This window comes from Myripristis murdjan, chromosome 24 (genome assembly GCF_902150065.1).
Source record: "Myripristis murdjan chromosome 24, fMyrMur1.1, whole genome shotgun sequence".
NCBI classification, from domain to species: domain Eukaryota; kingdom Metazoa; phylum Chordata; class Actinopteri; order Holocentriformes; family Holocentridae; genus Myripristis; species Myripristis murdjan.
Window position 1 is genome coordinate 6487914 of NC_044003.1, and position 144179 is coordinate 6632092.

General features: G+C 42.0%; 3 protein-coding genes across 3 annotated transcripts in view; 1 reads left to right on the forward strand and 2 right to left on the reverse strand.

The window, feature by feature from the left end:
• The window catches only part of vta1 (vesicle (multivesicular body) trafficking 1), a 96637-nt gene extending 96113 nt beyond the window's left edge, over positions 1 to 524 (reverse strand). Inside the window, exon 1 of the mRNA XM_030046695.1 lies at positions 324 to 524. Within this exon, the coding sequence (XP_029902555.1) occupies positions 324 to 414 (91 nt within the window). The 5' untranslated portion in view covers positions 415 to 524. The remainder of the gene's footprint in view (positions 1 to 323) is intronic.
• Positions 525 to 10420: 9896 nt separating this feature from the next.
• gje1a (gap junction protein epsilon 1a) lies at positions 10421 to 14879 on the reverse strand. Its single transcript, XM_030046696.1, has 4 exons — positions 14841 to 14879; positions 13740 to 13922; positions 12145 to 12342; positions 10421 to 10618 (listed from the first exon to the last, which is right to left on the reverse strand). Exons 1-4 carry the CDS (start codon positions 14877 to 14879, stop codon positions 10421 to 10423), a joined length of 618 nt encoding a protein of 205 aa, XP_029902556.1.
• A 7619-nt stretch (positions 14880 to 22498) lies between these two features.
• On the forward strand, positions 22499 to 102235 carry nmbr (neuromedin B receptor). The gene is made up of 5 exons (XM_030046694.1): positions 22499 to 22926; positions 51049 to 51190; positions 55195 to 55410; positions 97536 to 97774; positions 102073 to 102235. Exons 1-5 carry the CDS (start codon positions 22499 to 22501, stop codon positions 102233 to 102235), a joined length of 1188 nt encoding a protein of 395 aa, XP_029902554.1.
• The last annotated feature ends 41944 nt before the right edge of the window (positions 102236 to 144179 follow it).

The following is a 144179-nucleotide window of genomic DNA, read 5'->3' on the forward strand; positions in this document are numbered from 1 at the left end:
CTCCCTTTTAAAATAGCGATACTTCTCAAAAAAAAAACAAGGCAGGATTCCCCCTCCTCCACCTGCCGTGATGGAAACACCCTCCCCCGGTTTAACACGGCGGCTCGGCGGCTCGGCTTCACCTGAGAAACAGCCGTTACATCAACCAAATAAACACTTTATCATCATCATTTTTGATATAAAATTAAAAAGTAAACGATAACTGCTGGTTTGTCAGGTAGCTGGTCCAACGGCTAGGCTAAAAAAATAAGAGCTGTCAGTTGGGAGCAGGTCAACAAAGTGGGATGCTAACGTTAGCCTAGCCGAGTTAGCCCCAAACTTACAGTAGTACGCCACGGCCGGGTCCCGCTTGTCGTGCTCCTGCGCGGTGCGGAGGTGGTGCTGGATGGCTTTGAGCTGAGGCGGCAGAGCCATGCTGGTTAAAAGACCTCCGGAAGACCAGCAAACATCAACGAAAGCGAGAATGGAGTCGTTGTTGTTAGCAAAAGTGCTTTCCCCCCTGTCGCTCCTCGCTTCCGCGTATCTGTCCAATCGCAGCGCCGCCTACCCAGGACGGGAGTGGTCTGGATAGCGTCATTTTTTTCCCCCAGCATGGCGACGGATTGTTTTATTTATTTTTATTCTGGGTTTTTTTGTGAGTTATTATTTTGGCTGAGTGGTGGCAGCTAAGGGTAGGGTTAAGGTTAAGATTAAGATTAGGCATAACTTTGCGATGGCTACCGGTAGGAAAAAGCTTTTCTGTTTGCCGCTGCCTTCCATTAAACCACATTAAGGTTTAATATTTTACACTGCACTGTAACTTTTAACTTCCTTTAACTTTAGCTTCTTTTTATTAATTGTTTTTATGCATATTTTCTTGTGTTGCTTTTATATTGTTTTAATGCCTTTCTCCTTTTAGCTTCTATTTATTAATTGTTTTTATGTATGTTTTCTTGTGTTCTTTTATATTGTTTTAATGCCTTTATGCTCTATGTAAAGCACTTTGAATTGCCTTGTCGCTGAAATGTGCTATACAAATAAACTTGCCTTGCCTTGCCTATAGAATCAATGTAAGTCAATTAAATCGTCCGTCGCCATGCTAGGGGAAAAAAAAATATCACACCCTGTATGCCAATGTGTCATCAGCTCCACCTTAAAGCCACTTGTGTTTGGACAGTAAAGATTTTATTGACATTCAGATTTAGTTAGTTAATTACTGTTTGCTTCTCAGCTGGCCATTATTTCATATTTAATTGTAAAGATGCAATATAAGATATTAGGAGATATTAGGAGACTATTTTGTAATCTACAGGCATGTTAGGCTGCTTGAACACATTGCCAGTCTCATTATTGTGTCAATTATTCATACATACAGACATACAGTTTTAAAGCATTTGTTTAGCCTAACTCAATGACGCTTCAAAATGAAAAAAAAAAAAATTCTTTCAATATTATATGTAACAAAAAAAACTTACAAAAATAGCCTAGGCTTATGTAATCTGCCTTTTTTTTTTTTTTTTTTTTTTTTTTTTTTTGCATGAATTCATGTCTTGCATGGCCATTGCCTACATATATAAGTTTTTCTTAAATGTTCTTACATTTCTGCACTATAATAAAAACATGTATATATAATTATAATAAATAAAAGCAAATGTTTCATCACTACTTCTTCTATAGCTATCTATAGTTTATTTTTGTTGCTGTTGTTACTATTAAATGTACTATCACTCTTACTCAGAAAGATTATTTTCAAAAACAAAGCTTCTCTAGAGGAAAAAATGGCCTCTAAAAATACAACTAAATAAAAGGCAATCAAAACACATTTGAAATTTTCTGTTTTTATGTTGCACTAGGTTTGATTGTACCCTTGTGAATTACCAAATAAATATCTATCCTAAATATCCAAGCCTTTTTTCCCACTAATGATGAAATACATTGATTTAAAACAAAAAAACAAACAAACAAACAAACAATACAAACACAGAGGTGGAACCTGTTGGCATGTGTAATCCATATTCAGTCCAGAATGAACACAAATACGTTTTCCCCTTTTTTATAGAAACTGGGTACCAAAGCAAAAACTGCTTTTTCGCTCAAAAAGTAACAAAATACAAATGAGAAAAACAATCTGCGGACATCAAAGGCAAAATAACGGAAAAAATGCCTTGGATATTAGATGATGAAACTCATTGATTGCAAAGATACATCAAAGAAACACTCGTGGATCAAAGGATCAGCTTCACTCCGTCAAACAGCCTCAGCAAAGCAGAGCTGGAAAACAAAAGTCACACGGACTCACAAGGTCGTGTTTCTACAGCACGGTGACCTTGTCTGCCCTCTTTGCTGTCATTTCCCTTCTGCTGGTGTCCATACACATGAAGAAATGTTTGAATATGAACATTTGTTTTGTGTATTTGGTGCGGCCAGGTTTCAAGGCCATGTTCTCACTTGGTTAAATGAAATAGTAAATGATAAAAGGACCGCATTTCTATAAGGCTTTTTTCAACCGGGGGTGCCGTCAAAATAATATTCTGACATTACTGGCATCATAAAATGTATATAAAATTCAAAAAAGCAAATTATCAGGTAAATGTGGATCACTGGCCGCCTCGTGTCATGTCAGCAGCACATCCTACAGTGTTGTTGTTTTTTTTTATCACGCGATGCATTTCGAGAGTGTAGCAGGAAACTAACATGGAATGGCTTTTGAAAAGAAATGCTCCACAATTAGACAACTCTGAATTTCAGCCGTCAGCTTCATCGTCCAGTGGCACTAGAGGCCAGCAGCCAGACAAAGAAAAGACGGACAGTCATACGGTTTCATCTTTTCATCTCTTGCAGGGATTAGCAGGGACTTCAAATTATTAACAGTGATAAAAAAAAAAAAAAAAAAAAACTTTCTCCTCTGCAGCGCCGCTGTGTCCGACGTAATCGCTGTCCCAAAGCTCCTGGCCAGAGGGAGGATACTCACCCACTCCTCCTTCACACTCTGCACGGCTCAGTGACATCATGTTCCTCCTCCAGGTGGAGAAAATCAAGTTCACCCTCAAAGGCTCGACAGGCTCATTGTACAAGAGGTGGCAACCATTTCTGACATATTTTCAGAATTTGTTTTTTACCCCACCAGATGAAGACTTACATCGCCTAATATCTTCTTATGACCACATATCTGCACTTTTGGTATTTAACAAGGATGCACACAAATGTTGGCGACAGTTTTACAGTGTCTTTATGGTCAGTTGGGGATTTTAATATCATTTTTTATTTATTATTTTTTTTAATCTAGACAGATGGGGGACATTCGGTTACTGGTATTGTGTTATTGCCATACTTAAAATCCTTTGTTGTTGTGTTGTGCGCCTTTAAATCACCGATTGTGGTTCCCTCTTTGCATTGCACATGTACTAATAAAACCATTTAAAAAAAGTTAAAAACTATAAAAACTACAACAACAAGGGCTATGTTTGCCAGGCCCTGTTCCTAGTAATGTTTACTTGTTGCCACTAGGAGGCTTTGCTGTCTTTTTTTTTTTTTTTTTTTTTTCTGAACTCAGTAAGTCAGTAAGTAACTGAGTGACGTGCCAGTTTCTAGGCCTTTGTATCACCTCTCACCTCTAGTGGGCACTGGAGTGGCATCCCTTTCCCACTGTGGGCCAGATTAGGGTGGAAAAAACCTACATGTGCCAAAAACCTCAGAAAAATGAGTGCTGGAGTCTTCTAAAATGATGCTCAGGAGTCAGGCAGAGGTCAGTGTAGGCCATGCTTTATTTCTGCAAAAGATCTTCAACAGATGTCAACACACATGCCATCCCAGGGAAGACTGACTTCAACTAGCTTGTATTCCCATTATTATACTGTTTGGAGGGTCGTCCCAGCTTTCACAACTGGCTGGAGGACTGGCCTCTTTATTTTCTTGGTTGGATTCTTTTTGGACCCTGAAATAACCGTGTCAACAAGGATTTAGTTTTTTTTAGAAACCATCGTGTCTACTCAAGCAAACTCAAGGCAATCTCATACAGGTCCTGACACCATTATAGTTTACCCTGGTTCACACTTTATTATTATTATTATTATTTTTTTTTTTTTTACTTTTTACCAACACAAATTAAATTTTTGGCTAACTCATTTAACAACTTTTGAGTATTTGGCTTAAACATTGATGCTATTTTATTGCTTTTTATCCTAAAACAACTTCCACACATCCAGCAATAAATGAACGGTAGCTAGCTGCAGAAACCTTCGCTGTAGCTGCCACATCCCCAGTATCCACCAACAATATCCACCTCAGAAACCCTAATTTATCGACTGGGCAGCTGTGTCAGTGGTTTTATTCCATGCTAACAAAGCCCTAATAGAAATCCAAGCAACTGTGTTGACATCTGTTGTTGGACACATTTGTGGCGTCCACGAATTTAATGAGATCCGGCATTCATGGGGAAAAGGTGTCGTACATCTTAATGTATTTGTGAACCTCCTCGGTTCCTCTCTCTTCAGGCAGGTTCATGTTGTCTCCATTAAGAGTGGAAATCAAATCAAGAAATGCAAAGAGACCAAGCAGAGAAATCACTCCTACCGAGTTCCTGCCCTCAGGTAACAGTTTCCTTCTCACATTTCGCCTTGAGCCCCTGACACAGTATTCAGATCTGGACTCAGCATCCAATCAGTATGCTCACCTACTACCTTCATCCTCTTCATCCTGCTGTCCTGGCTGGTGATGCCCGCATACACACACACATACACACAACCACAGATCCTCTCTTTGCCTTGTATCAAGCTTTTTTCATAAAAAGCACTACATAAATTAAACTGATTTGATTTATGTGCTTGTCAGTTCAAATGGGGCTGGGCTTTGCGTGGCAGCGGCAGCAGCATTAGACCAGCAGAATAAACTCAGTGACTTTTACCGTCTCCTTCATACTTTTTCTTAGAGCCCACTCTTTCATAAGATCAAATTATCTACACTAAATGGACAAAAGTATTGGACCACCTACACATCACACCTACACGAGCCTTTCTGACATCCCATCCTAAATCCATAGGCATTAATATGGAGTTGGTCCCCCTCTGCAGCAGAACAGCTTCCACTCTTCTGTGAAGGCTTTCTACCAGATGTTGGAGTGCGTCTGTGGGAGTTTCTGCCCGTTCATCCAGAAGAGCATTAGTGAGGTCAGACTCTGATGTTGGACCAGAGGGCCCGGCTCACAGTCTCCGTTCTAGTTGATCCCAAAGGTGTTGGATGGGGTTGAGGTCGGGGCTCTGTGCGGGCCGCTCAAGTTCTTCCACCCCAAACTCAGCCGGCCACGCCTTTATGGAGCTGCTCTGTGCACTGGGGCTCAGTCATGCTGGGACAGGAAAGGGCCTTCCTTCCCCAAACTGGTCCCACAAAGCTGGAAGCAGAGAATTGTCCAAAATGTGTCGGTGAGCTGAAGCGTTCAGATTTCCCTTCACTGGAACTGAGGGGCCGAGGCCGAGCCCAGAAAAACAAAAACGTCGTGCTCGGTGATGTGAGGCCTGACGCTCGGCCATGAAGCTCCCGGCGCTCAGTTTCTGTGCTGATGTTGATGCCAGAGGAGGTTTGGAGCTCTGCAGGTACTGAGTCAGCAGAGCGTCGGACACTGTTACGCACTATGCGCCGCAGCGCTCGGCGACCCCGCTCTTTAACTGTACGTGGTGCTGCCCCCTGGTGGCCGAGTTGCTGTGGTTCCTAAACGCTTCCACTTTGCAATAATCCCACTTCCAGCTGATGGTGGAATATCTAGGAGGGAAGAAACTTCAGCAGCTGACTTGTTGCAGCAGTGGCTTCCTGTTCCATCACTATTCCAGCAGCACGCTGGAACTCAGTGAGCTCTTTAGAACCAGACGTTCTGTCACTGATGTTTGTAAAGGCAGACTGCATGGCTAGCTGCTGGACCTATACACCTGTGGCAATGGGACTAAATGAAACACCTGAATTCATTGATTAAGAGCTGTGGCCCAAAACTTTTGTCCATGTAGTGTATCTATCTGTCTATCTATCCGGCTATCTGTCATTTTAATCAATGGATCAACTAATCAAGTCATTAAATGAATCAAAAATGAAACAAAGGCAATTGTAAACATTTTTTTAATCAATCATCTCAAGACAAAACAGGTAGGAAAATCACTGGTTACCTAAACAGCAGCACCCAGACAAACAGAGAGACAGAGTTTTGTTTAAATATATGTGTCGGTCATAAAATGTGCCTCTTTCTCTTTGACGAAGCTGAGAAGCTGTAGACTGTATTTGTGAAGGACACAATGGGTGGATACATAGACAGACCACGGCTGGTGGAAAATGAAATGTGTCTCATTTCCCTTTTCAAAACTGAGGGAACTACATGTAACAATATGGGTAAAAATCCAATATATAAAAATGAAAGAAAATGTTGTGTGTTTGTGTGTGTGGTAAGAATGGTGCAGAAAAGTTGATGAATCCTTGGGAACTACTCTTTCCAGATATTACCTTGATTTTTCAGGTCAAACAAAGCATCAACACATTCTCCTGCTGATGGTACAATAAATAAATAAAAATCTCAATGCTCTACAGTTCATAACCGGAATACTCTATCTTATCAATGACCCCAACTTCCCAAAATACACCATCTGTTTTCTAAATAACTAAATATAAGCTATCCTATGACAGGTAAGCTCAGCTTTCTCTATAAACTGGAACAAGCTCTTTACCAAGACCAGCCTATGGACCGAAAAAGCCTTTATCCTGTAGAATGACTTGAAATATAAGCCAGAAAATAAATACAATTTTTGATTGTGCTTTTAAGTTTTGAGCAACCTGAGCAAAATATCGACTAAATGTATTTAACTACTAATTTGCCCTGATGAGCTTCTGGCTCATTTTGTAAAGACTACAGATGCTATAAAGACTAATATTAGACTTGGAGGTAAACAGTGATGTGGCGCCACAGAAGTGAGAATAAGGCAGGTGGCATTTGACCAGATGAGAAAATAGGCCTTTTTTTTTAATCCCAAAAAGAAGATGACCTTCTCCAAACGTTAAGCTGCATGTCACAATAATTCATTTTTAAGTAACTATTCAATAAAACATAATTTTTTTGTCCACAAGGTCTTCAGTATCTCAAGGTTAAAATCACAATGATATGAAAAATGATTTTCACATTCGCTAATTTTCCATGCCATGATATACACCAGTTTAACAGTATCAATATATATACTAGTATTAATGTTTTGTTGTATTTTTATGTCCAGTTATTTTTACTTCCTGGGAATATTTCTAGTGGTCACACAGAAATTCCAACAATATTTAGCATATCATATGTTATTCCTGACCAACACCCATTTGTTTTCACCATCGGCCACTTCTTAAGTCACGCCCCAATATCCTGTTAAATATAACAAATTACAGACAGTAGATGCTTTCAAAAAGAAGTTTCATTGTGAGTTAAAAGGTTGCATTGTCCACAGTTGTGACGCCATAACACAGTTAACCTTGATGAAAAAGGCCCTTTTTAGGTTCAGTGAAAAAATGTGGCATTTCATATCTGGATTGGAGAAGAGCTCGGCCTGCGAGGAAAGTTCGGCCGCACGATGGATGTTACATGACAAAACGCCATTTGGTGGACGCTTCGGTCCACAGCACCTTACAGTACCATGAGTGCGTACATTTTCAGTGCTCACACAGTATGGCCCCAGTGGGAATCGAACCCCCCTAAACACGCCGTGCTCTACCCATTGAGCTGTACAGTACCACAGATGTGAAACACCACATTTTTATTTCAGGAGGCCTACGTCTGGGTTACAGAACTTAAAGAGGCAAAATTTAAAACCATTTTTCAGTCACAGACACCAGAACGCAAATTACCACAAACCACAGGAGTAACATACCTGTTTCAAATCCTCTCAAAACACGGTCAGACTAACAAGGTGTTGGGTAGTTTGGGATCAGTTGCAGTGGTCCCATCATGCCGGAGAGAAATATTATTTAAGAGTTTGAAAGGATTTGAAATAAGGTTTTGAACCACGTTTTGTCTGGTAATGAAATATTGTACCTGAGATGATAAACACATAGCTGAACACTTCATAACAAAAGTTGGATGGATGTCTGATAAAAACAACATTGCAAAACAAGAGAGGTAATCATTTTAAAATACATCTACAGTGACACCAAGGGTAAAATCAAAGAAAGCATTATGTGTAATAATACAAGCTAGGAAAAGGCCATATAAAGAAAGTGGGGGGTAGAGAACAGCCTTGACCAAGATTTCCAAAGTGGAAGTGGCTGCAGCCAGACATGGACAAAAGCAAAGCCACCAGAATGTACATTATGGCGATTTATGTGAAATTAAATGATGTAATGACTGATGTGTTTTTTTTTTTTTTTTTTTTAGCTTGTCTTGGTATTTGAAACATATTACTGTTCTCAGGGAAGCTCACCCGACATAACTGCATTTCGTTTAATTTGTTTTTGAAAAATAATATGGTCATTTATTAATGTGTTTTATAAGCTATGAGGCACTGAGCCCTGTCAAACATTCACTGTGTAATTCTAAAAATACAAGGTCGTCCTTGACAAAACAACCTTTTTGCCATTTTTGAAAAACCTGTTGCAGATATTACACAGTTATCTGGCAAAAGCAATATTCTGCTGAGATTTTGTCCATGTCTGTTGGGAACCACACATTTTCTGAGATCTGGTAAGACCAAAATCCAGAATGCCAGATGTTTGGGCACGTTCACGGTGGTCATTCAATACCTGCTCTATTAAACAAGCACATACCGCCCAGCACTTCTCTTCACAATTTGTCATTATATTTGTCAAACTATATGTCATTTGTACAATTGCATTATAAATGAGTATTTTTCTTGTCCATCGAGCAATTGATCAAAATATTTTCAGGACATGAATAAAACATTAATAGGGAGATGCTAATCATTTTTTAAATATGTAAAATACTTCAATTCCAACACATGTATACCCCAAATTAAAATAACACTTTTGTAAATTCCAATTGCTCATTTTCAGCGCATGAATTCTTTTAAAATTTGAAAATCTAAATCAGGGAATTTTTTGAAGCCTGTTTTTTCCTATAGGTATTAAACAATTTTTAACTCATGGGGTATTCTTCTTTACCCAAAACCACTGCATTTCAACTATTTTCACATGGACTGTGCAGCGGTGGCACCACCATTGTGGTATAGCCTAAAGACCTCGGTTCATCAAATTGAAGTAGACAGAGTCTTTTGTTTTTGAGAAGGAGGTCAACTCCATCAAAAGACAACAACAAAGCTGTAAAGGTCAGAACACACTGGAAGCGACCACTGACATGCACTGGAAGCGCTAACATGGAAGTGTCAGCAGCATTGACACCTGCATTCCACCACCTCATGGGTAAAGTTGCTGGATCACATTTTCTTTGGAGTGACAGTAATGATAATCCACAGCCAGCTCTACACTCTGCAACTCATATTTGGTCACCATCTATTGTTTATATACATGCATTTACTGCATTTACACAGTTGTATGCTACAAGCTAAATTATTTGCATTGTTTGCAGTTGTATTCTATTACATTGAGACCTCTTGACTTTTGGTCAGAGTTTACTGTGGTTTCAGAAACTTCATGAAATAAAGCTGTTTGAGTCTGCAGCTGGCACTAGAAAAATGAACCAGGTTCAAAGCAGATGCATCACGGTGGTTTCATATACCACTCGATGTTTTCAGTGCTCATTGGGCCTTTGACGCCAATAGGTGCATTTGAAAATGTGTGCCTTCAAATGCTTCCAGTGTGTTTCTTCCTTAGGAGTTTCAGATCTGAGGTACAACTTCAGGGACCCTCAAGCTGCAAGGGGACAAAACATTTCTGACTAATTTGGTTGTCTAATGGTATAATACAACCAAAGTTGCATTTTCTAGTAGTACCATGTCTTGGGGTTTCAGAACAAGGTTATTCCAACTGGTACATATCTGTCCCATGTGGAAAAGTGATAAGTAATAAATCAATATTCTGCTGTTAACAGACACTAGTAAAAATCTTTCACAGTCATTTTGTGGCAAAAAAGAAAACCAAAAATCATTGTGCCCCATCCCCCCAACAGTTCAGAGGCAGAGGTACATAGTTTCTGGCCATTGTGTCCATACCAGACCCTTGGACTCAGCCAATACAGACACACAAATATCTGAAATAGGACCAAGGAAGATCACTCTATAGCTAAGGGCAAAAACCACCTAGACTTGCCAGCTCTGACATCGTGGCACTCTCTCAAATTTCCTGGTGCCAACCACTCTCTATGGACCGTAGGTGATGTTTTGCCATCACATTAGCTTCCTGGTTTGTAAAAGTCCAGCAGTGGCTAACCAGAAGCTCTTTAAAAATCTGGCAGAAATGGTGTCTTATATTTTTCACCCTTAGTGGTTCGTGTGTGTGTTTGTGTTTGTGAGTGTAGAGGGTGTCATTGGTTGGTGAGATAACCGAGCCTTCGGCAGAGTATCTCAAATATCTCGGCAATGCAGAGGAGTATAGTGATGACAGTGAAGGTGTACATGGCACTGAGGAAGATGGTTTTTTCAAAGTGTTCGGGCACCATGCACTTAGTCACATTAAAGGTCTTTTCCAAAGCACTGGCGTCACACATGTACAGCGGGTGGACCTGGTAGACAGAAAGAGAGAGGTAAGGAGGTAATGCTTTGTCTGTACTAACTGATAATATAAACCTATGGCGCAAATTTCCCTGCAATTGATTCACAGAACGTACTTTGTAAATCTGCTGACAAATGTGCCAAGCAACTATAGATTTTACTTTTATTTTTCATTCTTCTTCTCCTTATTGAATTATACACATTATTAGGTACACCTAGAAAGTACTGGGAAGGACGCCCTTTTGCCTCCAGAGAATGCCAAATACTTTTAGGAATGAAAAGACGCTCCGCAAGGATCCCAGTCCATGCTGATCCAATAGCTTTCCACAGTTCCGGAAGATTTTTCAGGCACATTCATACCGCAAACATCCCATTGCACTTCATCCCAAAGGACTCTACTGGGTTGGGATCTAAGGACTGTGAAGGTTATTGTAAGTCACTGCTGATATGTTCTTTTGTGGTCATGGTGTATTATCCTGATGGCCTGTGGACATTCGCACCACCAGTCGCCTGTACAACTGACGCCAGGCATGATGGATCCAAGGATTCCACGTTGGAGGAGGTTGGACCGTACCACCAGTAATGATGGACGTTGAGGTCAGAACGAACTATCAACAATAACCAATGAGTACTGGAAGTGATAGCTGTCACATGCAGAAGTTTCAGCAGTATTGGCAACTGTATTCCACCATCCCATTAGTAACATTCTTGGATGACATTTTCTTTAGAGTGACAATGCATTGTAAGTTCTACAGTCCTCTTCTTATATTTGGTCAACACCTAGTGATTTTGGGCTCTAAATAAATCAAAACTTGAACTGAGCACACATCAACACAGTTTTATGCTACTAGCAATATGATTTGTCTTGTTTGCAGTTAATGTTATGTTTGAGTCCACTGTTGGTATGAAGATAGAATTAATATGCATAAGGGTGCACTGTGCCCATCTCCCACCATCACAGGAAGTCATCACCGACAAACCAGGCAACACAACTGCCACAGTTGAGTCATCCACTTTTGGCGGATGACTCAACCGTGACGACCGGACTGTCACAACTGAGACGACTTGAAACCGCCTGGTCTGTCAGTGCTGTAGGCCACAAACTTCAAGGTTCCACAAATGTCACATCATAAGATGACCTTTATCACACCACTGTTCTCCTCAGGTGTTGTTTGAATACTTGATGCCTTCCTGTTGAGTACAGTGTGTCTTGTCTTACTCCTCTGACCTCATCATCAAGGCCTTTTTGCCCACAGGACTGCAGCTGACGGGATGTCTTATTTCTTGCACTGTTCTTGATAAACTCCAGGCATTGCAGTGTGCAAAAATCCTGCGAGGTTTGTTATTTGTGAGATACCAGAACTGACACTTCTGACATCGATAACAACACCATATTCAAGGCTGCTTCAAGTATCTGAATCACTCGACCCAGTTTTCATGCTTTATGCACCGAGTTACAGCCACATTACTCTCAGTCTGGAGGAAACAGGGAGGTGTACCTAATAAAGTTTCTGTAAATTATCATGAACTGACAGACCTGGAAGCCGAATAGGTGGCTTTGTAGCCAGAAAGCGATGACTTCCAGGATGATGCGTAGCAGAACAGAGATGATGTAGAAGACGGTGTAGATGGGTCGCTGGAGGATTTCCTCCTGGTCAATGTTCTTACAGGCAGCATAGAGGTGAAACACCGCCCCAGGAACCAGCACTGTTACCAGCTGTAATGCCCAGAAGACCTGGAGGAGGTAAGGTCAGAGGGAAGAAGTGGGGAAGGGAGAAAGGAAAGGAAGAAGGATGCATAAATGATGGGGTTAAGAGGGCAAGAGAGGAGCAAGAAGCAGGGCAGGAAAGGGAAAGAGGAAAGAAGGGATGAGAGATGGATAAGAGAATTTAAGGGTAAAAGGAAAGGAAAGGAAAGGAAAGGAAAGGAAAGGCAGAAACTAAAAGGATGCAAAGAAAGAAAGAAAGGAATAAAGAATTGCACTATTGCACACTCATTTTACATGACTTGAGAACATTTCTTCTAAACTGGGCACTCAGATGGAGCAGCTGAATGAAGTGTGGCTGCTGTTGTCTGTGGTAACTGAGGCTGGCGGGAACCCAGTCGATTCTCACGATTCCTGCAATGCTTCATCTCTCCTGAATCACATTTGCTATCAATATGGCAAGCCATCAAGCTGCTCATTGTCTGCTGACTGCTGTGACTGAAAATACCTTTTTTGCTTGCTTAGAGACACCAGCTGTTTGTTTTCCAAGATGGCCATGTGGCATATAGCTGGTTTCTTGCACAAAGCCACAATACAAAGGTACAATGGATGTAAAAAGTCTTGTACATTTACTGTACTTGATGATGAACGCGATTGATTTCTGTAGGCTGCCTCCATCTATTAAGCTGTCAGCAGAACATTTAGTTTAGTTTACTTCACTTTTGTTTAGTTCAGTTGTATAATGTTGTGTATTTAGTGAGTAATGAGGCGAGAGTCAATTTGAGCTCCATGGTAATTTAACTTCACTAATCACTGAGGCCATGTCGACCAGAGCGAGCAGCACGCTGCCTCTACTTTATGTGGCTGGTCTACTTTTTTCTGCCATGCATATCAATATAAGACCATTTAAATCTAAAGTGATAATCCTACCACTGCTAGTGAATATAGTGAAGCATACTCAATCCCATCATTATTCCAGTGAAACGATTTCAGTTGTTATCCTACACCGTTTCTAATTCCAAACCCTGCATAACTAACTGGATTGTCAAGCCAAAATTGCTTGATCTGAAAATATTATCTTTGTAAACATGGCCCGCAGGCCAGCACGCAATATAAATGTTGTTGGTGCAGCAGGTAAAAAAAAACCTCTGCCCTGTTTCCATGTCATGACCAGTGGAAATCAAGAGGAAATCAAGAGGTTGTGTCACACCTGTGTTGGCATTTGGCCATACCCTAGGTCACTTAAGTTTACTTGTGCCTTACTTGGGTTATGTGTCTGAATTGGAGCGGTATACAACCTGTGTGGTTTGGCTTAGTGACCTTAGTTCATCTTGGCTTCACTTAGGCTTATTTGTATCTGTAATGTTGTGGGCCACACACTGGTGGCAGCAGTAAAACACAGGCAGCTCAGTTTAGTTTACTTATACCTGTGGTGTTATGGGTCTGAACTGGTTGTAGCAGTACAGGTTGAGCTCTCGGCGATCGGGGTCGCAGCTGAAGTGGAGCGCTTCATTCCCGTAGACGGCGAAGCCAAGAACGCCCAAGAAGAACATCCGCACCGAGCCGAAGAACAAGGTGTGGAACTGGCCTATCACCGTAGGAGGCCTGAGCTGGAAGACACACACGCACACACACATACACACACATACACAAGCAAGCACAGCACAAAACACATGCAGGTGAGCATGCACAACACAGAGACACACATTGATGGCACACACACATGCAGAAAAGTATGGATAACACACACACAGGTTCATGTGCACGGACAAGAACAAACACACGCATGCACTCATTTGTGTGCACGCACAAACACACACAGACCCTCATTTGGGCGCAGACAGACACACAGATATGGGTGCATGCACAAAGGTTCATGTGAACACGTACATACAAACACACACACACACAAACACACATGTGACGTGTACAAACAAGCATTCACATATTCATGGCACAGAGACACCGAATGCAAGGGACGCACAAATGTGCATGGGCACGCGCGCGCACACACAAACACACACACACACACACACACACACACAAACAAAGAGAAAATACCTTTTGTCAGCCAGATAAATGCACCTGTGACAATGGCTCACTGAGGCCCTGAGCTCTGGAAGCTAAAACAAAACCCATTCAGAGGAAACATTTCCAATCTACTCTCTTTATCTGCTCTCTGACACTAACCCTGAACGATGTTGAGCCGAAACAGGCCCAACTGACACGCTCAGCACGCAAAGAGCCATCTGTCCCGCAGATGTGCCGCTAACTACACCTGAGAAACAAGGCAAGAAAGCGATGGATCAAAGATTTAAAAGCAGATCAGTGTCTTTTTTTTTTTTTTTTTTTTTTTTTTTTTTTTTTTGCTTCGAGCCTCAAGAGGGATGAGTGTTCAAAGCCCTCCCGCGTGTAGCCATCAAATCCTGAGCGGCAAAAAAAAAAAAAAAAAAAAAAAAGCATCAGCCAGTGAGGGTGACATTAAAGGCTAAACGCCCCTCATCAACCGGCCTTTGTGATCTACTTACACATCCTTCATAGAAGTTTTTGATGTAGTTTAAAGACATGGTTTGCTTGTCGCTCTCCCCCGTTCAGTTGCAGGGCTGCTCCGGGCCCTCATGGCCGGTTTGCTGGCACCAGTCAAAGGCCACCGACAGCAGGGCTAAAACCTGAGCTATCTCCAACTGTCCCCTCTCTCTCTCCCTCTCTCTCTCCCTGTGTCTCTCACCCTCACTCTCCAACCCTCTATCCCCCTCTCTCTCTCTCTCTCTCTGCCCTGAAAGCCCATGTCAATGCATATTTTTTTGCCCTTTTATCCCTCCATCAATTGACTCACTCAGTAGAAAAAAAGACAACAGAGTCAGAGAGGCCAACAATGGCCTGCGAGGGCATGTGGTCTCTGCATTATAATCCCTATAGAACTATGTCAGCGAAAAAAACAACCTCCTGTCGCACACAATGCAGCGGGAGAGATGGCAAACATGCAACAAAAATACAATGCAATAGCTGCACCTAGTTAGGTAAAGGACAAGGGGAGCTCAGCTGGACCACTGCTTACTTTTTCTTCCATTTTGCATTTCAAACTGAACAATTTCAAAGACATATTTCAGGGCTCTTAACAGTTTTTTTTTTATTATTATTATTACACTTTAAATGTGATAACACTGATAGAGTAACAGTAACATTTTCATACCTAAGCAATTTTATTTATTATTGTTATTATTATTTGGTTTGGGTTGTGTTTTTTTTCCCCTTTGCATGGGCACAAGACTACACCATCATCATCATCATCATTATTATTATTATTGTTATTAATTATCATAAAAATAAAAAGTCAAAAACAAGAGTGATGACAACACACCCTGCACTGCAAATACTTCTGGAAGAGCATTCACGGAGCTGCTGTTGTCCCAAATACAGTCCCTTGGCGAGCTACGACCGACCAGCCACCAACACAGACAGGAAACCCGATCAAAATCAAATTCAAAAAGGCAAAAGTGGATAAGTGAAATAAAATGGAAGTCCACACACCAACCGTAATCCTGGCGGCGTGTTGTTCATTCCCCCCTCTTTTTCCACTCAGGGCTCCTAAACTCATGCCAGTTGCGGGACCTGCGGGACACAGACCAGAGTCAAGCTCAACACAATTTACTGGCAGTACTTCCGGTCGCAACTTTCAAAATAAAACCTGCAGCTACTGGAGCTCAGATGAAACGAAAATAAGAAATTATGATTGTATAGAAAATAATTGCAACAATCAAAGACGCTGATATTAGCTATAAAAACGATGGAATGTAAATTATTCACATCAAGAAGTTTTGCTGTGTAGCAGCAAGATAGCTGTCTGGTCATTATAGCAAAGAAAAAAATACTGCAAATAGGAACACATCAAGTTCAGTATCTTGAAATATGTTAAAAGATCATTAAAATGGTTAACATGGAAATATAAGATGTAAAAGTAATATATATAACAAATTATTCCATTTGTACATGGTGTGCAAAATAACAGTGGTAGAAATACTGAGACAAAAAAAAAGTCAATAAATCAAAATTGAATATTTTTAGTAGTAAAATCAAAACAAATTTGAAGATTGTATAATTTAAAAAAATAAATAAAAATAGGAAAGGCGTATTTATTGTATGCATATAGGGTGTTACAAGTATGTGTCATGTTTTTTAATACATCAAACAAATAAATAGATGACATTTGTCATCATTGGCAGATTATTGATGGACACTGATGATTATTAATCCTTAAATTTGACACAATCTTATCAGCATTTAACCAAGTCTTTGGCTGCATTGTCAGTCCATACTTAAAATAATGACACCAAATTGGATTTTGATTTTTAAAAATTACCTGCTGTCCACAGTACAGTATATAATATTTTCATTTTTTCCCAAGGGTGGTCTGCATCTCTTCTGCTGAAGTGTCCTTGAGCAAAACACTGAGTCTGGACCAGGTCACAGGCTGCTGTTCCCTGCCTAACCGCTGACCTCTGACCTCCCTGGCTGCATTGCTCAATAATGCATTCCAGTATCATTATGACTATTAATTTGCTAAACGTGAGCTATTCTGTGCTTTTATTTGGAAGGCTGAACGGCTTCACTTCCTGTGTAATCCGAGCTCACCGTGTGCGGCTTGACGCACAGGGGAGCGGGGGACACCATGCCGGACGCGTACCTGAGCAGGAGGACCGACGCCGTGCGTAAAAGACGCTTGGCACAACTTGCGGGTGCCAGAAATCAAACAGAGACCGAGTCAGTGAACGCAACATGACCGAGGGAGGGAGCTAGACTGCAGTCAGCTTAATTCCGAGCACTTTAGGGACACACAGAGACACTGAATTACATGATAAAACCCCCAGCGGTCCACTCTGGGTCACTCCGGGTGTGATGAGCCACCAAAACTACCGAACCTGTTAATTAAAGGAGAAATTTCTGGGTAGGAGCCAGGTTGGAAAATGACAGCTGGCTGGATATTTTAAGCCTGGTTGCTTAGTAATGTGATAAATTATTAGTTGAGAGCAACCAAACTGAGGGCTTAGAGGAAACGTTAACCTTGAAAGCTCCCTGGCGTAATCTAACTGATTAAATGAAGCTTAGAAACTGATTTATACACATTTTCACTCAACGTCTGATCTTTATTTTAATGATGAAATCTGAACGTTGCAATTCTGACTAGGAAAAAAGTAAAAAAGTAAAAATACAGACCAGGTTCACACCATACCATGAGTCAACTGACACTTGTGACTTTGAACATCACAAATAGACATGACCACCCTGTAAAACTGAACTTTAAATGTAAAAAAAAAAAAAAAAAAAAAAAATATATATATATATATATATATATATATATATATATATATATATATATATATGTATCTTATTTTAGAGATTAAAGTGTTGAGTCGAGTCCTCTCAGACAAAAATAAATTTTACTGTATTTTGCCAACCTTTAAGCAGAATATCATATATACACCGATTAATTTTCAGATCCAACTCCCAGTTTCTCTGGACTCACTTCAGGCCTCGGTGACCGGTGCACCTCTGAATATTGTTCTTACCCCCCTGTTAAAAAAGCTGTTTTTGTACGGCTTTATCCTTGAACCTGCCACTGTTCTTCCCATCACTGCCTTTGAAAAGTTTCATTTTGGAAACTCCTCAAAGACGGAGGAACAAATGAAAATCCACCATTTGAAAGAACTGACGCGGGGCCAAAAACGCTGCTGACGTCAGAGTAAAGGACATGTTGGGTTTTCTAATTAAAGGCATGAGTCACGTCAAGAGCCTTGATTATGAAATAGTTTCTCTTTGTATTGGAGACATCTTTTTTTCTTGAATAACAAATGATGACATTTGTGTTATAAACATGCAAAGAAATCTTAGAATCATTCTTTTGCAGCCTCTTGTTGTTTCACGCTGCATGTGGGTTTTTCTTTAACCCTGAACTTCACGCAACTGAAGACAACTACAAAATTAGGGGAATCTCAATCTTTGCTTTGGGCAATCCAGTATTTCAAGCTGTCATATACATTTCAGGGCTGATAAAAAATGGTTTATTAGTCTTTTAAAGTCCAGTAAGGATGATTTTAAAGTACTGAAATTAAAAGGATTCTGTTTCAAAGTATATCCACCTGTTTTGTAATGTAAAAAAAAAAAAACAAACAAACAAAAAAAAAAAACTTTACCCACATTTTATGGCCGATGTCAGGCTTTATCATATAAATTCATAGCATACATCGTTGTTAAAGTAGCATCAAACTGATAGGAGAGGGTTTCAATGGAGAAAACATGAATTAGTGCATTTCCGAGGTTATTTCCATTTGTATCGGTGTCTGTTTGCCTTTTCATGACTGGAGACCCGCCCTATAATTTACCACTCCATTAATGATAATTGTAGAAAAACAGTTTGTCATGATACAGCAAATTAGGACACCAACAGGATGAAAGTGTCACTGAGGTCTTTTTTTTTTTGACAAGCATCCAGATGTTTGTAGAAGATAAGCCCGGTATTTATTTTATCCTGCTCTGCTGTGGATATTCTCGCTCCTCTGGGAGTCACGGCCACGAGCGCAGAGTCTCATTCGTCTCCATCCTGCAGCGTTTTAACCTCAATCCCCATCAGGGTTTCGTACAAAACCTCGGAAAGGCATCCTGTCCCTTATGAAATCAGTTCAGAAGCCGTATCTAACATTTCTGAAAAACAATCCCATCAGCATGTTCCCTGTGGGAAAACGAAGCACACACTTGTACCTTTTGACAGGGGGGGCTCTTTTTTTTTTTTTTTTTTTTTTTAATTTAAATTGGATTGGAAGTTTTGGTGGTAAATGATATGAGATGCGGGGACTCTGCCTAGATAAAACTTCAGTGAAGCGATCCCTCTGTTTAGAGATGCCAAATGCATTTTGTACTTCAGCATACATTATTCATTACCATGCAAAGTTTTGAGACAGTATAATTACTGTAAACAAGCTAATAGCTGAGAGGACTGACAGGCTCTGCTTTGCATTCTCCACAGTTTGTCAGAAGGTGGCAAATGTCAGGAAATCTGCTGTATTGCACAAAACTGGAGGAGGGCGCTGTTCTTCCAGAGCAAACGAAGCTAAAGCTTTCAGAGTTTCTGGACGCTTCATGGTGGAGGGGGGTGGAAGGCCAATGAAATGAAAAATCACTCCCCTCCAAAATATTCATTCTCTTCAGTGAAAAAAGAAAAAAACTTTTGACTGAAACAGAAACTCTTTTGTGACAAGAAGAAAAAAAGTTATGTGAAATGTGGTCTTCGCATTTCAGCGATGCGGGAGGGTGAAAAAATTTTGAAATCAAACAGCAAGATTTCTCATAAACAAGTTTTCAGAAATGTAATAATGTTGGCGTACACCATAAACACAACACAGCATCACATTTACAATACTTTCCATCCCAAATTCTCAGCATTGCATTGAATCTCTCAAAACTCTTGTGGTAAATGGTTAATGGTTAAAACCAATAAATCTGAAAAGTTGATAAAGGTCTATGCTATGCAACTAGCTAGTTAATGTGGCCCAAATTCACAACATAGCATCAGTTATTGTATAGGAAACAGAATTTTGCAGTGGGAAAAGAAATCATCGATGGTTGGACTGATGAACCACTGCAGCAGGTACTAACTGACAGCAATATACAAACTAGGCATTTGCCATGTCCAGGTTTCAGTGGGACACAGCATCAATGTATGTTTTAGACCATCAATGCATATTCTGCGTAACTGCTAACCATTTTTCAAAAGCATATTGTTTAAAATATCTGAATGTGCTTTTGCCCCACTGGCAGGCAGGACCTGAGAGCGCCTGACATCTTGACTCCAAATCTTGATATCTATTGGGCAGATTTCCGTGGCGTTTGGTGAGCTCATCCATTCTCCCCAGAGGCTGAACCCTCCCAATTTTGGTGCCTTCATGGCCTTTCCTGTGGCGCCATCATCAGGCCAAACATTTGACATATCCCCAAATGTGATGAACAATTTGCCATTTAAATTTTCTGTGCAAACTCATGCTTCCCAGAGATTGAACCCTATCAGCTTCAATGTCACCATAACCTTTCCTCTGGAGCCACTCAAATGTCAAATTTCATATCTTCCAATTTACTGGACGGATTACCATGGGACTACCATGGACCATGGATGAAACCTCTTTATTTTGCTGGTCTCACCTCTCAAACGTTCCTCTAGCACCATCTTCAGGCTAAAACATCAACTGTGCATGTGAGATAGCAGAAAATGTAGTGAGTGGAATGCCCCGATATTTGTTGAGTGCATTCATGCTCCCAAAAGAAAGGTTCCTCTTGATTTTAAGACTTCATAACCCTTCTTCTAGTGCCACTCTTAGGTTGAAATCTCAAATTTGCGATCTCAAAAATCACTGAGTGGATTGCCATGAAATTTGGAAAGCATACCCATGATCCCCAGAGGATGAACCCTGTCAGATTTGGTAACCTCATGATTTTTTTCTTCCAGGGCCACCCTCAAAACCCTGTTCTCCCAATACTTGCATTCTCACACGCCAAGCAAACATTAGCAACGTTTAAACCCAGGCATCAATGTCAGCAGGAGTCAAAGAGAGTTTTAAAGTAGGTTTATCACCTGAGTTTTTGATTTTTTATTTTAAATTGTTAAATATTCAAACATCTAAAAAAATATGGGTATTCTTTTAAAATTCGTTGGTAATTATGTGCAAAAATCTATTAAAGCTTGCTATAAAACCAGAAGGATTCCTTAAGAAAAACAAGCACTGACAACAACACTGATGTGAGACAGAGGCCACCAATTTGTCGCCACCATGATTTTGTTTGTTTAAGGCAATTATATGGAATAACAATCAATTTGACAATGATGTATTGGTGTTTATGAATGTGATGAGTATGCACTTTTCAGGGCAGTTGAGTTTGGGGAAACATCCCCAACAAATCAGGGGAGAAACCTGTAAAACTTTTGTTTAAAAAAAAAAAAAAAGTTGCCTTATCACACTGTCTCTTTACACACACACACACACACACACACACACACACACACACACACAGGATGTCTCAACTTTGTTCTACCTCCTCCTAGTTAGTATTCTAGATATACTGGAAGTGCTAATAAGATGTGCTGTCCCGCAGCAAACTCCTTCCGCACAGGCACACACACACACACACACACACACACACACACACACACACACACACACACACACACACAGATAACTGGAAAAGAGAAAAATGCATCTGTACCGTAGATATACTGATGACAGGTCAATCCATATGGTCGCCTATCAGATCTTTATCATAAATCTGAGAATATAGAAGATTCTTTTTTGGTAATTTATTCCCAAATAATCCTGAAGAAGCCTGAGGAACTTTCAGTCTCTCCTTCTCTCCCTCTTTTGCTCTCTCTCTTTCTTTCTTATCAGCTTATTATGCTTACAGTGCCTCCTCCTCACTCCTCTTTCTTTCTTTCTTTCTTTCTTTCTTTCTTTCTTTCTTTCTTTCTCTCTCTGTTCTTGTCCCATAGTTGTCCTCTTTGGTTTATTCTTCTCTCTCCTCCATTCTCTCCTTCTTTCTCTCACCCTCACTATTTTTCTATCTCTCCCATTATCTGTCTCCTCCATCCCTTCTTTTCTCTCTGTGATTAAATTATGTTTACGTCACCTCACCCATATCTATCTATCTATCTATCTATCTATCTATCTATCTATCTATCTATCAAATTTGTCTCTAACCTCACCCACGCCTCAACACACACACACACACACACACACACACACACACACACACACACACACACACAGCGACAGAGAGAGAGAGTTAGAGAGAGAGAGAGAGAGAGAGAGAGAGAGAGAGAGAGAGAGAGAGAGAGAGAGAGAGAGAACACGCTCTGTGTTGCCAGTGTCAAACAAGTGCCTCCCTCCTTTTACGCACGCCAGTCGCCTCTCTCTCTCCAGTCCGTCAGTCAGGCTGTCAGTCACTTCTCTCCTCTCGGGGTTTTCATTTCATTTCTCAGTAGTTTGTCTTGGAGTGCGCTTCCCCCTCCGCTCCGCCGCTGCGCCCTCGCGCCGTTGCGCACGGAGCCCCCGGTGCGCATCCCGGCGGCGCAAAACCCCAGCAGCCCGTTCACTCTCATTCATTACTGGAGCAGTTCGCGGCGGAGGCGCAGAGTTCAGCCCTGCAAATGGACGACGAGGTCCTTTCCAACTTGTCTCCGGCTCTGGCTGGAGACTCCGGGGCTTTCTACCCCAACGCCACGGACGACCCCGGCGGGTGGGTGTCGTCGGACAGCGGGGATTCGGTGCACTTCGCCGTGCGCTGCGTCATGACCTCGGTGTACATCCTGATCATCACCGTGGGTCTGCTGGGCAACATCACGCTGGTGAAGATCTTCATCACCAACAGCGCCATGCGGAGCGTTCCCAACATCTTCATCTCCAGCCTGGCGGCCGGAGACCTGCTGCTGCTGGTCACCTGCGTGCCCGTGGACGCCTTCCGCTACTTCTCGGAGGAGTGGGTGTTCGGCGAGGCGGCGTGCAAGCTCATCCCCGTCATCCAGCTCACCTCGGTCGGAGTGTCTGTGTTTACGCTCACGGCGCTCAGCGCAGACAGGTAGGCTGCACCGAGCTGGAGTCAGATCCCTCAGAGCATCCTCAGAGCAAATCACACATCAACTCCCATCAGTTTCTTTTCAGGAATATTCCTATGACATTTCTCTAGTATTTCTATCCATTCCGCGTGGAGACTGCATGATGAGTCTATGGCCAAAGGAATATTCCTATGATGAAAAATCACTATAATATTCCAAAAGAGACTAAGTGCGCCTCTGTTGCTCAACAGTGAGTTTCATTGTACTTTATGGCAATTTTTCCCTGCTATAAAAGATTGCTATATTCCTTGCTGCTGTATAATACTTCTATGGGATATGGTGGTGAAATCTATGTTCTTGTTTCTTCACCTGTTAGCTCTCTCTTACATATTCTATGCTCCAAGAAATATGCACTGATGAAAATTCCCCATGACGCTCCTCTAATATTCCCACAGGGACATTTAGTGTGTGCGCGGTGCTCGATAATGAGCTTAAAGTGAGCTCGTCATACTTTAAATGATTTTCTAATCTCCTATAGTGTTACCCTTATATTCCTGTGATATCCTATTGCTCGGGGCTTATGCTGTGTTTGTCATCTCACTTTATGGTATTTTAATCTCCTGCCCGGAGGGGCTTCCAGTGAGTTTGCAGTAGCTAATTGATAGTGAGTTTACAGTAACCGCATCACACCTCATAGTGTTTTTTATTTAATTTCTCTTAATTGGCTATACGGTGTGGAAAGGCAGCGCGCATGTTTCTCTGAAAGAGCTGAATGGAAATGTAATCTTGAATCATCTGCTCCTCCTCTCAGCCACGTCCTCTCACTGGGTTTTTTTCTCTGTGATATTCCTGCAGGGAGTTGTAGAGTGTCTGTGCAAATTAATTGGGCGTATAGAGACTTCACTGCTGTTTTCCACCTTTTTTTTTTTCCATTAGTTTATTTTTCCTCTGCAATATTCCTGTGATAACTGACAGTTTTGCTTCATGGTTTCCTTATAAAATGGTCATTGCATGGTCAGGAATGCGGCCAGGGCTCTGTGGCTGTGACTCCTGCTTGTAATGATGGTGATGGATTGAGCTGGAGCTTATTATGCCGCTGTAACTCACTGTAATTCACTTCGGATGAGAGGATCAGCTAAATGCCTGGGTTGGAAGATGTAAGGTAGCCTACAGCCTTTAAGAAATTTATGGAGCAGCATCTAAATAAGGGGGAGATGTTCATTCCCAGCAGCAAAAGGCTGGTTGTGTAATACTTGCACCGGTAACTGGTCACCATTCAACATTGCAAGTGAATCTGTGAGTTACTGTGCCAGCAAGTGGAGCCTCTACACAAAGAGTCATCTCCCTGCCATGCATGTAATAGCTTATCCAGCAGGCCATAATCAGCTCTGATCTTAAGCACTTAACATGACAGTAATTTGTGGCAAGGCATTGATTTTTATTGGATATTTCTGCTTGAATGGAGAAGAAAAAGAAAAAAAATTAATAGAACAAAATAGACCAGGAGAAATACTGTAAAGCATTTGAGAACTGAATAAAATCACACCGTGCAGCTTAACATCAGAGCACACTGTATACGTATATTTAGTCCTGTAAGTATCTCATATGGCTGGTGTAGCATAACATGACTGAAGTGGCACTTTAATATTTTCATCCCCTCTATACTTTCGCACCGTTGCTGATAGGCAGAGAAAAAAAGACGAGCTGGGACTGCGTGCATTGCTGTGCATATGCGTGTGTGTGTGTGTGAGGTGAGAGAGAGGGAATATACATTTATAGTATGCATGAGAAAGAGGCGGGGAAGAGAGAAGCAGAGATGACAGAGAGAGAGAGAGAGAGAGTATTTTAGTATCACTGATGTATTTATACATATACGTTCGTTTCCATGGCTTTGGAAATAATGTGAACTCAACATTCACATCTATAAAGCTTTGGATTTGAGAGCAAGAGGGAGGGAGAGAGAGAGAGAGAGAGAGAGAGAAGGAGGGAGGGAGGAGGCATTTGTCAGGAGACTGAAATTATGAGGCAAATCAAAAGACAAAGACAGAGAGAGTTGATTCTCTCCATTTCCCCTCCATTATGCCCCTTTGCTTCCAGCCTGGTTTGGATTAAGATTAATGTACGAGAAAACTCTACATCATTCTATATTACATAAATGACATCTATATGCGTCTTGTACAAAAAGTAATAACATCCTGAGGCTGATCAGTCAATATCTACATGTATAAAATGCAGGGAGTCTGGCCTGTTAAAGTGCTCTCATTTATTCACACAGGGATCAGCATCACCCACTGTCCTTCATAAAGCACCACAATGTGTTTCAAACCGGTTTACTATCACTCATTTTGTATGGATGCAGCAGGTGTCGCATTTGTCAAACTCTTCTCCTGCTGCAGAGTCAACAGACTAAACCTAGAAGTTTAAAAGCTTCAGGTAGCTCAGAATAAAGCGGCAAGGCTTGCACTGAACTGTCCACTGGGCGTGAGGCAGAGTCCTGAGCGATTGCATGCGAGTCTCTCATGGCTCAGAGTAGAGGAGAGGTTGGCATGCAGTTTGATATGTTTCTTTAGGAGCATCTGCTATAGCAAACAACCGGTTTGTCTGTACTCGCAAATACATTTTGTGAGAGATTATCATAAGTATTCTACCAGGCGAGCTACTCAGGGTCACATGGTTAAACAAAAACCCAGAACAAATGAAATATGCACATCTGTAATCTATAGGGCCATTACAATATGGCATACGTTACCAACTATGATCACTGAAGCACCCAGAAAGGCAAGTTTTAAGAGGCTGCTAAAAAAAAACACATGATGAATAACCCTAATGTGAATGGATTGAACTGAACAACCACGACTGATACGTTGAGGTGTTGTGATGCTTGTTTTTATTGGACTTTTATTTGTCTTGGAAAGGTTTTTATTGGGATTGTTACCTGTTTTTATGGAGATTTGCAATATGTGATAATTATCGTTGTTTGTTGTGGACCCCAGGAAGAGTAGCTGCTACTTCGGTGGCAGCTAATGGGGATCCAAATAAAGAAATAAGAAATAAGAAGTAGCAGCAACAGTAGTTTGAGTACTAACAGCAGTGGATGAAGCAGTAGTGGTGGTAAAAATTGTAGTAATAGTGGTATTAGCAGCAGTAATACTAGTTGTAATGGTGGTAAAGTCCAAGTAGTGGTAGAAGTAGCAGTGATGGCAATAAAATAGTAGTGGTAGTATTACCAGTGGTACTCTCAGCAGTAGTTTTCGCTGTAGCAGTAGAAGTACATCAAGAAGCAGTAGCAGTAGTATTTGTAGTATTCAGCAGGTGTGATAACTTTATTAGCCAGACTTTCTGCAGAAACAAACATTTCAGAGGGTTAGGGTTGATCCTGAAAATTTCCTTCTTGTGAGTATTTGTATTTTACCTGCTCTACATTTCAGAGGGAAATCTTGTACTTTTCCCTGCACTACATTCACCTGATGGCTGGAGTTAGTAGTTAATTTGCAGAAGAAGCTTTTCCATGCAAAAAATCATCAAATATGCTGCACTGTTAGAGCGTAAACCAGCCAACAGGATGTGAAGCAGATAGAGCTACAACATTAAAATACTTCTTAAAGGTTAATGCATTCATAATTTAACTCTCAGAGAGCATCCATTCTTCACAATTACTACTTTCACTTTTCACACTGAGCTACATTTTATTGATAATACTGCTATTCAGTCCATGTATCATTTATTCTTTTCATATGCAACTGAGAATCCAAAATCGACGAATGAAAATAAAAAAAATGATGTTTCAATATTCATTTATGATTCTGATACCAAAAAACAAACACCAGTTTGTTTTTCCGTAGGCCTACATTTGTTTTTATGCTCCAACACTCCAATACCTGGAAAGTCCTGCTGATTTTTTCAGTTGATGATTGATCGTTAAGGTTTACTAGATCAAGCTAACAAGACAGAAACACAAATCAGAAAAATTAAATATCAGAATCAAGTCCCGTTTCTTCACTCTCGATTTTTGACTTGAACATAAAAATGAAAGCGCGAACAACAAGTATCAGATCCATAAACGAGTAATGAAATAACAAACTGTCTCTGATTTCAGTTTCTCAGCTGAAAATGAAAAGGGGTGAATGATTCAGTCCTTTCACTTCAGTATCATTTTGAATAAAAAACTCTTATTGGAGCATTTCTTTTCCATCATGGCATTGCCACTTCCTCTAATGCCCAGTCTCACCGCTGATGCTCCTGATGAGCCGGTCCAGTCGGATCGAGCCTCGAGTCTCCCGGCGTTTTGCAGCAGTACCTTGTGATTTATGGCCACAGCGATCTGGGGTGCGGTTTTCAGAGGCTGACTCAGGTTTTGCAGACGGCAACAACTCACTGGGTGACATTTGACAAGTACTTAAGATGCACAGGGGTCTCAATTTTTTTGCCTTAAAGCAGAAAAGCCAGCTCATGGGTGATTTCTTACCATTTCCTTGATTTTTTTCTGAATAAAAACAGCTCAGGGGGAAGATATTTGCCTCCACTGCTGGTCAAATCAAAGAGGTATTTCACCGCCGTCTGTCCCTCGCCTCATTATTCTGGACAAACGGTTGTGATCGCCCGTGTCGGACTCATGGAAATAAATTGGCTGAGAGAAAGAGACAAACTGACTTAATCCTCTCCACCCAATGAAAAAACTCTGAGCTAATTTAATTAGAAATTAGCAGCCTATTTCCCGGTGAACAATGCATCCCAGTCCAAGAAGCCCCTCTGTCTCTCTTTAGCAAAACCTCTTGAAATGCCGTGGGTTGTCTTGCTCGGCGATGGCGCGGCTATGACCGGTTCGTGCCGTGTCGTCTCTGCAAACCTGCAGCACAAAAAACAACAACAGGAGAAGAGAATGAGCGAAAACGCCGGGACCTTCTTGTGTTTGGGGATTGAAAATGGAAGTGACAGATCGACCTCGGGGCCGCCGGGGCCCACTCGCTTCAGCCCAGGCAGAAAAACAAACGCTGTTTCTGAAAGTCAACCGAGTGGCCGCCCGTGACTCTGCAAGGTCTCGGTGGAACATGTCGTGATGAGAGATGTGTCTTTGGGGACAGAAATGATGCGCTTTGATGGACGGAAAATGCCCTCTTAAAGCCGTGCTGGGATGTTCTGCATTTTCTTGGCAACGCCGTCTGAGAACAGCGGTGCTGAAGAGATAATTGGATTTGGTTTGGATTCGCTTGATTGCGATTGCCTGACGACATCGCCTCGGAAAAGTGTCCTCACTGGAACCGACAGCAACACGGTCACAAAACAGGAACCGGTCATCTTGCAGAGTGGGACCTCACTTATTTTGTGCACTTTTCCTATCTTTTTTTCCCTCTCTGACAAAAATGAGCGAGCACTTATATCTGTGACGGGGAACGGTAATTGCTTGAATTTAAAATCTTTGCATCTCTGGCCACGCTTCTCTTAACCTGCGCTGGAAACATCACAGAGGCGGACGCTTCTCTACTTTCACGATCAGCGTCTCTTCGTCCACCTTTGCTCTCTCCAGTGAACAATACAGATGTTCACTGCAGTTTCCAGCAGCTGTTTTCATGTCGCTGAAACAGAAGCAAAGCGACCGATTTCTTGACCCAAAGTGGCGTCACTTCTGCTACCTGCTGCCACCTGCTGCTGCAAATTTGGACATCACTGATTCTTTCGCTTGCACGCGTTTCATTCTGTTAGGAAAAGGCTTTAGTTGCTTTAGTAAGTCAGCTATCGATTTGTTGAGCCGACTCTCGTCAAGCTACAGTTTGTTCGTGTTTTGGAGGTGAAACGAAGTGTAAAGACGAAGTTTACTGTGTCACCGTAAGCCACATTTGGAAATAAGTCCGCCCTGTTGGCCAAACCGCTGTAACTAGAGCACGACTGAATGGATCCACACCTAAAGGCTCATTTATGCTCGACATTAAATGCGGATACGGAGCCGTCTGTCCATGCTCTGCGCTCATGTCGTCTGTATTTGTGCAGGTTTTCAGGTTTTCAGGACGAAATGGAGCAGCACCGCCAAAAATCGTGGGGGAAGCGCAGCTGATAGTTCAAGTGAGACCGGCTGATGAGCGAGACACGAAGTTTAAAAAACTGATAATATTGGAGAAAAGAATTCTCCGTCCTCCTGCGGCGATGTGTTCAATGACCTCGCGCGCCGCCGGCCTCCCGCGGCGATGTGTTCAATGACCTCGCGCGCCGCCGGCCTCCCGCGGCGATGTGTTCAATGACCTCGCGCGCCGCCGTCCTCCCGCGGCGATGTGTTCAATGACCTCGCGCGCCGCCGTCCTCCCGCGGCGATGTGTTCAATGACCTCGCGCGCCGCCGTCCTCCCGCGGCGATGTGTTCAATGACCTCGCGCGCCGCCGGCCTCCCGCGGCGATGTGTTCAATGACCTCGCGCGCCGCCGTCCTCCTGCGGCGATGTGTTCAATGACCTCGCGTGCCGCTGTCCTCCTGCGGCGATGTGTTCAATGACCTCACGCATCGCCGTCCTCCTGTGGTGTGGTGATGTGTTTAATGACCTCACAGACCATCGCCGTCCTCCTGCGGTGATGTGTTTAATGACCTCGTGCGCTGCCATCCTCCTGCGGCGATGCGTTCAATGACCTCACGCATCACCGTCCTCCTGCGGCGATGTGTTCAATGACCTCGCACGCCGCCGTCCTCCTGTGGCGATGTGTTTAATGACCTCACCCGCCACTGTCCTCCTGTGGCGATGTGTTTAATGACCTCACAGACCACCACCGTCCTCCTGTGGTGATGTGTTCAATGACCTCACGCATCGCCGTCCTCCTGCGGCAATGTGTTCCATGTTGCCGGTCCATCATTACGATATTTGTTGTTGTCAGAGATTTTTGACTCCGCGCTGCCCTCTAGTGGATCCATGCCGACATAAAGGACACATGGAAGCACGTGGGCAGCGACGGCTACATCGTTTGAAACAGACGTATTTATTTTTGTACGTAAAGGGAGCCTGAATGAGCCTTTCATCCCTTTTATCTCTTTTCCTAGCCCATATACAGTGGTGGAAAAAAGTTTTCGGACACCCTTAAAATTTTACACAATCTCAAATATTATCATGAAATATTTGTGGAAAAATCTTTTTTGTGTTTCAAAAGGTGTGGCTGCATTAGACAGATACAAACTGTCTAATGCAGCCAAAAAAATTATATTATATATTTTTTTGTCGCCTGGCCTTCTGCGTGCCCTCACATTAGTAGGAGGAAGATAAAGCTGGAAACTGGACTCATCTGACCACAGAATCTTCTTCCAGTTCCTGGCTGTCCAGTTCTTGTGTGCCTGGGCCCGACGACACCGGGCTAACCTCTGTCTCTCATTGATCAGGGGCTTCTTGATAGCCTTGTAGGACCTTAAGCCATGATCTAAAAGTCGGCCATGTACAGTGCGGGTGGAACACTGGACACCAGTTTGGTTTGACCACTGCTGCTGAAGCTCCTGTGATGTCATTGGGCGGTTTTGCTGCACATGCGGATCAGGATGTGGTCATTTCTTGCTGAAGAAACCCTTGGACGCCCAGATCTTGGTTTGTCTTCCAAGCTGTTGGTTCGTCTGTATTTCTGCAGAGTGGATCCAACTGCTGAAGGACTGCATCTGCACTTCCTGGCTGAGAATCTTTATCTTCAGGCGTGTTTCCTGCGTTAGGTTCCTTGTTTTAGCCATTTTAGTGTCTGAAGAACTTTCAGATGTGCTGGATTTATATAGACACCAAGCTTGGCAACAAAAATTGTGTCTTTTAATAAAAAGAACCACCTTCATCACTGGTACCAAAATGACCCAATACTCAAAATTTCTTATGTATTTTTATGGAACCAATCAATTTTAAGTTTTTAATGGCTTTTTTAGGGTTTGTTTAGTATTTTGGCTGTGACTGTACTAAAAGAAATTGCACTTGAAGACCTAAGAGTGATTCTTAATGCAATATTTCACAAATGCATGGGGTGTCTGAAAACTTTTTTCCACCACTGTGCTTTATCGTTTTAGCCATTGTTTATCCCCAGGCATGGATTGCTAATATTGTGACAGAACTGCAAAATCTTTATTAAATTTACATTTTGCAAAACAGAAACAAATTCCATCTCTCTTCCTTTGCAAACCCATCGCTGTGTGTCAAAAGGTCACACTCCATGCCACACACTACATGGACGTGCCATGACTCTGCACGAAGACTTCGCCAAGTCCTTACTTTTGTTTGTTATACATCCTAATAATATTGAATAACCTGCATAATGGCAACGTGCTTTAGTCCCAGTTACAGCTGATTAGTTTTTAAATCAACACTTTATCCACCCTGCACATGTTTTTACTGACTTCATGATTACAGTTTTTTTCAATCGCTTTACCTCCTCTGTCAACTCAGAAACGCTGGTATCAAAACAGTTAATCCATAGGCCTAATGAGAGGTGCACTTCCCAAAATAACACATTTTGTTTGCAAAAGGCTCTTACCATGACAAAACATTTCAAACATGCAGCAAAAGCACATTTTGTCACCGCCCAACACAACTTGCAGTCAAGCAACATAATCCAGCCACTCACTCACTTCATACTCAACACCAAAATGCAACATACCCTTTTCAGTCTGAGCAGGTTCAACCTTACTTTTTTCCTGTGTGTATTGCAGTCATATTTTTGACAATTTACATAGTTACATTTTGTAAAGCAAGTAGCAAAATCCGATATTTCCCTCAAACAGCTCAACTTCTGCCCAAATGTGTAGATTCCTTCAGTCAGCTCTACTGTACTGTAACACAGCTGACAGCAGAATACAAAATACAGCTGTCAGTTTGAACAAGGTTCTCCTGTGAGCTGCACATTCAAATGCAAACTTACAGTAAAGAATTGCATCCAAAGTCAGAAAGACTTTGAAGTGAAATTTTGCTCTATTGATGGCAAAAACTGAAATACTGTAATTCACATACAGTATTACACAGAAAAACTCTGCAGCAGAGTTGAGAAAAAAAAATACAGAATACAATTTATAGGCCCCTTTTTTGTAGGTGCATCCTGATTGATTGGTGATTGGTGATTTGTGGAAAGGGCAGTGATGCAGGTGCACTAGTGATTTCACAGAGATGCAGGTCATTTCTATCAGCTGTGAGCAGATGTTTTGCTTTTGACTACCACAGAGAAGTCAATGGAGTCAGGGCCATGTAAATGACACATGTGAGAAGTGTTGTGCAAAAGAGCCTGAAAAATGTGTGAATCCAATGAAAAGGTATGAACACATTTGCAAAAGAAAACTTCTGCTGTGGTTTGGAAGTGAAGATGACGACAAAGTGGATCCCAGTTTCATTATACTGGAAAAAGCGAATGAAAAAAACTGTAAGTTTATGATGGGGGAATTCAAAGGGAAATGAACCTTCTGCTCACCTTTACAAATTAAATCAGGATTTCATGGTTAAGTCCGTTAAATACCAGTGTGTGTGTGTGTGTGTGTGTGTGTGTGTGTGTGCATTACTGTGTGATATACTGACATGATGAATAGCGCGCAGCCTTCAGAAACACAGTGTCAAAACCTTGGGCAGTTACGCAGACGCTCGGTGAAATAAAGGACACAGTGAGCGCATTACACTCGCTCTATCTGTGTCGATTCTGTTTCAGGGGGACAAAAAAAAAAAAAAATTCCATTCATCAAACCCGCCGGTCTCATCTTCACCGTCTCCACCCTCACCTGCAGCCCCACTGTATGTCAAGTTAACCTGAAGGTTTTGTAATTTTTTTTTCTGTGTTTCAGCATTTATACTGCCTCATAAATTCACACCTGGGAGCCGCGCAGTGTAACTTTGACTGAGCAGCTCCACCGGTTTACTCAACACACGCCAATCTGTATTTCCTTTCCGAGGATAGTCTATAATCTCAAAGTATTTTTTTTTTTCTCAGCATAAAAATAATACCATCCAGAGCTCTGGTGTGTTTCCAAAATGCATAATCTGACGGTGCATACTGTAAGGAAATATCTAAATAAGTCATTTAGAGTCAGTTAGTTTTGTTTTTATTCAAACTGAGTGAAAGGGATGAGATAATCCCACTTGTTTTCACTGTTGATCAAGTTGTTTCTGTAATTTTCTTCAAGTGACATTTTCTGCCTTGTCATCTGCCTTGTTCTGCCTTGTTTCAACGTATTTACCTTCACCAAGGAGGAGAAACCTCCAGCAGGGAGATGTCTCACCACCCACGTCCATCTGTCTGTCCTTCAGCAGGACAAATCAAAAATTACTGGACTGATTTGCATGAAACTTGGTGGGAAGGTTGGACATGGGCCAGCGAGGAAGTGAGCATGGCTTGGCGGTGTGGGCGGGGCTTAGCACATGGGCCGTAGTATCAACCACATCCACGTCACATCATGAAAGCCTGTGGAGAGATTGGTCATCGGTCATGTCGGCTTCCAGCAGGGTCTCAGCTGCACTGTACGACAGAGATGCACCCATCGATTGGCTTGTGCTCAGAACTGGCCAGTGTTTTTACCCGATCGGCTCTGACTGGTGACCGGCCGGTCAGCCTCGGTTTAGCCGACTGTGTGGCAGCAGGACGGCAAAACAAAATATGTATGTAAATATTTTGCTATGGTGATGTCGCTTTGCTTACGAAGATCATTACCTTTGCCTTAAGTCTCTGCAGGCCTCCACAAATTTTACCGTCCTGGGGCCGGATTCTCTAAAGGATCTTACGATTAAATTTCCTCTTAAGTTCCACTTTTTTCTTATATTTGGGTTTAAGAAGTATCTTAAGATATTTTTGAATTCAAAAACAAAATATCTCAAGAACCCAAACAAAAGATCTTAAGAATGCTCGCAACTTTATTCTTATGCTTTTTCTTAAGAATAAATGGGATTCTTGAAATAAATTATCTTACTATTTTTCTTGAATAGTATCGTAACTTTAAGACAGGTAAAGGTCGTCTTAATTAACCACATGCTGTGTGAAGGTAAGCTATTTTTCAAACATCTTTGATTAATTTAGAGCTTAAATTTGATTATATAACATAGATTAATAATGCCTTAATAATTTTACATTGTATATGTTAACATAGTGATAATCATTATCTAAACTGTAATTCAGCCTAATATCTAAGCCAGTATTTAGACACATACAGGCTATTGTTTCTGAGTCTAGATGAGGTCATCTTGTTTAGCCACCAATCACCACTCAAGTTAGCTAGCACTAATGCAACTAATGTAGCACTAATGCAACTAGCTAGCTAAAGTAACGTTAGTTAGCTAACGGTTAGCTAATGTTAACTTTTCGAACTGGTAATTTAATTGCCAGTCGTTCGCGCTTGTGCACGCGAGGCTGTTTGTTTACATAAAGGTAGATAGATGCAAAGTTCGTAAATGGAAAAAATCAAGAAGTTCGCAAGATAATGTGCAGATCTTAAGAAAATAATGGGGAATAGCACTTGAGAACATTCTTATGAACTTCTGATTTTTTCCTCTTACGAAACGTCTTAAGATTATTAGTAAGAACGTTTTAGAGAATCCGGCTCCAGCTCTCGTCCACTTGCATGACATCCGGGTTAAAAAACAAAAAAACATTTGTATGCTCTGAATTTTAGTTCTTAAAAAGAAAACCAGAATCGTCAAGTCAGACTTGGAAAAAATCGGATATCGGCCAAAAAAATGAAAATCAATGCATCTCTACGATACGTTTGTGCTAAGCCACGCCTCCTTTCAAAGCTGCTGTCATAGGACACGCCCCTTTCATGAGGCCCAAACTACCCAGGTGCAGCAGCTCCAGGGACCTAAACGTTTCCTTGAGCCCGTTGCTGTCGACACCGTCGTCTACAGACACAAGCATCAGGCTGTGTGACTCTTTTTAACCGCCTTGTTGACAGATCAGACACTTTTACAGTGTTTTTTTTCTGTTGTTGAGCCTATGGTAGAAAAGCTGAGTCCTCTGATGTGTGTGTGTGTGTGTGTGTGTGTGTGTGTGTGTGTGTGTGTGTGTGTGTGTGCCTGAGAGAAATGTAGAAGAACAAACTAAGAGCATCTGTCTTTGCTCTTTGCTCTAAATCATCTGTTGAGTGTTTGATGTTTATTTATTTGTGCTTTAGAACATAACTGCTGTGAACCAGTCAGAAAATAATGTTTTATTTCTCTAACTCACCGGCTTTCTCATGCACAACATCACCACGCTCTCTCTCTCTCTCTCTCTCTCCTCCCTTCGTCCTACAGTTTAGGACGAGGGGAATACTTTCTTGTTTTACCGGTGAAGTGATACGCAAGTCGTAGTCGACCACTAAGAAATGTTGCGCTGAAAGCCCCGCCCCCCTCAAAGTTCAAATGTCCCGACTCCAAGTAGCAATTTTTCTCGATTAAAAAAAAAAAAAAAAAAAAAAGTTCCTCGTGCCTGGTAAAAGCTCCTGCAGTTGAAAGCCGGCTACAGAAATTTAATCCTGCTGGAAAATTGTCTGCTGTTACATTAAAGCTGTGTAGAGCTGGTGGTTTTTAGTGGCCTATGAGAAATACTGTTGTTTTATGCTGTGGCTTTGATAATCCTCTAAGATCAACAAAGTGTGTGAGTGAGAGTAGTTGTCTATAAACATAATTTTACTCAGATTATTTACTGAACACGTAATATCAGATGCATTCTTGTTTTTTGTAATATAAAAAAGGAACGGGCATCATTCTTTTTCACTATTGAGGAAACGTGAAACATGAAATTTAGGGAACATGGAGCGGTAATTTGTTTGAAAAATAATTCCACCGAGGTCTGGGATCACGGGGTGGATCTCCCTCAACAGAGGCTGGGTGTGTGTGTGTGTTTTTCCAGCAGGGAGTCGGAGCTGTAATCAGCAGCGTGCGACCCTCCGGCCCGCCGACAGGACAAAGAAAACCCGCCGCGTGCTTCCACGTCAAAACAAACTGCTGCAAAGAGAGCAATCTGTATGCTAATTACAGCAAAGCAGCTCCTGTCCGCTGTGCACGCTGATCAAAGCAGCTCTGATCAAAACGGCCGTGAACAGCAGCCGGAGGGAGGCCGGCGGGCCCCGGGGGTCCGAGCCCCGCCCCTCACCTGCCTGCGGCCCCGGACACACCTGAGGGACGCACACAGCAAAACAGAGGCACAGCAACACCTCGCCGTTCTGTGCAAACGCCTCAACGGTCAAAAAAGAAAAAAACAGACAAGACGTAAATTAAATATTTTCACAAAGAGAAATGCACCTGCTGTTCATTTGTTGGAGTTTAAGTCACTTTGAAATCTTTGCCAGAGTTCCTGAAATGACTCCCTCAGCTGAGTGAGTCTGAAGTGGATCCTCGGGGTTCCCACAGGTCACAAAAAACCCGGAAAGTCATGGAGTATCATGGGATTCTATCAGCCCCAGCTGTGTGGTGTTCGTGCCGTCAAACAGAATCACACATTTTAATAGGACTGGCGAATCAGAGGTGTGTTTAAAATTGTAGTCAAGGAAAGAAACCTCATGTTGCATTGATGTAGGACGTGGATATTCCACATGTCGGTCACGGAAACTCATGGGAAAGTCGGGGAATCTGACATGTGACCCTCGATTCTGTCTGGGAACCTGCTGCCAAGTGATTGACCTCGAGGTTTCTCATGCTGGGAGGAAGGCGGATTTTTCTCCGTCTTCCTCCAGCAGCACGCCGAGCCGAGCCGAGCCGCGGCCTCGCTGTGCCGACCTGCCTGACCCGCGTCCCGCCGCCTCACCTTCAGGAGCCTCCGACATAATTAGCATTCCACCTAACGCGGTGTTTACATCGGCATTGATCTCCTGCCGTTCAGCATGATAATGCAGCGTGTGGCAAAGGACAGAGTCAGAGTCGATATCCGCTGCTGAATGACTCCTGTTGCTGCCTGCAGGGACACAAACTCTTCAGCACAACTTTGATGTGTTTCCGGTTGACTTCTCTCGATCATTTGTGGAGATCTCAGGTCAAAAAACTAATTTTACACTTAAGGACTGTGGTTATCAATACTAAACTTTGTTAAAACCCACTCCTACTATGGTTTCCTCACATTGTAATACCTATGTAATGTAATAATTTCTACAGAATGTATAAAAGCGGTGGTAATTTAGAACTAGATATCATTTCTCCTTCTTTTCTCCAGCCATTTATTCCACTACCCAGACTTTCTTCACACCAGTATTGCATCACCAGAATAAAGTCCTCCACATTAGTTTTCCTAAAAGCAGCAGCACTGTTGTGTTTTTGATTTGAAATTGGGGCGAAGCAAAACGTCCCCTCCGCCAGGGAAAGCAAACACACACAGCAAAACACTGCAAACTGCAAGCTGGACGAAAGGCTGCAGGCCCGGGATCAGAGCAGGAGAGTAAAACAGGTACTTGAACGCTTCGTGTGCACAGCTTCATGAACAACACACCTCACAGCAGCAGCAGCAGCAGCAGCAGCAGGAGGGGGAAAACAAAAACAGGTTAAACAGCCTGAGGTATCAAAACTATTTTTATTTGATTGACTTTGCTTTTAAGTTAGCCTTTAGAGAATTCAACACGGTGGAATAAAAGTGTGTTTGAAAGCTTCACTGTCTTTGGGAGCTGGACATCCCAGAAAATCTTGTTTCCTTAAGGTAAAAAAAAAAAAAAAAAAAAAAAAAAATCTAGCAATGGGATGACCTCACTTGTTTCCAATTCACTTTCACTAGTTTCATGACTTAATTCTGGGAACAAGTATAAACATGTTGAAACGAGGCAGAATAAGGCAGTTAGGTCCATTTGGATCAAGAAGATGACATTTGATTTTAAATAAAAACCTCTGGAAACAAGTGGGTTTATCTCATTCAAACAGAATTTTAAGAATCTCCGTGTCTATATGAGTTGGTAAGATGGTTGCACCGTATAAAGATCCATCTGGAGGTCATAGTGATCAACATCTTCTGTTCCTGCTTGAAGGAACACTCCAACATTTCGGGCAAAACAGCCTTTTTCCATCTTCCCCAGACTGAGACCAGATGTTTAACACCATTTTCTCCTCTGTACGTCCACTGGTTCAGTTCCTATGGGTAGCATTCCATGTTAGCTTAGCATAAAGACTTAAAGTCTATAGGAGTCATTAGCCTAGCTCCGCCAAAGTGGAGAAAGAGATAGATAGATAGATAGATAGATACTTTAGATAGATAGACAGATACAGATACTTTATTCATCCCGCAGGAAATTCGCAGTTTTTCAGCAGTATCCACAGATTACAGATTAATTAAATAAAAAAATAAAAAATAAAGAATAAGATCTAAGTATAACAGAATAAGATCTGAGTACAACAGAATAAGATCTAAGTACAACCCAGTGTGCAAAAAACAATATGCAAAAAAGAAAAACAAAAAAAACGTGTGCATGGGTGTATAAAATGTGCATAGAGGTAGGTCAATGTGCAAATTTAGAAGAAATATACAGTATACACAGATTCATTCATTCATTCAAACTTTATTTATTCTCGAATGGACATTGAGGTTACCCTCATTTTCGATGCCGTCGAGTTTACAAGCGCATTAAAAACAAAATAACACATACATATAATAAGAAAATCATTTAAAACAAATACAATCAGAAACACAGTGTTCTGAGATTAAAGTCTTAAACTGTGCAAGAGAGGGGAGTGCTTGCATCTTCAGAGTGTGCTGGAGGGTGTTCCACGAGTTTGGGGCATTATGAGAGAATGCAGTTTTACCAAGTTCGGTACAAGCTCGGGGAACTTTTAGGAGTAATAAGTCAGCTGAACGGGTCATGTAAGTGCCAGAATTCCATGCTAAAAGGTTTGTGATGTATGATGGTAGTCTACCAAGAAGGGCTTTAAAGATGAATAAAAGCCAATGTCCTTTGCGCCTCTCTTCAAGGGAGGGCCAACCAACTTTCTTGTAGAGCAAGCAATGATGAGTGTCATATCTATCGCCAGTTATAAATCTAAGGGCAGAGTGATATATGATAAATAGCAGTAAGCAATATAAGCACTATAAACAAGGATTATAAAAAAAAAAAAAAAAATAGAAATATGAACAATTTAAACAGCAGTGGAAAATAACCTAACCTGAGGAACACACGCTCCGACCGAGGTTCAGAGTTAGTGTGAAACCATGAGACCAAGACTGTCGACAGAACCTGACGCCCGGTACTGGGAATTCAGCTGTCAGACTTGATCCAGCCTCATGGAATCACCCCTTCCCCTCCAGTCTTTACGTGTTATCTACCAGTAGTGCAGTATGTGTATAATGACAGCAACTCTGAAGCTGTCTAATTTGCACAGTGTGCCATGTGATATGATTGGAAATCCTTGTCTTGTAATTAAACAACAATCAAGATGAGTTGTTTTAGGAGAAAGAAATTTGTGTTGGATCTTCCTCTACCTTCAGCGATGCACAGATTGAAGGATAAATGTGTTCAGCGGTTACAGCTCCACCATCTGTATTGACTCTCATTTTAAAAAACAGACATGTTCATTGTGTAATGATACACTCTGAGTAAATTAAACAACTTCAGAGCTGTTGTAAGGTTGATTTTTTCACTTTGACTGAGCCCGGCTAACGACTCCCACAGACTTCAGGTCTTTATGCTAAGCTAACACGAAATGCTACCCTCAGGGCAGAGCTGAAAATGGTAGCAAACATCATGTCTCAGTCCGGGTAAGTCTGAAAAAGCGTATTTTGCACAAAACATTGAAGTAATCCTTTAAAGCTTACAGAAATAAACCTCACAGCAACTCTGAAGCTGTCTAATTTGCAGAGTGGTCAAACTTTGCTTTTAAGTTAGGCTTTAGAGGATTCAACAGGAGTGGGACTCCGGTGTTAGAAACAGTGATCTACAATAAAACAACAACAACAACAACAACAAAAACATTATAGATTAGTGGTTAGGAATAAAAGTGTGTTTAAAAGCGTCACTGCCTTCAGGAGCTGGACATCCCACTCAGAGACAAGCAGCGGGGCTAAAAATGGAGGCTGGAGCTCCTGGTGGCCGTCACGCCTGGTTCTCCCTGCAGCGGAGACGGAGGCGAAAGCTTGAACTCCACCGGCTCCAGCAGGTCCCAGGTTGAGGAAAGTTCCAGATTCCCCCTGATAGACCAAAAAAAAAAAAAAAAAAAAAAAAAAAGGCCATTAGACTGCGAAACCAGGGCACCTGAGCCACCTCCACATTAGCGACGGTTGCCATGGCTACTGACGTGGCGCCGACCTCAGAGGTGCTTCTCTCAAAGAAAACCTTTGTCCTTAAAGCATAATTGTGGCTCAGAATACCGCTAACGCTCTCAGTGTGCGGAGAATGCAATTTCCCCGAGTCTAAAGGGCCCCGCTGCTGTAACCCCAGGGACCGTGAGTCATGAATCAACCTGTGCGTCACGACCGCGGGAGTCGGCGGCGGAACTCGTGTCCAAACGAATGGATTTGTTTTGCCCCCGCTTTAGTTGGGCTTAGTTAACGCAGGTTTTGTCGGGCGGCGCGAGCGAGGAAAAGGGGGGAGACGGAGGAACCCCAGGAGGCTTTTTCGAGGAACGTTTTCACCCGGAAAAGAAAGCGGGAAAGAGGAAACAAAGGCAGGAATGTGGAAAAAAGCAAATGACTTCAAGAACAAGCGATGAAATTATGATGCAATGAAATTAAACTGATGATGTAATGAAGTCGAGTGTGTGGCCGTGATTCAGAATTGACGTTGGAAGTCGGAGGCCGGACTGACAGGATCAACTTCAGATTCAGATTTAGTCGACTTTGCTCTCATTTGACCTCACTTCTCCTCTTCCAGCTCCTTGTCTCTCCCCTCGGCTCGTTTCATCTCCTCCCCCTCTCTTCTCTCTCTCTTTGCACTCCTCCACTTTCCCTTCTTCTACTTTCTCGCATTTTATTTCACTCTTCATTTCTCTTCTCTTTGCATCTCCTCTCATTTCCTCTCCTCTCTTTTCCCAGGGCTTCTCTCCTCTCCTCTCCTCTCCTTGTTTCCTCCTCGACCTTTCTCGGCGACCGCTCTTCACCTTTCTGAATAAGCTGTCCTCCCTCGTTAAAAGCCCTCATTCCCCCCGGAAAAGTTCACTCATGTCAGGAGATTTCCAGGTATTACGGCAGCAGTACAACTGAAAGCTAATTTTATAATGCCGTTTTTTTTTTATGCTGTCGGTGATGCAGAACCAGAAAGCTGAGAGACACTGATGTGTGTTATGAACAAAGGTTGTTCTTATTTATTCCCCTGGCACTTTTCCCGATCACACAAAATCAGAATATTTTGCTCCATCTTCTGTCAGGATGATGTGATCTCTGACCCTCCTTGGTTGTCCCGACAAGCTGAACTTCAGTTTTCATGTTATTTGATCATAAAATCAGACCCCGCAGGCTGATGTCAGACCTAAACGTTAGTGGAGGCTGCAGTTTAGGAGGTTGGAGAGGGTTTGTGTTACAGAGTGCCTTCTGGTGCCTTCTGGTGTTCGCTGCTGGTTTCACTTTAACTTTAAGGTAGCCCTCTAAAATGTAAATGTCAAAACAGGTCAACAGGAGAAGTGTGAAACCTGCTGCAGTCACAAGCACACTGCAAAAATCTTAAAATCTTGTTTTCGTTGAAGTGAAAAAAAAAATCTAGCAGTAGGATGACCTCACTTGTTTCCAATTCACTTTCACTTTTGTTCAGGGAAAAAGTATAAATATGCTGAAACAAGGCAGAAGCAGCTTTAAAGGAGCAAAATCCCCTTTTTCTGACGTACCCAGACTCAGTCGAGATGTTAGACACCATTTTTTTTTCTCTGTACATCCACTGGTTCAGTTCCTATGGGTAGCATTCCATGTTAGCTTAGCATAAAGACTTGAAGTCTATGGGAGTCGTTAGCCTAGCTCCGCCAAAGTGAAGAAATAAACCTTACAGCAACTCTGAAGCTGTTTTATTTGCACAGTGGATCATAGGATATGATTGGAAATCCATGTCTTGTAATTAAACAGCAATTAAGATGAGTTGTTTTAGGAGAAAGAAATTTGTGTTGGATTTTCCTCTACCTTCAGCGATGCACAGATGGAAGGATAAATGTGTTCAGCGGTTACAGCTCCACCATCTGGAATGACTCTCATTTTTAAAAACAGCCATGTTCATTGTGTAATGATACACTCTGAGTAAATTAAACAACTTCGGAGCTGTTGTAAGGTTGATTTTTTCACTCTGACTGAGCCCGGCTAACGACTCCCATAGACTTCAAGTCTTTATGCTAAGCTAACACGAAATGCTACCCATAGGAACTGAACCAGTGGATGTACAGAGAAAAAAATGGTGTCTAACATCTCGACTGAGTCTGGGTACGTCAGAAAAAGGGGATTTTGCTCCTTTATTCCTTTAAAGCTGCTTCTGCCTTGTTTCAACATATTTATAATTTTTCCCTGAACAAAAGTGAAAGTGAATTGGAAACAAGTGAGGTCATCCTACTGCTAACACAAAACATTGAAGTAATCCTTTAAAGGTGTGTGTGTTTGTGAATGGGGAGTAGGTAAGGTGACTATTGTAAAAGACTTTGTTAAAAGACTTAAACTTGATTTTAAATTATTCATCAAGGCTCCTGATGAGTGTGTATGTGCTTTTGCATTTCCCTAAAGAGTTTCCTTTCCCCAGCCAGTGAACTGGGATGTGAACTGGCGACCTCCCAGTCTCAGGCTGGGTGTCTTCACAGGGAATGCACCGACAACTAGGTCAGCACACAGCAGAGTTCGCTTTAGGTCAGAGGCTTCGAATCATTTTCTACCGCATTTCTCACACCTACGGCGAATTCAACAAACTTCCAGTGTTGACAAATGTAATCGCTTCACAGCAGTCGGCTCGGTTAGTGTTTTTGTTTGCATATTTAGCGTAGCGGGGTGTTTGTGTGCATCATCATGATAGGAAGTGATAAGGGCTGCAGGAGCCGCTCCAATCGTTACGCTGATTATCCATTAGGCTCGTTAATCTCGTTAAGGGCCTTAAGGCAAGTTGGGGGCCGTTACGGGCTCGTTAGTGGCCTTTAGTCTCGTTAGGGGCTCATTAGCAGCCATCAGGGTCAGACACACCGCCAGATCGCTGCCCCGCAGCTGCGTGATGAGGAAATGAGTTTCCTGTTAACCAGCTGATATCACGGCGCTTTAGCGGGACGACGCTGCCTGTTGGTAAACAAACGGCCTCACAGAGCGGGAATATGAGACCCACTGGCGCGTCGATGACTTCCAGACACATCAACCAATCAATGCACAGCAAGTCTGGGAAGTGGAAACCGATCCTTCATTAGCCCTTCCCGCTTTAGAGATGGAGGTTTGTCCCAGTTTGCTCCCATCATCAGAAACTTGTCGCATTCTCCATGTTTTATTGTGTTTATAATGTCAGTTTGTGTTCTGTTTTGTTGTTTTACGGTCGTAAACTGCACCGAGACACTTTGTTGTGATGCTGCACTTTAAAGAAACTTTGACTTGACTTGTGAAATACAGCAGTAATACTCAAGAGGAGCTTTGTTCTCTGTGAAAACGAGCACAGCGGCGATGCAGCCGGGTAAGAAACACAGTCTGCTGATATTGTTTGACATCGGTGTATGTTACAGGCGCAAAAGTCTCTGTCAAAAAAAAGTTAAAAATCAGGAAAGAAGTGGTTCTCAATATGATAAAAAAAATGACTCAAACCTGCTGCTGAGACTGGCTGGCGAGTACATTTTAAATACACATGTACGTATATAAAAAATGGTTGTGGTTTTCCTGCAGCTACTTGAGTTTACATGCAAAGGTCAGGCCTGGGATTTGAGGTGGAATCCATTTGTATTAACTTCCTGAGGATTTCAGCCGCTTCCATGCATGAAACATCATGTAGTGACCTTTACATTCACTTCAGAACACAAACACCGCACTGTCAGTCAGACTGTGACTGCGAGCTAGGAAAGTGTGTGTGTGTTTGTGTGTGTGTGTGTGTGTGTGTGTCTTTCCCTCCCTCTCTCTGTGTGTCCAGCTCGAGGTTCTGACCTTGAATCAGAGCAGAGGTGTGTGAAGTACCAACACCTGATGTGATGTGTGTGTCTTACAGATGGCTGAACGGGGTGATTACAGTGAATGAATGGTAAACACGACCACCACTGTTATTATTGCAGCCTAAATGTTTGATTTCACAGCAACTGTTCCCATCCATTACAATGTGGCACGCATTGCTTTAAGTGTTTTTTTTATTGCAATGCAGTGGGCGGAGTGAATGCAAATTGCAAAAATGGAGTTTAAAGGCAGAATGAGTCAGATTTCCCTACAAAACAATAAAGACTCTTACAAAAATAATCCTCTCCATCATGACTTGTGGGCCACTGGCAGTGTGTGTCGGTGTGTGTGTGTGTGTGTGTGTGCAGAGACGCTGCCCTCTGCATGGGTTTTCTTGCTTAGCTGAGGTCGGGACGCTTCTGGGCGTCGGCCTTTGGGTGGCAGGTGTGCAGCTCCCGGCCAATCACAGCGCAGCACGGTGCCAGATCGATAGACATCCAATAGGAAGCTGTGAAAATCACAGATGTGGAGAAAAAAAGGAAAGCTCGCCCAAAGCTCGTGCCACAGCGAGAGTGAATCTGGGGTTGAGCTTTCACCTGCTGGCGAGCACTGAGGGACAGGAGGAGGGTGTTTTTTCCCAGGATGGTGACCATTTCATTCTGTCGCCATCCTAGGAAACTAAGGAGGAGCAGGAGCCAACTTTGAACTTTGCAGCAGTGATGTCAGCGTTACCAAACGGTCCTGTTTCCTCTGCCCACAGGACAAACGAAGGAAAAAAAAAAAGTGGTTTCAAAAACTTCCACTCTGAGGAGCGTTTTCAGCGGCTAAAGACGTCAAACAGCCAAAACAGAGAGAAAAAAAAGTGGCGTTTTCAAAACCACCATTGCAGCCAGACACAGTCTCAGCCCACACAGCAAGCGTTATATAATCACATCAGGCCATTATTATAAGTCTGAGCGTAAAATATAATGGCTTCATTCATAAAAAAGCTCCATTAAAGGGCTAGTTCGCCCATTTTGAAAAAAAAAAATCTGATGTTATTTCTCTCGTCCCCGAGCTGTAAAGTTGCTCTCTCCTCCTCTCTCTGTTACTCTGAGCTGGATCCTGGCTGGACGCTCCAGATGCTAACCGTCAGCCTCCTTCCCCCCGGCTAACATTTGGTGGAAATAAACACCTTAATCCCATCAATCTGCGGCTGCCGGGTGCCTGGAAAGTAGGCTGCGATACAAAACTGTCAGCCGCCTTTTAGTTCCAATCCAGCCGCCAAAAAAATAAAATGTGGCCATGTTTTAATGTTTAAAACGCCGCAACTGTTAGCGCTGACATCTTTGCTTTTGACTCCTGTTTGCTCTCTCTCTCTCTCTCTTTCTGGTAGTCTTCCGCTCCTCCACCACGATAGCTTTCATCTTTTACCTGCAGTCAGCTGGAGCCTTAAAAAAAAAACAAAAAAAAACTTCTCTTTGCTGCTGTTGAAATCAGAAACATCAGTCTAAAGCTGAGCTGTTAGTGGTGATGCAGGTGTGTATGTGCACTTTTTTTTTTTTTTTTGGTGCACGTACACACCGTCACACGCCGCCCTCTGTGGCTCCGCGGGTTTGGATGAAGCGTCTCATTCAGCGGCAGAAGCGGGGCCTGTTTTTGTATTTCTAACACATTTCCATTTCCCCGACGTTTGTCGAGCGAACCGCTCGGCGATGCACGGGCTGTTTCTGAGTCCTGCTTCCTCACCGAACTGAAAGGATCCGTGTTATTATCGCGTTTACAATGCGGCCCGTGCTGAGTGCCATTCAGGATTTGGCAAAGTGGAACAGCGGGTCAGATAAAGTGGGACACTCAGTGAAGCGTTTCAAACTCTAAGCGGCTCCGAGCTTGACTTCATGCGCTCTTACTCGTTTTTTAATTAATAACCCAAAACTCTGTCCAGATGAAAAACCAAAAAAATAGGATAATAATGAGAGTTGTGGATTTAACTCAGTCCATTTCCTGCAGCACCTTTCTTTTCATGAGACTTTCTAATTTTCCTGCCCAACATTTATCTGATGGCTGGAGTTACTAATTACCTTTCAGAATAAAAGCTTTTCCATGCAACTTATCAGATGGTGCTACATTGTTAGAGCATAAACAAGCCAACAGGATGTGGAGCAATTTAATGCAGCAAGAACTGAACTCCTCCACCTATGACTACTTTTGAATGAATGAAGGTTTTATTTTGAACGTGTGAAAAAAACAAACAAACATGCAAAACAATGCAGAAACAATACAGAATAGTCGAAACAACAAATCTAATGGCGTCACATGTCCAAAAGGAGTAAAAAGAAGCGTATGCTTATTTAAATCCTACCCCTTCTCCACTACTCAGTAACTACTGTATCAGCTGACTTCCATACAATTTATCCAAATTACATTTTTTAAACCATATATCCATATACCCATAAAGAAACGTGTTATCATATGATCATTTGTGCATTTTTAACCATAGTAAAAATAAATAATGTGAATAATCAATCAAACAAACAAACAAAAAAATAACAGAGCAAAATAGACTTTTTATACTGAAGTAATTTCATACTTAAAATTTTTATTTTTAATATTGCTGTACTTTTCCTGAATGAACATTTTGAATGCCGAACTATGACTTGTTTTTCTATCATGGTTATTGCTGCTTTTACACTTCTACATTATAATAACAAGCAAATTTGATTGATGGTGAATCTCACTGGCAAAAGTCAGGTAGTGGCGAGTGCGTTGAAATACATTAGTGACATATTTACCTAATTTGAGTGCAATTAAACTAATTTCTGTGCATTCAAATCCTCATGGGACTCATGGGCCTTTATCTTTGGATGAAATCCTAAACTGGCACCGTCCTGGAGGGACAGTTTTGAGACATCTTCTGATTAAAAAAAAATCAATCGGGCGTCTGTTAGGAGCTTTTCTTCCTTTATTTCTGGAATGAAACCAAACTCCACAGCACATTTACTGGATATTTATGATGTTGCTGCCTTCATGGCCCCACGAGCTATAGAGGAACGATCCTTTGGAGCTGGAAACTGTCCAGTCCACGTTCCCGAAGGTGCAACAGGGAAGTGAAAAAATCAGTGTGACAGACGAGGCTCCAGGGAAAGATTTGGAAAAAATCAGGTCTCCATTTTGTGTTTTATTTTATTTCATTTTGTTTTTTAAATCCACAGTGTGAACAGAAGTAGAGGTGGATGATATATAATTTTCACATGTATTGACTGTATCTACTTTTGCCAAACTGTGTATAAAATTAGAATTTAAAATAGAAAAAAAGCTCACTCTAAATAGCAGGAATGTGTGTTAAATTTGATATGAACTACTTATGCTGGTAAAAGTTAGTCAGTTTACTTGTGAGAAAAGGAGATAAACTTCCACTTCTCACTTGACTCAAACTTTACTCATTAGTTCAATATTTGTTGCAAAATATTTTGTACCTGCAACACTTGAAATTGCCAGTTTCTGTCGCCCTTGTTCACGGTCACCGTCCATTTCCTGCAACTTTTACTCCAAATTTCACTCCATCTTTTTACCCGTCTCAGCGCTTTTCTGCTCAGGGACGACGCAAGAAAGTCATGCTGTCAGTGTGAGATAAATAAACCCAATAAATCATTGCATCAATAAAACATAAAATGATCAGTCTTAAGCGTTGTGTGCGTGTGTGTGTGTGTGTGTGTGTTGGGAGGGTGGGGTTCAGCACAGTGATGTAAGGTTTATGAGTGACAGTGTGTCTTTTACCTGGACGGATGCAGTGTGTGTTTCTGTGACCTGCTGGGCTTCATCTGGGAATGAAACCAAAACCGATATTTCATAACTTGCAAATTACAGTGAAACTCTTTTTGTTATTATAAGATAATTACGGGGTAACACAACCAAATTCTGGGGATTTAAGAGGTAAAATGAGTCACTTTGAAGTACTTAAGGTGTAACAGGCATCACTTTATTGTGCACAAGCCGACCCAGTAATACCTTGTATTTCTGTTTTTGGTCAATACAGTGTAATAATGAGGCTCTTATTAGTACAAAATTCTTACCCTGTGATTACAAAAGAGTTTGATTGTACTTTTTCGGGCTGTAAAATCAAGTGCCCCCCCAAAATCCCCGTCTGAACAAGGCACTTAGTCTCATATTCAGCACTGAAATCTTGTCTGTCTTCATCAGCCACTGGGATGCGATAATCCCACTTGTTTCCCAAGCTGATGAACCTGTTTTCCAGAATTTTCTTGAATTCAAGTGTCATTGTCTTGATCCCAGTGGGCTGATGTGGCTTAAGTGAAGTTGTCCTTTATTAATCCCCACGGCGAAAACTCATGCGTTTGACTCATCCTAAGTGTGAGGCCGGCACTGACGGGAGAATTAAACTAACGTACCTGTTTCTGATGGAGGAAACACACACAAGCACAGGGGGAACAGGCGCTGCCGGCTCAGTGGCAGATTCAAACCCACAACCTTCTTGCTGCAGGGCAATGGTGGCTAACCACTGAGCCTAGTTTCAACATACTTCCCAGAAAAAAAAATCCTTGAAACACGTCAAACTTCATTGGAAACAAGTGAGATAATCTGATTTCTCAAATGATATTGCGTGCTTTCGAATTTTGAATAAATTAAGTGAATGGGTGTCTCGCACCCATTCACTTAATCAGTCTACAGTGTCTTTGGCTTTCTTTCCAGCGTTATTGTTCACATCTGAACTGAAAATCAAAAATGCTGAGCTCCTCCATGCATCTTTCTCCAGCTCAGACTGACCATGAAACACCAGATCTGAGTCCAGCGGCACGGCAGCCAGCTGGGACTGAGGCGCGCTAATCAAAACTGTCCCATAAAGCAGGAAAAAAATCGATCGTCTGGATTTGGCGGACGAGGAAAAAGTGAGACGGGGCGTTTACTGTCGGTTTTAAAGGTTGTAAACATTACGCGAGGCAGCGATGTGCGTGACAATCTGCTTTTTTGGCGACTAAAAGACACACTGGATTTCACTTTGCACGCTAAAGGTGGCTTTAACTGCCAGGTGTAAACATGATCCAGATGTGAAATGCATGATAATGATAATGACGGTGTTAATGTGCACACAGGGTCTGCATGAGCGCTGCCACTCAGGGACTTCGGTCCCTGTCTCTGGCAGCGTCGGCGCCGTTTTCGGTCCCTGATGAGGGCTTTCAAACGGGGCTCGGTGATTACAAATCCAGACTAATTATCACTGTAATGACAAAATCCTGTTGTTTCCTGTCTTTGTCATCCAATCAGCAGCTGCAGGAGCCTGCTGGCTGACACACGCTGTCCAAATTAGCTGACAAAACGCTGGGAGCTACGTCTGCTGATACCACATTAATGACATAATTAACACAAAATCTATACTTGATGCCAGTTTAAAAATCCTAACTGGGATGATGGACTGGTGCGATGATTGCGTTAATGTCCAACAGACACCGAATCTCATTTCCTCCTACCGATCCGCAAAAAATTAAATCCAAAATATCCACCAAAAAATTGTGACAGACTGAGAGGATTCAGAGTAATCCAAAGTGGCAGCGACATGGTTTGCGTGGCCAGATGGTGAAAGGTGACAGGTGTTTACATCATTACATGCAGAGTCCGGTTGTATTTATACTGTTTCTGCAATGCACCATGGGAAACAGCTGTATTTGGGTTTTTTACGCCAAACTTGCTGCGAGGTTGCATCAGCTGAAAAAAAGCAAAAAGCTGAGCAAGTCTGGAATTTGGAAATATGAACGAACAACATGTTTTGCCCATCGGTGTTGCATAGAAGATGTTATATTTTCCCAGCAGAAAGAGGCGACTTTATGCGAGTTGCTGCATCCTTATCTATACAATCATGTATATACTTCAGTTCTATCTGTATATTGTCATATTCATTACCATCTGTATATTTCACATCTCATATCTCTTTTCCTTAGGTTAGCCCTTATTGTATATTTTAGTTTTTAGTCTTCATAGCAGAGGTGTGGACTCGAGTCACATGACTTGGACTCGAGTCAGACTCGAGTCATAAATTTGATGACTTTAGACTCGACTTGACAAAATGTAAAGAGACTTGCAACTCGACTTGGACTTTAACGTCAAGGACTCGTGACTTCACTTGGACTTGAGCCTTTTGACTTGGAAAGACTCCCTACTTTCCCCAAAACACAAAGATTAAAAAGTATGTTATTAAGGAACGCTCTATCTCCCTCTGTGTATACGTGTGCGTCTGTGTGTTTGTGTTCGTGTGTGCTGTCGGGGGGGTCAACTTACCGCGGAATTAGCCAAATAAAACAGAATCTATTTTTAACACAGAATTTAATAGCAAATGCACCGCACGAGCCAAAAGGCAGAGAAACTTTCCAGTCTACAGCAGCGCACTGACATAGATAGTGTTAGCCAGTGAAAATACAGCGAAGAGTCGCCACTCTGCTGTATTTTCACTGGCTAACAGCAGCACACTGGCTTAGCTTGTCTATTCAGAGAAGAGGTATCACTTCGTCTTATTTTTCAATCTATGTTATCACATGCATACTACTGCTGATTCATTGGTAGTTGAATTGTTAGGTCTGTTTGATAAGTAATTTACATTACTTACATTACTTAATTTACATTAATTACATTACATTACCAGACGGTGATTCTGCTTTACAATTTGATTTTATGACTGCAGGATCAAAAAGGTTTTCCCAGGTAGTGTGTTTTGTTAAATTAGAAGACAGTAACAAAATAAGAATGGAGCAAAAAAAAAAAAAAAAAAAACGTTTTCATAAATAAATGCAGATTTTAAAAGCATACATGATATGTTTATTACTCTGTTGTTAAAAGGACTCGAAAGGACTTGAAACTCAAACTGTAGGACTTGGGACTTGACTTGAGACTTGTCAGTCTTGACTTGGGACTTGACTCGGGACTTGCCTGTCTTGACTTGGGACTTGACTTGGGACTTGAGGGCAAAGACTTGAAACTTACTTGTGACTTGCAAAACAATGACTTGGTCCCAACCTCTGCTTCATAGTCTTTATTGTATATATTTAGCCTTTATTCTTTTTTTATTTAATTTTATTGTATGTTTCTACTGTTATCTATCTATCTATCTATTTGTTGGCGGTGCAACAGCGACTCAGCGAACACCGTGATGAAAACTCGGCGTGGGCTCGTGTTTTTTTTCATGAAAGAGCATAAAAATTCAAAGTCTCTCTCCCTCTTTCTCTTTCTCTCTCAGGTATAAGGCCATAGTGAACCCCATGGACATCCAGACGTCCAGCGCCGTGTTCTGGACGTGTCTGAAGGCGGTTTCCATCTGGCTGGTGTCCGTCCTGCTGGCTGTACCCGAGGCCATTTTCTCACAAGTCGTCTCCATGCAGGTGAAATGAAACATCGCTACCAGGGAGGCACGGCGATGCTATAGAGGCTCTATAGGGAAACCAGCGGTGTCTGTGTCTGCCTGTCTGGTGTGTGTGTGTGTGTGTGTGTGTGTCTCGCTCTGTTCGTGACCACACGCTGTTTGTCACTTACATCACGAGGCTGCACTCTCAGCAGACACAGGCCACATTTAATTGGATAAAACCGAAAAATTGATTTTAACCGCAGTGGGTCGGCACAGTGGGAAAACAAACTAAGCGGCCGTTGCGAAGACCTCTCCCTGTTAAAAGTGAGACCTAACAGGAGTCCAGCCAAGTGAAAATTGAAGGCCCCTCTCTCCGGTGGTTTCTATGACCTCAGAAAAACTCCTCCTGAAAGTAACGCATGATCGATTATCTCCATCAATAACGGCGGGTTTCATTACGGTGAATCATGGCCGTGGCTGGTCGTGCCAGCTGTTTGTAATCAGCTGTTTCATTATTTTACCGGTGACGGGTTTCGTCTCTGGTCTTGGTGAGACAGCTGTGTTCGGCAAATGGAGGTCCTTGCAATTGGAATAGAGTTGAAATGTCTTTTGAACCCATTACACTCACCACTTTGGATCTAATGGCCTAACAGCAGAGAGACAGGAAAGGCCTTGTTTCGTCCCAACCAGTCAGAGTTTATCCAAGCCAAGTGATTTGTAATGATATACAACCAGAGGGTATAAAGACGGGCGACTTTCCCCATATTTTTTAATTTGCCTTGACATTATTGGTTTACTGCTTCTTCCAAATTGCAACATTAAAGCACAAAGAGAGACCATTTGGACGGTTCCCTGCTTTAATGAAACTGTGCTCAGCCTCAGCAAAACTGAGCATTTATTTAAACAGGAATGGCAGTGCGGTGAATCCACTTTATTATGTTAGTTTAGGGTTTAGCTTGGGTGAGGGTTTATTTCAAGGCTGTTTAAGCCAACAAATTGACCAATCACAGCACTTGTGGGCTTTATTTTGCCCAGAACTCCATTGGGATTCATAGTGACACGCGGTGAACGCCCTCTTCAAGAACAAAAATGTGGCTATTTTTTGAGATTTAAGTGCTAAATGTAATTTCCTGCAAAGGATTAATAAAGTATCATTCATTCATTCAAATTTACTGAAAAAAAAATGGAAAAAATTGTTTTTGTAAGAAGGAAATCCTGGTGGTTTGAGCCCAGAATCACAATCTTCCCATCAGCATCTGGACATCGCCGTGACTTTGGCCAATTCAGAAGAAAACAATCTTGTGATTCTGGGCTAAAATCACCAGGATTTCCTTGTTCCTAAAATGTGGCTGATCCAACCTCACAAAGACAACACACATGGCTCGTTTATAAGAATAAGAGTATAAGAAAGATACAGTGGCTCTAGTAAACCATCGTGGATTTGAATCTGTCAAACAAGGTTGAAGGTTTGGTTTAGGATAATGATCCATCATCGCCTCTGAGTTTATGGACGACTGACAGCCTTTGAATGTCCTTTATATGTTGGTTGAAGCTCAGTTTATTGTCCAGTGTTGAATCTGAGGTATTTGAAGCTGTCAACCATGCCAAAAGTTTTGTTGTTTATGAGGATGAGGTGCTGGGAGTGACGGCGTACCTGTTTTTTTCCTGGCATTGAGATGAAGGAAGCAAATCAGCACACACACACATTGTGCTGGAGATGCATCGGATTGCGGGGAGCGTTGAGTTGTTGCAGCCTCCGGATCATCAGATCCATGGCGAAGGTGCCGGAGGAATCCAGGTGCTGGAGGAGGAGGTGCAGCAAGCTCCTCCTGTGCTCCTTTTGACCCTGGATGCAAACTGGAGGGGGTCCAGCTGTTGGTTAAAAACTGGCAGGATTGCTTTGTAGCAGCAGTTCTCCAGGAACTTCATTATTATGGATGTGAGAACAACAGGATGGCAGTGATTGAATCCTGCAGGCCTGTTTTCTTTTGTTTTTTTTCCTTTTGGGCAGACTTCTGTAGGTCTGGGATTATTGCGGTTTTCCGGAGGGCGCACCGGTAAGATTTGCAGAATACTGATTGGAGAACTGGCACGAGTTCCATGGTGCAGGTCTTCAGCACAGTTTGTCGGGATGCCATCAGGCCCCAGAGGCTTACATGGCTTACACCGGTTAATCTGCCGCCGCACATCCTCCGCTGAGAAAGGGCCCGGTTCGCTGGAGTCCAGAGGAGGGAGGTCCCTCGGCTCTTTGATGCATTCATCTGTGAAGCCCCGAGTGTCACAACGAGTCACGGACAAGTTCAGCTCAGTGGTGAGACGTTGTGTGTCAGGTGACTGGGTTCACATCCATCTGGAAATCTTGTGTAGTGATAAAGCTGATATGCAACACAGCTTTGGACCAGAACTTACCGCAGTTTAAAAGTGATCAGTAGAATTGCAAAGGCCTTGTGTCCACCTGAGGTTATTTCTGGCGGGAAAACGGGCGAGGTGTTGGGAAGTGAACAGAAAAACACGCTGCACATCAGTGGGTTTTGTATCTTTGACAACAACACTGAAATATCAGCATCACCGCTCTCCGTTCCGGCTGATGGGCTCTTCTGTCTTTGTTATGATGGAGTCTGCCTGGCCTGTCGCACAGCTCAGGTTGAGCCGACACAGAAACAACCAGCTTCTTCTTTATTGTCTCGGTTGTTACAAAATTAACCGTGTCACCTCGATGACAAGTCGATGGCTGGTCGCCTGGAAAGGAGCGGCGGACAAACACCGGTGCCTTTCTGAGAAGTTCAGAGATTTCCGAGTAGAAGTTCGAGTTCAAGTTTGTTTAGAGCCCAGTTTCACCGTTTGTCGTCTCAAAGGGCTTCACATGCCCACGTCTTCACAGCAAACAGGGAAAGACTTCCCAAAATCCAGCGGTAACGGGGAAAAAATGGAAGAAATCTTGAGAAGGACCAAAGAGAGAGGAGACCCTATACCTGGCCGGACAGGTGAGCAACAGGTGCCGACCCAGTGAGGAAATTACAAGTAGAAGCACTCGAAAACCTCATTGCAAACACCTGAAAAAAGACTGGCACTCAGAAAAAAAAAAAAAAAAAAAACACAGTATGGGCACAGTCCGTAATTCAAACAGCCTAACCTGTGACAAACTGCCAGTCTTGTCCCATAAAGAAACCACAAAATATGGATGGAATCTTAACACCTGAAATTTAAATATAAATGATCATTTTTGGCTTTGAAACATCACGGAGAATCAAAATTAATCGATGATTTTGACACAAAGGTCTGCCTTTACTCTCATAAATCATTTCAGGTTGGATTTTGCCAGAACCACAAAACTCTCCTGCAGCTTCTCTGTTGGCACAGTTTTGCGACCTGTTGTCCTGCGGCTGTGTTGTGACCTTCGTCCACTTTCAGACTAAATGTCTGTCATTCGTCACTCACTGATGAAGGCTCCTGTCGGCCGGGGGGCTTTGAAACTTTGGCTTCGTCTCGCCGGGGGTTTTCACCACACATGGCGGCTATAAACTTTATTGTAGTGAAGTTATGAATGACAAGTGCTTCCATTTTACTGTTCAATCTGTTTTATTGCTGCTCAAGATTTACTACAATGCCTTATCTCTTCTCTTCTCTGTCCTCTTTCTCTTTCTCTCTTCCTTCTTGCCTCCATCTCCACTCCCTTTTGTTTCTTTTTTCCATCTCTTCTCCTTTCACTGCCTCTTTTCCTCTTCTTTCCTCTCCTTTTGCTTCCTCCTCTTTCCCCTTTCCTTATCCATTTCTGCTCTTTTTCTTTCCTTTTCCTTTACCTGTTCATCCCTTTTCTTCTCTCCTGCTTTTTGCTGGTTTGAGTTCCTCACATTTTCTCCTCACATCTTTTTCTCCTTCTCTTTTCCCCTCCTCCTTTCCCTTTGTCCCCAATCTCATTTTCTTGTTACCCCACTCTCCTGTTGTTTCTTCCTCCCTTCCCTCTGCTTCCTCTTATTTCCTTTCCACTCTCTCCCTACTTTCCTCTCCTCTTTTAACGTTCTCCTCCTCCTGCCTCCTCAGGGCCACAGGGACAACACCAACGTGACCTTCGTCAACTGCGTCCCTTACCCGTTGTCCAATCAGATGCATCCCAAGATCCACTCAGTGATGATCTTCCTGGTCTACTTCCTGATCCCTCTGGCCATCATCTCGGTGTATTACTACCACATCGCCCGGACGCTCATCAAGAGCGCGCACGACATGCCGGGGGAGGTCAGCGAGCACTCCAAGAGACAGGTGAGCCGCGCCGCACGAATCAATAACGATGTGTTTAACTGCAACACCTGATTATCTCCTCGGCCGGATGATTAGCCGAGTCTGAGCGGGCCGCGTTCGCTGCCCCTCGACCTGTGACACAATCCGCTACACGATCAGTGAGCGTCACTACAAGGAGGGTTAAACCGAAACAGCTGAGTGGCCTGTTCCTGCACAACAAAGAACAAGAGCCAATCCAAATACGAGCAAGCAAGACCTGTTTCTAGGGACTGTGTTTGTGTGTGTCCAGCTGTGTCGATGACGCCGTCTCTCAAGATGGTGCAAAACGTATAACCTTGATGGAAATAAGGGTGCTGTGTTTAACTGTGTTTCTTTTCCTGGTAAGTTGTTTTTTGTGTAGCAAAGTATTTGGTGAGTGCTTTGACTTCATCGTTTCTCCATTTCGCTTCTTCAAACGCTCCACAGAACAAAACAAACAGAGAGAGGTTAGACTTGTACTTTGCTTAGTGATCTGTAAGTCTTGAATGAATGAATGAATGAATGAATGAAGGCTTTATTTTGAACATGTGAAAAAAAAAACTATGCAAAAACAATACAAAATAGTCGAAACAACAAAACTAATGGCGTCACATGTCCAAAAAGGAGTAGAAACAAGCGTATGCTTATTTAAATCCTACCCCTTCTCCGCTACTCAGTAATTACTGTACCAGCTGACTTCCATACAGTTTATCCAAATGACCTTTTTTAAACCACTTATCCATATACCCATAAACAAACGTGTTATCATATGATCATTTGTACATTTTTACCCATGGTAAAAAATAAATAATGTGAATAAACAAAAACAAAAACAAAAAAATAACGGAGCAAAATAGACAGAAATAAATAAATAAATAATGTTAAATAGTCTTAACAAACAATACCAAGGCACGCTGCTCTGCAAAAATGAAAAAGCCCTTAAATAAACGGGCTTCTTCAGGGTCCGTCTGTGCATTTTTTCATTCGTCCAGGTCAGAGGCATCTCAGGGAAATTGAATCAGGTCAACTGGACTTTGTTATATGGCTACACTAGTCTAATGAACAGTCTACCAGTCTAGTCTAACCCTGACCCTAACCCGAAGTCCAGTTGACCTGATTCAACATGGTGTCTACCGGCTCTCACCGTCTGTCTGTCAGTGACAGACGGTGAAGAGTGAGACCGATAAGCGACAAGCGTCCTGCTGGTTCCTGTGAGTCCTGCATGTTGAAGAACGACCGAGAAGGTGAACATGGGCTGCCAGAATGGAAATGGAAAACCCAAATTGCTTTTTTTTTTTTTGTGCCTAAAGGTTTGGGATTGTGAAGTGTCCTTGAAGCCCTCACCTCTCCTGACGGGCAGCTTGGCACCCTGCATGGTCAGTGTGTGTGTGTGTGTGAGTGTGTGTGTGTGTGTGTGTGTGTGTGTGTGTGTGTGTGTGAATGGGTGTGTGTGAGACTAGAAAAGTGCTATAGAAATGCCGCCCATTTGTTACAGTGGAAACTAGCTTTATTTAGATACCAGGATTCACTTAACAAAGGAGTTTTCCTGTATTAAAGAAGCAGAAATGGTGTTGCTGATCATTAGAGCCAAGTTAGGTGGTAAACAGTTATAATTCACAGTTGTAAACAACAGGTAAACAACACGCTGCATGACTCTCACTCTTTTCTTTCCCCTCTGACTTGATCTCTCTGCGGTCACTGGAATGTTTTCAGGACTCGGAGGCTTTGACCTCCGCGCCGCTGACTGCTGGTGGCTTGTCATGATCGAGCGATTAGAGCTCGCTCTGCCGTTGCACTCATTGGAAATCGCCCTTGAAAACAGGAATCATATGAATTACAAATAAGTTCACGAATGGGCAAACTAACAAGGTGGGAAAGTGGTGAGTTGGTGGCATGATGAAGGACGAGTATGACACGGGAAGAACGAAAGAAAATTCAGTAAATAACAAACAAATCGTCAAATAAATGCATGAAAAAACATGAATTAATTAATGACACTACTAACGATACAATAACCAATAAATGAATGAAAGAATCATAACTCAAACATGTGGAAAGATGAAAGAATGAGTGAGTGAGTGACACTCACTTGCAAGTGAATGAACCACGGCGTGAATGAATGGATGAATGAACTGGTGGTGCTCTGGACAGTCCAGGGTGTTCACATTAACACAAGCAGACGCACAACAAACGCCTCGAATGAATGAAAGTGAACCGAGGAGAAACGAGAAAACTCAAAAGACGATCGAAAGACAAAAGAGAAAAGAAAAAAAAAAACGCCATCTGCATTTATTTGTTCTTATTTGTTGTTTTGTTATTTATTTATTTGATAAACAGGCCCTGCTTTTCACACCCGCGGCTCACACTCCTGCCGCTCCGGGGGCCTTGGTAAATATTTCAGCCATGAGAGAGGTTAAGTAGAGGAGCGTGTCAGCCGCTGTGACTAATCGCTTCACGCCGGCATGATCTTCACAGATAGAAGAGAGGTCAGTGGGAGAGAGAGAGATGAATTATTAAAGACGCAACAGGACCGGGTCGGATGAGGCGCACAGCATCGATGACACTTAAAAAGGTAAAAGACGCTGTTTACGATTGTGAATGTGATGATGGCGATAATTATTGCCATTATTCGTGTAATTCTGGTAACAGCGGTGCTAAGACGAGTGGTAGTAGAAGTATTATTGGCATTTTAAAAGCAGTACACTGCAAAAAAAAAAAAAAAAAAAAATCCCACTTTAACCCTCCTGTGACCTTCAACATTTTATTATCAGTTGGGGTCAATTTCATCCCCGTGATTTAAGCCTCCAGAAAATGATTATAATAAAAATCGTTACCCAATTTTATGTGTCTTGTGGACGTCCTAAACAGCCCTTTCAATAAACGATAATAGTGTGGTTATGTTTGCTGAGGTAGAGGAAGTGTTTTTGAATATTGTAAATGGCATGTTATTGTTCCTCAGTGTCTTCCAAGCAAACGAGTGTTAAATGTTGATATTTCATGTATGTTTTAAACAGCTAAAAAACAGCCTGGAGGTTCTTTTGACTCCAGTGAAGCACTGATGCGCTGAAAACACATCATCATGTTGGTTTTATATTCACCCACTTGTTCCATTAAATTAAGAAACGTCATTAAATATGAAGCCAACGATGTTAATTATGTATTCGGAGACGTTAAGCCCTGACTGGTGTCAAATCGATCCCGAAGATAACAGGACGGTTAACGAGTCCTTTAGTCACACATTCAATCTTAAAATCTTGTATTTTTGAAAACAAGTGGGATGAGATAATCCCGCTTGTTTACAGGCACAGAACTTGAATGGGAATAGAGCTGTCATCCTCATGGATCGTCAGAGAGGCAGCCAGTTTTATCTGTGTTGTTAAGTTATAACACGTCTTTGCACAGGTAAGGAGAAGTGGTTCTAGTTGGTTATCGTTATAGTGGAGTTAATCTTCGTTTTCGGCAGTTTTCCATCAGCCATGTGAAGTTACACTTTAATTTGCCACCAAAGTTTGGCTAAACTACGATTGGTTTGTAGCATTTCAGAGGTTATATTCAGTAAAAGGCACGTTTGATGATGCTGACCAGCTTGGTTTGCTCGTTTGGAGACGTTCAGCGGTGTCTTTGATGATGCCAATCTTGCGGCTAATGTCAAATTTCAGATGATTTTCTAATGTCTGCTTTTAGACGACAGCCACAGCTCACAGCGCAATGACCGTGCTGCTTCATCCAGGTTCTGTTCCCAACGCTTTTTCTTCAATGAAGTGAAATTTTCTTGATCCCAGTGAGCCGTTCTGCCTTATTCTGCCTTCTTTCAACATATTGATAACTGTTCACAGAAATTTTACCCAAACAAGTGAAACTGCATTGGAAACAAGTGGGATTATGTCACGGCAGATTTTTTTTCCCTCTTAGTTTAAGAATAACAAGATTTTAAGCCTGCTCGTGAGACTAAATTAGTACTTAGTAAAATGAGTATTTCTGCAATTTAGTAGCAGTTATAGTAGTGTTAGTAGTAGTTTTATCATTACTAGTGGAAGTACTAATGGCAATGTTAGTAGTGTTGATACCACTGTAAGTATGAGCAGTGTTGTTTTTGTTGTATGTTTTCGACTTACTGTTTTATTTTTCATGTTCCATCAGTAGCCCATTAGCTTTAGGCTCTTTAATCTAATGGGCATCATACGAGCCAAAAAATGAATGTTGTGATGATGGGAGTGGATCATGTGAGTGCACTTATGTTTATTTAGTTCCAGGAGTAAAAAGCCTGTGGAGTGGAAAAGAGGCTGTTTTGCTTTGCAGTTTGACCCGGCTGAACTCAGGGTTAATGGAGGATCTGTGACTCACAAACAGTGAATCAAGTCCTGACTCATGGAGGAGGAGACTGATTATCAGAGACTGTTGCTGCAAAGTAGAAACGCAGAGAAATACAGCGGGCTGTGGGGTTGGTGGTCGGTAATCGGAGTGTGATCCCCGGCCAGTCATGGGCTCTTATTTTCGTGGGTGCACAAAGACGAATTGGGATTTTGGTGACCCGGAAATGCGCTTTGCCAGTTAATGTGGTGTTTTATGGCTTGTGCACCGGGTTTGGCGTGAAGGCGGGAGGGGTGGTGCACCGGAGGTAATTTAGGTAAAAAATTAAGTCATTGCCCCAAGGACCATGTCAAATCTCACTGCAACGTCAATGCCGCCCTTCCTGCTGCCTTCCTCGTTAGGAGACAAATGATGCACAAGGGTTCCTACTCCATATATATTATACCATCAACACAGTAACAACATAGATAAAACAATGCATTGTTGAGGGCAAGAACCGTATAGCAGAGTGAAATGCTTTTTAGATATTTGCTGTCGCGGTTGATGCAGACCCAAAAGGAGCAGGAGCAAGAGGCAGGCAACAGGAACTGAAGGAACATGTTTTTATGACCAGACTCAGATGAAGATGGCATAACCGGCTGGCTTGAAACCCTTGAAGGATAGCATTGCATACAAGAACACGAGGAGCAAACGCTACAGCTGCAGCACCTGGGATCACAATGAACTGACAGAAACCAATGGGAAACCAGTGGGGACCAATGGTAATCATCAGAACAAGACACAGCTGGAGCGGGAGGACTTGGGAAACACGAGGATCGTCCAAAAATGGAGACAAGGGCAGAGCTAATGAGACTAACAGACAAGACGAGGTGAAACGAGCCATGGAAAAGCAGAGTGACCAAGGGAAACCAAAAACCACCAAACAAAAGACGTCCATAAACACAAGAGTCCATTAAGTCCATAAATACAGAATCACAGGTTGGGTGGCACGTTACAATACCGAGGTCGGAGAGTCAGTGTGTTCTTTAGGGCTTGTTTTGCACAATATATATAAACCTATATATATATCAAGCAGGATGCCAACATGACGTTTAGGAGGAGACATCACAAGCCCATCCCTGAAACAAAGGAACAGACCGGAACAAATCAACAACCAGGCCGGCAAGATCATTGGACAAAAACAGTTACCGCTTCAGGATTCATATTCCCAAGCAATAACCAAAAAAAGCGTAGACTGGGCGTAGACTGACAGTCCCACTGGCCACTCTCAACAAGGAACTGTTTAAATAGGTTCTGCATTTAAACAGGTTTTTCATTTTATTTATATTTATTACCATTATCCTTGCCCCACTGTTCTAATTCCCTCTTCAATTTTTAGATGACTGTTACCCGCTCATTAACACTTATATTTTTAGAACCCAGTTGGACTTCAGTGGGATGTGTTGCTTCACTGTTTTATTCTCTGTCTTATTAATTCTCTTACGGTGGTGTTTTTTTTTTTTTTTTTTAATGTCTTGTGTTGTATGTTGTCCTTCTGTCTCTATGCCAGAGCCAAATTTCCATTTTTATGAATTTTAAATGAACAATAAAGTCGTCTGAGTCTGAGTCTGAACAGGACGGTAGGGAGATGCTGAACTTGATGCCAACCGGCTGGCCGAGGAGGTGCACCAAGGAGTTTTAACCATGGATTACATTTTCTTTATTGCAGTAGTTACATTTATTAAGAAAAAAAAATCGATAATGACTTGCATGCCTGATTTATTCCTCTGACGTAATGCTTTCCGTGAACATGATAGTTAATCTCCGTACCCCTCTAATGATCGCGGTGTTGACTTAAATCAAACTCTGGTGCGCTTGTTTCCCAAGTTTGACTCGTTCGGGAAGGCGTGAACACGTGAAACATGGAGAAAACGCTTCGGCCATCTGTCCGGAGAGGCTTGTCTGCTGAGGATCATGAACCCATCGACCACGCCAGGTCGGAGAGGACATTCGGAATCTGAACTTTGACGTAAAGATGTAAGATGGAAGTCATTTTTCTCTTCTAATTTCACTTTGAGACAGTTTTTTTTTTTGTCCCTTGGTTTGCTTCCATTTGGTGGCGTGTCTAAACCAAACTGTACGGCAACTTGAGGACGTATCTGTGTCCAAACTCAAGCAAACAAGAAAACACCCCCACTGCCTCTGCCCCCTGAGACGGGGCTGGAAAAAAATTTTTTGCTTGCTGTTGAATCGTTTGCGGTCTTCCTTCTTGGTTTTGATTGGGACTTTTCTTGACAAGTTCTTGGAGACGACCTTGGCTTTCTCGACAGCGGCCCCGGCGTGATTTGTCATCGCACATTCCGCTCTCTGAGGTCCCGAGGCGGCGCGGCCCGGAGGATAAGTAAATTCATGTTTTGAGCTGCATGTGGATGATTTTACTCTCAGACCCGCAGAGAACTCAGGCTCATGAGTCAGCTGTGGCCTGGAATGTCCGTCCCGAGTTGTTCGCCTCTTGCGGCGAACGCGCTGGGTGTAAAAATAACTCCACAGCCAGATGACACCTGGTTACAATTACTCTCATAAGAGCGCACTAAAAAAGGCAAATGCAACCCCTGGTAGCTGTATAAACTTTATTGCAGCGAGATTATGAAACATATGTTTCTCCATTTTGCCGTTCGGTTTTATTGCCTCTGCTAATCCGCTGAAATACCTCCTCTCTCTCTCTGTCCTCATTTAGCATCATTCTCTCTCTCTGTCCTTGTCTTTCCTCTCATCTGTTCTCCGCCTCGCTTCCAGTTTCCTTTTCTTTTCTTTCTTTCCTCTAACCTCATCGTCCTTCTCTCCTCTCCTTGCAAACATTTGAAAAATGCTTATCTGTGTAAACTGCCAAAAGTGATGAAACATTTTGTATTACAACTCCGACTATTTTAAATAATTGAGATGATGCCCGAACTCATTTTTACTTTTTTTTTTTCTTTTTTCCCCCCGGAGTGAATGCATTCATTTACCAACATGAAGTCAAGTCATATTCATTTACAGAATTCACAAGCCAGACTCATTATCAGATGTTTTACAGGGCGGCACAGCGGCCTCAACAAATGCACAGGAAAACAAACGCAGACGATAATGATGTGTGATAGGCGTGATATTAACGTAACTTATTTGTCATTTTAAATCACACACACACACACACACATACTCAGAGAGCAGAAAAAGGCGACTTAAATCGAGAGTTCCTCCAAATTTTTCTGCAGCGCTGGTATGGATCCAGAGGGAAAGAGCACTGGGCAGAGATAAGCGAGTTATTCACCAAAAAAATTGAGACCATTTCATAGAGATATGGGTAAAAATGCATAAATACAAATCACTCTGGCATTCATGGTTCAAAAACAAACATAATATTGCTGCAGCTTTTGATATATCGCATAAGGCCGGGGAAATCAATTCACCCTGTTGATTCTGGCAAGCAAGAACCATTTTTCATAAATCATATATCATAAATTTGGCGAGGGTTTGATTTGAAGAAAAAAAGTGTTTGCAGGGTAAGATGAAAAGATGAATGCGTAAGAGCTTTATTTATTTATTTATTTATTTACCAATGAGGCCAAAGCTGTTGAGAAATTGAGAGAGGAACGCAGTGGAAGCAATTAATCAATAAAATAATAATGGAAACTCTAGAAATGATGCTTTTGACCCTGAAATGCAAGAATGCCACGTTTCATCTCTTCACTCACTGAGAAAAAACCACAATATCCTGCTGTCCTCTAATTAATATCCTGTAATTCTGACTTCTATTAGCTGCAAACTCAGCTGCTCTGCGATGATTCATAAAGGAAACCAAAAGCACAAAGTCAAACTCATATTTAAACAGCTTTAGAAATAGATTCGTTATGAATTTATTCATTTATTGATGTTGAAGCCTGACAAAATAATTCCACAAAGTGATGAAGGCAGCTGCTATATTATATTTACAACCGGTTTTAATGTGTTAAACCCAAAAACCTAATGCAGGTTCATCTGCCCCATTCAAAGTTTCCCTAAAACTGCACATTCTGCAGATACATTTTCAATTTTCACACCAATCAAGCAAGAGCCTCATGCAAAAATATTGAGTTCAAAGAGCCATCTCAGTCATGTTGTTTGGTGCTGCCTGAATTCAAAGGCATTGCTCTCCCCAAAAATGAACTGAAGTACCTGCAAAGGCAGTCAAATAAATCACCTCACACCTGCCTGGTGTGAACATGCCCTGAAGAGACGGAGGTGTGCGAAAGAGTGGGACAAACAGTAAGAGGTTACAGGGGTTGAACCAAACGTGTCTCTCAAATCTATCACCACATTTTCTATGTTGCACATCTTCAATCCAAAACTAAATCTTCTGCTTTGTGCATCGTTAGGCTGTGACCAAGAAATCTCATTATTGTGAATACCTGGGGTGAAAACAAGAAACACATGCACATGTTTGTTGATTCATTTCAAAGCCCCGTTTGCATGCACTCCACGTAACGATGCAACTGCAACCTGTGCAATTCTGTGGAGAATCAGAATCCAGACTTAGGGTGCACTCACACTCGGCAATCCGTACCGCACCCAAGCATGTTTGACCCCAAAGTCCAGATTATTTGACGTGCTTCAGTACGGTACACTTCCTCAGCTCTGGCACGGTTGGAGGAGGTGTGCTTCAGTGCCGTACGGGCGTTCCTGCACGAGCACACGTGGATGTGACGTAAATCGTGCGACCGTCCCTCCACTACAACAATAGCGATGGCGGCGGCGAGAGGTTCACGTTGAATGTTTAATCGAGATTAAAGTGTGAGCCATGTCCTCGGTGTCGCTGTCCGTGGTGCTGCTGCAACCGCGTAAAAACAAAAGTCGAGTTATGGTGACATCGAGCCATGCATGTGTCGGGGACTGGGGAGGGGGGGCCATTCGTGCTTCAGAATGTTACTGGTCCCAGTTTGAGTGCACCCTTAAAGCGGGGTTCGCCTACAGGATAAACTCCGTACGGTTTGGGCCTCACAGCCGGCTGTACACGGAGTACCTGTGTTAACCGTCCGGCTCAGAGGACTTTGGCTCGTTCGGTGAAGATGAGGCTGAAGCTCGTTGTCCACTTTGATACGGTAGGAAAGAGGTGCAGTTTGTGTTTTAACAAAAGCTGGGTTTCCATCCACCTATTTCTATTCGCATTTTCAGAAATTGCAAAAAAAAAAAACTTGGATGGAAACGCCAGAAATTCGAAAAAAAAAAAAAAAAATTCGCAAAAAAAGTTTTTACGCTTGGAGGGTTAGGATTTCTCAGTGTATCGATAAAAGAAAATGCGACTTTCTGCTGTGGAAACAGGTTTTGCGAATAAACGATGACTGGACTGGATACCACGTCACACTTCTACGCTACAGTCTTATTATTAGTTATTATTAATATTTTTATTATTATCATTTTTTATTTTTTATTATTCGTTATTTAGGATGGTTTGGTACGAAGTTAGCGCTGCCAAAATAGTAAGCAGACTTCTCCCAAGAGCCAACAAGTTCAGCAGGAATCTGTCCCTGATCAGCTGTTGAGTGTCAGCTGAGTGTTTGTTGTTGTTCAGTCGACACACAGACGCTATCTTATGACATCATCTCACGGCGCACTCTTCTCCCAATAATCGCAAAACAAAACTAACGGAAACAGGCATAAATTCGCATTTTCTTTTGCGCATTTTGATAAAATTCGCTCAAAAATTTCGATATATTTGGATGGAAACCCAGCTAAAGTTTTGCTCATGAATTAATGATCCGGAGGAGTTTGAATTTGTGAATATATTTCCAGCTTTAATGAAATGTGCCTCGGTGGAGCGTGCAGGAGGCAGGACACACACACACACACACATTCCCTCGCTGTGCCTGCTTTGTTCAACCACACATTTTGCTCTCTTAGTATTAAAGCGAACCGGGATGATAGAACTGATACAGCTCCTCCTGTAACTCACAGTGTGTGAAAGGAGCATTACATTTTATACAGTGCTCTGTATTTTCAGAGGGAAGTCCTAACCTCTCTGTAAATATGATAAATTACAATAACTCGCTCTCTTTTGGATCGAACTCTGGCATCTGTTCTTGACCGCTGGGGCACAACATGGGAGAAAATGCAGCGTTTCTGTGAGGGTTTGAAGATCGTGACACCAGTTCGCATGGAGGTGAAATATGCATGCAGGACTTCTTAGTAAAATCTGATTGCTTGGTGTAAAAGTGGTTTTAATAATGCATCCTGCATGTGATAACTGAGGAGCAGTGTGTTGCTTGCAGCGTCTTCCTCTCTGTGAGGTAACACTGCAGCTCTTTTTGCTTCTGGAAAAGGCTGCAGACCGGAGCATTCACTGTTATATATTTATATATATATATATATATAGTCAGCTGTACTCTTCGCTCTTTTTCTGTGCTCATTGTCCCGTTTTGGGAGGTGTTCCAGGCCTCCTGTGCAGCTCTGTGATTTCCAGCATTATTCTTTGACTTTTCCGAGCCGGCAGGAGCCTCGGTGAAGCCTGAGTCACCGCTCACCTGCCAAGCCAAGCCGGAGACTGATTACCCTCCGGTTCGTTTCATCACGCCCGAGAGTGCAGCCGCCGCTTTGCTGTTAGCATGATGCTGCTGTCAATCAGCTGTCACGCCATGTAGGATCCAGAACATACGACTCGATACTGAAAAGCGGACGACAGTGCGAGTTTGGTTTCCATAAATGAAATCAATACTTCACAGAGAGAGAGAAAGAGAAAATATTTACACTGCAGCTGTGATCCAGCAGGAGCTTCAGCAAAATTGAAAGCAACTCCAGTTAAAAGTCAGGCGGCGAAAACTTTGTCTAAAGTTCACGCTGAAGGAAACTGGCAGAGGTCCATTCCTGAGATTAGTGCAGCCGTTCATCCACGTGCACGGAGAGAAGTGAGGTGGACCCCGCAGTGAGGAAAGTGTGAAATTGTAAAAAAGAGGGGGGAGAGAGGAGAAAAGGCGAGGTTTTCCTTCAGGTGATGTCGCGGGGAAACAGGGCAGAGCATCCAATCACAGAGGAGTTAGCCACTGCTAAAACAGTCTCAGATTTAATGTCAAAATGTCTTGTTTTTCTCATGCGGTTTCACTTTGACTTGTTGTTTTTCCTGGGAAGAAGGCAGAAAAGCCACATCAGCACCCTAAGGTCAAGAAAATCACACTTGATTCAGGAAAAATCTGGAAACAAGTTGATTAGCGTCCAAAGAAAAACAAGATTTTAACACTGAATATGAGGCTAAGATGATTTTTTTTTGTTGTTGCAGTGAAGGTATATATGGTTTGTTCTAATACTATAATGTGACAACAGTGTTATGATACTATAATACTGAACAAGGAGCAATAAGCGCATTTTTCTCCATCGTTAGGCAACTGAAGAGGGACCTTGTATTCTATTTTTATGTTTGAAGATGAAGATCTAATCACTCAACAACCCTTTAACTGTTAAAAAAAAAAAAAAAAAAAAAAAAAGCTAGAGAGAACAAATGTATTAATTAGGCGTCCTGGAGGTTTCCTGTTGGCATCGCTTTCATTTTTCCACCCGGTCTCAATATTGGTAATTACCAACCAGGAGAAATTACTTTCATTTCCCAGCTTCAGCAGCATTCAGCCTCCAGCATCTGTCAAACGTCTCTCTCTCTCTCTCTCTCTCCCCCTCTTCCCTCTCTCTCCCCTTCTTCCCTCTCTCTCTCTCCCTCTCTCTCTCTCTGACTCCATCAGTGTTAAACTGTATGTGTCATCTAATTCATCTCATTAGAGTTAAGTACATCTCCGTCTCCTTGAGGAGAGCGACGCTATCAGCGTTTAATGGGATTGAAGCTTTTCCAATATTTCATTGTCTGTAAGAGTCTCTCTCTCTCTCTCTCTCTCACACACACACACACACACACACACACACACACTCAGGAATGCCAGAGCATATTCTGTACTGTGATGGCTAAATTAAGGTGATATTTCACTTTCATAAGTCAGTTCTACTTTTTGTAGAACTGATCTGACGGCGCTGTGTTCCTTTCAAAGTCGAAAGCCGCAGGTAGATCGTCTTTCAACCTCTAATCTCACCGTTAATGTTAGTTATGAGAAACCACAGAAACCAGAGGAACTCGCTCACCCCTCGATATGGTCTCTCGCTCGTCTTCGACAACGCAGCAGTCCGTTATAAATGTCCTTTTTGAAAACAGGGATCTCGCAGGACAGTCGGTTACGTGTGGAGACCGTCCATCTAGAAACTGATGTAGCTACTTTCTAACAAGTTTTACCTGGCGTTTCCTCTGACAGGCTGCATCGAGTTACATGCACGATCAGGGTTGCCAGGTCTGTGAGACAAAAGCAGCCAAACAGCAACTCAAAACCCGCCCAACCTGGTATAAAAAGGGCCCAAAAATCAGCCCAATCCCAGAACTCAAAATATGCCCATAAAAATCCATATAAAGTCCAACAACATTGCTATAATTGCAAAATGCACTATAATATCTATAAAATAACACCATAAACATTTAAGGCAATTCCCCGAAACAGTTCTTTCACCTATTTAATTTACAGTATATCAGAACTTAAAATATAATATGGGATACCTTACTTCAGCTGAGTGGTGCTGATGATGTGATTGGTCATGTGCTGAGTGGCGTCACACAGCGTTGGCATATTATTTGTCTGTGGAGCAGGTGACATATGTGGATAGTTTATATGCTGATCTGGCCCAGAGTCAGTTTGACAGGATTTGGGTATAAACATTGGTCATTCAAAATATGAATCTTTATTCACGTCTGCCCAAGCCCAGCCCGCGGACAAAATTTGTTACCCGCGACTACTCTTAAAAAGTAGCCCAATTTGGCTTAAAAAAACGCGGACTTGGCAACCCCGTGCACGATGCAAGGCTGCTGCCTTCACTGACCTGTCAGGGAGTCGGACCGTAGAAAGTCTGTTTTATAAATTTCCGACCTGCGATAGCGTGTGGTGGTTCACGGAGTAAAATCAGAAGAAACTGATGCTTTCATGAAGAAACCAACAAATTGAGAACATAAATGCCGTGCTGTCAAAATGTTGTTCGCGATACTTTGATATCCGCTTCCCAGCAAACACAGCATAAGAAGACTTTTTGACTGATTTTAACGAACAAAAACTTTCTCGTAAGTGATGGTCTCGTGAATTTTGGATTTATTCAGTAGAGGCAGCCTGTTAAGATGTGAAACTGGAGTGTTGGCCAAAAGCATAAGAAAGTTTTTGTTGTTGTTGTTGTTGTTGTTTTTAAGGCAGGGTTCAGGGACAGACCAGTGAACGGTCAGTTCTTCAGGACTTCTTCAGAACTGAGGAAGCGTCTTGGGTGAGAAGTGAAACGGCAGCACTCACTCAGAAATAATGACATTTCTGAGTGAGAATGTGTGTGTTACACTGTGTCACACATAATCCAGATGTGATTGATGGGTGGATTCATTTAGAGGCTCATGTGTGATCAATTAACAGTCATAATGATGAGCTCTGAACAGGCTGAGCTGTGTGGAACGGCAGCGATGGCGGCTCTGCTGTCCCTTCAGTCACCATGTCCAAAAAACATGAATGAGCAGCAACAGGTGTTTCTACACTGCAAAAACTCAAAATCTTACCAAGAACATCTGTCTTATTTCTAGTCAAAATATCTCATTACGCTTAAAATAAGACATGATCACCTCAGAAATAATTTCTAGTCAAAATATCATTAAACTTAAAATAAGACATGATCACCTCAGAAGTAACTTGTTTTTAGACAATTTTCAGTTATTTCAAGTGAATTTTCACTTTTTCCACTGGCAAATTTTGCCAATGAAACAAGCAAATTTTCACTTGAAACAAGTGAAAATCGTCTAAAAACAAGTTACTTCTGAGGTGATCATGTCTTATTTTAAGTTTAATGATATTTTGACTAGGAATAAGACATTTTTGACTTGAAATAAGACAAATATTCTTGGTAAGATTTTGCGTTTTTGCAGTGTATGGCAGTGAGCTAATTAGGGGCGTGTCAGCCTTCATTCATGGCTGATTGTGGGAGCGTGCATGAAAAATTGCAGAAAGATGGAGATTTATAAAACAGAAACATGCGTGCACACAGTTTTAGTCAGGAACCTACATCTAGTTTTATGCCTCTGACCCCTGGTGTGTTGATTTCAATGGGAATGTCCGTTCTACTCCCATTCCATTTCGATGGTTCCCACGCTTTTCGAGGAATCTGCCCTCAGAGCCCCGCCTCCTTCCTCCGGCTGTGTCCCTCTAAACGAACCCGGCTGCCTCTCTGTCTCCGCTGCCAGCGAACGCAGCCGCCTGGCTTATCTGCCCGCGCAGCCTCGCTGCTGTTTCTGCACCTCAAACTCGGACACAATGCCGCTCTCGAGCCGTCTGCCTTCACACCTCTGGGCACTTCACCAAGGTCTGCTCTCGCTCGCTCGCTCGCTCTCTCGCTCGCTTTTAGGGGCCGCCGGATTTGAACTGAATGAAAACACGGGGAATCTCTGGCACGACAGAGATTATGGTAATGAAATAGCTTTGAGCTGTCCGGGCCTGGCTTGCAGATCAGATTATGCTGCTGTTTGAGGTTTTATCCGCCACAATCCACGCGAAAAGAAAGGAGAGTGACAGACCGGCATTAAAAAAAAAAAAAAAAAAAAAATCTACCTCCTGTGGCTTTTATGACTCCTGAAATTTAGATTTCAGTGTCTTGTGTTTTGTTAGAGAAGCACCTGATGTGTGTGTGTGTGTGTGTGTGTGTGTGTGTGTGTGTGTGTGTGTGTGTGTGTGTGTGAGGGCTAATCTATTCCTTATCTCCACCAACACAATGAATTGGCTCTGCCTCCAGATAAGATTGCAGGCCAGTTACTTACTGACAAGGGCGGGGGCAGCGAACACTGTAATTGGCTTCCAACCTCTATTGATGTGATCCTATAGGCTGAATAGGTGTGTGTATGTGTGTGCGTGTTTGTCTGTACGTGTGTGTGTGTATGTGTGTGTGCGTGTGTGCAGGCTCAAATCCCATTAGGTGGAGCGTTGATAGCATCGCTTCCCACAAGGAGACAGAGATGTACTTAAGTGGAATAAGATGAATTAGATGACACATACATTATAAGCAGAGAGAGAGAGAGAGAGGGATGAAGAGAGAGAGAGATGAAGAGAGCGATGCGAGGAGGAAAACGCAGCGTGAGATATCTAATTTAAAGCCGGAGAGGCCGGATGCTGCTGGACGTGCACGAGAAATGAATGTCATTTTTTTTCTCTGTGTGTGATAATCAATACTGGGAGGTTGTGAAGGGAAAATAAGCGAGGACAGCAAATCCCACAGACGGCGAATATTATATCTCATATATTAAATATATAGAGAGAGATTATTTTATCTGTGTGGAGCTTTTTCTTTTTTTTTTTTTTTTTTTTTTTTAGAGCCGGTCACGGTGCTCGGCTCATGTTTGGGTGATGTAGGCGGGTGGAGGAAGCAGCAGATAGTAAAACACGGCTCTTATGTAACCTCAGCCTATGTAACACATTCCTACTACCAAGTCATTCACTTTTTTGTTTTTGTTTGTGCATGCCCGCCTCCCTCCCCACCCCCCCACCTCCCACCCTGACCCGACCCGACCCGCCTCACCCGCTTCTGCTTCACTTGGTGATTCCCCTTTCCGCCTCGCTCCTCGCTCCTCCAGAGGACGGGAGTGAACTTGTCGCTAAGAGCGCTTAAGAGGCAGGGAAGAGCCGCCGCTGAAAAATCGATCGATGCGAGGCCGTTAGCCGCCGTCTGTGCTGGAGCCGCTCCCGCCGCGCCCGTCGAAGCTGCTCTGTGCTGTCAGGACAAGAGAGAGGAGGGAAAAGACAGACAGACAGACGGGTCTCAGGCGGCGTCTCGCGCAGGTCGACTCTTTGTGAGGTCGCCGCCGTTTACGGTCTCACATTCCCATTGACTGGACGGACAGAGTTTCGTCATTGCCATGGAAACAGTGGCTGATGTAAGACTGACTTTTTTTTTTTTTTTTTTTTCATGTTAGACTTAACTCCAATTGAGATACTGCGGCATGACCTTAAACAGGCCTTTCATGCTCGAAAACCCTCCAATTTGGCTGAATTAAAACGTTTCTGTAAGGAAGAGTCGGACAAAATTCCTCCACAGCGATGAAAAACACTCACTGCCAGTTATGAAAATTCCCGAAAATTCCCTGGAAATTCATGATAATGTGACATGTTTGCATGCATATCTGCTTATAACAAACCAAAATGTTTATTATGTATACATGTATATGACTGGGTGAATGCGGTGAATATAAATTCCCAAAAATTCTCGAAAATTCCCATTAATTTCCGAAAATTCCCATGGAAATTTTCCAACTTTGTAAATTCCGGGAATTTTGCAACACTAATAAAAACACCTTGGAGATCGAATGAACTCAATTAATTGATCAACCAATCCATTAATTCAATAATGCAATCAAGTCCCGGGGAAAAACTGCGACTGTGCGTTTTTCCTCCTCCTCGACTGTAAAAGCAGTTTTACATTTTTACAATTTCCTCGTCCTCCAGCTGCCAACTCAAACATGTCACATTAGCCGGCAGCCATCTTTGTTGATATGCAGATGGTTACCATGGAGATGACGTCGTCTTCTGCTTCACCTCAGCGTGAAAACAGCCTCGGTTCTGTTTTTACCTCCACTGAGGAGGCGAGAGCAGGAAAACTCAAGAAGCACGGGTCAGATTTCCATGACTCTCGGTGGAGAGGTTGCTCATTGGCCAGCAGAAGGAGCGATTACCTTTTTGGGCCAATGGGCCTTGAGTTTGGCGTGCCGGTGGGCGGGGCTTTGCACAAACCGGGCCGTGGTCTCTGAATACGTCCACCATGTTGAAACCTGGCGGGGAGGCTGGTCATGAATCAGGGTAAAACTGACCGACTGATGGTCCAAGCTGATTGGCTCACAGGGGCGTGTCCTGTACAGCTCTGCCAAAAAGGGGCGGGGCTTAAAGGACACAGAGCGGAGGTGTGCACTTTACCAGGTGCATTCTAGTTTTTACATGAAATCCACAACAGGCGACCTAAATAAATACCTAATGGTTGGAAGAAAAAAAAAATCTAGTTTTAATTATCTTTTTTCTAATAATCTTTCATAACACTGATGGATTTGCATCACTTACTTATTATTTATCTATTGCCCTTCATTTAGTAAATGCAGTAAATGTCTTTTTTTAATGTTTTTTTTGGAAATGCATCACCTTAGTGCCACTACTACCCTCGTTGTATTGATATACAGCGACAATAAAGGCTCTGATCCTGATTCTGAATTGTAAGAGGTGAAGCCTTACGTATTGTTGTTTCTAACAGAGGCATTTTTAGACCTGAGGTAAATGCTTCACCCCCCTTCCCTCAATCTTCCAGCCAAATGTTCATTTTACAACCTTTTCATACGACGCAGATTTACTAATAGTCTGTTTTTAGCCTTTTAAACACCATCAATCATCAGATTGCACCCAGAACGTGTTAAAAATAGCTTTAAAAAAGACTCACAGAACAGGATTCTGAGTTCAACTTTAATTCAAACACGTTGCTCAGACCAATGAGGCTGAGGTGCTTTTACCGGCAGAGGGAATAATTCGCCTCACCCCCTTTCTTTTTGAGCACAGAGGTCTGGTTCATTTTCCCAGAGCTGATGATGGAAGCAGCGAGCGAGGGCGAGTTACATGTCGCTTCATTTCCACCTGTTTGCTGACTGACACACACGACATGGACAGGAGTGACAGAGGACGTCCTTCTCAAGCTGTTTTTGCAGGGAACAGTGACTTTGGCCTCTAAATAAACTTAAACTTGAAACTTGAACTGGACCTGTGCAGTCAAGTGTGTAACTTTTTTTTCCCCCCCCCGATTGGATTTTGTCATTAAACTTGCTGAGGAGCAGAGGTGTGTGTGTGTGTGTGTGTGCTGGAAAGTGAAAATGTTCAATTAAGTGAAGGCCAGTGTGCGGTGTAATAATTCAGGAAGTGGAGAGAATCAGACAGAAAGGGGGGGGTTGATAGGCCGGTGCTACCGAGCTGAGCATTAATTTGACTTTTTATTTTGCAAGTGAACCCAATTTAGCTCATGTGACAAAACCTAAAGTAAACGTGATCGGCCCCCGCGGCACCCACTCAGAGCTTTTCTTTCCTTTTTGCTTTTCCTTTTCCAGCATCAAACAGAAAAAAAATCCTTCCTTTCTATCACAGCTCATTAATGAGAACTGAAAGACAGCGCATCAGGATGTAATCTGTTGTTAAGTGCATCGTCTGCGACTGTAAATGCATCGTCAGAGTAAAGAACAGATGGGATAAACAAACCACTGCAGGAGTCTCTGTTTGAGACTCTGCCACCTGCACATGTTCACACTCAGCTGCAAGTTTCACAGCAATAAAGCCTGATACTTAATTTGTTGAAATTTGGAAATGAAAAGTTCTGATAACATATTGGCTGATCCTTTTTATTATTTAGACCTGAAAACTGTAATTCGCTGTAAGAAGCCAATATCGGCTAATACTATTGGTCAGCTGATATGTATTACCTTGGACTTATTAGCAAAATTGCCATATATGATTACCAAGAACACATAATAAATCCTTACAAAAATTCAGTGGTAATTTAAATACGTTTTAATATGTTTATTTCATGTTTAAAAAAAAACAAAACAACAACAAATAAAAATGGCATGAAAGCACCTGCACTTCCTCTTTCTCACTGAATATGCGAGAATCTGTGAATATGCAAATTTGCAACGCATCTTATGCGTCAAAATCTTAAGACTTGTTAATGTATGTGGATGTTAAGTTTATTCCTCAGTCTGTTAAATGGCCGTCAGCCTGCAGAGTAAAGCTGCTCTGAACAAACGAGCAGAAGTCTAGTCTGTGTTTGTCGCAGCTTTGGTTTGAACTTTTGTTTTTGTGGTGGATATTTTCCATAAGTTTAAGTTGGCACCGCTCGCCAGGCTGCATGGGAATGACGCCGGCGTTTTGCATTTTGGCACCGGCTGACATTCATCTTTTTTTAATTTTTTGTTTTTTTTTTTACACCACCAAAACACTCAACTGCATTAGTTTCAGTAGCATCAGATGTTTCTCTCTCATTTGCACACCTTTGCATTTTAGTTGGTCGTTTCTGCTAATTAGTGATGTCAGAAGTTGTGCACAAAAACAGATTTCAGGGAAGAAAGGACTTGCCTTCAGTGGAGGGACATGAAACTTAACAGAGTATTAAAACAAAAAGAAAAACAAAAAGAAAAGTCTTTAATTGTGCGTGGTGAGCGGCGGGAAGCTCCACTTTCTGTTGTCTCTAATTGAGGCATTTTCACACTGGAGCTGAGAATTGCTTTTCTCTTCCCTCAGCAGTTGCGAAATGCCCATGAGCAAGGCAGTCAAGCGTCAGAAAGCCGCCCCAGTGCAGCTGTCAGGTGTAACAGAGTGTGACTCTCTGAAAGTGAAGATCCGAGAGGCGACACCTCCTTTACTCTCACCTCAAACCGGAGAATCTGCTGGCTCAGCTTCCCGCCTCGGCTTTCCTTTAGGAGCTCCGATTTTTTTTCTCTCTCGCCCTCGCTGGCAGGTGAAGCCGAGAATCCATTTGGAGTTGTATTCTCGGCAGGTCCTTCACGACAGAGTGCACCTGGCCTCCCGACGCGAGAGCTCAACAGGTCCTGTCACTTCGCCGTCAGGCTCTCCCGACGCGTCGAGCTCAACTTCCTTCCACAACGAGGCAAAAAACCCCCAAAAAAACGATGCTGCACTGCAAAAAATCTGCATCTTAACACATTCAGTCGCATCTTCAGTGTTAAAATCTTGTTTTAAAATCCAGTGGGATGAGATAATCCCACTTGTTGCATGCACAGGTTTTTTTCTGGGAGCAAGTATAAATATATTGAAACAAGGCAATATAAGGCAGATCAGCACACTAGGATCAAGAAAATGGCACTCGATTCAAGAAAATTCTGGAAACAAATTGATAAGCATCAGAAACCAGTGGGATTATCTCATCCCACTGGCTGTTTTTTTCACCTTGTTTGAAGAAAAACAAGATTTGAACTCTGACTATGAGATTAAAGGCTTAACAGAAAGACTTTCTGCAATGTTAGGCTTGTCAGCAGAAATATAAAAAGTGTATTTATTTTCTTTACAGCTGCACTATGCTTTGATTTTTGTGAATCACAAATCGGGGAACAGAGAAGGGCGTCCAGATCTCTTCTTATTAAAATGCTGCAGATTCTCCCTGGTTATTCAAATTAATTTCGGCTGTCTGTTGTCTGCAGGTTAGGGTTGCTACTCCACACATAAAAACCTGATGACTTGAAACTTCACAGTGAAGTACAAACCTCGAAAAAACACACCGAGTGGGCGCTCTGTTTACAGAAACTTATATTTTATTTTTCTCCCTTCACATCTTTTTTTTTTTTTTTTTTAGTTTTATTTGGTAGAAAACATCTCAGAGTGGCTGGCCTGGGGAACATGAGTGTGCTGTGTGCAGTTTACTGACATTAAAGTGCATGATTTCCAGATATTGAAGTCCATTTACCTCTCGCTGCCAGCCGGCATGTGGAATTGCCTGGTGCAGTTTCTAAAAAAAAAAAAAAAAAAAAAAAAAAAAAAACAAATCTCAGAAAAGAAGTCTCATCGGAGTAAATAAAAAGTGAGAGCCGATAGCTGCACTGCAGTTGCGCTGTCAGTCATCGTAATAATTATGAACCGCTTCAGATCTCTGTGGGTTTAAGTCGTCTGATAAACCCAAATCCTTCCAAATCCCCGCGAGTCCTTCAGCGACAGATGATACTGGAAATCCATTTTGAGTCGCGCTCCCAGCGGACCCTTACAGAACAGATTGCAGGGTATTTCCCGTGGGACGCCGCGCGCACACACACCGGCTCAACAGGTGCCGTCACTTTCCAGCTCTCTCTCTCTGCCAAACTGCATCACCATCGCCTCGCTCTGCAGATCCATCAAGTCCAGTCCAGATGGAGCGCCTCAGCGAGACCGGCGAGACAAACAAAAACCGCACGGTGTCAGTTTCGGCTTTTACCTGCAAAAATCCTAACCCATCTCGACGTTGCAGCCTCATATTCAGGGTTAAAATCTTGATTTTTGTGAAAACATTTGACAGTGAGATGAGGTAATCCCACGTGTTTCAAGGGTCATTTTCTTCATCCGAGTGGCTGTTCTGCCTCATTCTGCCTTAATTCAGAATATTTATATTTGCTCCGAGAAAAAATTGCCTCAAACAAGTGAAACTGCGTTGGAAACAAGTTGGATTATCTCATCCCACTGGCACTTTTTTTTTTTTTTTTTTTTTTTTTTTTACCGTGTTTGAGGAAAAACAAATGAGCTGTGGCTGTGCTGTATCCCCACTGAGATTCATTTGTTTTGTTGTCAGTGTCAGTATTTTTTTTTTTTCATTATTCATTTTATTTTTATTCGTGCAAGTGTAAAACAAAACAAAACAAAACATGAAGTTGGGAGTGAGGACGGAGGGGGTAAAGAGTCACAAAAGAATCAGAAATCATCAGGAGAAAACAAAAAAAAAAAACATCAGCAGACAAAAAAACAAAAAACAGGACGACAAAACAGGAGGAAATAAAAGGAAATGAAAAGAGACGGGAGAGGCAGGTACAGCTGCTGAGAGGGGTTAATGAGCCTAAATATGCAGGTGTGATGGCACAAATGTGTGTGTGTGTGTGTGTGTGTGTAATGTGTGACTAAAATACAAAAGTATGAAAGTGTGTCCCCGACATCGAGAAGACATTTAAATCTGAGGGACACAGATCTTCCTCCATGAATTCTGGGTAATGAAGTCCTTCAAAACCTTCAGGACTTTACTTATTATTATAAAGTATAAAATAAAAGAGCCTGACAACCAAACCTTGGCTCTCAGTTTAGGGGGTTTGCCTTCCACTACATCCTTGTTCATCTGCTGAAAACCAAAAACACACAAGCAGCATTTCTTTTTTCTTTTCTTCACGTCACATCCCGTCATAATCATACTCTTTTTATTGTTTCTGAGGTTTTATTTTGTCTCCCCAACAGTGTGATTTGCCTAATACACTGGAGCATTTGACACCATGCATGTGAAATACTATATACTATATACTACTCCAGCATTCATAAAAAAAGAAAAATATACCGAAATGGTCCAAGGGTTGACACTATGTAGTGGATGATTTCATGCAAAATGCCTTTATGTGCAGTGAATGCATTTATTTATTTATTTATTTATCTATTTATTTATTTAAATTATGGATGGCACCGACAGAAATCAAAGCCCGTGACAGTGGAAGTGTCACATCTCGTTCTACACTTTTTCGAGGAAAAAAAAATAAATGCAAGGTATGATGAGAAACAACCATCCCCTGTAAAAATCAATCCATCATTTTGGGCTGGGAATGGGAAACAGCGCCTGTATTATTAAATCCAATAGAATAGAGTGTTAAAATTAATGGGATAGGCACAAATTGCAAAAGCGGGAACGATTGCATTTCATATATAAATACAGAGAGGGAGAGAGAGAGAGAGAGAAAGTTGCATGAAAGTGTGACATAACCAGACAGAAATGAGTTGGAGAAAGACAAAGGCAGAGAGAGAGCGAGCTGGGGGAGGATGGCGGGGAAACGCACACGATGCCACCGGCGGGAGACTCAGCGTAAACGTTTCAGAGAGGACTGAGATGAAAATGTGAAAAGGAAAAGCGTGGGAAGAAGAAGAAGAAGAAGAAGAAGAGGAAGAAGAAGAAGAAGAAGAAGAAGAAGAGGTAAAAAAAAGCCAGCTCTGTTCCTGGTGAGCGGCGCAGCGCCACCGCCAAGAAAAATCCCTCAAACTGGAGCAAAAGTAGCAACGGCATGACGGAAAAATAGTCGACTCAAAAGTGAAAAAGTAAACGTCCTGAATTCAAAAAGTTACCGCGCTGTCATTAAGATGTAGCTCGATCTGAAGAGTAACAGTAGGGATTTTGAAGAAAAGTTTCTTTCAGATCGTTTTGCCACTGACGCCGAGTGATTTCATTGGACGAGAGGCGTTCTGATATGGGCCGAATCGCAGCCACTTCCAGGTGGAAAACTTGACCATTGTACGGCATTCATGAATTTTTTTTTTTTTAAATTGAGCTTATAAAGTCACTAATTTGTGAGACAAAAAAAACGTGGAAAAATTGTTTCTCTTTTACGTTTATTGTATTTTATTTTATGTTTTTTTGATGAAGGAACCACGTCGCTTCACTTTGCAAGGTTTCAACCACACACTGCAAAAAAGTAAAAGAAAAACTATTCATCTGAGGGTTTTTTTCTCAAAAATTTATGACTTTAATAACAGAGAATTTCTGAGTTTTTTAAATCTTATGTCTCTCTTAAATCTCTGAGATTATCCGAGTGTTTTTCTCATAAATTTACATCTTTAAACTTTTCTCTGAATACCCCCCCCCCCCCCCCCCCCGCCCGAAATAGCAGAAATAATAATATATATATTCATTTTTCTTGACGATTGTTGGAAGAGAAAAAATCATCAGCACAAGTCAGATCACCGAGAAAAAAAAATTTAACAATTAGTCGTCGTTCTTCATGGCTCTTATTTACAGGATGAATGAAAACGCGTCGGGTCAGAGTCAGCTGCTACAAAATAAAAGCCTAGTTACCTGGGCATTGCATCAAAAACTATCAGCTCTAAGTTTTTAGTAAAGAAAAAAAAAGCTACTAAAACCTCACTTTACCCCCAAAGCGGATTATACCAATATTTTTTTAATCCCGTGTAATTACAGTTTTTTGTGATATGTTTAATTATCAGCTAGTTTCTTCCTGGCGCACGGCTACTACACTTCCTGCAGATGCTACCTGCCGGATCTACTTTCCATTTTAAGTGGGGAAAATAACAAGAAAAGAGCGATGTAATCCCCTGGAAAATTTAATTTAAAATTCCATAAATCTTCCACTTCATTCATGTTCTGTGGTACCAGCACTTTTTTTTTGTAATATTTAATATTTCGGGAGTGAATGAGGGATACAAACAGCTGCAGTTTTGTGGATTAGCAGCCCAGATGAGCGCGGAGCAGCTAATCAGGATATCTGGCCACCGCATGGACTCTTAAAACATCCAGATACAACCTGATTCTACCAAAGTCAGATTTCGTGTTAATACTAAAATCCTCATTAAAGCCCCTGGGATATGCATTATGAGCACCTAAAAATTCCATGCATTTTCCTGAGGATATTAACATCGCTCCATCTCATTCCCATGCTGCCCCCGTCGACGCCCATAGCGCGATGCATTTTTCAACAGCAGAGCACTTCCACCGACTCTCCTCCGCACGCGGAAACTTCTCTCAGTTTCTCTGAGCAATCGAATCTTTGGACCAGCGCTTGTATCAAAAGAAAGTTTATTGTCAGAGTAAAGGATGGGCCCCAGGTGCTTCTATTGATTTACAGCCTCCACCGCTATTGAGCTGTTTATTAGACTGTCGGTAATGTTTGTCATCTAGAAATTGAAGATTATTGTGCTGCTACACTCATTGTGCATCTGGATAAGTCAGCAGAATGTGTAAAAATGCACTGCAGTGATGGGAGAGGCTCACAAGTGCTGCAGCAACATTAGACAGCAGACTATGCATACAATGTCTGGACAAAAGTATTGGTCCACACCTCTTTATGATTGAATCAGCAGCAGCCATGCAGTCTGCCTTTGCAAACATTAGTGAAAGAACGTCTGGTTCTAAAGAGCTCACTGAGTTCTATAATAATAGTGATAGTGATGGAGTAATAGTGATGTAACAGGAAGCCACCGCTGCAACAAGTCAGCTGCTGAAGTTTCTTCCCTCCTAGATATTCCACCATCAGCTGGAAGTGGGATTATTGCAAAGTGGAAGCATTTAGGAACCACAGCGACTCGGCCACCAGGGGGCGGCACCACGTAAAGTTACAGAGCGGGGTCGCCGAGCGCCGAGGCTCATAGTGCGTAAAAGTGGCCGACGCTCTGCTGCCTCAGTACCTGCAGAGCTCCAAACCTCCTCTGGCATCAACATCAGCACAGAAACTGAGCGCCGGGAGCTTCATGGCCGAGCGTTAAGCCTCACGTCACCGAGCACGACGCTGAGCGGCCGACGGAACGGCATAAAGCACGCCGCCGCAGGACTCTGAAGCGGTGGAAATGTGTTCTGTGCAGCGACCAATCAGGCGTCTCTATGTGGCGGTCTGATGGACAGTCTGGGTTTGGGGAAACCAGGAGAACGTTCCCTGCCTGAGCGCATTGTGCCGACTGTGCAGTTTGCTGGAGGAGGGGTCACGCTGTGGGCTGGTGTTTCTGGGCTCGGCCTCGGCCCCTCGGCTCCACTGAAGGGAAATCTGAACGCTTCAGCTCACCGACACATTTTGGACGATTCTCTGCTTCCAGCTCTGTGGGACCAGTTTGGGGAAGGAAGGCCCTTTCCTGTCCCAGCATGACTGAGCCCCAGTGCACAGAGCAGCTCCATAAAGGTGAGGCCAGCTGAGTTTGGTGTGGACGAGCCCCGACCTCAACCCCATCCAACACCTTTGGGATCAACTAGAACGGAGACTGTGAGCCGGGCCCTCTGGTCCAACATCAGAGTCTGAGCTCACAAATGCTCCAATTGGGGACCAACTCCATATTAATGCCTACGGATTTAGAATGGGAGGTCAGAAAAGCTCCTGCAGGTGTGATGTGGAGGTGGTCCAGTACTTTTGTCCACATCGTGCATCACTTTATTCATTTACATCCACATCTGTCAGCAGCAGCCACAATCTTACACATCAGCGACATCATCAACAGAAGCAACAGCGACACAAACCAAACAAGCAGCGTCACAAATAACAACAAAACGTTCACAGTGTCACGTCAGCCCCGTCACCTGTGTTTTCTCAGAGCGCGATATGAAAAGCGACAGAGTTTCATGTTTATTCATGAGACGTTGACGGTGAGCGCGTACGGAGGCGTCGGCGTGGCGTCTCTCATATCCACATGTGAGATTGTAGCTGACAATCATGCAGGTTTTCATTTCCCCCGGAGTTTATTGCAAGCCGCGCTCCGAGGCAGAGGCACTTCAATTACTTCTGGATGTCAGTATTCATTTCTGTGATTGTAATAATAATAACACTAATTCTGATAATAATAATAATAACCATCATCTTCACCGTGCACCAATTTTTCAGCTTTAAAAATCAATACTACTTTAGTTCCAACATCATTTTAACAGCATTTATTTGGGCGATATTGAGGAATGTCAATTTTCATGACCGGCCAACGCTTTATTTTGAAGTTGTGTCAACAGACTTACATAAGATTGTCATCACTGCAGCTGTCATAAACTTTAATGACTATTTGTGATTTTCCTTTACTCAATTTAGGCTGTGTCATTTTTCCTCTTTTTCAATCATTTATCTTTGAAATGGGCCAAGACAGAGCCAACTTTAAAGGGGCAGCTGTATTATCTTAATAAAATTAAAAAAAAAGTGTGACTCTTAATAAAACTGTCAAATCAGTCTAACACAAAAAAAGATTATTTTTTAATAGGCCTGTCTGAGAAGCTGAAGCTGTTTTACACCTGCTTTTCATCTATATTTAGAAAAAAAAAGCATATAAGTACATCCCTAATAATAATAATATTACACTTTAGATAGCACTTTTCAAAATAAAGCTACAAAGTGCTTCACAGCCCAGGAATAAAAATGTAAACAGTGACTAAGCTAAAAAAAAAAAAAAAAGAAAAAAAAAAAAGAATGGTACAAATAGATAAAAGAGAGAAAAAAATAAATAAATAAAAACAGAGAAGACACCGGTGATAAAGCGAGTCACAGCCGCAGACTGCACAAAGGCTTTATGATATGATATAAAAAAAAAAAAAGAAAAATGGCTGTGAGAGATTCTGATATGTCAGCCAAGTGAAAATTACCATAGCAGTATAAAAAAAATACATACTTTTTACATATGAATTTACACCAGTTAATTTGAGTTTATATGAATCACATATTAGAGTGACATGACTTCATTTGTCTCGATACTGATACTGATCTAAAAGTGGACCAGCTGAGTTTAAAACTGGCCAGGCGTGTTTATTTCAGCAGCCATGACATTTTCAGGAGGACTCAAGCGCCTGGGGCCAATTCACCAAAAAAAAAAAAAAGCAGCTTCCTGAGTCTTTGTTTTGGATTTCTAATACATGAACAACTTAAAATGAGGGAGGGCAAAAAAAAAAAAAACAATTTTCATCACAGGTCATTTTGTGATCAAACTCAAACTCTCCCATCCTGGGAGAATTATTCCCGCAGCTTTTTTTTTTTTTTTTTTTTTTTTTCATTTGAATGAATCAGGAGGTTGTTGGAGCCATTACGGCTCTATATGGAGCCAGAGGAAACCTGATTTCCTCTGTGCAGAGGCTGTAGTTAAAGTTCAAGTTCATGTTTATTGTGCCCGCAGGAGAAATTGGTTGTGCGCTCAAGTCGGCACAAGAGCGCGCGGAGAGACACATGGGTGCATAAAAACATGAAATATATTTGAGGAAGGAAGAAAAAAAGCACAGAAAGCCATTAAAAACATGGGTGAGAGGAGTCGTACGAGGTCCCGGTGGAGGGAGTGCAGAGACACGAGGGGCACAAACAGACAACATGGAAGTGCGCAAATGGATACGCGGACACATAAAATATAAAAACACTCAAACATAAAAGCATACCTGCATATCATATCGAGTCCCGGTGGAAGTGCAAGAGGGCATTTGTAACACTCGTTTAGCTGGGAAACAGAAACAGGGACAAAAGAGCTCCTCGGCCCGTTCCGTCTCAGGTCGGGCGATTCGGTCAGATTCCATCGATGTGCCTCACACACACACACACACACACACACACACACACACACACACACACACACACACACACCGCCGTCCTGACGTGGCCTCGTCCATTCATGCCTTATATCAGCACATCTCATTGTTCATTTCGGTGCCTGTCCAGGGCTACGTTTCCAGGCAACACGCACTCCTCGTCCTCCTCCGTCTCGCTGCTTGTCTCTTTTCACTGCGAGCAAGTCCATCAGGTCTGAATGGAAAAACAGCGAGTTGCTCGTTTTTTGTTTTTCTCTCTCTTTTCAGTTAATTTTATGCAAAAGGCATGAAGCTAGGCCCTCGGATGTGTCTGTACATGCCTTGTTTACTTGGGCAGGGATTTCATCTTTGCTGTGAAGTCCAGAAAACGGCAATTCAAAGACAAATGAGCAGGGCACATAAGGTGACTAATAATTTAAAAACTATAGTGAGTTAATTTAATGAGCAATAATACAATAAAATTTCTGCCTGCACTATTTCTTGAGCAAAACCAATAGTGAATTAAAATCCTAATCCCTAAACTAATACCCCTTTCCCACCAAAGCGGTTCCAGGGCTGGTTCGGAGCCAGTGCCTGACTTAGCACCGGTTCTTTGTTTTTCCACCGCCCAAGCACGGGCCAAACTGGTTCCAAACTGGTTCCAGGCAAGCACCAACTCCGAGCAGGGGCTAAACAGGATCCAGAGAAAGAACCGATGACGCGACCCACCATGTCATTGGTGGGCGGGGTTACAGACCCAAACGGGAACAGCAAACGCTACAAACGTAAAGCTAAACGCAGTCAGCGTTTGTTCCGACCACGAATACGACGGGTAGCCAGCAATAATTGTGTTTTTCACCTCTGGATCGCAGTGAAGGCTTGTAAAAACACGAGCAGTATTTGCATCGCCACGATGTTGGTTATTGTGATCACGTTCTCCTCTGACGTCATGACGTGGCTCTGACTTGGCTCCGCTTGGCTCTTGGCCGATGGAAAAGCAAACCGGTTCTTTGTTGGAACCAGTTAAGCACCGGCTCTAGCACCAGCACCGAACTAGCACCAGGTGCTTTTTGGTGGAAAAGGGGCATCAGAGACTGTCCTCTGGAAAAAAATGACTCCACAGGTCATTTGTACAGCAGTTTATTACGACCTACAGTTATGTTTTAAAGTTAAGCGCCCTCTAGTGGTCCTGCAAATAACAACTTAGTGGTGTAGCATTTAGGGACGACTCAGTCAAATCCAAGCTAGAGCGGTGTTGTGGATTTAGGAAGCCACTGTAACCTCGACCCTGATGTTTTCCTAACCTTAAACATCACGATAAAAACTTTCCCTAATCTTAACCATGTATTTTTAGTGACTACTTAGTGGGCCAGCATTCACAAAGAAATGTTACAGTCCTTTGGGTCGTATTAGAGACGCTACTAATTTAAGAAACGCTCCTGTTGGTCGCATTAAGGTTGGAATCTACTTGCTGCTGACAACGTGTGCGCGTACGCATCATGGCTGCCAAGTGTATTTTGCGGCTGTTTGACGCGTAGGCCGCTCATTTTGACGCAAGGTAACGTGACGTGTGCGCGAGATGGAGTATGGACATAACCACTAGAGGCACTTGTGCCAACATGGACACCAAGCCGTGACACCAACGTGACACCAAGCCTCTCCGCCCATGTCATTGGCTTGGTGTGTGTGTCGGAGCGCTGAATGTACGGAACGATCGCACTGGCCGACATACGGAAATATTCCCGGTGATTCTCCTCATCAATCGCACGCATCAGCAGAACAAGGGAAACAAATTCCTTGTTTGCTCTACAGGTTTGATTGAGGGGCGGCACACACCACCTCCGATGGCGACATTGTTTTCGTTTCTGCTGCTATCTTAATAGAAGCAAAATGATGAGTTCTTCCTCCTCAAGTGTGTCCATTTACTATGTTGTTTACAATACCGGCGTGCGATATCCGGACAATACCGGCTTTTTCGCGATTTCCGGGTCCGATTGCTGCTGTCTGCCCCCTAGTGGAGACCCCCAGTATCATGCTTTGTGCTGCAGTGTGTGCACTCACAAAGCACACTGTGTACGTTTGGTCATGCAGCAGGTAGATTACAGCCTTTAAAGCGTTGGAACAAACAAACTGTGTGGTCGTGTCGATTGCAGCGCTTGTTGTGAATGAACAAGCACAGGTAGACGATGTGAATTAGGTTCAATCCACAGAATGGAAGGATGGTGAAGTTACGTGAATTAAACAAACTTACCCACAGCAGACGACAGTGGGGCCGCTGCTGACTCGATCTTGACGGATGAACGTGTAGAAATCGTCCGAAGAAACGGTAATCCACAGCCGCGATACCGATTCAAGAAGTCCCGTCTGCAAACCCCAACACTGTCAATCATCTCTTCTGTTTCAAACCCTGAAAAATGAAAACACAACCCAGCAAAGAATTCACCAGTGCCTTTCTTTGTCTTGAATGGAGAGCTGGCTCCTTGAAAACCGTCTGAGTGCGCGGCGCCGCAGCCGCCTCTCTAATCCAGACGTGATTGTATCTCCTGACCAGGCGACCAGCGTCCACGGCCGCCGCCGGCCTGTTGTGTAAGCAGCCGTGTGTAACCAGTGCACAAGGATGAATTTAGGTTGCTAAATAACTGATCAGAAAACCCAGGATCCAGGAAGGAGCCTTAAAGTGTGAGTGCCAAAGAACAACACAGCAGGCAGGCTCGGATTTAAACAAATACATCTTATGAATGTGTTTAGTCACCAACAGTATGGCAAATACACAAGTTTCACAATAAATGGAAAAAAATAACAAAAATATGGGCCCTTATTTAAATGTCTTAGTGTCCCTTCACAGTCCAGTTCAATGTTCCACTGTTTGAAAATGAAAAGAAAGTTCAGTTTTGTTGCTCTTTTCTACCACACGTTGTGGGGGGGGGAGGGAGACGAAGATGAAGACGAAGATCAAGGCTCGAGGTCGCTCACCGACGAAAATGAAGATCCCGTAGGTTCGAAGTAGCTCGCCATCTCTAGTGCCGATCCCTGTGGAAAATCCTCGAAAGAGAAAAAAACAAAATCCACCAAAAACCTGACCGCTGAGTGTAGAAAACACAGCTTTACGGCGGGAGCAGGCTATAAATTCAGTAACAGCAACCACACAAACAAACACTCGCACCACATGCGGAGTCGGAAGAGGCGGAAGAGGCGGAAGAGGAAGTGACCTCGTAACCCGGAGCTTATATTGAGATCGGTAACCATGGTTACCCGGGTTACATGTGCGAACTCAGCCCCTGCTGTGAATTAGAATAAAATCAGTATGAAGTGAGCTGAGTCTCTCTCTGAGCTGGACCGGTCGGGTTTGGATCGCAGTGATCTCACAACGTTTCATGATTTTTTTTTTTTTTTTTTTATAATCCTTGTTTATAGTGTTTATATTGCTTACTGCTATTTATCATGTGTATACTGTATATTTCTTCTAAATTTGCACATTGACCTACCTCTATGCACATTTTATACACCCATGCACACGTTTTTTTCTGTTTTTTTTTTTTTGTTGCACATTGCTTTTTGCACACGGGGTTGTACTTAGATCTTACTCTGTTGTACTCAGATCTTATTCTGTTGTACTTAGATCTTATTCTTTATTTTTTTTAAATCTTTTTTATTTGATTTTATTTTATTTAATCTGTAATCTGTGGATACTGCTGAAAAACTGCGAATTTCCTGCGGGATGAATAAAGTATTTATCTATCTATCTATGATCAGATTACCGGCGGCAATCAGTTACAGGATTAAAACACCAGCTTTCTCTGCAGAATTTATTTACTGATGTAATTTTAGGATATTAAAAAAAAAATAAAGAGGGAAATGAATTGGACACAGCGTTTGATTTAGTTCACGCGTGCTTCATGAATGCACAAGCAGAACAAATCACAGCACAAATCTGCATCACTAACAGATTCTCAGTATGAAATGACTGAACGTCTGTTTGAGAGCAATGCTGGATCATTCTGAGTGTGTGTTGAGTGCTTTTACCTGATTTTGACAGACTTTTTCTTTTTTTTTTTTTGGTGCATTACAATCTTCAAAGCACTCTTTGCCTCTTTTAGTTGATATCTGAGTTTCCCGGTTTAAAGGCCCCATGCTGTACATTTTTCCAGGATTTTATTTTAACTGTTGATATCCCTAGCAAGATGTATTTGTGGTTTTGAGTACCTGTGGTCTGCTAAATATAGTTTCACGGTTCGTTAAGCCAATCAGAAGAGAGAATCAGCACCCCTCCACTGATTGGCTGACTGTTTTCTGAGTGACATGTGGTCGGGCCAATCACATGCAAGTAACTGAAACCTACATTACTCAACGGAGCTCAATGGTGCTCACCGGAAACAGGAATTATCATCTTATATAGATCTAAATTATGTATGATTGTCATGTTGTAAATATGTTGTTGAGCTTGTTGCCTGGGGAGGGAAGGCAGGCTGTGGGCGGAGTCACCGTCCTCATGATATCATCAATTAATGGAAGTGCAATCTGTTTGTTTTACATGGAGAGTTTCAAAAAACGGGCTGTGTGCACTTCCCCATTTATCACAGGTTTAATGCATGGGACAGTATTTCTGTGGCCCCGAGACCTTCCCTATCACGCAAAAACAAAGAAAATTGCATTTTTCGTGCCATGGTGCTAAAATCAACTGTTTTAAAATATCCTGGTTTTATTGTTTTGGATCATTCTGTTCATTACCAGATATTTTATTCTTGCTCATGGTTCAAACTTATGAAATTAAATTTTCTACAGTTTTTATGCTCATTACAAAAAGGGTTATCTCCCATCAGTGAGTGTCTGAGTTGAAATGAGGGTTCAGTGAATGAATGACTGAATGAATGAATGAATGAATGAATGACATGAAAACAGAGCTGCTGATAGCTGACGTGACCATTTCCATGCCAAAAACCACACGTGTTTAACGTTTTCCCCAAGAATATTACTCTCATCAGGGTGAGATGAATAAATAACTCCAGGAATAAATCTCTGAAACAACATTCACACCATCATGGGACGCGAAAACTCCGATTAAAATCAGAGTAATGAAATTTTCTTGGGGTTTCCAGCAGTTTTTACGGCTGAGTAACCCATTTCACTCACCACCAGGACAAACACATGCAACAGTTTAATGAATGAAGTTAAATCAAAACTTTAAATTTTGTCATGAAATGAGATAAAGTTGATGGGAGTTTCTCCGTAAACATGCTCGTGTTGATCTCCGCTGTCCGAACCCTGACAGTGTGCATTACATCAGCCTCCCTCATCACAGTAAATAACCTCCTCTTAGGCTTTACTGCTGTGATGCAAACTTGGCTCGGATTATAAATATTATATCACAGCCTGACACGGCGGATGAGCGGAGGAAAACCTGCCGCCTACCGCTTTTACTGAGCTGCAAATGAACCCTGAAGTGTGTGTTTGTGCTTAGCCCTCGAAATGGGGAAAACGGCAATTTTCTCCCTCTTTCGCTCTAAAAAAGAGGCCGTAACAACAAACACACACACACACACACCCAAACAAGCCCTAACCCATTCACCTCCTCCACTCGCAGTGATTTCCCTCCCCTTATTCCTGCAGCTCTTTGTTTTCGCAGCGCTGGTGCTTTCCTAACACTTTTACCCCGTGTTATTTTTGCGGCACTTGCACGACGCTCCGTTGATTATCGAGCGTTTCTGTTCGGGATGATCTGAGAAAACAAAGGAACTGTTTGGACCAAAAGAAGAAAAAAAAAAAAAAAATAGGAGGTTTGGGGAAAGTTAAAAGGAACGGATGGGGAACTGAGCCTGATGGAGTCTAGTTTGTGTGACGTTGAAAAGAACGGCGACAGATGCCGGATGAACGCACGAGGGGGGGGGTTTCTTTTCTACTCGCACGTCACCTGGAAAGCTGACAGGAGGAAATGTTGACAAATGAAGACGTTTCAGCTCCGGAGTTTAGCGCTTTCTTGCGTTCGTCGTGTTGCAGAAACATGAAATATGACAAACGAGGCCCGGTCCGGTGCGGCTCGGCGCGGCGCAGCCAGCAGTCACATGTCAGTCTGCTGCTGCTGCTGCGCCTCTGACGGGAGCTGGCAGCCGGCAACTTCCCAGGTGGCTTTGCGTGTTTCCTGCTCAGTGACGAATGCGGCGGTGTGTGTTTGCGGTTCGTGTCTCCGCTGGGGGAACGCCGGGAAGATTTATGACCGACGAGCCGGAGAGAAAATCTATTAGAGACTGAAACGAGTGCACCAGGAGGTACATGCATGCGTGCACCTGCATACACACACACACACACACACACACACACACCTGCAAGTTCAGGGTAACACATGTAAGCAAGGAAGCACCTGCATACTGTGCCTCTGCAAATGCACACTAACTTACAAACTCTCTTAAAAACTCTCTCTCATACACACACACACACACACACACACAGTTATAGCCATAATCCAGCCATCCAGATGAGTTGTGAGCTGGAGCTGCAGGTGCCCTAAGAGGATCTTGGGAAAAACGCCAAACGCTGCCCGTCCGCTGGCAGCAAATCAGAGCAAACACAAATCAGCAGCAGGCAGCCGGAGCTCGGAGATGATCCCGGCGCCCGAATCAGCAAAGTTTCACCGCCGGTCAACTTTATTTTTGTTTTTCCTCAGATGATGCTCCTTCTTCTCCTCCTTCTTCTAAAGACTGGATGCAACCGCTGCCATCTATAGTTCAATTTTGTAACCACACAGTAATTAAAACGTCCTTTCCCTCAAAATTTTTCCTTATAATTTCCCTACGAATCCCTGATGTTTTCATTTTCTCAGAGTTTCTCAGCCTCAAAGTTTCCCAAAATTTATTTTCCATCTTGTAGGATAATGTCGGCATGTTGTCCTTACACAACAAAAAGAGACGAAGGCCCCGCCCACACTGAGGATTTGTCCCCTTGTTCGTCTTTATTAGATGACAAAGTGTTGTCACAAGCATGTAAGCAGTTACATCTAAACTCTCTCTCTCTCACACACACACACACACACACACACACACACACACACACACACAAACAGTTGCAGCTATAATCCAGCTCCCCTGTTCTTCTTTATTAGATGACGACATCAAATAAAGAAGGACAAGGGAGCAAATCCTCGGAGTGCAGCTGTCTTCCTCTCTTTTTGTCAGTTTTGCATCGTGCACCTGGTCTCAGTGTTAAACTGAGCTGCCAGTTACTCTGCACTGAATGAAGCTTCACTGCACTGAAGCTCCCCTCCACAGAAATGCAGCAAGATAAGCTACAATACAGTGACAAAATGTAGCTCAACTACATCAACGCTACTATTTTTTTTTTTTTTTTAACATCAAACCAACTTCATTCCAAAGCTGCGTCCCAGTTCAGGGTCTGCATCCTTCGAAGTCGGCATTTGAAGGCCAGTTATGTCCCAACACTGCTCGAAAGCCTGTCCCAGTTCATCCAAAGTCCAAGGATCCTTCAGATTCGCGCTTCAAATGCGTCCTCCTTTTCAGTCATTAGCCAATTCGGAGGATGCACCGCGACTATCCTTCTCGGGCTCCCATATCCCAAGATGCTTTGCGTGCTGCTGCTCAGTTGGAGAAAAGTTAACTGAAATGGCGACGGCGGCATCTAAATTCAGATTTCACTATTATAAAATATTCGGTTTTTACTCATTTGAACATCCAACGCCATAATCATAAACCAAAACCCCTTTCTTTACTGTTCTGTCTTGTCTGACGGAAAGAAACGTTATCTTTCTGTCTCCGGAGTTTGTTGTCATGGGAACGGCGGAAACACGACCAGGAAATACTCCGAAGGCTAGACCGTCCCATTTTTCATTGGAGAAATCTGGTCACCTTAATGTTAGTGTGTGTGTGTGTGTGTGTGTGTGTGTGTGTGTGTGTGTACCTGTATTTGCATATCTGCTAAAATTAGGGCACTTTAGGGCAATTAGGGGAGGACACTCAATAACTCAATAACTCAATAAGTTGGTTTAAACCAGAGGTGCAAAAGAAGAAACCTGCGCCAAACAGTAACAGCTCAGCAAAAAATGACATGCGATATGAGTGAGAGAGAGAGAGGGAGAGAGAGAGAGAGAGAGAGAGAGAGAGAGAGAGAGAGCAAGTTTCTGCCTCTGCATTCCAAACTCTCTTCCTCATTAGTGGATCCGCAGTGGACGGTCAGCACAGGTACGTGACGTCACCTGGAGGAGCGTCAAACCGCAGCAAAAGCTCCGCTGTGTTTAAGGTTTAGAAACGCCTGGGAAAATGTAGCTTCTGCGAACGCTACCGCGCTATTTGATCAGTAAAATAGTTTCACTACTTAAAAGCTGTTTGATTTAGAAAACAAATGTAGGTAAAGTAGGAACGTCGCTGCTGCCTGGTCATGGGATGTGCATACACCATCTGCAAAAAAATATCTTGTGCATGTTTGGTGTCTGCAAATCCTCTAGTAGAATTGAAGATAAAGTTTTGTGGGGCTGAAAGCTTGACCGTGCAGTTTGACCGTGCATTTGTGATGACAAACACACCAAATTTTTTAAGATGCACCGCAGCCTTGGGCCCGAGCGGTCATGACTTATTTCACGACTTTTATCGAAACCCCTTGAAGGTTCAGAGGAACGTCAGTTTGGGCTTATTTTGGCTCAACACATGACAGAAGCCACCGGTTTTCTTCCTCCTGTGTTCCCTTCCCAGTGCCGTGCGCCCTGCCTGTTGCACTCTGTTGCTTTTTCAATCTTCTTCTCGGATGTTCAGCTGACTCCGTGTTGCCCTTACGAAGCGAACACTTGAACCCTGCGGGCGCCGCGGTGCACTTTTCCACCCCGCACTCGCCCCGTCAGCATCTTCAGCTTCGACACGACTCCATTCTGCAAACCGCTGACACAAGTCGCTTGAAACGCCTCAGCGAGATCGGAGCAGAGAGAGTCTTCCAGAAATATGCCTTTTTTTTAAGTTTTTCATTAAAATAAAGCGCCATATTCTTCACCATCCTCGTCTCTTTCCTCCATCCGTCTCGCGTTGCACTCTCGCTTTAATTTCTTTAAATCTTCCGGCCTCTATCCAATCTGGCATCCCACTCACCACTCCCGTCTTCGGAGCGGAGTGGAAAGGCTCTGACCGCCCGTTCACCCCGACTTGTCAGTCTCGCTGCCTTCCGCTGTTGTTCGGTGATGATCAATCCGCCCCCCCCCACCCCGTGTCACTCCAGCAGAGACGACATCGCCCACATTTTCCACCGTTTCTCATCGCGGTCGCCAAAATCTCTCACTCCACTAACAGCCAGCTTCACTTTGACTTTCCTCAACTTCATCTTTCTACTTTCCTCCCCATTTCTTTAGCAGCGAACGCCACATTTCCTATCCCTCACTTTGCTCCCTACCCACCGCACCACCTCCAAAAACAAACAAACAAACAAACAAACAAAAAAATTATCCTCAGCTTGACTCCATCATGGTCTTTAAAAGCCAATTTCAGGGGAGTCACATTGAGGCACCTCACGCCTGAGTGCTGTCAGTCTGCTAAAATCTTTTCCTACACATCAAACCTGTGCTTTGTTTTACTTTATCCAAAGAAAATGAGTTTTATTGTGAAAAATCAGCTGAAAATGTTTTCCTAACTGCAGCAATGATCTACGGAAGCCCTAAAGGGCCATACATAAATATATTTTATTTCCTCCGTTTTCTCGTGATAACGAGATAATTCCTCCGTTTTCTCGTGATAACGAGATAATTTTCCTCCGTTTTCCCGTGATAACGAGATAATTTCCCTCCGTTTTCTCGTGATAACGAGATAATTTTCCTCCGTTTTCTCGTGATAACGAGATATTTTCCCTCCGTTTTGAATGAATGAATGAAACGTGATAGGCCTGAGATTTCCATCATACGTGACATGTCATGCTGACTGACGTCTCCTTGGACACATAAAGCAGGGGTCACCAATCATGTGCCATGGAGGGCCGAGAGGCTGCAGGTTTTCATTCCAACCAAGACCTCCACCAGGTGATTTCACTGATTATCAGTGAAATCTCCACCAGGTGATTTCACTGATTATCAGTGAAATCTCCACCAGGTGATTTCACTGATTATCAGTGAAATCACCTGGTGGAGGTCTTGGTTGGAATGAAAACCTGCAGCCTCTCGGCCCTCCATGGCACATGATTGGTGACCCCTGACATAAAGCATAAAGCTATTTCACCCTGTGTCAGGCCTTGATTGAACAGATAAGTGATGCGGTGATCGATATTCTCCTGCTCCTCTGACATTGCTACACTGACTGATGTCTGCAATGCTTTAATAAACTAGACAATCGCTTTGTTTTCTCGATTTAATTATCTCGTTATCACGAGAAAACGGAGGAAAATTATCTCGTTATCACGAGAAAACGGAGGAAATTTATCTCGTTATCACGGGAAAACGGAGGAAATTTATCTCGTTATCACGGGAAAACGGAGGAAATAAAATATATGTATGTATGGCCCTTTAGGGCTTCCGTACTGATCCCTGTTCTGTTACACAAAATACTGTAGTTTTACAGATGTCACGTGAAAAAGAGAGCGTATGCAGTTTTCCAGAGATGCTGGAAAGTTGGACATTCCTATAATTCCTGTCAGGACAAATACATGGAACAGCCCTGGAACAATGCATTATTTGATAATTATATGCATTTTCTTGTAATTTTCCCAAAATGTAATATCTTTTTCCTTAATTTTCCAATGATAGCTCTCCCCTCTGCTTCAGCTCTTGTCTTAGAAGTTGCAGGTTTTTCTTTTAAAAGTGAAGAATCAGCCTCCAGGGGGCGTGACACAGCTGTAAACAAAGACAGCAACTGTGCATGTTATTACATAATCCACTGAATTGTCACATTCTTCAAAAAAACAGAAAAAAAAGGGGAAAAAAATTCCCGCTTTAGCCCATGTTATAACAGTTGTAGTAATTTATGACAAGATGCAGGAACATTTATTAAATTTTTAGCACAGAATGCAGCAAGTTATTCCAAAATGTGGGTGCTATCACAAAATTAAGCGGGAAATTTACTACATTTTGAAAGACTATTCCGAAAAATGAAAGGAACCTCAGATGAGATTTCTCAACCTCAAGATTTCAGAAACGCAGTTCTCGCAGTTTTCGCTGTCAGTGCTGCACTGTGTTACTTTTAGCATTTATCGTCTTCAAAATATACTTATTGTACTGCGTGACCATAAATCTATCCAGATACTTCTTTTGATTAATGTTTAAAGGGATATTTCACCCATAATGCATGATGTTTGTATCGTATTCCCACCGTGTGCTGCCTTCAGTCGAGATCCAGACCAGTTTTACTTGCAGGCTTTCTCAGCCATCTCTAAATAAAAAAAAAAATAATAAAAAAAAAACAGGTTCTTGTGCATTTCACTGGACGGACAAGTGTGAGCTTTTTAAAGTGCCCATCCACTCAAAAATGTGTTTTTCTCATCGTTACGCCCCCTAAATTGTGTTAACTTGACTATCCTGACTTGAATCAGTGCAAAGTTTGTCACTTATGTAAAAAAAAAATGCTGGATTTGCAGTAACTTCTCTGGTTAATATTCATGGATTTTAATGAGGGCAAAGTTTAGAGTTACATTTACGGCACAACGGGGTATTTTTTCATGGATAAAAATCAAAATAAGTCATAGTGATGAACCGAAATGATGTTTGGGGGCATAATAAATGTAGGGGGACTTTAAACAGTGAGAACTTAATACAAACACTAAGCACAATGCACAAACTATCCCTTTAAACACATCACACGTCCAGGTATAAGTTCTGCACCTGAGTACTAGTCTTTCCCTTATTTATTTATGGAGTGATTTATTTATTTCCCGCCACATTAAATGCACCATGGAGTTCTGCATTTATTCTTCAGTTTCATTTGGGATTTGCTTTTTAAATTTTTATTTTTAGTCATATATAACAAATAAAAACCCATAAGCATGTAGCAACACAATGCATGCATTTTGTTGGTTTTCCATATGAGCCTCGGCTGAATCTCTCTGTGAGTTTAACTTGCCGCCGGCTCGCAAGTCAAAAGGTTGGACGGTGAAGACGTGTGCTTGACTTTTCTATAAGGTCTCAGGTACACAGAGAGGCACTTTGGAAAACGCCGCTGACATTTCGTGTCTGTGCGTTTGCGTGTGTGTTGATGTTGGTTTTTCATGTGCAGAGGTGCTCGAACTACATGCGGTGGCTGTGATTGGCGCGGCTAACCTTTTTCCCGTGCCTCGCAGCGTTTCTTTAAGAGTACCGCCGACCTCGCCGGGTCAAACTCTCTGTGCTTTCCGCTTGGACATTGTACACGCAATGTACACGCAATGTACTCTGCACATACACGGGTCAACTGCAGCTCTCCCTCAACTCTCTACCTGTGTTTTCTCCCTCTCGTTATGCCATTTGGTGGATGTTTTCACCCAAAACAACTGGAAGTACCATGACTTTGTAACCCTTGTGAGTTCGGCTGAGAGGTGGAAGTTAATCCCAGACCAAAACCATGTAAAAACAGTTGAAGAATCTGATTTTTCCCCATTTTATTTTATTTCATTTGTAAAAAATTACTGACGACTTCCTCATTTAAAGGCAGGAATGCATCCCAAAGCTTCTCCTTGGACTGAGCAGGTGTGGCAGGTCGCCTCGTTGTAAAAAGATAATTCATTAGTCTGAGACGGTCAAAATGTTGGACCCTGAAGAAGACAGAGAGTTGATTCACACTGGCCTGCTTAGGTGCCTTGCTCAAGCAATTAAATAAGTAATTTGCTTAATTCATAAATGGAGTGTCTTAGTTTTTTTCCATGGTTGTCTGCATCACTTATAGACTGATATCAAGCCGTGCAGCGCTTCCCACTCCTTTTGTGCACGTTCAAAATGCTGTTTTGGAGACTTTTCCACCCTGACAAGAATCCAATTCTGGAGGAACCACTACGCACATGCGATGTATCGCTGTGGAGAAATTTAAAAATATGTGTAAGCGCAAATGGTTAATGGCAGCTTCAGCCCAGAAACATCATAAAATAATCTGCTCTGGTTGAGCTGTTGTTAGCAGGGCAGCTACATAAAAACAATACAGCAAACAATAGACACAAGAGATATCCCCCCTTCTCCCACACATACATAGACACACACACACCCAAATTTAAAAACACTGAGGAATTAAGAACACTGAGGAAACACTATTCTACACTCACCACTTTGAAGTGAGGAAACACCAGAGAGAAGATAATCGATACTACAGAGATATAAGATGACTGTGTAGATTAAAATTCAGTAAATATCTAAAAAATAAAAGTAATAAAATAAATAAAATTCAGTTAAAAAAAAAAGTTAAAGGCCAGACTAAAAAGGTCAAAATAATCAAATAAATAAAATTCAATTAAAAACCAGTCTAAAAAGGCAAAATAAATAAATAATAAAATAAAATAAATAAAATCCAGTTAAGAACCAGACTAAAAGGTTAAAAACAATAAATAATTAAAATTTAGTAAAATAAAATTTAGTTAAAAACCAGACTAATTATTTAATTATTTATATACTGTATATTTTGATAGATGGACAGATACTTTATGGATCCCGGAGGAAATTTTGTGTAATTCTAATATATTTTAACTGTATAACTGAGTGTTTGACACTGGGATAGCTGGTGTTTTCCTGTTTGTTTTTGGTTTGCCAATGTAAAAGTGGCTCTGACCCTTACTCTTTCTGACTCTTTTTTATTCTCTCTCCACTCCCGTCTCTACCTTCAGCCGTCCTCCATATCTCAGATAATAGAACGACGTGAATTATATTGATCCCCGCAGGTAAATTCTCTTTTCTTTTGTCTCCTGCCGGGCTGGAAGAGCACTTATTCCCCTTCAGACAGGCTCCCTGATGGGGATTCAGGACGTGAGGACGGTCTCCGCAGTCCAACCTGCTGACATTGAAGAACGTCAGCCTGCTGTTCATCACTCTGACTCTCTCTCTCTCTCTCTCTTTCTTTCTTTGTGTTGCTTTTTCTCCCCCTCCCCTCTCCGTGCGCCGCCAGATGGAGACGAGGAAGCGCCTGGCCAAGATCGTGCTGGTGTTCGTCGGCCTGTTCGCCCTGTGCTGGTTCCCCAACCACGTGCTCTACATGTACCGCTCCTTCCACTACCACCAGATGGACCTGTCGCTGGCCCACCTCGTCATCACGCTGCTCGCCCGGGTGCTCAGCTTCTCCTCGTCCTGCGTCAACCCCTTCGCCCTCTACCTGCTCAGCGAGAGCTTCCGCAGGCACTTCAACAGGTCAGTCTTTAGGCCCTCGAGGTAAATTAGGTAATCCATGACGTCACTTTGCAATAATGATAACACTTGACTGGTAACACCCCTAACCCCCCTTTAACAACAGAGAGGTGTAATAACCAGTGTTGTGCAAGTGACTGAAAATTAGTAATTCATTACAGGTACAAGTTGCATTTAAAAGTGACTATGTCTGCTTCAGTCCTCTTATTAATACACACCGACTCGGCTGCTGACTCAGGTTGCATGTTCTTCCACTGTGCAGACGAACCCCTGGGTTTAAAATCGTTTGCGATTATGGGCTTTAGAAGATTAGAATTTGTATTTTTTGATGTGGATAAAGCTAACCCTAACTCTAACCCTCACACCTGCGCGTAGACTCAGAGCTGCCCCTGGCCAAATGTGGGCGCCAAGCAGTTGTTGTAATGAGAACAGAATCGAGTATCTTTACTGTCATTGTACATGTACAATGAAACTGAATGCAACCTTCTCAGTGCAAACTTCAAGCTTTGAAAAACTGTAAAAAAAAAAACAAACAAACAAAAAAAAAAACATAAATAAATACCATATTTCCCCAATTAATCGCCCGGGCGTTTAATATGCAAAATCGACTTGGACCCCGGGCGTTTAAAAGAACCAGGCGGCTATTCGCTGCAGGCCTTTATTTATTTTTGCACCAGGTCATTATCGTGATGACAGCTACTGTCCAACATATTTTCAGTCGGTCGATTTAATATTACGGTACACCCTTTTGTTCTAACGTTAGCTAGCGCTCTTATTTTGACAGAAAACGGAGGTGCCGCACTGTTATTGTACGGCTAACTGTTTACTTCTGCAAAAATAAGGTGAATAGCCTTATTTTGGGTTACCTCAATATAATGCAAATAATCGCCCCGGCGGTTATTCGGGTGGCCGTTTAATACGCAAAATGGGTGCAGACCCCAGGCGTTTATAAGAACCAGGCGGCTATTTGCGGCCGGGCGATTAATTGGTGAAATACGGTAGTAAAAAAGGGACAAAAGAAGCCCTGGCCCCCCTGGTGTTGGTGTGCATTCCCGCCCGCCAAGTGTACAACAGATGCAAAATCAGTGCCTGACAAAACACCATATAACGCAACAATCTTTATTGATAAAAACAAGCAACACCTGAAATTTAAAAAAATAACTTAGGTCATCAATTGATAATGAATTCAGATTTTTTTTTAAGAAATTTCAACAACAGCTGAAGGCTGTCCTCCTGCTCACTGGTAGTCTGACTAGTTAGACTAACCAGTCTAGTCCAGTGAACAGCATGAACTGATGAAGCTGTTTGGATAAGAGGCAAAACGTCTTCTAGACATACACTACTCACAAAAAGTTAGGGATATTTGGCTTTTGGGTGAAATTTATGGAAAATATAAAAAGTTCACGCTACAGTGATATTATATCATGAAAGTAGGGCATTTAAGTAGAAGCATACACTGGTGATTTCCTCATCTCAAACAATTTCTTGAAACAAAAGCCAACAACAGTGGTGGATATACCACAACAAAAAATGTCAGTGTCAATAACTTGTCATGTGCCCTTGAGCATCAATTACAGCTTGACAACAACGTCTCATGCTGTTCACAAGTCGACTTATTGTCTGCTGAGGCATGGCATCCCACTCTTCTTGAAGGGCGGCCCTCAGGACATTGAGGTTCTGGGGTACAGAGCTCCGAGCCTCTACACGGCGACTCAGCTGATCCCATAGGTTTTCTATGGGATGCAGGTCTGAGAAAGTGCAGGCCACTCCATTTGAGGTACCCCAGTCTCCAGCAGCCGTTCCCTAATGATACGACCTCGATGAGCTGGAGCATCAAACACCTGATGTGAATTTTGCCGTTAAACTCCTTGTTAGAGAACAGCAACTTGTGCAAAAAGTACTGAAACACTGAACAGTTGGACATGTGCATTCAAAGGTTTACAGAAGGTCACATTAAGTTCACCTGTAAAGGTTATAATGCATTTTAGGTTCATCCTGAAATTTCACCCGAAAGCCGAATATCCCTAACTTTTTGTGAGTAGTGTATAACTGAGTCCAGTTGACCTGATTCGGTGTCCTTGAGATGCCTCTGACCTGGGCGAATGGAAATTTGCACAGACATCCCATCCTTACAGTTACAATTTCTTTGAAATTGTATATTTGATAAGCTATTTAAATTTATTGGTGAGCACGGAAATACTCAAAGAAAAATACTCAGAGAAAAAAGAGAATTGTGTGAAACAGACGGACCACGTGAGCCAAGGTGGAAGCTGTGACCCCTTATCGATTTCAGGTAAAAGGAGACATGATTTTTTTAATCCGGCAGAGATGTGAGAGCTGGATTGTTCCAGAATGTGAAGCCACTCAGTGTTAGCGAGGTGTTGTCTCTGTGTTGTACACCGCGGAGGCCTCGGCAAATTGCACCCGTAGCCTAATCAAAACTTTCCAGACGGCTGATCAGTTGCGGAGCCCCGAGCACTCAGAAACAGATTTAGAAAACGACTAGGCGGCGAGCGCTTCATTTTTGCGGCGTGAATGGACTCCGTAACCTCGCGGAATGAAGTAATCACGTCGCAGTCATTTTCCAAATCTCTTTCTGAGTGCTCCCACTTCGACTAAACATCAGGCGACTTTTCATGATTGCACCTCCGCAGGATGGAGTCTCTCTTCAAAACTAAGTCCTCATTCGAAAGGCTGGCACCGTCACCCCCTCCCCTCCCTCCCCCTCCCCTCCTCCTCCCGTCCCACAGAATGAGCCCGTTGCTGCGAGAGAAACAGAAAAGCCCAGGGAGCGGCTTTGCGCTTTAATTTGGGTCAGATTTGCCGGCAAATCCTGGCACCTCACAAGCAGCAGAAAACAGATAGAAAGAAGTCAAATGCGCCTATGGGAGGCAATTACAGCGGGTCTGTAGAACACAGCGCCACAGATAATTCACAGATGCTCATGATTTATCTGTCATTATATAAAGGGCAATTTCAACTAAAAAAAAAAAAATGAGGCTGGTCCAAGCTGGGTAGTTCCCGTGAAGCACAGCTATGCAGCGCCATCCATATTGTGGTAACCAGGGAGCGCGCTGGCCGTCCTGCGATTTTTTATTGTCATGCATGTAGAAACGACTTTGGAGGAAACTTTTCACACACACACACACACACACACACACACACACACACACACACACACACACACACACCGTACGCATTTGCATAAAAGCTGCAATACTCCGTCTAGTTTCTGTCATATTGTCTTCATTATGCAGATCTGTTGCATTTTATACGATTCTTCACATTCTGCTCCACTGCTCCGCTCACTTCTATTCTGTTCAGCTGTTTTCTATTCTCTCTATCTCTGTCCTGACTAGTTCATTCTGATCCAGTCTGGTTTCGTCTAAATGTATTCGTCTAAATATACACTGGTCCCTCGTTAATCGCGGGAGTTACGTTCTAAAAATAACCCGCAATAGGCGAAATCCGCGAAGTAGTCAGCTTTATTTTTTACAATTATTCTAGATGTTTTAAGGCTGTAAAACCCCTCACTACACACTTTATACACTTTTCTCAGACAGGCATTAACATTTTCTCACTTTTCTCTCTCGTTTAAACTCTCAAAGTTCAAACCTTCGTAGAAAAATAAGTCCAGTAAAAAAAAAAAAAAAAAAAAAACATGCAAAATTGCACTAAAAAAAATCCGCGAAACTGCGAGGCCGCGAAACTGCAAGGCCGCGAAAGGTGAACCGCGTTATAGCGAGGGACAACTGTATTTATTATTTTAATTAAATTTAAGATTGATGTCCAAAATAAACAGCCAAAACTCCACCAAAAGCAGCGTGTTTTCTAATAATTAAGACAGGAAGTTGCCCCTCGCGGCTTCTCTTTACTCCCTTTGGCCCGCTCAGCACTGGAAGTATCTTCATCATCATCATCATCATCATCATCATCACTGTCTCTCTTGTTTAAGGAGAGGAAATAATGCATCTGACACTGTTATGAATGACAGCTTAAGAAAATGGTTCATGATGAACTCAATGTACAATTCTGCTTATTACAGAAGCAATGAAACAGGACATTTGATTTAATTCAACGTAATTATTCTTAATCAAAGGGGCAGTCATTAGTCTGCTATTACTTGGTAAAAAAAAAAAAAAAAAAAAAAAAAAAAAAAGCAAGGTCCTGAAAGCTTTATTTAAGACACTGTGAGTCTTTAAAGTCTTTGATGCTCTTCCAGGACCTGCAGAAGATCCGTCCACATGATGTTTTTTTTTTCTTTTCTTGTCTTCCTCCTCTCCCTCCTCTCCCTCCCTCAGCCAGCTCCGGTGTGGACGAGGCCCTCGCCCCGAGCGCCAGGCCAGCTACCTGCAGAGCACCTCCCACATCCGCCTCACCTCCATCAAGAAGACCACGCCCACCGCCGTCGCCGCTCTTCCCGCCGCCAACGGCAACTCCAGCAGACAGGAAGTGGCTCTGTGAAAGGCGGGGCGGCGGGGGGGGCGGAGACCGCACGTCGGACACGGCGATGCTTCAGCTTCAGCTTCAGTCCGGGACTTCCACAAACACACGACCGCCGGAGGGACGTTTACACACCAACATGAAAAAAAAAAGGGAACGGCGTGGAGACGGCGTGGCTCGGTGGAACAAACTCGACTGATGGAGCTTCTTTAATCACCCAAATCCTCAACTTGGCAACCAAACAATAAGTGCCTCTAGGAAATATGAGGTCGGACTTCAAAGGGAACGGCCAAAAAGGATGGACCTGTCTTTTCAAAAAATCCTTAGGATCACAAACACGCCGCTGAGAAGGCGACTCGCAGGGTTTGGAGTTGAGCTGGGGAGGAAGGAGGGGTGTGTGTGTGTGTGTGTGTGTGAGTGTTATGCTTCAGTATTTAAGAAACCAGCAGCCTAAGCAGACTTGACAGTCATGTACGCAGCGTGTTTGCCGCACTAGCATGTCCGCCGTGAAAGCTTGTTTCTCCGCCGCGCTGTCGGAACGCTTATCATCGACTGACATGCGAAGCCATTTTCATCTGTTGATCCCTGAGGGAGGCGGGGAGGGTGGAGGGAGGAGGTGAGGGAGGAGGAGGGGAGGGAGGATGTGTCTTTGCCTCTTTATAAGAAGGTCGGCGACCGAGCGGCAACCCCGCAGCTGGGAGATATCCGACGCCCAAGAACTCTTCGGCGCACACCGCGGATCGCTTGGGGGAATTAACGCGGCCCTTCTGGTGACGGGATTGTCTCTCCACCACCGGCTGCCCCAGTTTCTCAGATTAATGAAATGTTGTGGCGATTAAACGCCGCCCGAACGGCCTTGGAATGCCGAAATATCTTGGAGGAAAAAACCTCTTTGGCTGATGGGTTGATGTTTTGTTCACAACTCATCTGGTATGCTCTGTTTCCACCACTATTTTATTTTATTTTTTTAAAGCGATCTTCTTGCAGGACGTGCTTGTCGTGGCTCTCGCTGTTCCTACCTTTCGACTCCAAAGTGTGGCACTTGTTTGCTGAGAATGTGAAATATTGTTTAGCTTCCAGCGTCCGGTATTTGAGAGAGGTTGGAAAAGTCGGAAAAGTCGGGAATAAAGGCTCCTGGTGGACGCTCGGTGCTTCGAGCCGCTGCTTTGGCACGACCCGACAAGCGCTGAACTACGTGTGCAGAGCCGGACAGAAATTCAGAACAACCACTTGCAGAAAAAAACATGCTGTGATGTACTTTTGATAGCATTTTGATGTCTGTTTGTTTTTTCTTATTTAATTAATATGCAACTTGTTTGATGTCCGTCTGTCTGTGCCGTGCATGCTTCACCTCAGCGTCGAGAGATTAATGCTCAACACACAAACTGTCATGTGCACACCATACACCATCACCACTGACGGCTCCTCTGTGCGCGCACACACACACACACACACACACACACACACACACACACACACACACACAGATTGGGGTACTTAACCTTTCAGACAGACAATCAGATGTGAAATGACAGCAGGAAGGTGGAGGCAGCTGATGGTGTGCTGTCAGTGTGGACGGGGGAGAGCGGCAGAGCGGGGCAGAGACAGACAGCAGTCCGTTCCTCAGATGACACGACATTTACGGTGTGAAGCCGCGCAAAGAGCCGCTCCTTAACGTCCAGGCTGCAGCCGAGGAGGGCAGCATCTCAGGTGGAGGTGGAAGTCGGTTTGGAGAAAAAAAAAAAAAAACGCTGCTGCTCCGGGAAAATTTGTCCTTAGGTGTGAGTTAACCCCTTCAGACCTGCATTTTTTCTGCTGGGCAAAAACTTTTTTTTTTTTTTTTAACTGATTCTGATTCATCTCCAACATAAAACAAAGTGGAAAAAAAAAACACATTTTTGCTAACTCATGTTTTTAATAGTAGTTTTTCATGTCCATTGCAATGGACATCAGACTTTGAAAAAAATCCTGTAAATTAACCATATGATGTACAGCGGTCCCTCGTTAATCGCGGGAGTTACGTTCTAAAAATAACCCGCAATAGGCGAAATCCGCAAAGTAGTCAGCTTTATTTTTTACAATTATTCTAGATGTTTTAAGGCTGTAAAACCCCTCACTACACACTTTATACACTTTTCTCAGACAGGCATTAACATTTTCTCACTTTTCTCTCTTGTTTAAACTCATAGGGCTCTAGTTTCGCAGACCAGGCGAGGCGGGGGCGTAGCGCAGATGCGCTTCGCCAACTGGGAGTGGCCAGGCGGATTTTCCAAGTTTGGCACGCCGTTTTCGGTGGCGCAAGTACTCCGCCATCCCTCCTACCGGCGGAGGGGAGGAGAGAAGGCGTGGAGTGGGTTTGACACAGCCGATTCACATGTAACCAATCAAATGAGCCCCTGTCCTCGCCTTTAAAATGCGCTGCGTGAAGGCGTAATGAAAGTTTACACAGCTGACATGGAGGTCTACTGCCGCAGGCGGAGCGGAGCCCAGGAGACAGGCGCGGAGCGGAGACCGGCGAGCAGTGCGGACACGTCACCAAAACCTCACAGGCAGGCTTCCGGAATGTCAGGCACATGAACGATGCAATAAATACCGAAAAAAACACTATTCAATGCTACGATCACAATCAGCACATACATATATCTCCATATCAACTGTCCCGTCACAGCTGATGTCAGATCAAAGGAGATTGGCACCGTTTGTGCTGATTGTGAGGTTTTGGTGATGTGCGCCAGGCAGCCAAACTTCCACTGCGCCGGCTCCGCTCCGCCTTGCGCTGAAAGTAGACGTGGTTTCAGACGGCGAGCTTTTGGCGCACCTCGGCGAAGCCTTTTGGCACAAAACTGTCACTGCGCCAAGCCGAATCTGTCGGCACCTCCCCCCGCTGCGCCGCCACTCCCATCTCGGCGAACCTCCGCCTGCGAAACTTGGACACTGTCCGCCTCTGCCGCTTCGCCGGTCGAAACTAGCTCTGCGCGGGGTTCGCCTCACTGCGCCACCCCGCGCTGCGCTGGGAAACTAGAGCCCTCAAAGTTCAAACCTTCGTAGAAAAATAAGTCCAGTATTATAGAATGAACGCATTCTGTGCTGTACAGGAGACACGGCACGGAGGAGATTGATTGACAATGGTCTACAGTCCCTTAGCCAATCAGGACGCAGAACACAATGCGCGGACTCTCCCTTAGCCAATCAGGGCGCTGAACACAATGCGCTGTAAAAAAAAAAAAAAAAAAACATGCAAAATTGCACTAAAAAAATCCGCGAAACTGCGAGGGCCGCGAAAGGTGAACCGCGTTATAGCGAGGGACAACTGTATGTTCAGAATTACTTCAAATATTATCACTTGTAACAGTTACAATTATACTGACAGAAAATTTGTTTGGCCATCATGAACATCAATTTATATTTTTGATTGAAAATGGGCACTGACTCCTCCCTCTCTGCAGTCGCTCAGCCGTGCTTGTCTTGTCCGATGTCTGTCACTCTCTCAGCGCACGCTCAAAGTCATAACATGATTATGATTGGATAACCAGGATCCAACCAGTAACCAGCATTACAGACATCATTCAATTACCCAGTATTTATTGGTTTAGAGACAGAAATATGTCATGTCCATTCTAATGGACGCAGGGTCTGAAGGGGTTAAAACGCACAGTGTAGCCGAGGGTTAGGAGTTGAGCTGATATTTATGTGAACTATGAAATAACAACACAGAGGCTCCGTGTGTTGGACGGAAATGGAGAAAAACTTTTACCTCATCGAGCATCGTCGACCGCTACTTCCTTTGGCATTCCAAAATAAAGGCTCCGGACACACACGCTGCATAATCGCTCATGAGAGGCAACGTAAATTCACTCAAGGCCGAGTCGCTCATGCAAGGTTCAATTCCCAGCCGAGTCCTTCGCTGCACTTTTGGCATTCCAAAATAAAGGCCCTGGGCATTTACGCTGCATAATTACCCATGAGAGGCAACGTAAATTCACTCAAGGCTAAGTCGCTCATGCAAGGTTCAATTCCCAGCCAAGTCCTTTGCTGCACATCGCCTCTCCCCTCCCCTGCTCTTCCTCTCTCTCTCTCTCTCTCTCTCTCTACTGTCACTATCCAATAAAGCATTAATGCAAAAAAAAAAAAAAAAAGTCCTAGCTTTTCACCAGAAGACAAACTGACTGAAATAGCTTACAGTACTATTAAGTGACATTTGTCTATTCCTGCTCCGTCTCCAAGGCACAAGAGCGTGATGTCAGCTTTGACATTTCAGACGATGTGCGTGACACACAGGTTGGGTCTCGCTTGACCGTTTCCTACGAGACGCCGTCGCAGTTGAACTCTTATCGAGGAGCCGCTCTCGCTCTCGCTCTCGCTCGGCTGCAGCCCAGACTTTGAGAAGCAGCAGAAATCTTCACCCGGAGAAACCTGTGACAAAAAAACCCCAAAAAAACAAGCAAGGGGGGGAGGGGTCAGTGTTTCCCACTTTAGCAAAATACATCAAAGGGTTTGAACCTGTGAGCTGTAATTACAGGACACGCTGCTTCACATTCACACACTCTGCGCCCAAGTTCCAACTCTGGAGATTTGTTCCCCAGAGATGAAAATACTGCAGTCTGCATGAGATAAGATAATTATATGGAAGGCAAGGCTCCCACTGCAAGCAGCTTTGTACCGCCTAAACATCAAAAAAAAAAAAAAAAAAAAAAAGAGAGAGAGAGAGAGAGAGAGAGAGAGGAAAAAAACATGCTCCTTGTGTTTGAAATCAATATCAGACTTTACCTGGCTGAGTTACTGGATCTTTAAAAGTCTGCTGTAAAGTATAGACTCAGTAAAAGAAAATGTAATGGTGCAAACTCAGGCTGTAAACCACAATAATGTTTTTTTTTGTTTTTTAGTTGTTTTGCCACCATCTTGCACGGAGGCAATGGGCCTGGCGTCAATTCAAAGTGAATTTCAGACTTTGCTTCCGATTGGTGGGGTCAGGCTCCTGCGACTTTGAATACCCAGAATGCCACTGCTGTGTCAGGAACAAACTACAATGCACCGTTTTCAGAGAGGCGTCATAATAGAGGATATTCAGCTGGAAGGGAGGGTTGTGCTTCAACAAGGTGATTCTCAGGGGAGTGTTAAAGCCAAAATCCAATGGGCATATTCAGAAAATATGACAAGGTAGCACATCCCAGATTTTGGCTCACATCACTTGCTTTGGCTCTTGTGATATGAGCCAAATAAAAAGACGAAAAGGGAGTATTTTGTCCTTCTTGCCTTGAAAAATTGAGATGTGTTACCTTTTCACATTTTTATACTTGAGGTCTAAGGTTTAGATATTAAAATTAACAATGTGTTGGTTTCATTTAGGTGTACCAGTGTAGAGAATATGTTGTTATCAATCATACAATGTTTGGCTTATCAAAATGAAACCAACCCATCATTAATGTTAGACCTACAACTGCTTTTACACCGCAAATACATTTTTGTGAAAAATGTCCATTGGCCTCAGGAGTTTTGGCATCTAAATCCAAAAAATTGATCGACTTCGGGAGAAATGACCAGTCCAGATGTTTGTTTGTAGGTCTGTGTAAGAAAAATCATGATTTGAATACTTCTATAATCTGATAACAGTCAGTGAAATTAAATGACCCAAGATGTTATTCGCCTCCTCTTAATGATTTAGTTGCCATCTGTGAACAAAGGTAGCAGATCAGCCAAAGAGGTGGACGTGGTAGAGAGCTAACCAGTAAATTTAAGTCGGCCACAAAGGAACTGAGTGGATCCGGTCTCAGTATGAGTAGAAACATGTAGATAAAAACATTCACGTTTCAAACACCAGCAGAAATGACAGACTGTGACTGTGTGGGATGATGATGTAGAGACTAGAGCTCGACATTTATGGCAAAACCTGACGAATTCAGTTCAGTTGAGCCTTCATCTCTGACTTAATTGCTTGGTTTTGGTTTGGATGCACTGGTTGCGTTTTTCTTGGGCGATTCCGATTGCCGATTTTTGTTTAAGCCTGACCTGACAATCCTAATCCAGGCTGATTCCCAGTTTTCCTTAAACATTTTTACTTCGAAACCACATACAGTGGTGGAAAAAAGTTTTCGGACACCCTTAAAATTTTACACAATCTCACAATCTCAAATATTATGATGAAATATTTGTGGAAAAATCTTTTTTGTGTTTCAAAAGGTGTGGCTGCATTAGACAGATACAAACAAATACAAATTATATTTTTTTGTTTATTGTTTACAAGAAAAACTAACCAAACTAAATTCTTGACAGTTTAATCTTTATCTTCAGGCGTGTTTCCTGCGTTAGGTTCCTTGTTTTAGACATTTTTGTGTCTGAAGAACTTTCAAATGTGCTGCTTTATATAGACACCAGGCTTGGCAACAAAAATTGTGTCTTTTAATGAAAAGAACGACCTTCAACACTGGTACCAAAATGACCCAATACCCAAATTTCTTATGTATTTTTATGGAACCAATCAATTTTAAGTTTTTAATGGCTTTTTTAGGATTTGTTTAGTATTTTGGCTGTGAATGTACTAAAAGAAATTGCACTTGAAGACCTAAGAGTGATTTGTTAATGCAATGTTTCACAAATGCATGGGGTGTCCGAAAACTTTTTTCCACCACTGTATGCTCACTGGGGTGACGGCAGGGCTCCAGGCTAACTTTTTTTTCACCACCGTCCTGGAACGATGATTAGGAAGTAAATTATCATATTTTTATTTGCTTCTTGATGTTTGTAGTGTTATTTATGTATGTTAGGAAGTTCAGCGGGTCATAATTCTGCCTCTGTTAGACATTGCTGTGAAAAGATCAACAAAGTTCTCCTCCAAACAACAGTATTCATAGTTTTTCACCAAAAACTTTTTTTTTTTTTTTTTTTTTTACAAGATTGCATTTTACATCATGACAACATAATAATGTACCTTCGATACTCTTCTGATACTCATTTTTACTTAATAGAGCTCGAATGCACCATGAAGTACTTTGATGCCACCTGACAAAATCACAGAGCCAATCAGCTTGGTGAGACTCAGGTGAGATTCAGTTTTCTTGTGCTGGCGGTCACTTTGTGTGTCATCTGTGACGGTGCCTCCGTTTACTCGCTTTAAATAGCGCTACATGTTTGGGAACATTTAAAAATGAGTCGTCAGCTAAGGGGCCGGGTGGTGATTTCTGACAGCGAGAGAGGAGATGCTCAGTTTTAGTCAGCCCCTGTGACGGAAGCGCAACTGATCCAATTTGTCATTTCCTGGAACCTGAGATCGGCTAATCCGTCCTGCAGACCGACTCGCCGGTCTGAGCTGATCTGGTGTAAAAATGTCCGGTTTGGATCTGGGGCTGATCGATCGGTTGCAGCGCAGTTTGATCCGGTTTGAGACTGTTTGTTCCGCTTGGTAATCCTATAGGCTCTCAGGAGCTCTTGGTTCATTTGATAAGTTGTATTATAGCCAAATTATTTATCTATTTTATGATAAGAGCTGATCCTCTTGACATCATGCTTACGTCTCTGCAGGAATGAATCATTATCTAGCGGACAAATCATCATCATCATCATCATTATCGAGAGTCATTATCAAGCAAATTAATTAAATAATGGCTGTTCTGGTCTCAGGTCAGGCTCAGGCTGAGACAAAACAAGCATCTTTCACATTCAGGTTGAACTCAGTCAGAACTTTTTTGGGCAAAAAAAATCCATTCCGTATTTGGGTAAAAGGCTTTTTGCTCAATTATCAGCTGCAGGAGCCAGAATCGAGTTGATCTGCTGAGGAAAACTTGTTTCAGGCTTTAAGGCTACTTGGCTTCTGTTTCCAGTCCAGGAATTTTAAATTTGCATCTCACGGGTCACAAAGCAGCTTTTACAGGTGTCATCTGATTAACAACGGCCACAGAAAATCCACTGATTCTACAGAGATTCACGTTGTGGGATGGAGAGCGCTGCACAGGCAAGTTATTAAGTGGGACAGGCAGTGACCGCGAGTTAATTTGATCACCTAGGCACAAAATCATCCGAGCACTTATTGTGCTGAAAATGATAATTCAATCTCTGATAATGACTGTCCTCCCTGCATCCAGTCACACCAATCAATAGAACTGTGGCCATGACGAGAATGATGGTAAAATATTGCAGCGCTGAGATCAGATCTCTCTCTCTCTCTCTCTCTCTTCGCACTCCTTTAGTTTCTCTTTCACTCGCTTGTGTATTTTCCCTCGGCTCACGCTCTCGCTGCCTTTTCTCTTTTGTTTTCCCCCTCGCTTTTTCATCCACTCTCTCTCTCCTACGCCCATTCTTGCTTTTTCCTTATCTCATTATCTGTCTGATTCCCTCGCTCCCGCCCTCTCGCCTCTTTGCTTTTCTCTTTTCTCTCATCCGCATACCTCTCTTTCCATTCCTCTTTTCCTCCTCCTTACTCCGTCTCTCTCTCTCCGCCCACGTCCGCCTCTCCTCCGTCCCGTCTCTAATAATCTGATTTGATGCGGAGAGCGGCTCGCGCTGGGAGGGGGGAACAATTATTCCGTCACCGTGTTCAGACTCAGCGTTTTGTCAGGCTCGTAATGTGTCGTCTGCGGCGTCCCGGTCGCCGTCATTGCCAGTCCGGTCACGGTTGACGCCGGCGGGAACGGACAGAGCCGAGCGCCGCAGGACAAATGATACGGAAAAAAAAAAAAAAAAAACATTATGGTGTGATGTAATATCGCCCTTTGGGGCATTACCTGATGTGAGTTCAGGTGGCACAGAGAACACAGACGCACCGTGACTCACAACAGCTCCATTTAAAGTTGCACACGCCGTTTGAGAACAGCCATGCCAACAAATTACGGTACTTCTGGCTCGGTTTCGCTTTGGTTTTCCGGTACATGATGGTTCAGGATACAGCTGATGGACTTTGTGATGACTATTAAGTTAGTTAGAGGGGAATTTAACGAATGAAAAGCCATGAACAAGCGCTTATAGTTACTTCAAGTGCGAATGAATTAAATAATGTATTTGAACTTTAGCTGGAATGCCCTTTTTCTACTATAGCCCAGCTGCAGCAGCTAAAATGATTGTATTATTTGCGAATACGACTGATCATTTAGAGTTTTCACATTCTGGACCGCCACCGCTTGTGATGACGCATTTGTGGACGATATCTGAGCCTCCAAGAAACTCCCATATACCCTATTCATAGTTTGCACTGGGATGATGACATGATTTTCCTTTTTTTTATTATTTTATTAATCTCCCCAGTTGGCAGCTTGTAACCTGTCAGTCCAATATGACATGAATGTGTTATTTCAGTCCTTACTGACCAGCCAAAACACACAAAAACAAACACAATTTAGGGAAGACGTTGAGTTGTGACGCATTTCCATGTCTGGAAGTGCCTGGAAAATGTTTAAATTTAACCACGGATCCACAGCTGAATTTTACCAACAGTTGCATTAAACATATTGGATCATATGTATGTATATGAATAGAGGGAATTTGAATTTCTGCTAACCCATACAGGACAGCAGGTAACTCCACTGGCACGTAAACGCATTGACAGATGATAAAGGCATGTCTTTTGGAGGTTTGTGTGGATATATTTCAGTTGGAAGAACTTCATGTTTTGGCATCATAGATCACTTGAGATGGAGGAGGATTGTTGCTGTCAGGTCATACAGTGTCGGGAAAGAAGCATCAGCAATCATGAACCTCGCTCCAAAAGACATCTTGGCACTTCAGCACATTGAAAATACGAACTTATTGTAAACTTTCGGCTTGCCCTTTTCTTCACGTCATCTGCTAGTTTGCCTCCTAAACTAGACAGATAGATAGATGGATAGATCAATACTTTATTCATCCCGAGGGAAATTCACATCTTCCAGCAGTATCCACAAATTCAAAATACAAAATAAAAGACATCAGAAAAAAGACACTTTAAAAGGCCAGCAGTAAGTACTACTAATAAATAAATAAGTGGTTAATTAAATACTGTCCAAGTGTGCAAGGTGTGCAGTGTGTATTGCAAGAGTTACTGCACAGCAGTTTCATCGCTTCACCTGGAAAATGATTCACCCTCAAATCATTTTCTATGTCAGAATAAGAGAGTAAGAGCTTCTTTCACGAGCTGCCATTTTGCACCAAAGATTAACGATCACAGACAAGTCAGAGATCCCAGTTTCTCCAATGAGAGTTGACTAAATTAAGCAGAATGCATTGCAACCACAAGGTAACTGGTTTAACTAAAGGCATTCTGGGAGGTGTGGGAAGAATAAGTGAGTATGCCAAAAACTGTGCGGTGATGTGACAGTGGCTGTGATGTCGATGGGTTTTACTCGAAAGAGACAACCAGGACGCTGTTCAGGACTTGAGGTCAGAGGTCGAGAGAGAGAGATCGATACACAATTATCATTTAAAGGACACTTTAGTTGGATGGATCAAAAGTTCAGTCACTTCTGCCGGATGAAATGTCCCAGATAAAAACATCAGGAGAAAAAAAAACAAAAAAAAAAAACATGAAAAGTGATCTGGATTTGTCTCCCCCTCTGGTGGGGAGAAGTACTTCAAATGATGTTCACACTACTACACATTGTACAGGTCCAGTCAAAAATGACAGTAACAAAATAAAATAACAATAAAAAACCAAGAAGCATATAAAACATCTTTAAACCAAGGAAAAAAAAACAAAAAAAACTCAAACACCAGGCTGGAAAAAGATGAAAATCACAACTCATGTACAACAACTAATGAAAATGAAGTAAAATAGATTAAAGAGAACCACAGTGGGGGAAAAAAGTGAATGTGAAGCTGTAGAGAAATGTATGAAGCAGAGTAAAAACAGAAGCTGCTGCAGGGATGGACGTCGTGTTGACTTGTGCCGAGGTGACGACGTCCGCGTGAAAACCCCATCGTGCTGTTGTTCGTGCTTCTGTTGAATATTGCGATCTCAGTCTTGTTTTCCATGTTGAAACCGTCACACGCTTCACACTTCAATTGTGTTATTTGCGTATTCTGGACGGTTTTTGAAATAGTTTTTTTTTTTCTGAATGTGTCGCCACCACATTGATTGACGCATATTGTTCAGTGAGTGCCCTTAATAAAGTACAGTCATGGACTTCCGGCTCTGGGCTTGCGTATTTGTGTGTGTGTGTATGTGAGAGAGAGTGTGTGAGCAGAATTCACTGCAGCACATTAAAGGACACCGTGCGGGCCAACGTGCACGCACCTGCATACGAAACACCCGCAAACTGCACTGTTCAAAGCCGAGATGAGCGAAAAGACCCAAAACTGCGAAGAGAGCCGCAGTAAATCACCACTTTGAGATTCTCCGAGTGTGAGGAAGAGCGGAAACGAGAGCGGTCAGGATGTGAGGTGAGGTGAAAGCACAATGAATAAAACTGCATGCCGGCTCTGGTGCGGAGGAGGGAAATGCCCACTGGACTGCACCGATACAGCTGATGGTTTTGGCAGATTGCACACTGGGACACAAAAAGGCGAATGAACCGACGTGCCCGGTTAGGCTGTGTGGATTTTGATTTTCTTCATTAAACTCTTTTCCACAGGATACAAACAGAAATCCAATAATACACCTGAGGCGTTCACATACAAGCACACAAAGACGAAAATCGAGAGAAAAAAAAAAAGATTGAGTTGTCGAGGAGCTTCCCTCAAACAAAAAGAAAATAATCCCCATATTCTCCTTAACAGTGACATTTAAAGCATAATCTATTCTAAGTTATTATCCTGTAAACTAAAAGCTTTATCCAATTGAATCATTTCCATACCTTCAGTGATCCATTTTTTTCACAGTGGGTGAACGTAAAGAGATCCAGTTGTTCCTAATTACCTGCTTTCATGACCATACATAATGTCAAAAATATATTTTTACTCTTTGCAGATACTTTGCTGAAGCGGTGCAAACATTTCATACGTGTACTGTCATCCCTCACACAGCTGAGGTGGGGTGTGGGCTTTTAAAATATTTAGGTGGCAGCTGATGCTTTGTGCCAGTAAATATACTCACACAAGATAATAATAATACTAGGCAGAGGTGGAAGGAACTAATTTAATTTCTTCACGTTACTGTAACTGAGCAACTGTTTTGTGTACTTGTACTTTTGCGAGTACACTTTAAAGTCAGTAATTTTACTTTTACTTGAGGACATTTTTGCTTGAGTTTTTCTCCTGCAGTACATTTGAACTCGGATCGATCACAGAGAACAAATGATGAGTGGCAGATTGTGGAACCTTTCACAATAAAAGCTCGAGCAGCAAAGATGAGAAGGGGAACCTGTTTCTACTTTGGTGGTTCTACTTTTGGTCATTTCCAAATTTCACAATAAAAGCTGCATGATGAAAATGGACGATGGAAGCGAGGACCATTTAAACTCAACCAGCAAAAAAAAAAAAAAAAAAAAAAAAGAAAAAGAAAATGAAAAAAGGTGTAATAAGTGTGGAAAACAAGGGGAAGAATATCAGCGACGATAAAAACCATGCAAACTCAAGCATCATATGATGTGTTTATTCCACATTTGTCAGATTCTCAATTTTCCCTCAGGGTTCAATACAGTGTTTCTGATTCTGAGTCTACAGGGTCCTCACTTCAGTTTTAGCGTAATGCCCCTTTAAAAGCATGTAGGGCCCTATCTTGCGCCAGACTCCCTAAACCCGCTATTTGCGGATTTAGGATTTAGGAAGAGGCGTTCCCCCGTAAAAGTTGCTATCTTGTGCACCTCCCGCTATCCGCAAAACACCTGCGCTACCCGCTATATTATGAATAGGCGTGTTTTGGGCGTTACGCCAGTTAAACCAATCAGTGTGCCAGGTGCCATTGCCTTTAAGGGCAGGATGCGCTATCCTAAATCCTAAATCCTAAACCCGCGATGGAGAGAGGGAGGTAGATTTTCTCAGGGCTTCTACTGAGGCTAAAGCAAGTTGGCTTTATATATATATTATATATTATATTATAGGCGAGTTAATTCGGGAGGTGGAGCCACATGTGTCCAAGTGGACGTGTCACAAGGTTGTACTGATTGAGTAAAATCCCCGGGTCACACCACACACACACAAGAGGCAGAGGTGGAACTATGTGTAAACTAATTTATTGACAAGGTAGATTGGGCAAATAAAATATTAAAAATAAAAATATAGCACAGCTGCTGGCTTATGATAAAACAATAAAACGTGCTGGCGTAAGTGTCCAATTAAAACAGTCTTTCCTCTAAACAGTCTATATGAGTAATATACTCAGTCCATTCCGGCGGCGTCCCGGTATCAGTCCGACCGTGTGTATGGTGAGGCTCCGTCGGGCGCATTGAAGCCGCCTGGATGCGCTCTCATAACAGCCCACACTTTAGGGAAAGCGGATAGCGGGTGGTCCTGACCACCCGCTATCCGCTTTCCCTAAAGTGTGTGTGCAAGATAGCAACTTTAGGGATAGCGCATGAAACACGCCCACGACGCACCTCCAGGCGCAAATGATGCAGTCGGCATAACGGAGAGCGGGTAGCGGGTGGCGCAAGATACCGTTTAGGGATAGCGGAAGTTCCTAAATCCGCAATTTGCGGGTAGCGGGTCGTGGCAGCGGATAGCGGGTGGCACAAGATAGGGCCCGTAGTGTGCAGCGTGTTCTCTCCTCCTTTTCTAACTGCATGGAAAAGATCCCAGCTAACACAGTTACTGTTTGGAAAAAGGAGCTCAGTCACTTTTACTGCCAGGACATTTGACATGAGACACTTTGGACTTTTACTGCAGGAGATTTTTACTGCACTACTTCTACTTCTACTGCAGTCACATACCAGCAGATGAACAGTACTTCTACTTCTACTGCAGTCACATACCAGCAGAGGGACAGTACTTCTACTTCTACTGCAGTCACATACAGTACAAACAGAGTTTAGCATTGATCAATTCTATTGTTAATATCTAATTAAAGAAACTGGACATCCAGGCAGGCACATCAGGGGTGAACGACGCTGACTGGTTTCATGATATTTTACTTTTATTTGATAAAAGACCAACATTCGCTTCATATTTCAGGTCATCGCCTACCCAAATCAATCAATCAATCAATCATTCAGTCAATCAAACTGTATCAATACATCACATTCTATACAACATGTGCGACTAAATGTCCATGAAAAGAAACAAAGAGCGAAGAATAGTGCGTGGAAAAATAAAGAAAGAACAAATCAAAAGCACAACAAGGCAAAAAAAGAACGTTTGGAGGGTGGGAAGTTTTGGAGCTGCCTTGCTCAAAGGCACCTTGGTAGTGAAGAGGAATGTGTTTCTCATTCACCGCCACCAGGTTATTATTAACACTTTGCTTTATAATTCCTAAACGTTGTCTATTGTTCTCCAAGTGCAGTCCGTTCAATAGATTTCACACACTTTTTTTTTTTTTTTTTTTAATTCCACTCCAAGGATATTTAATTATCCACTGGTTTATGAAGATGGATAAGCACACGGGTGACTAAGCGAGAAACAAAACCACCAAATAAACAGATGTACCTGCGCTGCCAAATGAATGGAGTGGCTGTGGCCTCATGCCATGCCCCTTCCTGTCCTCCTGCAAAAAAATCCAATTAACAGAGGCGGAGATAATTGCCTGCTGTACTAATAAACCACGGACATGAACTTGTTGCGGCATAAACATTTACACAGCGCCAATCAGCATTATCGAGCAGCGTGTTGAGACTCGGGCGGCGTGGAAGTGGATTACTGGCACACTTTGAGTTTGCAGTTTGAAACCCCGTGTGATCTATCCCGGCTCGATACGTCCTATTTAAAACGTCTCCGATGTATTTATTATTGATGTGAAACAGCTTCGCGCCGCTCGATGAAAGGCTACTTAGCATTATCAGCGTTTCCAAAGGGCTCTTTGGTGAAGACGGATGGCTGCGTTTGGAGGGAAATCCTTCATTCTTAAAAGCCGCAAAGTGAAAGCGTTGGTCTCTAAACCTGAGAGTTGAGATGATTGGTGTTCAAAACAGAGACGCGCGGAGGTCGGCCGTCGGCACGGGAACACAATGTGACCGCCGCTCCGTGTGTTTACGGCGTCAGACCGCGCCGCCATGAGTACGCTGGATTCAGAGGTGTCTTAAAGATGTAGTTTTCCTTGTAAACACACGTTTTTTCATCCGAATTCAAAATCCGTTTCTCACATTGTGTGTAATAATAGACCAACACTTTTGTTATTTCACTGCTTCTGGATTGACGAAGAACTAAAAAGAGAATAGCGAGTGAAAATCCAGAGGGGGCATTCGGACTTATTTCAAGGTCGAACAACATATTTGATCACGTGTTCATAAGCTAACGTTAGCATGCAACTGCTTCCCAGCTAACGTTACCGTTTGATAGCATCACATGATACGATGAGATAGGCATAAATTAATTCTGAAATATCGACGAACCATTTAGGGGAGAGTGGGGTAAGTAGTGCCAGTTTTTACTTAAAGTGCCTTTAAAGCGAGGGGATTACAGTAATGCCTCCAACTAAAATATGCACGTATAGTTTAGGATGTTGTGCATCCCTGGGAACAATGTTTGAAAAACAATGTTTAAACTGTTTGAGAAATATAGCTTTCGAAAAAAAAGTGGTTTTGTGGCACAACTTGCCCCTGGTGCGGGGTAAATTGTGCCATTAGAGAGAATACACTGGGGTAAATTGTGCCATTGATAATTGAAGTAAAACAGATCATTTTAATCTCACAAATGATAATGCTATATAAAAGCAAAGCAAATTCAATACAAAATTATTTATTTAACATTTATTTATTATTTTAACAAGATCACAGGCCACTTTTCTATAACAAGGCCTAGCGCCACATGAACACATACCCAGAACAAAATAAAAATTCAGAAATGAGCACCTGCAAGTCATCTTCATCTGAATCTGAATAGTTTTAGTGATCAAAGGTAAGAAGACAATGTACAATAACAATAAAATACAATAAAGTAATATATAGTATATAATCACAAGTTGTGCCACTGGCACAAATTACCCCAGGCCCTTTGGCACAAATTACCCCAAGCCCACCATTTTGAAAAAAATGCATCCCCCAGCTGTTTTGAGCTAACATCATGCTAACTGTATAGACTCATGGTGTAGCTTACTAAAGTACTAAAACCTGTGTGAACTGTTTTCAAAGTTTTCTATAATTGTTCAAACACAGCAATCAAAAAACCTTGATCATAGAAATTTTACTTTGGAGGGCAAAAAAATATTTTTTGAACTGAAATGTTCTTACCTCTCAAGCCATGTGTCTCCCTTCTTTGCAGGATGAGTGAAATGGATGCCTCTTCAAAAATATGTGGTCACATGACCAACTTCTTCTATAGTTTTCTAGATAACAGGGGTGGCACTACTTGCCCCTTGGCACAAATTACCCCACTCTCCCCTATTAAAGTCTTTCTTGCTGTGTTTTCACCCAGTCTCATAAATGTTCTGGTAAACTCGGGGTAACTTTACGCTATATTACACTAACTTAAAAACAGATTTCTACAAAATGTTTCTACAAAAAAAAAAAAAAAAAAAAAAAAAAAAAACTGTTCCAAGCGCTTTAGCAGTGTGTGTTTTGTGTGACATGAAGAGCCAAACATTATACAGAAATATGTGTTCCAGTGAGCAGAATATCACTTCACATATAACTAATTTTTGTCTTTCCTGTTGTTTCGTGTATGCTCGCGGTAACGTTAGCTGGAAAGCGGTTGAATGCTAACGTTAGCTGTTGTCTAACGCTAGCCGACAGGTGATCAAATAAGTTGTTTTACCTTGAATTACGGCCCGACGTCCCTCCGGTTTGACACTATCCATCGTCTTTTCAGCGCTTCATCAATCAGGAAGCGGTGAAATGACAACAGTTTATCAGATTTTCTACTTTTATGCGACGAAAACAGAATCTGGTCTGTGAAAACACGCTGAATTCATTTTCTACCTGAGAAGACATTTGCAAAGCCTTTTTGGCAGATTTTGAGAGTTTCAACGGGCTTGGCATAAATTAGCATGTGTAATATGTCACCTTCATTTTCATGGTGTATTAAAAGAAGATGAACTATAGCACCTCTAGTGGTCACAAATGATATTGGCAATCTTTAAGCCACAGGAAATTGTTTGCTAAAGTAACTCTAGTCTAAGCTTTGCGTGTGTATTTTATCTTCTAATTTATTTTATCCACATCTTCATCCTGTTTCTCATCCAACGTCCTGTTTCACACTCACACACACACTTACACTGGGAGTGGACCAGTATAACCAGCTGGAATGGCTTGTTTTTTTTAGCCAAAATGCATTAGCGGTTGTGCCAATGTGAATGTGAAGGGATGATAAAGAAAAAAAAGATGCCAGTAAACTTCTTTTGATAAAAAAAAAAAAAAAAAAACTTTTTAAAAAGTCATGAAATTCAGCTTTTTCCCGCAGAGAGCAAAAACATTCCCAGTGATAAGAACAAGGCACAGAACAACTTGTGCTTGACATCGGGCCACTGTTTATGTGTGTGTGTGTTTTTGCACTTTGACTGTCTCTCTCTACTTCTCACACACACACACACACACACACACACACACACACACACACCCTCTTTCCTTTACCGTCTTCTATTTATCTTCCGTCGTCTTATTCTTATTCATTTGCAATATTCCTTTGCATATTGGCCTCCTCTAATCCAATCAGTCAGTTTGGACCCTGAATGGAAGTGGACAGCACACGTCAGCATCTGGCCCCCTGAATGCTAATCTGCCACAGTGTGTGTGTGTGTGTGTGTGTGTGTGTGTGTGTGTGTGTGTGTGTGTGTGTGTGTGTGTGTGTGTGCGATGTGCAAAGGTTGAATTTTTCATCATCTGCTCCCAGCGACCTGCCTCCGTCTGTGTCCACACGCGCCTCATGATGTTTGTTTTATCTGACTTGGAGGGCCAGATGGGTGGGGTTTAGTGCATCACGACAGATCAAATAGTGGCAGGTAGGTTATCCCTTTGTAGACTCAATTTTTCAGTATTTTTTTTTTATTTTGCAGTACTTCTGCAAGTCGCTGTGTGCCTGTAAAACAATCAAATGAACTGCATGTGACTAATCATTTTAATAATGCATGCAAAAAGCAACAAGTGAATAACAATAACATCTGTGTAAGGGAATAAAATCTCACTTTGTCATCGTCATCTGCTTAACCATGGCTGTGTCTTATTTTGGAAAAAAAAGTGTGTTTTTGTACATTCAGATTTTTATAAATTGTTTCCCATCTCATATTGCAGTTGTATTCTTTTGCAAATATGTCACAAAGGAAAATGTTGATTTCCTTGTTTGTTCATCTGGAGCTGACCTTTGACATGGCAGCCAGCCCTGTCGGCCTGAGGTCAGAGGTCAGCTGGTCATGTGATTAAATCCTACATGCAGGTCCTGTTTCACTTTGGCATATTTGAGTGTGAGCACCAATGAATTATTTTGACATCTCTTGTACGTTTCAGTGTAATAACCTGATAGCAAGCCACTTTTTAAAGCAGATAAACAGCTTAAAGTTTTGTGTTTGAGACGTTAAAGTCAGAGCAAAGCCTCAAACTTTCCTACACAGTTTCACTTTGCAGCCCAATTTGTTATGAATGATGAACGCCACTCAGTCCTCAAAAGAATAGAAATGTCTCAAATCTTTAACCTCCTTATAACCCAAAATATAAGAATATTTTTCTCCATTGTTTATGTTTTTTCTGTACATGTGACATCCAAATTTGAGATCCAAGACAGACATTTCAAAGTGTCACATGTGTCTTTGGACTCTGGTGGTTGAAAGTGACTGAGCAACAAACAGCAGCTCTGAAGTCAGTGCTGCAGTTTTCTCTGCTATTTGAGGCTCATTATCAAGATAGTAATGGTGGCATACATAGGGGGCGCCGGGGAGCGTCCTCTCTGCTCCACACAGGGACGCTGCTTCACCTCAGGGAGCTCAGATGGAGTCCTGCTGTCGCCGTAGATGATCTGGTTCTCAAACGTTAGTAATAATGTTCCCCCTCTTGAAATATTTTTTCAGCCAAGTGTCCCCTGACCAGTGCAAAAAAAACATCAATCTCCTATAAACAGAGTGTACAAGTGACTGAAATTACGTTTCATACGGTCCAAGGTGCAGACGAAATAGCAGTATACAACAACAAAGTAACAATACACAACATATCATGCAAAAACCAAAAGACAGTGCAGGACACAGACAACATTTACTCACAGCCGGTTGAGGCAGCAGGTAAGTAATGGGGTAACGGTGTAAGTTATGTAGTAAACAGTGTAAGTTATGAAGTAAATAATATAAATAATGAGGTAACGGTGATGACCACGGCAGCAGATTTAAACCACAAACACAAACACACACATTTGCCACCTTCAGGAAACCCGGAAAAAAAAAAAACTGAATATATCATGTGCTTTATCAAACTTACATTTTTTGTTGAACTTATTATAGCATTGACTAATTACTTTAGGAATTAAGCATGAGTGACATATTTTTTAACAAATCTCAGGTACCCCCCTGCAGTACTCCAGCGTACTCCTAGGGGGACGCAGACCCCCATTTGAGACCCAACCAGCCGTAGATGATCTGTAGATGATCTGTTTCCTCTGCAGAGAAGCCTTCTTTCTTACCTGGAGAATCCTCCATTATAACAGCAGCCCACCAAGGTGTGACTCACCTGGCTGTTAAAGGGGACGGGAGATGGCGCTCTGATTGGTTCACTGCATGTGACGCCCAAAACACAGCCAGGATTCATGAAGAGACTCAGGACAAGCCTTTAGAAACAGGCGCCTGGCATAACAACCCTTTTTTTCCACCGTTGAAACAGCAGCAGAGGACTTGGACCGCCCTCTGCAGACCCTGCACTGAGATCATTAAAATAAAGCCCGATGGGTTATTATTCTTGGCATGAACCTGAGGCGTTTTATCCTTCCTCGGTCTCCTCCTTATCATTAGTAAACAAAGTGTGCCCTCCCATTTGAAACGGCACAGTCTGCCTTTCACAGCAGACTTTATTTTTCTGCATAAATCGATGCGGTGCCGTCGGACGAGGGAACTCCTGGCACAGCAGCACCAACTCGCCTCTGGGTTTTAGAGCTCCACGCATCTGACAGCAGATGTGTGTTATGAGGTTCTCATATTCCCGGATGTTTGCTAGATAGATAGATAGATAGCTAGATAGATATACTTTATTGATCCCAACCAGGGAAATTCTGGTGTTCCAGCAGCAACCGTAGAAACATATAATAAAGTTAAATAAAATAGAATAAAGGCTAAATATTTACAATAAAGACTATAAAGACTAAAAACTAAAAATATACAATAAGGGCTAACCTAAGAAAAAGAGATATCTGTGTCTTACAACATGGCCGGTATATTACATTTTCCATATGGTATACATGACTCAGCATACTACTATTTACCACAAGTGATGCATCTTTCTCTCATAAAACCCTGATTAGAGGGAGGTGAGATATTGCACACAGCAGGATGAACAAAGGAACAAATGAATGGACATAAAGATAGATAGATAGATAGATAGATAGATAGATACTTTATTCATCCCGAAGGAAATTCACAGTTTTCAACAGTATCCACAGATTACAAGATTAAATAAATAAAAAATAAAGAATAAAAGATGACACTAGAGATCTAAGTACCCAATGTGCAAAAAAAAACGTGTGCATAGATGTATACAACAATATAAAGACAAATGCCAGTCCTTTCCTCATGGTGGACAAAAATAGAAAAAACATCGCCGTTTGACCGAGGTCTTCCCAGTACTGCAGCCGCTGACAGAGAGAGGTGGAGAGGCGTAAGTGAAGTGAAACCTTTTGGAAAAGGGACAAAAAGGCAGCGAGAGGCGGGACGACGCGGGATCTCACTTCATCCGTCGAGCCGAGGCGGCGGCAGCGGGCGTCAAACCATTTCCTGCTTTAGATGCGGCGTGATAAGAGCCGCCTGCGAGTCGGGGCTGTTCAGCGGCTGCGAGGATGACACACTTAAGAATCACTGGGCTGAAGATGATGTTCATTACACGCCGGGACAAAACCTTATTGATCCGTCTGCAGCCTTTATGAAGCTGAATGAGACTTAAATCACCTGGCTGGCCGTGCAGCGCCTCGGCCTCCAGCTCCACTCTGCTCTCTCTTTTTCATTTTTTTTATTTTTTATTTCTTTGCTCAGCGCCGTCGTCTGTCCCCGTCTCACTCGGTGGCCTCGTACGCTTCATCCTTTGATTGTTTTGCCTCGGTTATATTTAGTCTCTCGGTTGATTTTTCTATTCAATTCATTTCAAAGCGCTTTATTATTGACACAGCAGGATTTTCCTCGCTTTGCCGAAGCACTTACACAACAGCGGCTGATGGGAACGCTCTAAATAAAACTAATCAGTTTGACTGTAACCGCTTATGACACAGCGATATTTGAATCCTTGGCAGGCGTTTAACTGCTGATTTTGCCAATTGCATGCTACTCTTTAAAGATAAGCTCTACAAGGGTTATGTGTAATGGCACCCCCTGCAGGCACAAAGATGCATGACAAGTTTCTTTATTTTCAAATAAATTTAGAGCTCTCCAAGAGAAATTCATGCAATCTCTTCTTAATGGGACTGATGCAATTGATTCCTTTACTGAAAACACAGGAAAGCAGCATATTAACAGGCTTTATGTGATCCTCAAACAGACACGACGTCATACGGCTTCGTCGCAGGTCGCACTTTGTACAAATTTCAGAAGTCTGACAAAACATCGTGTCACCCCGTCCCTGCTAAATAAAATACAAATAAAACTGGAAAACAGCAGTGCACATGCCTCAGCTGACACTTTGCAATTGTTTGACATGTTGGATATTCACCTCATTTTGTCCAGTCGGAGTGAAAACTGAATATATTCTTTGCTGCTCCATCAACAACCTTTCCACCCAGTTTCAGCCCAAATCCGCTCAAAACTTTTAGAGATATGAAATATGATAGATAAAAACTCCAGGATTTAGACTGTTTTCCATTTCCTTGTGTTTTCTTGTTTAGTTTCGATACCAAACCTTTTATTATCTGGTTTTGCTTACTTTACTATTTTGTCTTACACTCTTAACCATTCATTTACTTTGTATATACTGTCTAGGGTTTTTATTTACTTATTTATTATTTCTTCTTTGTTTGTGTACATGTTATTTACTTTCTGCTTTTCATATCCTACTACTTTTATCAATACTTTAAATCTTTTTTCCAATTTTGAGGTTTATCTGCTAATGGTGTTTCCTCATTGCAAATTGATGAGATTTATGAAAGCAATTCCTTAGCTGCTGTTTTTTTTATTTTTATTTTTATTTTATTTTATTTTTTTGTTGTTTGTTTATGTTTATTTGTTTTTTACTTATTTTCAGGGTGTTTTGGGGGGGGGTTGTTTATTTGTTTTTATTGCTTTACCGTGTGAAGCATGTGGTTGTATGAAAGGTACTATAGAAATAAAGTCTGACTGATTTATTGATATATCAGACATAGTTTATACAGAGAAATATTCCACGTACAATGAGAAAAAAAACATCTTTTTTCCCTCTGCTTATGCAAGATATCAACAGCACATAACCTCAATGCTAATGGAAAGCCTCTGAAATTGCCATAATTGTCCAAACATTGATTTCACATCAGCTTATAATTATGTCTTCATTATAAAAACTGGGCCATGTTACAATAACAGTAATAATTCAGTCACTGGTAAATATCTGGAATGAAAGGCAGGGATCATTTTATAGCATTTAGCCCCGTTAAACATATTTTCTACTTGTTTGGCAAGAGCTCAGCACTGCCCCCACAGGCCAAAACGCTGTACTGCACTGTTTTTGTCCGTCCCACAGCAGCTTTCTCCATAATATAGTAGTATATTAGTATAATAGTACTAGTATAATATTTTTTAGAGATTTGTTTCCTCAGTTTCATCAGTTCAGAAAACTAAAATTTAATTGCATAAACTGGCCTGTGCAGGGAGAAGTCAGAAAAAAAAAAAAAAGCAGCAGCACTTATTTGTGGCTGCACAGCTGCTCGCGTGGAAAGGTGATACAAGCACAAGCACACACACACACACACACACACACACACACACACACACACACACACACACACAGAAAACTGTCACATTCATGAGGAAGCTTGACGTTTTCACCAGGTGTGTCTCAGTCTCAGGTGTGTATTTTATTATGATCTTCAAATAAAACAGGCAGTGTCTTCACTAACACTCCTATTACTTCTCTGTCTCGTAAAGCCCACTGTCTTTTTTAAAAAAAATTGCTACATATTTGCATTAAACTATCAAATTTATCTTGTGCATGTGTGTCTGCAGACGAGATCTGTCATTTCTCTGAAGTTGTCCAAGGCTTGAACGTGACAGTTTTCACCGGCGGCTCCCCGCTCGCCTTGAACAGGACAGACAGCAGCCGTCCCTGCAAACACGAGTCGGCGATTAGACAGTCAAATCAGATGCTAATCCGTCCATCTGCATCGCTTAAATGATTGCCATGTCAAAAAAAAAAAAAAAAAAAAAGTTTGAAAACTCGCAGTGCTCTCCAAAACGTGGCTGCAGAAACTCCCTCAACATGCACTCACACTGAACTTATTCTTTTCTTTCTTTCTTTCTTTCTTTCTTTCTTTCTTTATGCCATTACTACAAAGGTTTTCATGCATTTGGAAGATTTTAATGAAGCTGTTTGAATTTTCATCCACGCCGCGCTGTGATATTTTGGTTTGATCACCGTCTTTTATGTCCGCTCAAACGGACACTTGTGCATGAAAATTTACTTCACGCATGCAAAGACGGCCATTTACAAGTCTAATTCTCGAAACTATTATACGATGTGGACATTTTTAGTGTAATATTATAAAACTCGAGACTCTCATCGGCTTTGGCATAACCCCGGGGGAAAACTGCCGGCGCAGCCGGCGTTTAAATTTCTTTGATGTGTCTCGTGTTATTTGCTGTTTCACAATGAGTTTATTTTGTCGTTTTATTTCTCTGACATGATTTGCATGATGCAGCAGTCATGGGGGACGGGGCGGAGTCAGGTGAGGGGTGGGCGGGGCTTCTGCACTAGGTGAGGTGGTTTTATTATGGCCTGTAATAAAACACATTGAGCTGAGCCACAAAATAGAGAATAAAATGAGAAGTTTGTTCCTAAGTCGACTGCAGGCTGACCGGCTGCCTTAAAGTCTCATGACATGGAATTATGTTTTAATGCAGCCACTCCGCTCATTTAGAAAATTAGCTTTTTATGTGATTGAATGTTTTTGAAAAGCCACTGCTACACAAGTTTTCCAGCAGCGGGGCATAAAACTCTGCACAGTAATAGTGTGCTGTGGAAATTAACTTTTTTGTTTCTTTAATTTCAGTTTTGTGCTCTGTATGTACATTTGGACAGGGTGCAACAACTGACTTTTCTTTTTTGTTTTGTTTTGTTTTGTTTTGTTTTGTTTTGTTTTGTTTTCTTTCAGGAAAAGACTAAAATTCCAAAAATGACAGTGCAGAATAAATGATATATAAAATATATTTCTTTATTTCTTTATATACACTACTCACAAAAAATTAGGGATATTTGGCTTACGGGTGAAATTTACAGAAAATATAAAAAGTTCACGCTACAGTGATATTATATCATGAAAGTAGGGCATCTAAGTAGAAGCATGCACTGGTGATTTCCTCATCTCAAACTCAAAATTTCTTGAAACAAAAGCCAACAACAGTGGTGGGTATACCACAACAAAAAATGTCAGTGTCAATAACTTGTCATGTGCCCTTGAGCATCAATTACAGCTTGACAACGACGTCTCATGCTGTTCACAAGTCGACTTATTGTCTGCTGAGGCATGGCATCCCACTCTTCTTGAAGGGCGGCCCTCAGGACATTGAGGTTCTGGGGTACAGAGCTCCGAGCCTCTACACGGCGACTCAGCTGATCCCATAGGTTTTCTATGGGATGCAGGTCTGAGAAAGTGCAGGCCACTCCATCTGAGGTACCCCAGTCTCCAGCAGCCGTTCCCTAATCATGCGACCTCGATGAGCTGGAGCATTGTCGTCCATGAAGATGAAATTAGGCCTGTGTTGTTCATGCAGGGGCACAATGACTGGATTAATGATGTTATTCAGGTAGTATGGGCTTGTCACTGTCCCATTCACAAAGTGTAGGGCAGTTCTGTACTGACTAGACACACCTGCCCACACAGTAACACCACCACCACCAAAGGCTCGTCTGGTGACAACAGTGGCTGATAAATAGTGCTCTCCTTGACGTCTCCAACATCGTTGGCGGCCATCATTTCTGCTCAACATGAATCGGCTTTCATCAGAGAACAGCACTGAGGCCCACTGGTCCCTCGTCCAACGTAAATGCTCCCTGGCCCATGCAAGACGATGACACCTGTGCCTGGTGGTGTGGTCAGGTACCCTTGCAGGTCGTCTAGCACGCAGACCATACTGATGTAAACAGTTTCGAATGGTCTGACGTGACACTTGGGTGCCTCTCACCTCCCTTAAACGTGCCTGGAGTTGAATGGCATTCATCATCCGGTTCCGCAGGGCTCTGTTCACAATGAAGCGGTCATCAGTGTGGGATGTGGCCAAAGGACGTCCACTTCTATGCCTTTCTGTGACTCTTCCAGTCTCTCTGTATCTCTGTTGCAACCTGCTGATGACACTCTGTGACACTCTAAGCTCAGTGGCCACTTCCGTCTGAGAACATCCTGTTTGAAGTCTCGCAATGGCGAGGTGCTGCTGATCAATTGTTAGGTGTCGTCTTGGTCTCATGATGTCAAAATGTGAACAGCATGATGAGGAGGACTGTTTAAATACCAATTCTAATTGAACCAGGAAATTTATTGGTTGATTCATGGATCAAACACCCATTGTGAATTTTGCCGTTAAACTCCTTGTTAGAGAACAGCAACTTGTGCAAAAAGTACTGAAACATTGAACAGTTGGACATGTGCATTCAAAAGTTTACAGAAGGTCACATTAAGTTCACCTGTAAAGGTTATAATGCATTTTAGGTTCATCCTGAAATTTCACCCGAAAGCCGAATATCCCTAACTTTTTGTGAGTAGTGTAGTTTTTATCATACCCAGGACTTAATGAGTCCAACCTGGGTAATAATAAAAGTTTGAAAATGAAATAAAATATAAACATAATTAAAGAGGGGTGTTATTTTATTTTATTTTATTTTTTTTGCGGTGTGGTTCTTTTGCTCATTAAAACTAACCTTTACCAACTACTTTTGACCAGACGGGCTTAAATGCCGCCCGACATGATACACATGATCAGAAATGTGTTTGTCATACATCAGAAACAAACTTAATCTGCGATAAAAAAAAAAAAAAAAAAAAAAAAAAAAAAAAACCTTTCCCTTGAAAGCTGAAATTGTGATTGAAGTTTAGCAGTATGGAAATGTCATTTTTAGAAGATGGGCGAGAACAGACACGGCACATCAAAGTGGAAAACGGGAATTAGGCATGTTTATTCAAATTGTGGTGCATTTTTTTTTAAACAGAGACAAAGAAAAATGTTGAAATAAAAAATGAAGAAATGACACATTTTGAAGCGACAATTGTATTTTTCTTTCACCGACATTTTTTTTTTCTTGACTTACTAGAGCTTGTGTGTGTGTGTGTGTGTGTGAGAAAGACATATTAGTGGGTTTCTGAAGTGACTAGCTCTTCTCTATTCTGCTGAGTTTCATAACAAAACACCCAAAAATCAAAGTGTGTCTGTGTCTGTCTTTGTCGCCGCTGTAACATCAGCTCGTAGATGAGTCGCTGTGGTGAAACTTGAGCGAGAGTATCACCGCCACATCTCGTTAGTCCATTTTTTTTTCCTCTCACCTCCTGCTGTTCGAAATGAGCGGCAGCTCTTTTCACGACGATTCACGACGTTTATCTGTGTCTGCACCTGTGAATGCATGAGAATAAGCAGCATGTGAAGAGACTCGAATGGGGTTTTTATTCGCCAAAACGCCATTGTCACGCTTTATCAAAGACTCAGCCGAAGCAAATATCACACTGTCAAAGTTACTATCTTTACTCCACACCTGAAGACGTGATGATGGAACGTGTGAAACATGGGCTCTGGCTTTTACATGCCTCCTAAATGATTTTAAATCATTTAATGTTTGTATGTGCATGCCACGATATGCATAACATTACATTTCAATATAAAATCTCCATGCACGCTATGTCGTGTTATGCAGAACGTCTAAAAATGCAAACCGTGTTATCACTGCACAGTGGGATGTGAATGCAGCAGCTATTTCAGTGTATTGTGAGTCCAAGCTGGGTAAATTAAAAATTAACAATAAAATAAAATTAAATAAAATTAAATTAAAATGAAATAAAATAAAATACTATACTAAAATTAAGTTAAATTAAATTAAATAATAAAAGAAAATTGAAACAAAATAAAACAAAATAATATAATATACTAAAGATAAATTAAACTAAACAGTAAAATAAAATATTAAATTAAATTAAATTAAATTAAATTAAATTAAAATGAAATAAAATAAAATACTATACTAAAATTAAGTTAAATTAAATTAAATAATAAAAGAAAATTGAAACAAAATAAAACAAAATAATATAATATACTAAAGATAAATTAAACTAAACAGTAAAATAAAATATTAAATTAAATTAAATTAAATTAAATTAAATTAAATTAAATTAAATTAGCCTGTGGGAAAGTTTTGTATGTTCTCATTAATACTGTCAGCTCATTCTGAAAATCTCTTTGTCCCACACATTTTTCAGATCACGCACATAAATGTGTGTATTCACATTCAACACACATTCAACTGGAAACCCACTCACTTTACCTCTGACTCACACTCAAATTAAACTCATCATCACCATCATCTCCCTCTTGAGTGTTTCATTCAGACATGAACTTGAATTTTTCAGCGTTTGGCTGAGGCTGTAATCCAGAGAGACTGACAGTGAGTTCAACATCGATAAGCTTCAATTCCTAAAAAAAAACTAGCTGGGATACCTGGCTTTACTCCAACATTTAAAGAGTTACTGTGGCATGGAGGCATTCTACTGCTTTCTCTCCTTTTATGGCCATTTGTACAAAGCCAGACAGCCACTGCATTATGGGTATTTTTTGGAGGCAATAAAAGATGGCAACAAATAGTTGAAATGATTACGAATCACTTCTTTCCCCTGAATTAGATGTAACCTGCTGCTGCTCCATCAAAGAGGACAGCAATGTTTTGTTCTGGTTTATTCATCAATAAGTCAAAATGTACTTATATAGCACATTTCACACTACAATGTGCTGCAAATGAACAGACACAACAATGTAGAGAAACGCATTTAGGAGAAGAAAGCATCAGAAAGGAAAAGCACATTGTGAATTCAACTGAAAAATTAAAAGACACATGGGGAAGCAAAACAAATTTGCAATAGGAAATTAAAGCAAGGCAACAGAAAAAAACCAATCACTGGCCTATAGGAGATAAGACAGTACGAGCAAATAAAAATGTAAAAGGAATAAGCCAAGAAATATAAAAGTTAAATAGAATAAAACTGAAACAGCTTTGGGTTGTGCCTGCCAGACTCCATCTTAAGCAACATTCAGTTGTTGCCAATACGAGCCTTTACTATTTTATTTGTGGAAAAAGTGATTATTTAAGTGATTATTTAAATTTAAGAAGAATCACAACTACAGTTAGACCACACTGACAGTACAAGATATACATAATTGCTCAAAATAATGATCTCTCTGTGGTTTGTTTCATTGCCCTAACTTCAACAAAGCCTGTTTGTATTGTCGTTGATTCCTACCCCTCAATACCCCCTTAGAAGGGCCCCCGCCGGTCTGAGTCGATTTGGCCGCTGGGAGTTTTTAAAGCTAGCCTGTCATTTCTCACAGTTTTTTGTAACAATAAAAGTGTAAAAAAAACGTAAAGATCTGAGCATTACTGGAATCAGTTGGAGCCAAATCAAGCCATGTTTCATTTTTACTGGACTGGATATGGATTCAAACCGGCAGCCGCAATCACGCCTTGGGCGCTCAAATGTCCAGCAGCCGCCCTGGTCGGTGAGGCAGCGAGTGACATACCAGTTTCTAGGCCTTAACTTCCAAGTTGGACTCTGGCAACTAAGGTTAAAATAAACAAAATAAAAAGGGATAAAATGGCGTCTGTGTGAAAGCCATGCTAGAAAGGTAGGCCTACATCGCCCACGGCAACATAAATATTTTACTATCCCGAGAAAAACTTCCCACGAGACACAGGCTACACTCAAGTTTCACCTTTTTGCAACCAAACATGGAGTTGTTATTATCACAATAAGATGCGAGTAAGAATACCATATGGGGGGGTCTTTTATTTTGAAGTTCACCTTCCATGCAGGAAATGGAAAATCAACTCTTTTCCACATTTTTTTTTTATACTGTTATGAATATGTAGTGGCAAGAGAGAGACAATGTCCACCCACCCGATCAAGGTAAGTCCAAGTAAACCTATAAAAGAAGTGTTTAGAGATGATTAAGGAATACATGAAGAAAGAAAAGTCAGAGAGGTGAGAGACTTTCATGTGGACAAGAACCGGAGACAAACTCCAGGGACCGGATGTATAAACGCTGCATGCACACAGAAACATGCATACGCTATAGTCTACACAGAAATCGGCATTTATTAAAAAAAAAAAAAAAGAAAAAAAAACTGTTTACTAAATGTCCTTATATCCAGTTTCATTGTGCGTGTAAGCTTATTTATCTGTTGTTGTTTTTTTTTTTTTAATTTATTTATGAGTGAGAATATGTGAGTTGCACTGTGTCACATGAAATACAGATGTGATTGATGGGTGGATTCATTTAGAGGCTCATGTGTGACCAATTAACAGTCATAATGATGAGCTCTGAACAGGCTGAGCTGTGTGGAACGACAGCGATGGCGGCTCTGCTGTCCTTTCAGTCGCCGTGTCTTAAAAAAAAAAACGAATGAGCAGCGACAGGTGTTTCTATGGAAATGAGTTAATTAGCAGCGTGTCAGCCTTCATTCACGGCTGATTGTGGGCGCGTGCATGAGGCTCGTGCACGGGCCAACAACAACATAAAGACTGAGATTTATGAAACATCTTGGAAATGTGAGTCTGTGTAACCTAATCTCAGAGTCTGCATCACGGTGAGAAGTTAGAGAATAATAGGGACTTTTATTGTGGAAAAACGGCTTCTCTGAAGTTGTAACTGTTTTTTTTTGTTCTTCTGACAGGAAGACAAAACTTTAATAATTTTTCCTGACAAGTGAAGCGATGTGCCGAGGAACAGGCTCGTGCCTCTCTGTTCCCCGTCCACGTCCTGCCCCGAAAAACGAATCCTCTCATCTTCAATCATCTTGGCTGACCGCGTCCCCGCCGCCCACCTCCGCCACCTGCCCGCTTCTCATCACCCCGCTCCCACTGTAATGAGACAGCCATGAATAAATTACCATATAATTGGTGAGATAAAACACACAGATTCAGTTGGGCACGGACTCAAGAAACCGTTTGACCCGTCCCGTGCACGTGTGTGTGTGTGTGTGTGTGTGTGTGTGTGTCTCTGCTGTTTGTGCACATGCTTTCCTCAGGGTGAGACACTATGACGGGTAACCAATCCTCATTTGCAGGCTTATTCTGTTCTGAAAAATGCAATTTGGCTGGTAAATCACAGAAAGTATCGGGAGGTTTTTGTAACGAACATCACCACCGTGCATCGCTCTTTAATTCTCTGTGTAGCCCAGTGGGCAAAGCCAACCTTTTTTTCCTCCATGTTACATTCAGTCTTAGTCAAATTAGCGTAAATACACTCTGCCAACTAAGAACATGTGTTCCTTTATGGTGTGTAAAAGTAGGGATTTTGTACTGGCAGCAGTGTCTCATGTTTGAAGTCACAAATCCTGAAAAGTGTGTTCACACAGGTGACCAATCCACCAATGGCGGCGGTCCAGGATTCACCTGGTAAACAGGACGACTGATGCAAGTTGATCACAAACAATTTACATCCATTGCATGAGCACAAAAAAAAACCAACAACAACTAAAAAACAGTAGCAGCTGTGAGCGAATGAGTTCAGCATCACCGTCGCTTCTCACCGTCCCACCTCTGACGCACCTGTAGGCCTTTGCAGGATGCTGATTGGCCGATTGCTGCTTTGGTTGGAGCTCATTCTTTCTCTTCTTCCAGTATGATGTGAATGTACCATTAAAGCCAGCGAGGAATGAGGGAGGGGCATCTCAGGTAGCTGTACACAGAGATGGAAAATACTAGAAATTGCTACTCAAGTAGACGTTTTTTGTTACTTAAGTCAAAGTAAAAGTAACTCATTTGAAATGTCCTTAAAGTTACTGAGTTACTTTTTGGAAACAATAACTGGTAACACTTTACAATAAGTACAACAAGTAAGTACAACAATTAACGTTAGTTAATGTTAGTTAATGCCGTAATGGTTAATTAATTGTTAGTTAATGATTATTATGGCATTTACTAATGTTGATAATATCTACAATAACCCTTAAATAACATATAAATTAATACCTTAGCATGAACAGCATTAGTACATGATTCTTAGACACATTAGTTAACGGTTAATTAACTGTTACTTAATGTTTATTACCTGTTAATTAATGTTTATTACGGCATTAACTAACGTTAATTGTTGTACTCTTATTGTAAAGTGTTACCCAATAACTTCGTTGGGTGTGATCTTTACCAAATAAATTCTAAAATGGGACGAGAGCACAAAGTTCAAGCTGGATTATTTTGAGTGGAAATTTGCAAATTCCAATAAAGGTGTAGCAAAAAAAAAAAAAAAAAAAAAAAAAAGACAGATTACTCTTCTAATCTTTTCATTCACTGTGAAAGGCCTCACAATGAGTCAGGTTATGAAGGTCTAGTTTCTGATGCTGCAGTTTGCTCTCTGTAGTGGATGTGATTTAAGTACAATACTCAATAAAGCACATGTATACAAAAAAAACTACTTAATTACAACAATAAGAGTAAATGTAATTAGTTACATTCTTCCTTGCAACACAGCTGCTAGAAAAAAAAAAAAAAAAAAAAAAAAAAAAACGCCACCTACTTCATTCACAGAGTTGGCAAATTCAGGTTTTAGTTGTAGACTGGCGCTGAACCCTCCCTCCTTCACTTTGCCTGAAGCGCCCAAAATTAGTGTAAAGCACTCGGAGACGTTCTCGCTGCTCGGATCCTCCGGGCTTCAGGAGACACACGGGGAAACTCCTCATTCAGCTCTCAGCCTTCAGCTCCATTCAGCCTCACGTAGCAGCTGAGGAGCTGCTGACTCAGTTCCCTCTGGTGGGTTGGATTATACGTTTCCTGGCTGAAAGGTCCCAGCCGTGCAGTCGCAGTCGGCGTTGGAATATCAAATGCAGATTTTGCCGTCCACAGGTCGCACGCTCTCCGTCCTTCAGTATTTTCTCAACAGAAACAAAGTCCATTTGATTATTGTTTTCAGTTGCATGGCACGCACTGTCAGCTCTCTGACACACTTCAAACACACTGACTCTGCTGTTATTTTACAACAGGCGACAGGGAAGCGGAGGTGAATATAGCAGTTCCCCAGTGTCTGTTGGGTTTACCATATATATTTATTATTATTGCATAGATTAACTTGTGCCACTGATATGCAGGGATTCAAGTCAAGTCAAGTCAACTTTACTTGTATGGCCCAATATCACACATTACAGTTTTGCCACAAGAGGCTTTAAAGCAATCCTCTGTCCGTAGACCCTCACATCAGATAAGGAACAGCTCCCTTAAAACTTTAACTGGGAGAAAAAAAAATAGCATCAAACCTCAGGAATGCTCTTAAACAGTGCAGCGTCCCCAAACCCCCCAGTGCCCTGTGTGTGTGAACGCATCTGAGGTGAAAACTGTAAGTCTGGACCTGATTCTCCGCTCACAGCTCCGAGTTCATGTGTGAAACAGGCTGCAGTTTGTCAGACCTGTGGATTGTAGGGATCTTTCCATCCATGCAAATAAGTAACCAACTTTAACTCTAATTTTATTGTCTCTTATATAACTTTAATTTTAACAACTTGAGCATAAGTTGCTCACCCAGCACTGAGAGAAAACTGATATTTTTTTGTGTTAATAATATGTGAACAACACGGGAAGCTTGATGCTGACGTGACATTTAGAGCTGAAGCAGTTAGTCGATTAATCGATTAGTCGATCAACAAAAAAATGAACCGATTTAAATTTTCATCATCGATTAACAGTGTATTTATCAACTGAAAGCACCAAAAATTTGCTGGTTATTCCTTTGAAAATAGTAAGAATCACTTGCTTTTTCGCTTTCATATCATTGCAAAATGCAGCTGACTTGTGCTCAGCTGAGTCGTCTTTACACCGCTGTGCAGGAGCAAAAATAAAAAAAAAAAAAATGTAGAAACGAAACTTAGTGACAAATTAAAACCCCTAAATTAAAATATGACTACACACAATCATCTATCGTATGACCACCACTTATACATTTTGTTAACGATTCTTTGGTCCAAATTCTAATAATATTTGTGCAGACAGCGATTATGATTCATGCTAAATGCATTTTAAACACAGATTAACATTGTATTATATGTTTCACTGCATGGTTTGCAAGGTTATCATCAGCGTTGATGTGGGAATCGTGGACGAGGTCACTGGGTTCAGGAACCTTTTTAATGTTAAAAATCCATTTCATACATGTGTGGATCTGCGGCTGCATCCTCGCTAGTCGACGGCCTCACCTGAAATCCAAACCGACTTATGACCAGATTTAATGACCGCAGCACGGCTCATAATTATCGTGTTGGTTTTAATGTAAAGGAGTAATGAAATAAAATTTTAGAACGTACAGCTCCATATCGTTTGCTCGGTGTAATTCAGCATAACGAAGGCCGGCCGTTTGCTCCCTCTTGTTTATCTGATCAGTAAACCACACACACTGGCCCTTCCAGCTGCCTAATTAAAACGATTACAAGTCCAGGAGCCTTAATCAAAGTGACAGTCGGATCTCACCGCAGTGTGTGTGGGCTGATACGTGTGTGTGAGTGTGTGTGCATGCCCTGGGTGTCTTTATTTCTGCACGTTTTCCTCTGTTAGTGTGTTCGTGTGTGTCTTTATTTTGCATCACCGGCAACTCAGCGGTTCTCTGATGCTGGTTCCTTCTCACTTTTGCAGACCACATTTTGGTTTTAAAGGATCATTTCACTGTTTTCTGAAGTTTCACATCACGACAGAGAGGCCAGAAACACAGCCTGCTGTCTCGCTGATTGTGTTAGTTTTGAGAAATTGACCAATCAATACCGGGGCTCAAGCTGAACCGCACGGGGCCCTAAAAACTGCGCTCGTAAATGTCCTTTAGGGATTTAAAAATGCGTCCATTAGCCTCGCCGCTGCCGTCTGTGTCTCCTCTGCTTCCCTCTGTGTTTGGCTTCATGTGGCTTGAACGAGGTCGGCCAACAAGAACAAAATGGACCTCATCAATTCCAAAGTTGTTTTACTAAGATAAAGTAAAGTCCCTTAGGAAGCCGGCCGGCAGTGAACAGCAGTCAGGACTGAACAAATCCTCTGTTCCCCTTTTGGTCAATAAAAGCCGTCAGTTTGTCAGTACAACAAGGGGACTTTCTTTTATAAGTAGTCCACTATAATCCTACAATATGTCTCCTAATAGGTATGAAGTTCAAAAAGGGAATTTAAACAGAAGGAAAACTTCATTTGGAGCCTGATTTTAAAAAGAGAAGAGGTGACAATCTGCCACATTGTGACCTCTTCCTTCTAAAATCGATTGTTTTTGGAGATAAGCGAAGAAATTTCCTCTTCAAACTCTTTTCACACAGACTCTGACATTCACTGCTGTTTTCGTATTCGGGATTTGTTGTTGGATTGATGACTGATGACTGATTGATCATTGCGTTTTCAGCAGTTCAACAGATGTACACTATCACAGGATTTGAATGGCAATATTTATGTAATTTCAGTATTTTAAATAATGATTTCCATTATTTTACAAAGCAGTATGGTTGTTAAAATACTGTTAAAATAAACACAGTTCATTTACCCAGCTATCCAATAATATTTTTTGTGGCCTTGGAGATCAAACTTTTTTTTCCAGTAACACACTGACACACACACACACACACACACACACACACACACACACACACAAGGCAGTCACACTTTTTAACTGTAGCATAATCTCATGTAAAATAAAAAATTAACACCCACACTTACTTAGCACTATTCATCTCAGCTTGTATATCTTTTTAATTATTCATCAGTTTGTCACTGATATATTATCATATTTATCTTCTACTTCACCACTATGTTATTCTCTCTCCCACATTCTCTGTGCAGTTATCCCATTTACAGTGCAAAATTTTGGTTTAATGCAACAAATTACAGTGCAATATTGTTAGCACACTCCATGTGTGTATTATCATTGCATGGTCATATTTGGACAGGTGAAAGGTGTTTACAGTGTACATAGTTCTTATTTTCACTCCCTCGCTCTTTTTCGACATTTTGTGTGCCATTTCTGTGTATGTGTGTGTGTGTGTGTGTGCATGTGTGTGTGTGTGTGTGTGTGTGTGTGTGTGTGTGTGTGTGCATGGCCCTGCACTTTCATGCCCTTCTATGTGGACTGGCGAGGGGGTTTACCTGAGCTAATTAGGACCATCTAACACACACTTTCAGTTCACAAGGACAGTGGGATTCATCCTAATAAGACAAGTGCAAACGGTTCTTTGGTTTAAGAACATCGGACGTTTCTCAAGAAAAAATTGGAAAAATTAGGAAGATATGGGTGAAGATGTTGGTGAAAGAAGCCCAAGCAGCCAGACTGTTGTTTTTACCCATGGTACACAAGTTTAAGTTATTATAAGACATTATAAATTATGCGCATTTTATTATAGTTCAAGTTATTTTAATAGAGTAACAGTATGAGAAGTGGTAACATGGCTCACTGCACACAATTAACTCTAAGTCCTTGTTTCAGAAGCCCGAGTTCAATTTCAACCCCAATTACCTGGAGTATGTCTGGCAAAGTTTTTCACACTTTTTGAAGATGAACAGGAGCGAGTTGGACCGAGTTAACCTTGACTTCTCAGCTACCGAAAGCATATGCTGTCCATACTGATGCAATCGATATTTATGACTGACGGCTGCGATCACGGCTGTTGACGAGATCTCAGAATAACATCAGATGCGGTCTTTTAAATTCTGCGCAGCGCCGTGAACTTTGTTTTGGAGAGGTTTTATGTAAATGAGGGGATCTCAACCTTTTCCAGGCACATAAATTTTAAAAAAAATTCTCACTTAAGTCTTTCATGGTGCATGCTTTTGTTAATTACCCCTCCTGTTACCTCCAAATTTACTATCATTTTTTATCAGCTGGAGTCAATTTGACCCAGAAAATGATTATCATAATAATTTTTGGTTTTTCAGGCATTTGTGTCTTGTTGATGACCTAAGTAGCCCTTTAAATAAAACATAACCTTCCCCACTCAACCTCCCTTACACATTAAAGTTCTGTGGGATTCATGTTTTTCCAAAATATCATATTAACACTCAGTGGTTCTGGCACCAATACAGGTGTGGTGATGTTTGGTTTGGGCCCCGAAGCAGAGCGAAGACTTTTGAAGATTATAAATGGCGTGTTATCGTTCCTCAGTGTCCAACATGTTGATATTTCTTAAATGTTTTAAACAGCTAAAACAGCCTGGAGGTCAAATTGACCCCCAAAGAAACCGCTGTGGGTACCAAATGTGTCCAGGATATTGAAAATGCATCATTAATTTTATTTTTACCCATTTGTCTCCATTAAATTAGGAAAATCATTAAATATGAAGCGAAAAAAAATTGTTAATCATGTATTTCGAGGTGTTAAAAATTGAATGGGGTCAAAGATAATTGGAGGATTAAAAAAGTGCTGACACTAATAGCCGTTTTTCTTATGAATGAAGTGCTACTAGGCCATAAAATCAGATTTGTCTGGAAAAACTTCTAAAAACAAATAGAAACTCCAGGGGGAAAAAATCAATCAGAACAATTACAGTCACTATAAAATCATTTGTAACTGGGCAACAATAAAAGTGTTAAGAAAAACAGGTCAATATCCACAAAAGAACAGGTCCAGATCTTTAAAACATCCACAAACACGGCTCATCGCAACAACATCCCCCGGAGCTGAGACGAGCTGAGACTGAAAGCGATCAAAGCCGCACATCGATCATCAGATTTTTGAAAACACGCCCTCGCAGGTCAGGCCAGGCCGGCTGTTTTTCTCTTGGCCAGTTTACTTCTTGAGTTTCAGTTCAGTCGTCAGTTTTCTGCAAGTCGGGTCGGAGCAAAGTCGACCAGACTTGATGGTAGATTCCAGAAGACGTTTCGCTTCTCCTCCAAGAAGCTTCTTCACTTCCGGTTGACTGGCCGGGATTCCCAGGTATTTCACCTCTGTGGGCTTGTTGTCAGGGTCATAGATACCACTGATATGTAGGCGCTCCTCGGTGTTGATTTGATTTGATTTGATTTTGAAAGTTTATTATGAACAACAACAAAAAAAGAAACAACAACAACAAACAATGAAAAGTTTGTTCAAAAAGGAGTGGGAAGAATATGAATAACAATCACAACAACAACAACAACAATACTAATACCATTACTACTACTGCCACCACCGCCGCCACCACCACCACCATCACCACCACCAACAATAGTAATAATGGTAATAATATCAATAATGAACATGGTCCATAGTAAATATACACCAATCAACCCATCTACATTCATAGAAAAGGACAAAGACAAAAGGACCCAACGATAACAAAACACAACAGAAACGAGAAGAACCAACCAATAATGAACAGAAACAAGTATAGAAAACAATAATTAAAGAAATAATCAATCAACAACAGCATCCTGTGCACACCCAGTGACTGTCACACCCCCAACTCCATCCCTGTATCCCGTGAAAACATCCTCTTTATACAGTATTTTGTTTTAAACTGTCGCATGTTTGGACATTGCTTGATGCCCTCACCCACACTGTTGCACAGTCTCACCCCACAGAATGAAATGCAGAATCTTTTCCTGTGTGTACGGATTTTGTTAATCTTGAAGTTGTATCTTCCTCTTAATTGATATCGCCCCTCCCGATCTCTAAACAGTTTTTGTATATTTTGTGGCAGAAGGTTGTTATTAGCTTTGAACATGATTTGATCATCATCGAGAGTCACCTGGTGCCAAGTGTGGTCGACCGTTGTCACATGAGGTCAGGTGTGATCGGTGCTTCAATCTCCTGGGAAGGGATGACCTCATATCAGTGGTATCTATGACCCTGACAATGAGCCCACAGAGGTGAAATACCTGGGAATCCCGGCCAGTCAACCGGAAGTGAAGAAGCTTCTTGGAGGAGAAGCGAAACGTCTTCTGGAATCTACGATCAAGTCCGGTCGACTTTGCTGTAACCCTGCTCGCATGTCATGACCTGGATGACTGAGAACTTCCACAGACACATCCTGGGCGTTTCTCAATACCAAGTTCGCCAAGTTCGGACTTTGAAGTTGGGACTTGGCGAGGTCGACTCAGGAGTACAGACTTGGAGGATGTACGGTCATTCTGCAATTGGAACAGCAGCGAACTTGATGACTTCTCCATCTCAACTGTCTTGGCAATATTTAATATAACCAGATATCCTGTAGTGCCCCAACCGATGCATCCTCGCTAAAAGGGGCGGAGCAAGAGCACATCCAGGAATTTGGACCGAACTTGGTCAGATGCAAACTTTGAATTGGAACATGGGTCTTGCTGCTGCTGTTACAATTGGTGGCGCTCCTCTCATATCTATTCCTGACTCTTTCATTCCCGTAAGGATTTCAGAAAGGCCTGAGCTTGTTTCTACCCCTCTATCTACTTATGTTATTCCAGCTTCGAGCGCTAAGTGGGTTGGTAATCAATTGAATCAGATCCAGTTCAGAAACACTTCTAATTTAATTAAAATTAAAACTTTAACTATGCAGTGCTCTCATTCACAGCAGTCATTTCCGAAATATGTCCTTAAATCTCAGGCAGATATTAGATCACAAAAGGGATTGAGTTTTATTCATATCAATGTGCGCAGTTTGATCTCTAAGATGGACTACATTAACATCTGGGCTCTACAAACAAAGGCTGATATTTTTGTATTTACTGAGACCTGGCTAAATGATCAAGTGTGTGAAAATGATGTTGCTCTTGATGGCTACAATGTTTTCAGAACTGATAGATGTAAGCCTACAAGAGGTGGTGGTGTGGCCATTTTTGTTAAGAAGAAATTTTCTGTAACTGTTGTTGACTCTGTGGCTATCCCAAAATGCTTTGAATACTTGGCCTTAAGTGTTTCTTTAAGCAACAGGGCTAACAGTGGAAAATTAACTGTTTTCGGTGTTTATCGCTCTCCGTCAGCGCCATCTACTGCCATTTCTGATTTAGCTCATCTGATCTCTTCTTACCTCTCCTCTGAAGTCTTATTAATGGGTGACCTAAACCTTGACTGGCTTAGTAATGTGTCTGATGGTCTTAAAGATCTGTGCATTGACCTAAATCTTTCTCAACTGATATCTGCTCCTACAAGACCTGACCCATTAAATCTTGGGAAATCTACATTATTGGATCTTATCCTAACAAATAGGCCACATAATTTTAAATCCTCTGGGGTTCTCCCGCTTGATTTTAGTGACCATTGTCCAATTGCTTGTATCAGAGATGTTAAACAAGTTAAATCAAAGCCTCGTTTAATTGTTAAGAGGAATTTTAAAAAGTTTGTGGAGCAGGATTTTCTAATTGACATTTCTTCTTTTGATACATTTTTCATAACTTCCGCCTCGGATCCTACCCTCGCTCTAAATAATTTTATTAAAGCTTTTAACTCAGTAGCGGATAGACATGCCCCTTTTAAGAAATTGAGAATAAAGAACAGATGCAACCCTTGGTTCTCACAGGAAATTGCGGAGTTGTTGCATTCCAGGGACACTGCTTGGAATAAGGCTCGTGCCTCAGGTTCAATTAGCGACTGGCAATATTTTCGTCACCTTCGTAATAAATGTCTTGTAACTATACGTAACGCTAAATCTCATTATTATGTCGCATCCTTATCTGATTGTTCTGGTAATTCATCTAAGTTCTGGAGAACAATTAAAACTCTTTCAAATAAGCCCTCCTCTTCCTTACCCACTCAGATTTCTCATGGCTCCATCTCCATTTCTGATAAATATGAACAATGTAATCTTTTTAACAGACATTTTATTGCTGCAGGTGATATCTCTCATACCACTAGGCCGCTCAGTAGTTCTAACCCTCTTACAAATACCAGTCCCCACAAGTTTTCCTTTAGACCCTTTACTAGACTTGAAGTTCTCAGCGCTCTTTACAGTCTGGATCCTAGGAAGCCTATTGGGGCTGATCAGTTGAACACTCGACTTCTGATACTAGCTGCACCCTTTATTGTTGATAGCCTTTTGCACATTTTTAATTTAACTCTTTTAACTGGTTGTATTCCTAATATATGGAAAACAGCTTTTGTAACTCCTCTGCACAAAGGTGGCCCCGCAAATGAACTGAATAACTATCGCCCAATCTCAAAATTACCCTGCTTGTCAAAAATTTTAGAACGTTTGATAAGCAATCAAATTAGATCCTTTTTATTTGAATTTTCAGTTTTAAATGTTTATCAGTCTGGTTTTAGGCCTGGGCATAGCACTGTGACAGCTACTGCTAAGGTTGTGAATGATATCGCTCAAGCACTAGACAGCAAACTTGATTGTGTTGCCCTCTTTATCGACCTCTCTAAGGCTTTTGATACGGTTGACCATACTATCCTCCTTGAGCGTTTGCATAATATTGGTTTTGATTACAGCTCTTGTAAATGGGTCGAGAATTATTTATCTGATCGATCCCAAGCTGTGATTGGTGATGGTTTCATATCAGAATTTTTAAATATATACAAAGGGGTACCGCAGGGTTCGGTTTTAGGACCTCTGCTTTTTTCTATTTATATCAATGATTTTAATTGTGGTATCACGAATAGCTCAATTCATTTATATGCTGACGACTCAATCATATATTCTTTTGCTCCATCTGTTGAATTAGCTCTACATAATCTTCAAGATGATTTTTGCATTATACAAAGAACTCTGTCTAATCTTAAATTGGTCCTAAATCCAGGAAAGTCAAAGTACATGATTTTTACAAAAAAACGTACTGTTGACTTAAATAAGTTTACCCTTGCCACAGCAGATGGGACTCCCTTGGAAAGGGTCTCTTGTTATAAGTATTTGGGTATTTGGATCGATGACAAATTGTCTTTTAATTTACATGTTGCAGAGCTTTTAAAAAAGCTGAAACCTTTACTGGCATTCTTTTATAGAAATAAATCATGTCTTCCTCAGCACTGTAGGAAGCAGATAGTAATTGCTACATTTTTATCAGTTTTAGACTATGGTGATTTTATTTACATGCATGCTTCTCCCTCTGTTCTTAAACCACTTGACACAATTTATCATTCTGCTATTAGATTTATTACTGGTGATGGGTTCATGACCCATCACTGCCTTCTTTACCAGAATGTAGGTTGGACTTCTCTGGCTTTGAGAAGGGAGCAACACTGTATATTGTTTATTTATAAGGCATTACTTAAGAAACTTCCTCTCTACTTAACAAGCCTACTGAGCTTCAGGTCTTTTAACTACCCCACCCGTGCACAAAACTCACTAGCTCTTAATATCCCAGCAATTAAAATGGAGGTAGGAAAGAGTGCCTTTAGTTATTTCGCTCCTTTTAAATGGAATAATCTGCTGTCTCAGCTTCAGTTGGATTCTCTGATTCCTTTTAATCACTTCAAATACATTCTTGCTGACTTCATGATTTCTGAATGTTCATGTGTTTGTTGATTTTACTATGTGCTTGTTGAGTGCATATTATTATTGATTGTATTGTAATGTGTATTGAATTGTTTTGTGCTGTA

Excerpts from the sequence above, each read along its gene's own strand:
- nmbr (XM_030046694.1), top strand. The coding sequence starts at position 22,499 with ATGGACGACGAGGTCCTTTCCAACTTGTCTCCGGCTCTGGCTGGAGAC. Across the intron at positions 22,927-51,048 it reads ACGGCGCTCAGCGCAGACAG|GTATAAGGCCATAGTGAACC; the intron begins GTAGGCTGCACC and ends TTTCTCTCTCAG. Across the intron at positions 51,191-55,194 it reads CACAAGTCGTCTCCATGCAG|GGCCACAGGGACAACACCAA; the intron begins GTGAAATGAAAC and ends CTGCCTCCTCAG.
- gje1a (XM_030046696.1), bottom strand. The coding sequence starts at position 14,879 with ATGTCTTTAAACTACATCAAAAACTTCTATGAAGGATGT. Across the intron at positions 13,923-14,840 it reads AAAACTTCTATGAAGGATGT|CTCAGGCCTCCTACGGTGAT; the intron begins GTAAGTAGATCA and ends TGTGTCTTCCAG. Across the intron at positions 12,343-13,739 it reads TCAGACCCATAACACCACAG|GTCTTCTGGGCATTACAGCT; the intron begins GTATAAGTAAAC and ends TACCTCCTCCAG.